General features: G+C 46.9%; 3 protein-coding genes and 1 long non-coding RNA gene across 10 annotated transcripts; 3 read left to right on the top strand and 1 right to left on the bottom strand.

Moving 5' to 3' along the window:
- Window positions 1–12,140: 12,140 nt before the first annotated feature.
- Window positions 12,141–14,961, bottom strand: LOC122944509. Its single transcript, XR_006391023.1, has 3 exons — window positions 14,838–14,961; window positions 12,503–12,636; window positions 12,141–12,412 (listed from the first exon to the last, which is right to left on the bottom strand). It is a non-coding gene; the product is annotated as an uncharacterized LOC122944509 (long non-coding RNA).
- A 16-nt stretch (window positions 14,962–14,977) lies between these two features.
- On the top strand, window positions 14,978–51,726 carry LOC122944496 (kinesin-like protein KIF22). 4 transcript variants are annotated; one of them, XM_044302840.1, is made up of 15 exons: window positions 14,978–15,102; window positions 40,712–40,780; window positions 41,025–41,241; window positions 41,366–41,493; window positions 41,562–41,722; window positions 41,795–42,004; window positions 46,988–47,218; window positions 47,541–47,694; window positions 47,792–47,912; window positions 47,986–48,154; window positions 49,015–49,249; window positions 49,381–49,436; window positions 49,587–49,784; window positions 50,876–50,935; window positions 51,054–51,726. In XM_044302840.1, exons 3-15 carry the CDS (start codon window positions 41,039–41,041, stop codon window positions 51,081–51,083), a joined length of 1,956 nt encoding a protein of 651 aa, XP_044158775.1. In that variant the 5' UTR covers window positions 14,978–15,102; window positions 40,712–40,780; window positions 41,025–41,038; the 3' UTR covers window positions 51,084–51,726. The 4 variants fall into 4 exon arrangements, with proteins under 4 accessions (XP_044158775.1, XP_044158778.1, XP_044158774.1 ...); XM_044302843.1 differs by lacking the exon at window positions 14,978–15,102 and adding an exon at window positions 15,275–15,404 and having other exon boundaries at window positions 49,015–49,189; XM_044302839.1 differs by lacking the exon at window positions 14,978–15,102 and adding an exon at window positions 15,276–15,404.
- Window positions 51,727–95,405: 43,679 nt separating this feature from the next.
- Window positions 95,406–102,421, top strand: MAZ (MYC associated zinc finger protein). Of its 2 annotated transcripts, XM_044302848.1 has the most exons (6): window positions 95,406–96,882; window positions 98,503–99,251; window positions 99,363–99,426; window positions 99,518–99,689; window positions 100,538–100,739; window positions 101,096–101,201. In XM_044302848.1, exons 1-5 carry the CDS (start codon window positions 96,850–96,852, stop codon window positions 100,726–100,728), a joined length of 1,209 nt encoding a protein of 402 aa, XP_044158783.1. In that variant the 5' UTR covers window positions 95,406–96,849; the 3' UTR covers window positions 100,729–100,739; window positions 101,096–101,201. The 2 variants fall into 2 exon arrangements, with proteins under 2 accessions (XP_044158783.1, XP_044158784.1); XM_044302849.1 differs by lacking the exon at window positions 100,538–100,739 and having other exon boundaries at window positions 95,417–96,882; window positions 101,096–102,421.
- Window positions 102,422–108,686: 6,265 nt separating this feature from the next.
- LOC122944507 (proline-rich transmembrane protein 2-like) lies at window positions 108,687–134,315 on the top strand. 3 transcript variants are annotated; one of them, XM_044302862.1, is made up of 4 exons: window positions 120,948–121,100; window positions 123,917–124,455; window positions 126,130–126,262; window positions 132,431–134,315. In XM_044302862.1, exons 2-4 carry the CDS (start codon window positions 124,018–124,020, stop codon window positions 132,436–132,438), a joined length of 579 nt encoding a protein of 192 aa, XP_044158797.1. In that variant the 5' UTR covers window positions 120,948–121,100; window positions 123,917–124,017; the 3' UTR covers window positions 132,439–134,315. The 3 variants fall into 3 exon arrangements, with proteins under 3 accessions (XP_044158796.1, XP_044158797.1, XP_044158795.1); XM_044302861.1 differs by lacking the exons at window positions 120,948–121,100; window positions 132,431–134,315 and adding an exon at window positions 108,687–108,821 and having other exon boundaries at window positions 126,130–127,280; XM_044302860.1 differs by lacking the exon at window positions 132,431–134,315 and having other exon boundaries at window positions 126,130–127,279.
- Window positions 134,316–144,179: the final 9,864 nt, after the last annotated feature.

Genomic DNA, 144,179 nt, shown 5'->3' with positions numbered 1-144,179 from the left:
AGAAGCCACACTCTGTATAGATCAGTCTCTAACAGTTGTTGATGGCTCTTGCAAGTACAGAACTTGAATTACTATGATGCTGAAGAACCAAGTAGAGTACCACCTACAGTATCTCCAGAGTCGGAGTATGAGGAGTATGTTCCAGAAGTAAAAAAGCTGTGAAAGTTCCCCCTTCATTAGATATGGATGCTGGGCTTTGTGCAGGTTTATACACCCTGACTTCTAAGGCTACTTTCACACTTGCGCTTGATCGGATCCGTTCTGAACGGATCCGATCACATTAATGCAGACGGAGGCTCCGTTCAGTACGGATCCGTCTGCATTAATAACTTTAAAAAAATTCGCAAGTGCGCAAGTAGCCTGCGCGGATCCGTTCAGACTTTCAATGTAAAGTCAATGGGGGACGGATCCGCTTGAAGATTGAGCCATATGGTGACATCTTCAAGCGGATCCGTTCCCATTGACTTACATTGTAAGTCTGAACAGATCCGCACGCCTCCGCACGGCCAGGCGGACACCCGAACGCTGCAAGCAGCGTTCAGCTGTCCGCCTGTCCGTGCGGAGGCGAGCGGAGCGGAGGCTGAACGCCGCCAGACTGATGCAGTCTGAGCGGATCCGCTCCATTCAGACTGCATCAGGGCTGGACGGCTGCGTTCGGGTCCGCTTGTGAGCCCCTTCAAACGGAGCTCACGAGCGGACCGACGAACGCTAGTGTGAAAGTAGCCTAAGGCTACCCAGACGGATCCGCTCATATAATGCGGACGATGGGATCCGTTCAGAACGGATCAGTCTGCATTATATTGTAGAAAAAATTCTAAGTGTGAAAGTAGCTTCAGACAGATCCGTCCAGACTTTACATTGAAAGTCAATGGGGGACGGATCCGTTTGAAAATTGAGCCATATTGTGTCAACTTCAAACGGATCCGTCCCCATTGACTTATGTTTTAAGTCTGGATGGATCCGTTTGCCTCCGCACGGCCAGGCGGACACCCGAACACTGTGTCCGCCTGCTGAGCGGAGGCCAAACGCTGCCAGACTGATGCGTTCTGAGCGGATCCGCATCCACTCAGAATGCATTAGGGCTGGACGGATGCGTTCGGGGGCCGCTTGTGAGAGCCTTTAAACGGAACTCACAAGCGGAGCCCCGAACGCAAGTGTGAAAGTAGCCTAAGTTTTCTCTATGTAGATGCTAGACGTAATGCAATAAAGGACATGGTCCCTCTGTCTGTTATAGATCAGCTCACGGTATCTTGGAACCATAGAATCTTATTTCTATCTACAAGGGCCTATATTCTAGAGGCCAGATATCACATCCCTCAGCTCACCTACCAGCACACAAATTAGATGAGAAAATACCATTCAATAGTCTTTTTTCTCACTCGTACAGTGTTTATTTTAGGACCTGGTCAGATATCGTAATATCAGTGTGAGGCGAAATACTATCGGACCCCGATATCGGAGTTTGACTTTGATGTCTGACTTTCTTCACAGGTCAGGGTCAAATTCACGATGAGATATGGATTTACTTTTTGAACTGTGTGATTTAGCATTAAAATAAATACTTGAGCGCAAAGTGGGTTTACTTACGTTAAATTGCATTAGCGGGTTCACTTCCTTTATAATGCAATAAGCGATTCACTTATTTTATAGAGCATTGGAAGTTCACCTACTTTAGTGGGCAATAAGGGATTCGCTTCCTTTAGGTTGCAATAGGTGTTTACTATATTTAGAGCGCAATAAAGGGTTCATTTACTTTACGGTGCAATAGGGAGCTCACTTTAGGGTGCAACAGGGGTTTGCTTACTTAAAGGGGTCCTCTCACTTCAGTAAGTGGCATTTATCATGTAGAGAAAGTGAATACAAGTCACTTACTAATGTATTGTTATTATCTGTGACGAAAGCACCTTCATCACTGGGAGTTGGAGAGGTCTGCTTGCCAGCCTCTTGCCCTGTGACGCAATTAACAAGCACAAGGGACATTGCCTGTGACGCAATTAACAAGCACCATGGGCATTGCTTGTGATACATTTAACAAACACAATGGGCCTTTTTAAATTGACGAACGCCCAGCGGGGCTTGGTCATCGACCGCATGGAACTATGTCCGGCCCCTTAATCCAATCATCTCCAGGATAGAGAGGAGGGATTTTACTGTTTATATGGGAGTGTGTTATATCGTACTGTATATTGATTGGTCACTGTATTTAGTGTGCCTGTCCTCCATCAGGTCCCCAGGGGAGTAGCCCTTTCTGGAGGACGTGCATAAAAGGCCGAGCTGTGGCCATCAATAAAGGAGTCCTGCTTTACCCCTTCATGAAGTCTTGGCTCATGTTTGGGGAATGCGATAACTACACTCTTGCGGATTGCTATAGCACAATACTCCCCTGAGTATAAGCTCTTGTAAGAGCTTGTTCCTGCTCTATGGATTTAGGAGAGGTTCACCCACTGGAAGCTAAAGCCCGGTCTTGGGTCCAGCGTGGGTGGAGGACGGCGAGACCCTAACCAAGCTGCGGCGGTTTGTGGGGTCTGTGGTGGTTATGGTGTCCGGTGGAGTGCTTGGAGCCCTCTGGAAGCACTAGGAGCATCCGTCAGCGGAAGGTGCCCAGTCGGGAAGGGGGGGGGGGGGCAGGCGTTCCGTTATCCATATTGCTACCTTTGTTGGCTGGATTCTTTTTTCCCTTATGTTATACACTGCTCGTTTCCATGGTTACAGACAACCCTGAAATCCATCAGTGATGGTCTTGCTTGCACATTATAGGAAAAAGCACTAGTGTATGTACGCTCCCATGGACCCGGCCACCAGAGAGGCTGATGCTTTTTCCTAGTGTGCAAGCACGACCACCACAGATGGATTGCAGGGTGGTCTTTAACCATGGAAACGAGCCGTGTATGTGATAGAAAAATGAATCCAGCCAGCAAAGGAAGCAATATGGACAATCACAATACATTAGTAAGTGCCTTATATTAACTTTCTCTACATGATAAATGTGACTTACTGAAGTGAGACAACCCCTTTAAGGATACAATGGAGGTACAAAGTGGGTTTACTTCATGTTTTTTTTTTATTGCTATGTGATTTAGCAGCACATATACATTATATATGAAACTCCTTTGACACTGATGGGTGAGAAAAGTCACACATCAAAGTCAAACATAATTTGCATTTGTCTCCTAGCTAGGGTTAACAAAATACATTTTTTCAAGGTTTCTATTGGGTCTTGAACCTAAAGACTGGTGTTTGTAAGGCCTCTTTCACAATTGCGTTGTCCGGATCTGGCGTGTACTCCACTTGTTGGAATTACACGCCGGATCCGGAAAAACGCAAGTGTACTGAAAGCATTTGAAGACGGATCCGTCTTCAAAATGCTTTCAGTGTTACTATGGCACCCAGGACGCTATTAAAGTCCTGGTTGCCATAGTAGTAGTGGGGAGCGGCATACTTACCGTCCGTGCGGCTCCCGGGGCGCTCCAGAATGACGTCAGAGGGCCCCATGCGCATGGATCATGTGATCCATGCGATCACGTCATCCATGCGCGTGGGGCGCCCTGACGTCACTCTGGAGCGCCCCGGGAGCCGCACGGACGGTAAGTATGCTGCTCCCCGTTACACTTTACCATGGCTGCCAGGACTTTAGCGTCCCGGCAGCCATGGTAACCATTGAGAAAAAGCTAAACATCGCATCCGGCAATGCGCCGAAACGACGTTTAGCTTAAGGCCAGATCCGGATCAATGCCTTTCAATGGGCATTAATTCCGGATCCGGCCTTGCGGCAAGTGTTCCGGATTTTTGGCCGGAACGGAAGACATCTTGAACGGATGGACTGTCCATTCAGAATGCATTAGGATAATCCTGATCCGTATTCTTCCGGCATAGAGCCCTGACGACGGAACTCTATGCCGGAAGACTATAACGCAGGTGTGAAAGAGCCCTAAGCCAGAAGCCTTACCATTAAGGTATAGGCTGAACTCGGAGTAGTTATGGGTTTTCTTTCACTATGTGATACAGCAGACAAATACACAGGAACTCTTTAAATAATTTTGAATCTGACGCTGACCAAAGAGGAAAGTCAGACATCATTTTAATTGGTCTCCTAGCTAGGGTTTAAAAAAATAAATTATATATATAACAAAAGTCCGCAGCACTTCTTGCTGGGAGATTAAAGCTGTATTTTATGTATCGAACAAGGAGGACAAAACTCCCTTCCCAAGTCGCAGTGATTCACGCTGCATTCAGCGCGTCTCCCAATACCTAATGCGCAGCAAGGAGTGCTGCGGACTTTTATTGTTTATTCATCATCCTGAATCGAGGGATTACCGTGGGCACCCTTCTTCTCAACTTCCAAAGGACTGCTGCCTGACTTTTTATGGATCTAATATATATGTGTGTGTGTTATTTTTTTAGGTTTGTATCGGGTCTTGAACGCTATTAGACTTATACACAGAAACCTTATCATTGCCTTATAGGCTCAGCCTGAAAGGATCATGGATCTTCTCTAGCGATGTGATTTTCCATAAAAATACACAAATTCTACAGTCTGTCAGAATGTCTGATGTTTTATATGGAAGGGGAAGCGCCCTAGGATATCTCTGAGGAAGCTCCAGCTCCCAAGGGAAAAGGCGGGTATAAACTTTCCTGACATAAGGAGGTATAATCTTGCAAGCAATATAAGACATGCCCTGGTCTGGATATCGGGAAGGAATAGCTATTCCAATTTTAAGATGGAGTCGGAACTGGCTGCTCCCTGGTCTTTAGTAGCATTACTGCACACAAAGTTTGCTAACTTGCCCCCTAATCTGAAGAAGAGTCTTATGATAAAGGACACGGTAGCAACTTGGAAAGCAGTGCGCAAGGAGTATGGGCTGCCTTTTACTTTATCAAAATACATGACTATTTGGGACCATCCTGAATTTGTGGAAGGCAGACAGAATAAACAATTCCGTGAATGGAAAGCACAAGGTATTCGAACAGTAAAGGACATGTGGCATGATACTGGTCAGATTTCTTACCTTCGAGGAATTGTGTAATAAGTTTTCGCTGAGTGTTGGCCACTTTTTATCATACTACCAGGTATATAACTTTCTGAAACATAGGATAGCTGACCTGAGGAAAGAGTTCCCAACAAGTAGATTCGACTCATTGAAAGGCACAGCTACTGCTTCATTGTCTTTATCAGACTTGCAAGGTAAATTACATGAAGCCAGACAGGAAAATTTCCCTATACAGTTATTTAAGGAATGGGAGAAGGAACTCCGTGGGCAGGGTACGCAAGCAGATATTTTGAAAGGTTGGTTGGGACTCAGAAAGATGATCCCCTGTGAAATATGGAGGGAAACCCAGTTTAGAATACTGCACAGAGCCATATACGGGTTTTATAAAACAGTCGGCTGTGCAGGCTAAAAAAATAACAATGCCCGAAGTGTGGGTTGGAGAACTCCAATCTATTACACGGTCTGTCCTAAAATAGTGGAGTTCTGGACGACTCTTTCAGCTTGGCTCAAAAACGTCCTAAATATCGAGATTGATACAAGACCAGGGCTTATCCTATTTCATTATTACCCCGAAGGTACTAAAGTAGCGCAGATAACCCATATATGTATTCTGGCGGCAAAAAGGTGCTTACTAAAGAATTGGTTACACCAGGCCACTCCCTCAATTGATGAGATTATCATACAGGTGAAGTGGTGCCTACACAGGGAGTTCTACTTAGCGGAACAAAATACGGATAAAGCACTACAAAGGTTGATGACTAGGTGGAAAGGCTTTATTGTAAATGTTCTAGAAGCCGCTGACGTCACATTGTTAATGAACCCCCTGAGACAAACATCTTGGTACTTGCGGGAACAACTGAAAGGCACTTTAGGGAAGTTGGAACACTAAAGTAACTACTAGACTCCATGGATAGTACGAAAGCATAAATGTACGATGAAGAGGGCGTGACCTGATCTTCTTGAAGCTGTGGGAGGGAGGGTTTATGTTTTTATAATTTGTTTGGCTCATAATGTCAATCCTTAGTAAATTCATAATGAGATTTATGTAATGTAATACTGTAAACAATAGATGGTGTACATTGTAATTGACTGAATGAACCAAAAAGAATAAAAATTGGTTTAAAAAAAAATAAAATACACAAATTCTTTTTGAATCTGACCAGTGAGTAGTCAGACAAAGTCAAACATCATTTCAATTTGTCTCCTAGCTTGGGTTTAAAAATATATTTTTGTTATTAAGGTTTCTATTGGGTCTTGAACTCAAAAACCTTTGGTTTGCAATGCAGCAATCTTAACTCTGAGCTATAGGCTCTTTTATAGTTCTATGAGCTCTCGCAAATAAGTCCATCTATAACTCATTCTGACTGACCCGGACCTGTGAAGAAAGTCCGGTGTCAGAGATAGGATTTTGCCTTACATTATTCTGATACTTGACTATGATATCTGACAATGTCCTAAAATGAACCCTGTACATTTGGATCTGCTAGTTTTTAATGGTCCAACTGTAAATCAACACTACAAACCAATATTTCTAAGAAAACTTTTTTATTGACAATAAAATACAGCATAAACAATGTTCCTTAATTGTAGTGGACATACCAAACATGTGTAAGCCATACAGAACCACTGCGTTTGTCATTACATTTTGTGTACAGTATATTACTACCTCAAAAAAAATGTTGCGCAACCATGTTTTGCATTTAATAAAATTACATTTTTTTATTATTACATGATTACAAAAAAAATCGTATGATGCAACAAATCACATTGGAATAAAAAGTGTGCACCAGTAGTGAAAAACTCTATTAATTCAAATACATTAATAGTTCATATTTAGACATAAAATATAACCATATCAATAACCAAATCATAAGTGCAAATTACTATATGTTGGGTCTCAAAGAAATAAAAAGAAAAAACTAAGTGCAAATAATAAATACTGTATTTACATATGTATATATATTTATATCCTCATAACCTACATTTAACCCCTTAACCACTTCAGCCCCGCTAGCTGAAACCCCCTTCATGACCAGGCCACTTTTTACACTTCGGCACTGCACTACTTTCACCGTTTATCGCTCGGTCATGCAACTTACCACCCAAATGAATTTTACCTCCTTTTCTTCTCACTAATAGAGCTTTCATTTGGTGAAATTTCATTGCTGCTGACATTTTTACTTTTTTTGTTATTAATCAAAATGTAACGATTTTTTTTGCAAAAAAATGACATTTTTCACTTTCAGCTGTAAAATTTTGCAAAAAAAAAAACCGACATCCATATATACATTTTTCGCTAAATTTATAGTTCTACATGTCTCTGATAAAAAAAAAAAATGTTTGGGCAAAAAAAAAATGGTTTGGGTAAAAGTTATAGCGTTTACAAACTATGGTCCAAAAATGTGAATTTCCGCTTTTTGAAGCAGCTCTGACTTTCTGAGCACCTGTCATGTTTCCTGAGGTTCTACAATGCCCAGACAGTAGAAACACCCCACAAATGAATGACCCCATTTCGGAAAGTAGACACCCTAAGGTATTCGCTGATGGGCATAGTGAGTTCATAGAACTTTTTATTTTTTGTCACAAGTTAGCGGAAAATGATTATTTTTATTTTATTTTTTTCTTACAAAGTCTCATATTCCACTAACTTGCGACAAAAAATAAAAAATTCTAGGAACTCGCCATGCCCCTCACAGAATACCTTGGGGTGTCTTCTTTCCAAAATGGGGTCACTTGTGGGGTAGTTATACTGCCCTGGCAATTTAGGGGCCCAAATGTGTGAGAAGAACTTTGCAATCAAAATGTGTAAAAAATGGCCTGTGAAATCCGAAAGGTGCACTTTGGAATATGTGCCCCTTTGCCCACCTTGGCAGCAAAAAAGTGTGACACATCTGGTATCGCTGTACTCAGGAGAAGTTGGGGAATGTGTTTTGTGGTGTCATTTTACATATACCCATGCTGGGTGAGAGAAATATCTTGGCAAAAGACAACTTTTCCAATTTTATTATACAAAGTTGGCATTTGACCAAGATATTTTTCTCACCCAGCATGGGTATATGTAAAATGACACCCCAAAACACATTCCCCAACCTCTCCTGAGAACGGCGATACCAGATGTGTGACACTTTTTTGCAGCCTAGATGCGCAAAGGGGCCCAAAGTCCTTTTAGGAGGGCATTTTTAGACATTTGGATCCCAGACTTCTTCTCACACTTTCGGGCCCCTAAAAAGCCAGGGCAGTATAAATACCCCACATGTGACCCCACTTTGGAAAGAAGACACCCCAAGGTATTCAATGAGGGGCCTGGCGAGTTCATAGATTTTTTTCTTTTTTTGCATAAGTTAGCGGAAATTGATTTTTTTTTTTTCTCACAAAGTCTCACTTTCCGCTAACTTAGGACAAAAATTTCAATCTTTCATGGACTCAATATGCCCGTCACGGAATACCTTGGGGTGTCTTCTTTCCGAAATGGGGTCACATGTGGGGTATTTACACTGCCCTGGCTTTTTAGGGGCCCTAAAGCGTGAGAAGAAGTCTGGAATATAAATGTCTAAAAATGTTTACGCATTTGGATTCCGTGAGGGGTACGGCGAGTGCATGTGAGATTTTATTTTTTGACACAAGTTAGTGGAATATGAGACTTTGTAAGAAAAAACAAACAAAAAAATATATATATTTCCGCTAACTTGGGCCAAAAAAATGTCTGAATGGAGCCTTACAGGGGGGTTGATCAATGACAGGGGGGTGATCACCCATATAGACTCCCTGATCACCTCCATCATTGATCACCCCCCTGTAAGGCTCCATTCAGACATCCGTATGTGTTTTGCGGATCCCATCCATGGATCCGTAAAAATCATACGGAAGTCTGAATGGAGCCTTACCAGGGGGGTGATCAATCATATAGACTCCCTGATCACCCCCCTGTAAGGCTCCATTCAGACGTCCGTATGTGTTTTGCGGATCCGATCCATGTATCTGTGGATCCGTAAAAATCATACGGACGTCTGAACAGAGCCTGACAGGGGGGTGATCAGGGGTTTATAAGGGGTTAATAAGTGACCGGGGGGGGGGGGGGGGGGGGGGGGGGGGGGGGGGGGGGGGTGAGTGTAGTGTGGTGTTTGGTGCGACTTTACTGACCTACCTGTGTCCTCTGGTGGTCGATCCTAACAAAAGGGACCACCAGAGGACCAGGTAGCAGGTATATTAGATGCTGTTATCAAAACAGCATCTAATATACCCGTTAGGGGTTAAACAAAAAATCAGATCTCCAGCCTGCCAGCGAGCGATCACCGCTGGCAGGCTGGAGATCCACTCGCTTACCTTCTGTTCCTGTGAGCGTGCGTTCACAGGAAATCTCGGGTATCGCGAGATGACGCACCGATGCGTCCAGGAGGAGTAAATCAACCACCTCCCGGACGCATCGGCGCGTTAGGCGATCGGGAGGTGGTTAAGGACCCGGCTCATTTTCACCTTAAGGACCAGGCCATTTTTTGCAAATCTGACCAGTGTCACTTTATGTGGTGATAACTTTAAAACGCTTTAACTTATCCAGGCCAACAATATTGTTTTTTCAGCACATATTGTATTTCATGACACTGGTAAAATGAAGTAAAATAAAAAAATAAATTTACCCAAAATTTGTATAAAATTGCAAATTTCCAAGTTTCAATTTCTCTACTTCAATAATACATAGTAATACCGCCAAACATATTTATTACTTTACATTCCCCATATGTCCACTTCATGTGTGTAGCATTTTGGGAATTATATTTTATATTTTGGGGATGTTACAAGGCTTAGAAGTTTGGAAGCAAATCTTGAAATTGTTCTGAACTTTTCAAAAACCCAATTTTTAGGGACCAGTTCAGGTCTGAAGTCACTTTGTGAGGCTTATATAATAGAAACCACCCAAAAAGACACCATTCTAGAAACTACACCCCTCAAGGTATTCAAAACTGATTTTACAAACTTTGTTAACCCTTTAGGTGTTCCACAAGAATTAATGGAAAATACAGATACAATTTCAAAATTTCACTTTTTTGGCATATCTTCCATTTTAATATTTTTTTTTCCAGTTACAAAGCAAGGGTTAACAGCCAAACAAGACTCAATATTTATGGCTCTGATTCTGTAGTTTACAGAAACACCCCATATGTGGTCATAAACCACTGTACGGGCACACGGCAGGGCGCAGAAGGAAAGCTTTTACCATTTTAAGCTGGCACCATCGCTATGTTCACTAAAGTACATTATTTCCAGAAGTCATCTTTTTACTTTATTTCGTTTTGTCCTTTTGATATAAAAGCGCTTTTTATGATATGCTAATGAGGCTCCAAGGTGCCCAGAGGGGCGTTTTTTCCCCTCTCCGGTGCCCAGTGACGCCCCCCTGCAGTGCCTAAGAACGCCTCCTGATCCTCAAATAACCTCCCACAGCCCGGCAAACGGTTCCACCCCCTCTCCACGTCATAGTCTACCTTCTAGAAATGCCCCGTCCTTCTTCCTGTCGGCTAGAAAACTTGCGCACGTGCAGTACCGCCTGCGCGATCATCAACCTCCTCAGGGCAACAGCGCTCAGGTTACATCACTGGGCTCAGCGCATGCTCAGTGAGACTTTTGAGGCTGTTGCCCTCAGGAGCTTGATGATCGCGCAGGCGGTACTGTGCCTGCGCAAGTTTTCTGTCCGCCGACAGGAAGAAGGACGACTGCACACTCTCAATGGCTGCACACTCTCCCTGGTCAACCAAGTCCGCTGCCTTGGAGTGACCTTGGATTCTGCCCTCTCCTTCAGACCGCACATCCAAGCCCTTTCCACCACCTGCTGCCTCCAACTCAAAAACATCTCCCGCATCCGCACTTTCCTTAACTTTGAATCTGCAAAAATGTTTGTACATGCCCTCATCATCTCCCGCCTAGACTACTGCAACACTCTCCTCTGTGGCCTTCCATCTAGCACTCTCGCACCCCTCCAATCTATCGTCAACTCTGCTGCCCGACTAATCCACCTCTCACCCCTTTACTCCTCTGCCAATCCCTTCACTGGCTCCCCATTGCCCAGCGAATTCACTTCAAAGTACTAACAAATACATACAAAGCCGTCCATAACCTGTCCCCTCCCTACATCTCTGAGCTACTTTCCCGATACACCCCCACACGCACTCTCCGATCCTCACAAGACCTCCTTCTCTCCTCTCCTCTTATTGCCTCTTCCCACAATCGACTCCAGGACTTCTCCCGTGCATCCCCCACACTCTGGAACTCGCTTCCCCAACATATCAGACTCTCACCTACAGTGGAATCCTTCTAAAGAAACCTGAAAACCACCTCTTCAGACAAGCCTACAACCCGTGACCCTGCTGCCTCTATACCGCCATGACCAGCTTCACCCGCACCTACTGTGTCCTTCTCCCATACCATGTAGATTGTGGGCCCTCGCGGGCAGGGCCCTCTCTCCTTCTGTACCAGTCTGTAACTCATCTTGTTTATGATTAGTGCAATTGTCTGTATTATGTATGTGCACCGCTTATCACATGTACAGCGCCAGGGAATGAATGGCGCTTTAATAATAAATAATAATAAGGCTACTTTCACACTAGCGTTCGATCGGATCCGTTCTGAACGGATCCGATCATAATAATGCAGACGGAGGCTCCGTTCAGAACGGATCCGTCTGCATTATTTTTAGCATATAACAGCTAAGTGTGAAAATAGCCTCGTGCGGATCCGTCCAGACTTTCAATGTAAAGTCAATGGGGGACGGATCCGCCTGACGATTGAGCCATATTGTGGCATCTTCAAACGGATCCGTCCCCATTGACTTACATTGTAAGTCTGGGCGGATCCGCACGGCCAGGCGGACACCCGAACGCTGCAAGCAGCGTTCAGCTGTCCGCCTGTCCGTGCGGAGGCGAGCGGAGCGGAGGCTGAACGCCGCCAGACTGATGCAGTCTGAGCGGATCCGCTCCATTCAGACTGCATCAGGGCTGGACGGCTGCGTTCGGGTCCGTTCGTGAGCTCCTTCAAACAGAATTCACGAGCGGACCGACGAACGCTAGTGTGAAAGTAGCCTGATACAGCGTGGACCATTTGCCTTGTATTTGTCTGGATTTTTAAACCGAATGAAATAAAAGTTTGCTTGTTTTTTGGAGCCGAACATCATTTCGTTTTCTTCCTATGGTTACTTACACATAATCTGCAACAGCTCCATATCTTCTTACTGGCATGTTGACGCAAATTTATGTCACATGTCGTTAAGGGGTTAAAGAGATGCTCAATCCATGTGCATAACGAAATAAAAATTATGACGACAAGTGCATAACAAGGGTAAAAAAAAAAATGACAGAATATAAGCATATGATGTTGTGAACGAGGTGACTGGATCCATTCAATCTTCAAGAAAGCAAATGGAAGAAGCCAACTGAAACCTGTTTAAAAATAAAGGGAAAAAAGTGAATATATAAACCAGAAAGAAAGCCGGAAAAATTTACTAGACAAATATAAAAAAAAGAAAGTACCTTTCATACAATATCCATTCTTTAGCGTTTTCCCTAAGGCTGGATGTTCTCAGGAAACATCACCACCAGGTATCTTTCTGGTAACGCGCGTCACCCCTATTGTTGTCTGCCTCCGATATGACCAGACCCTGCACCTGCAAAAAGATTAGCCTCAAAAATGAATGTCTTGCTCTTATCCAGGTCACATTTCTATCAAAATGTTCATTTAAATACTTCAAGTGGCCATCAGTTTATTAAACATTTCCATATTTAAAAAAAAATTAAAAATAAAAATCACACTTCCACAAAATACATGCTTTTAACCGCTTGCCGCACACCTAACGCCGAAAGGAGTCATTGCTGCGGCTCTCAGGCTACACTAACGCCGATTGGCGTCATCTCGCGTGAGCCGAGATTTCCTGTGACCGCGCGCACACAGGATCGCGCAGTTCACAAGTTCACCTGCAGCCTGCCGGCCGCGATCATTGGCTGGCAGGCTGTGGATTTTTGAATCGACCAATGAAATGGTTATGTCAGACGCTATTTTGAAAATAGCATCTGATATACCTGCTGCCTGCTCCTCTGGTGTCCCTTTTGCTTGGATCGACCACCAGAGGACACAGGCGGCTCTCTAAGTAGCACCAAATCACCACACTACACATTAGATATTACCCTGGCATTTATTAACCCCATATTTAGCACCTGATCACCCATATTAGACTCCCTGATCGCCCCCTTATCCACCCCCCTGTCACTGATCACCCCCCTGTAAGGGTTCCTCATCCCTGCCAGGTAGTTTAGCGCCCAGCCCACTCCAGTCACTGATTAGTCGCTAATTAGCGTCATCGCTGTCGCTAATCAGCACTAGTACTATATAGTATCTGTAAGTGATCAATACTGATCGCAATCAGATCTATATAAGTACATTAGGGTCACCTTAGGCTCTACAAAAAACGCCGTGTTCGCCCGATCAGGCCTGATCTTGTGCGCACACTTGCGTTCAGTCCGCCCCACCGCAGTGACAGAATATTTTTTTTCAGATCACTGCAAAAACACCGTAAAATCGCTGCGCCGCTATAAAGATCACTTTTGAGCTTTTTGGGTCTTTATTAGCGATCGCAGCTTTACTTCGCAAGCACTCCTTTTTACTAGGCAGGTTTGCTCTTTTTCCCGGGTAGTCTCAGAGGAATACCCCCTAAATTTAGTGAACCCAAAATGTCAAACAAGGGGGTATTCCGCTGAAGAGGCCTACAGGATTCTGACCGTTATGGATGAAAGCGATGGGGACGCCTCATCCGCTGAATCCAGTGGTTCAGAATATGAACCTGTAGACAGCAGTGGCACTCTAACCGCTAGTGAAGACGACGAGGTAGAGGTCCCTGCTACGGTCAGGCGTACCCGATCCCATGTCAGGGTTCTGCCTACCCCGCGTGATGAGCCTCATTTGCAGCAGAGTGGTGCTAGCGCTGATCTTGCTTATGGTGCGGCATACACCAGCAGCGCAGCACAGCCTGGACCTTCTACCAGCACTGCCGTATTCCCTGGTGAAGTGGCGAGCACCAGACGGGCAGTTCCAGCTGGTACGGTGGCACGTGCAATAACTCCCCTGTCGCAGCCACCGCGTTCACAGGCCCGTAGAGCCCTTAGTCTCCCAGAGGTGCTGGCAAATCCTAATTGGCAATCCCCTGCTTCCGCCGCACCCGTATTGCCCCCTTTCTCCGCCCAGTCCCGAGTTCGCGTGGAGACGGCTCATTTAGGATCGGCCCTTCAGTTTTTTGAGCTGTTCTTCACCGCGGATCTCTATGACCTAGTTGTGGCAGAAACCAACCGCTACGCCACACAGTTTATTACCGCCAATCCGGAAAGCTTCCATGCCCAGCCTTTCCGGTGGAAACCAGTCACAGTTTCCGAATTTAAAATTTTGTTGGGCCTTCTCCTCAGCATGGGTCTAACTAAAAAAAACTTATTGCGGTCATATTGGTCTAAAGACCCAATACATTTCATGCCCATGTTCTCTGCTGCAATGTCCAGGGCGCGTTTTGAGGCCATCATGTGCTTTATGCATTTCACTGACAATAGCACCTGTCATCCAAGAGGCCACCCTGCTTATGACCGGCTCCACAGAATTCGGCCCCTCATAGACCATTTGTCATCCAGATTTGCAGATGCGTATACCCCCAATCAAAACATCTGCATAGACGAGTCCCTAGTACATTTTACCGGGCGCCTTGGCATCAAACAGTACATCCCCAGCAAGCGCGCCCGGTCAACTGTGCTTCTTGCAGACTCCAGACTAACTCTATAGGCCCCCTGCAGAGTATTACTTAGCCATACACCCACCAAGCAAAAACCTCACCTGCTTCTGCCCTTGTCCTCACCAGATCAAACCACTCAAAAGCCCGGAAATCAACTGTGCTTCTTGCAGACTCCAGACTGGCTCCGCCTACTCGAGTCTGGTCACATGGGCATGACATCATCAGAGGTCCTTTAGCTGCCTAGGAAATAGCATCTACCGTGGAGAAAGCAGCTGCTCTCCTGGGTGACATTATGCGCGCATTTCGTGGCTTCTAATCGAAAAGATCAACACGGGAGAGGCTCTGCGTGTGTCAGGACCCTGACAGGTATTTATAACCAGTGCCCGCAGTAAACATGGACGCTGCGCTTGGCACCGGTCACGTGACCGCTACTAGAACGTCTCAGTTTGAACGGGCCAATTAGGGTTGGTTTGCGTTTCAAGCCTCTCGCCGGTCGCTGGGTTTGGGCGTCACGTGCCGCTCTCGCACCTTCCCATTGGCTGTTGATGAAAGCGGCCGCCAAATACGAAATAGAGAGCGAGTAACCGATTGTTCCCTGAGGTAACGGAGGCCTGCGACCGGAGGAGAGCGAGCAGCGGCCCGAGACTGAGAGCCAGGCCTGCGGATAGGTAGGTGTATACTGTGGCGGGGGACCTGAGGCAATAATGAGGAGTCCTGCTCCGGGGTAGACACAGAGCAGCCCCCCATAATAACATATCCTCCTCCGGGGGGCTGATAGGTCACGTGTCATTATCTGTGTCTGGGAGAGCTGGGTTATAACCAGCATGGCTGCCCTCACACTTGTCTGTCAGGCTGAGCCCTTCAGGACTCTAGGAAAGCTGGGTGTTGGGTCACTGACCACATCTGTGCAGGCCACCGTACCGGTCATGGCGTCTACCACGTGACCTGTACACACTAACGACGTGACTCAGCCAGTCTGATGTGTCGTGGCGTCCAATACGGGCAAGAATATCGCCTGCCGTCCCCCTGACCAATCTGCCTGTCACCAGCTCTGACGGCGGCGTGACCTGGGCGGCCATTAGTTGTGGGGGTAGCCGGCAAGCTGCTGTCACTGGAGGCGGCTATGCTGGTGCCTTTGATCGTCCCCAGCTCCGCCCACAACGGTCTGGAGAAGCCACCATAACGCCCTCCTTGGAGGAGCCAGTGACACCCAACGCTGCAGAGTAGGGCAATTCCATGGAAATGTCAACCCCATCACACAAAAATGAAATTGTATTTAACCGCTTGCCGCCACGCTAACGCCGAAAGGCGTCATCGCGGCGGCTCTCCCAGGTCACACTAACGCCAATAGGCGTCATCTCGCGAGATTTCCTGTGAACGCGCGCACACAGGCGCGCGCGCTCACAGGAACGGAAGGTAAGCGAGTGGATCTCCAGCATGCCAGCGGCGATCGCTCGCTGGCAGGCTGGAGATCCGAATTTTTTAACCCCTAACAGGTATATTAGACGCTGTTTTCATAACAGCGTCTAATATACCTCCTACCTGGTCCTCTGGTGGTCCCTTTTGTTAGGATCGACCACCAGAGGACTCAGGTAGGTCAGTACAGTCGCACCAAACACTACACTACACTACACACACCCCCCGTCACTTATTAACCCCCTTATAAACCCATGATCACCCCATATAAACTCCCTGATCACCACCCTGTCATTGATCACCACCCTGTCATTGATCACCCCCCTGTCAGGCTCCGTTCAGACGTCCGTATGATTTTTACGGATCCACGGATACATGGATCGGATCCGCAAAAAGCATACGGACGTCTGAATGGAGCCTTACAGGGGGGTGATCAATGACAGGCGAGTGATCACCCATATACACTCCCTGATCACCCCCTGTCATTGATCACCCCCCTGTCATTGATCACTCCCCTGTAAGGCTCCATTCAGACGTCCGCATGATTTTTACGGATACATGGATCGGATCCGCAAAACACATGCGGACGTCTGAATGGAGCCTTACAGGGGGTGATCAATGACAGGCGGGTGATCACCCATATACACTCCCTGATCACCCCCCTGTCATTGATAACCCCCCTGTAAGGCTCCATTCAGACATCCGCATGATTTTTACGGATCCATGGATACATGGATCGGATCCGCAAAACACATGCGGACGTCTGAATGGAGGGTGATCAATGACAGGCGGGTGATCACCCATATACACTCCCTGATCACCCCCTGTCATTGATAACCCCCCTGTAAGGCTCCATTCAGACGTCCGCATGCGTTTTGTGGATCCGATCCATGTATCCATGGATCCGTAAAAAATCATGCGGATGTCTGAATGGAGCCTTACAGGGGGGGTGATCAGTGACAGGGGGGTGATCAGGGAGTCTATATGGGTGATCACCCCCCTGTCATTGATCACCCCCCCCCCCCCCCCCTGGTAAGGCTCCATTCAGACATTTTTTTTTGGCACAAGTTAGCGGAAATTTTTTGTTTGCTTTTGTGTTTGTTTTTTCTTACAAAGTCTCATATTCCACTAACTTGTGTCAAAAAATAAAATCTCACATGCACTCGCCGTACCCCTCACGGAATCCAAATGCGTAAACATTTTTAGACATTTATATTCCAGACTTCTTCTCACGCTTTAGGGCCCCTAAAAAGCCAGGGCAGTATAAATACCCCACATGTGACCCCATTTCGGAAAGAAGACACCCCAAGGTATTCCGTGAGGGGCATATTGAGTCCATGAAAGATTGAAATTTTTGTCCTAAGTTAGCGGAAAGTGAGACTTTGTGAGAAAAAACAAAAAAAAATCAATATCCGCTAACTTATGCAAAAAAAAAAAAAAATTCTAGGAACTCGCCATGCCCCTCACGGAATACCTTGGGGTGTCTTCTTTCCAAAATGGGGTCACTTGTGGCGTAGTTATACTGCCCTGGCAATTTAGGGGCCCAAATGTGTGAGAAGAACTTTGCAATCAAAATGTGTAAAAAATGGCCTGCAAAATCTGAAAGGTGCACTTTGGAATATGTGCCCCTTTGCCCACCTTGGCAGCAAAAAAGTGTGACACATGTGGTATCGCCGTACTCAGGAGAAGTTGGGGAATGTGTTTTGGGGTGTCATTTTACATATACCCATGCTGGGTGAGAAAAATATCTTGGTCAAATGCCAACTTTGTATAAAAAAAATGGGAAAAGTTGTCTTTTGCCAAGATATTTCTCTCACCCAGCATGGGTATATGTAAAATGACACCCCAAATCACATTCCCCAACTTCTCCTGAGTACGGCGATACCAGATGTGTCACACTTTTTTGATGCCAAGGTGGGCAAAGGGGCACATATTCCAAAGAGCACCTTTCAGATTTTGCAGGCCATTTTTTACACATTTTGATTGCAAAGTTCTTCTCACACATTTGGGCCCCTAAATTGCCAGGGCAGTATAACTACGCCACAAGTGACCCCATTTTGGAAAGAAGACACCCCAAGGTATTCCGTGAGGGGCATGGCGAGTTCCTAGAATTTTTTATTTTTTGTCGCAAGTTAGTGGAATATGAGACTTTGTAAGAAAAAATAAAAAAAATAAAATCATCATCATCATTTTCCGCTAACTTGTGACAAAAAATAAAAAGTTCTATGAACTCACTATGCCCATCAGCGAATACCTTAGGGTGCCTACTTTCTGAAATGGGGTCATTTGTGGGGTGTTTCTACTGTCTGGGCATTGTAGAACCTCAGGAAACATGACAGGTGCTCAGAAAGTCAGAGCTGCTTCAAAAAGCGGAAATTCACATTTTTGTACCATAGTTTGTAAACGCTATAACTTTTACCCAAACCTTTTTTTTTTTTTGCCCAAACATTTTTTTTTTTATCAAAGACATGTAGAACAATACATTTGGCGAAAAATGTATATATGGATGTCGTTTTTTTTTGCAAAATTTTACAGCTGAAAGTAAAAATTGTCATTTTTTTGCAAAAAAATCGCTAAATTTCGATTAATAACAAAAAAAGTAAAAATGTCAGCGGCAATGAAATACCACCAAATGAAAGCTCTATTAGTGAGAAGAAAAGGAGGTAAAATTCATTTGGGTGGTAAGTTGCATGACCGAGCGATAAACGGTGAAAGGAGTGGAGTGCCGATTTGTAAAAAAGGGCCTGGTCACTAGGGGGGTATAAACCTGTGGTCCTTAAGTGGTTAAAAACACAATATGTGTGTAATATTTATGTACACAATCTAAAGTTCAAGGAAATATTGTTTTGTAACTTAAAAAAAAAGGCACCTTGATGCAGCAACATTGTAAGATGGCCGATTTGCTTGCACAGATGGTGCGTTCTTTGTCACGTTTGTGATACCATCAAGTAAGCCAGGACGTCTTGCCATTTGTTTGGTTAGTGCAGTCACTTGTAGCATGCAGTAGAGATTTGATATTAATAGAGACTTTCCACCATGTTTACAAGTCAACCACTAGCTGTTTAAAGATGGTGTGCATGAGCATGTGATTCCGTCACGATAACCCAGATTTTTCTTGCTATACGGGTCAGTATTTTATACAGGTCAGTAAAAAGTTTTGTGCAAAGCACTACCTTTACCAGGATTATTACTGTAAAAAGTCAAACATTTTCCCACGTTATTAGGACAGTTCTGGCACTGTGACGGAATCGCCTGAATGTCCCTAAGGCTATTTCATGCTAACTAGAGTGGTAGTATAGGTCTATGCAGCATCCAATTTATTTTATGTCTATGAGGTTGTAGCAACTTGTGAGAAAGATGTGCAAAACTGATGCTGAGAGACGACGTCAAAGTCGAGAAAGACAAAAAGATGCCGGCCTGCAGACAACTTAAGAAATTCAACAAACGGCATAATATTGCTCAAAGATACAAAGACAAGCAGAAGACATTTCACAAGATAAAGCTTCTATATCTACAGCAGTTGCCGATGCTCCATGCAGTCATGAATCTGCTTTAACCTTCATAATTTCCATACAATAGTAGGCAAAGTCTTGGGAAAGCACTTAAAGGGGTTGTCCAGGTTCAGAGCTGAACCCGGACATACCCTTATTTTTACCCAGACAGCCCCCCTGAGGCTAGCATTGGAGCATGCTAAATCGCGCAGGGCAAGGGCTCTTGTTTTCAATAACACACTGCCGGGCGGAAACTTCTGCCCCCGGCAATGTGTTCGGTGACGTCACTGCCTCTGAGGGGTGGGCTTTAGCTTTGCCCGCCCATCAGTGCCTGGCAGCCCCATGAAAACCCCCGATACGTCACTGGATCTCCAAAAAAATGCCTTTGCCCTGCGCAATTTAGCGCAGGGCAAAGGAGAGCATTGGAGCATGAACTGCTCCGATGCTCATGTCAGGGGGGCTGCCGGGGGGCAAATTGAGGTATGTCCGGGTTCAGTTTTGAACCCGAACAACCCCTTTAAGCGGGTCAAGAGAGGTCTTCCGCGCAGTCCACGGAAAATCATTTTGTGTACAATGATTGTACAATGCCTCAGTGATCAGTTTCCCTCTCCATCCCAATTTTTTAGTCCCAGAGCAAGTAATCAGCAGGTCAATGCTGTTGGGAAAGAGTTCTACAACAGTGATATCAGTTGGATGTCACCTGGTTTAAAGGACTACATCATTGTTAAATGTTGGTAGTTTCGTGCTCTGCTCATACTATGGAAAAAATTCAAACGCTCATACGTTAGACAACCAGCAGACTCCCAATTTGAAGTTCTCAACTTGAGAAAGAATGATGAAGCAGGCAAGATTTTTGTGTTCCCAGAAAAAGAAAATCAATGCTGGTTTGATGAACATGATGTTATACATATACCGCAGCCAACTTTAAAGTTGTCCTATGACAGAATGAAATATGTATTTGCGAACTCCGTTAGTGCAGAATGAGAGCTGCTTGTATAAAAGAAAATTATAAGCTTTTAAATATTCATTAAAGAAAACTTAAGTTGAATAAAATCTTTCATTACACTGAGAAGGACAACTGGTGATTCCGTCACAGTGCTGAAAATCGATGGTAAGGGCTCTTTCACACCTGCGTTCTTTTCTTCCGGCATAGAGTTCCGTCGTCGGGGCTCTATGCCGGAAGAATACGGATCAGGATTATCCTAATGCATTCTGAATGGACAGTCCGTCCTTCAGGATGCATCAGGATGTCTTCAGTTCTGGAACGGAACGTTTTTTGGCCGCAGCAAATAGCGCAGCATGCTGCGCTTTTTGCTCCGGCCAAAAATCCGGAACACTTGCCGCAAGGCCGGATCCGGAATGAATGCCCATTGAAAGGCATTGATCCGGCCTTAAGCTAAACGTCGTTTCGGCGCATTGCCGGATGCGACGTTTAGCTTTTTCTCAATGGTTACCATGGCTGCCGGGACGCTAAAGTCCTGGCAGCCATGGTTAAGTGTAGTGGGGAGCGGGGAGCAGCATACTTACCATCCGTGCGGCTCCCGGGGCGCTCCAGAGTGACGTCAGGGTGCCCCAAGCGCATGGATCACGTGATCGCATGGACACGTCATCCATGCGCATGGGGCGCTCTGACGTCATTCTGGAGCGCCCCGGGAGCCGCACGGATGGTAAGTATGCTGCTCCCCCGCTCCCCACTACTACTATGGCAACCAGGACTTTAATAGCGTCCTGGGTGCCATAGTAACACTGAAAGCATTTTGAAGACGGATCCGTCTTCAAATGCTTTCAGTACACTTGCGTTTTTCCGGATCCGGCGTGTAATTCCGGCAAGTGGAGTACACGCCGGATCCGGACAACGCAAGTGTGAAAGAGGCCTAAGCTATGTTTTATAACAAAGTGAGAAAAATGATATCTGCTACTAGGCTATATACTAAGTAATGTATAACATATATAACATAAACATTATCTTTTTCTTTTACATTCACAGAGATTTATTCTTTTTGAAACAAACTCATCGCTTTGTGTCCATGAAAAGTGATTCCGTCACAACATGTTATGGACAATTTACACAATGTAACGGAAGCAAAAAATAAAAGTATTTTTGCTTAAATGTACAGCCTCATATATGCTTTGTCACACAATGCCAAAATGCATATAGCATATACTTTAGTAGCAGAATTATTTACAGACAAATGTGGAAGCACATACTTAAATAGTGATTCCGTCACAAATGGAATTGCCCAGTAGTCTCCAGGCTGAGGCTCTCTAGGAGTTGCAGAACTAGAGTTCCCAGCATGCTCTGCCTCCGGTGGGTGATGTCCATCCCTGGGGTCGGTACAGATTTACTGCTGGAGTCTCCGGAACATCCCGTGAATCCACCATATTGCCCTTCACCCTCCATGAAGGCACCAGACCATGAGATGATCCTCCTCCCACCAGGCATGGACAGGAAGCATAAAGGGGGCCCCTCCAGAGGTGTATCAACATGGCAGCAGTTGGCGCCTACCTCAGGCACGAGCGTCTTGTTTGGATTTGTGCCCACCGCTATGATCCACATCCCATAACCTCCGGACCGGCAATGGAGGGGGATGAGCAGCGGTGACTGGACCTTTCACAGAGTCCCTACAGTCTGGAACTGGCTACCCGATTGTCTTGGCTCGGGCAGGTGACGTCACCAAGGGAGGCCTTGGAAATGCCTTTCTGTAAGCAGGCCCCTGGTGACATTTTTGGTGCCCTGCTTGTTGATTGGCTTGGAAAAAAAACAGGCACGTGGGTTAAGGCAAAAGTTGTTCTGACCCTGGTGCTCGATATATTCGGGTGGCGTTTTTCACGCTTCCTGCAGCCGGAGAGTGGAGCCTGGCCTCAGTGTGGAGGTTCACGCCTGTATAGGTGCGCGCTGTGGCCTCTCGTACACGGCCGTGTCTGTTTTGCAGTCTGCAGATCTGCAAAATACGGATGGTGTCCATGTGCTGTCAGCGTTTTATTTGCAGATGCATTCATTTTAAAGGGGTTATCCTGGAAGTTTTATTGATGACCTATTCTCTGGATAGGTCATCAATATTAGATAGGTGAGGGTTTGACACGCCGAACCCCCACCAATCAGCTGTTAGAAGAGGCTGGTGCTCTGTGAGCGCCACAACGTACATCGCTCACATGGCCTAGTTGCAGCTCAGCCCCATTGAAGTAAGTAATGTTGAGCTGCAATACTGAGCACTGCCACTGTACAACATATGGCGCTATGCTCACCAGAGCTCCCTATAACAGCTGCTCGGTGCTGGGGCTCTGACCCCCGCCAACGGGATAGGTCATCATGATCAATTCCTGGACAACCCTTTTAAATGTCTATTTTGCAGAAAAGACCTGCTGCATCCATTTGTTTGCAAAGAGATAAAACATGTCGTCCGTCCACTCCCAGGCTGCGGAGCAGGACGAGGGACCTTTGCATATCATCCGTCCACTCTCAGGCCAGAGAAGGACGAGGGACCTTTACTTCTTCAGCTTCTTCCTCTACATATCGTCCGTCCACTCTCGGGCCAGAGAAGGACGAGGGACCTCTACTTCTATAAACTTCTTGTGATACACGTGAGATAAGATCATCAGGGGTGTGGAAATTTAAAAAAAAAACTACTTGTCGAAGGACTAAAGCGGGGTCTCAATCTACTTGTCCTGATACAAAAAGTAATTGTAAATCAAAACCATATTTAAGTGAATCCCTTTAATGTACATGCCATACTGGGGCAGTGAATCCCTTTAATGTACATGCCATACTGGGGCAGTGAATCCCTTTAATGTACATGCCATACTGGGGCAGTGAATCCCTTTAATGTACATGCCATACTGGGGCAGTGAATCCCTTTAATGTACATGCCATACTGGGGCAGTGAATCCCTTTAACCACTTCAGCCCCGCTAGGTGAAACCCCCTTCATGACCAGAGCACTTTTTACACTTCGGCACTACACTCCTTTCACCGTTTATCGCTCGGTCATGCAACTTACCACCCAAATGAATTACCTCCTTTTCTTCTCACTAATGGAGCTTTCATTTGGTGGTATTTTATTGCTGCTGACATTTTTACTTTTTTTGTTATTAATCAAAATGTAACGATTTTTTTGCAAAAAAATGACATTTTTCACTTTCAGCTGTGAAATTTTGCAAAAAAAACGACATCCATATATAAATTTTTCGCTAAATTTATAGTTCTACATGTCTTTGATAAAAAAAAAAATGTTTGGGCAAAAAAAAAAATGGTTTGGGTAAAAGTTATAGCGTTTACACACTATGGTACAAAAATGTGAATTTCCGCTTTTTGAAACGGCTCTGATTTTCTGAGCACCTGTCATGTTTCCTGAGGTTCTACAATGCCCAAACAGTAGAAACACCCCACAAATGACCCCATTTCGGAAAGTAGACACCCTAAGGTATTCGCTGATGGGCATAGTGAGTTCATAGAACTTTTTATTTCCAGGACGTCCCTCCATGACAGCACCCATGGAGGATGTCCTATTGGTCTCTGTAGGGACAGGAAGCGAGAGAGATTAAAAGGCCCCCTCCCCTCCCACTCTCCAGTGTTCTTCCTGTCCCTACAGGGATCGGAGCAGAGAGAATCTTTCCCGACTCTGGGAATCTATTTCAGGGCCGAGCCTGGTCGGGGGGGTCTCCCTCTCCTCTTCAGGCTCTGGAGGGCCCGGGGGCTAGCACCTCTCTGGGTAGGGGTCCCCTAGCTTCCCCTGATACCTGTCTTTCCTTTCCACATCAAGCTGTGGGTGGCCGCGGTATCAGGGAGCCGAAGCCGCTTCTTCCGGGTTCGGGAGCTCTGGGATCGGCTGCGGCTCCTGCGCTCGGCGCTCCTCCCGTTGACGTGCAGGCCCATGTGACCGGAAGTGAGGTCACATGGGCGGAAGCAAGATGGCGGCGCCCAGGGAACGCTGAGCCCGGCGGAATGCACGCAAGGGGGGGTCGACTCTCCGTTTGATTGAGTCCCCCCCCACCTGGATTTAAGGAGGCGGAGCCGCGCGGCAACGGGTGGACCAGGTAGGACATAAATTGTGTGTCAGTTTGATTGTCCAAGCGTGGTATGGAGGTCCAGATGTCAGCTATGGATTCTAGCGCAGACATCCCTAACCCGAGTCATGTAAGTAGTGAGGCTTGTATTCCGGTCCCTCTCTCTCTTCTTGACACTGGACTAATGGTCTCTCTCTCTTCCATACCAGGGAGAGAAAGACACCACGGTTAAAACGCTGGTAGAACCCAAAAAGAAACCCAGAAGATGTGCTCTGTGCTCAAAGAGACTGGGGGACACGCATGTAAAAGCCCTGTGTAGCGACTGCCTGGCAAAGATCCTCAGAGACGAACAATCCTCCCTTTTGGCTGATCTGAGGGTGATTGTGAAAGAGGAGATCCAAGCGGCCAGCTCTAGTATAGCACAGAGACCCTGTGCCGTCTCCCCTCCCCCCAAGAGACCCCGTGTTCTTAGGGAGTCAGATTCTGAGGAAGAAGGTTTATATCTGTCAGAAGGGGAAACCTCAAAGGGAGATGAGGATCAGGGCTCGTCTTATATGGCCGACGACCAGAGAAGATATCTCTTCTCGCAAGAAGATCTAGATCCCCTCCTGTCGGCTGTAAGGCAGACAATGGATATAGAGGAGGAAGAACAGACTCGCTCGATACAGGACGAGATGTTCGGCGGCTTAAAAGCTAAGAAGAAAAAGTTGTTCCCGGTAAACGAGACCTTAAAGGACCTAGTCATAGACGAGTGGGCAGATGCCGATAGAAAATTGTACATTCCACGGGAGTTTAAGAACAGACTATTGTTCAACTCAGAGGACACAAAACTGTGGGATATAGTTCCTAAAGTTGACATTCAAGTGGCAAAGGTGGTAAAGAGAACCACTCTCCCCTTTGAAGACTCAGCCCAGCTAAAGGAACCAATGGATCGAAAGATCGACGGTTTGCTCAAAAGAGCATGGGAAGTGTCGGCCAACAGCATAAATACCAACATTGCTGCTACCTCCGTGGCTAGATCTCTGTGTTTATGGGTGAACCAGCTGGAGGAACATCTCAAGCGGGACACCCCTAAAGAAGAAATTCTGGCATCCCTGCCTCTCTTTAAGATGGCCGCATCCTTTGTAGCAGACGCCTCGGCAGAGTCCATAAGGTTCGCAGCAAAAACAGACTCCCTAACAAATACGGCAAGGAGAGCCCTGTGGCTAAAATCCTGGTCTGGGGATATAGCCTCCAAGAATAAATTATGCGCCTTACCTCTTAAAGGTTCTCACCTCTTTGGTCCGGTACTGGACGAGATCCTGGAGAAAACAGCGGACAGAAAGAAAGGGTTTCCGGAGGAAAAAGGCAAGAAACCCTTGCCCTTTCGTAAAACGACCAGCAGCTTCCAGGGCACTCCCAGAGGTAAAGGGAAAACAGGAAGGTGGAGCTACCCCAAAGGAGGAAGAGGTCGGGGTTTCCTTTTTAATCCCAACTCCAAGCCTGAGAAACAATGACGCCAGACCAGTAGGGGGCAGACTTCAGTTCTTTTGGGAAGAATGGACCCGGATAACCAAGAACCAATACATCCTGGAATCCATCCAGAAAGGGTTCAAGATAGAGTTTCGCCTTCCCCCTCCTCATCTTTTTCAGGCCACAATATTTCAGTCGACCTCCCTGCAGAATCAACTTCTGGCGGACATCCAAAAACTTCTGAGTTTGGGCGCAATAGTACAAGTCCCTCCTTCAGAAGAATTCAAGGGTCACTATTCAAAGCTCTTCCTCATAACCAAACCGGATGGCTCCAAGAGAACCATAATCAACCTGAAATTCCTAAACAAATGGATAACACATCACCACTTCAAGATGGAATCAATAAAATCCGCAATTCCATTGATAAGCCCAGGGGCGTTCCTATGCACCCTGGATCTAAAGGACGCTTATTACGACGTCCCCATTCACCCTCAGTACCAACAATACTTGAGGTTCGCAATCAAGAAGGATGGCAGGATTATGCATTTCCAGTTCCAATGTCTCCCGTTTGGGATCTCATCAGCCCCACGGATCTTTACAAAGGTAGTGGCGGAGATAGTTGCCTATCTAAGACAGAGACAGGTAACTATAATTCCCTACCTAGACGATTTTCTGCTTGTGGCAGACTCACAGGAGGAGTTAGAGCTTCACAAAGAATGGACTCTATCTTTGCTCACACGTTTAGGATGGAAAATAAACCTGGAGAAATCAGACCTACATCCAGCAACACAAAAGAGGTTCCTAGGAACCCTCCTAAACTCCGTGACCCAATATTCTCTTCTTCCCCAGGACAAGCAGGTCAGTATAAGGGAAAGAATAAGAGCCTTCAAACTAAAGAAAAAACGGACTCTACGGGAAGCCATGCAAGTCCTGGGTCTGATGACCTCATGCATCACAACAGTTCCTTGGGCCCAATTCCATTCAAGAACTCTCCAAGCGGAAGTCCTCTCTTCCTGGGACAAGGACCACAGATCTCTGAACGCCAGGATATCTCTTTCGGACAGAGCAGTAAGCTCCCTCTCCTGGTGGCTGTTAGCAAGAAACCTGTCCCGGGGGATTTCCTGGAACACGTTACCACTCAGAACGTTAACCACGGACGCAAGCAGCCAGGGTTGGGGGGCTCACATAGAGGATCAGTTCTTTCAGGGCAGCTGGTCAGATACAGACGCCCTACGATCCTCAAACTACCGGGAGCTAAAAGCGGTCTGGGAGTCCCTGAGGGCGGCAGAACATCTCCTCATAGGTCATCATGTCCGACTTCTATCAGACAACATAACAACTGTCTGCTACATAAAGAGACAAGGGGGGACGAAGAATCCTCATCTCCAGCGGCTAGCGGATCTCATCTTCAGCTGGTCAGAGGAAAAGATCTTATCCATTTCAGCCACACACCTGAAAGGGTCTCTCAATCGCACAGCGGACTTTCTCAGCCGACAGTTAGTCAGGCCAGGGGAATGGAAATTGAACCAGGAGGTATTCCAGTTGATTTGCCAGCAGTGTGGGAGACCTCAGGTGGATTTATTCGCGTCCAGCAGAAATACTCAGCTGGACTGTTTCTTCTCACTAGACCCAAGAGGAGGACCACTGGCGGTGGATGCTCTTTCCCAACTGTGGGACATGAGTCTAGCCTACGCTTTTCCCCCACTTCTCCTCATACCGCAGATCCTGAAGAAATTGAGAGGGTGTTCATTCACGCTGATTTTGATAGCCCCAGCTTGGCCCAAGAGAGCCTGGTTTTCGGTTCTAAAGACTATGTCCATCAGGGATCCAATATCCCTTCCAAAAAGACAGGATCTTCTATCACAGGGTCCTCTGTTTCACCCCAACCTGGACAAACTGAACCTTACAGCATGGATCCTGAGAGGCAGACCTTAAGGAATAAAGGACTCTCGGACAAGGTAATTTCAACTTTACAGAGCTGCCGAAAACCTGTCACAAGAGCAATATACAACAAGGTCTGGAAGAAGTTCTCATCCTGGTTGTCACAGAACCATACAGATTCCGCATCCCCCACAGTGGGTTGTATTTTAGAGTTCCTTCAGGAGGGGTTCGACGCAGGTCTGAAACCCAGCACACTCAAGGTACAGGTTTCGGCTCTCAGCTGCTGTCTCGATAGTCCCCTTGCAGACCATAGGTGGATTAAAAGCTTTCTAAGAGCAGCTTCTAGATTGAGACCCACCTTGAGACAGTCGGTCCCCCCCTGGAGTCTAAACATAGTTTTAGAAGGGTTATGTGATCCTCCCTTTGAGCCGATTGGGCAGACATCCGAAAAATTTCTGTCTCTAAAAGCGGTGTTCCTTCTGGCTATAACCACAGCCCGCAGGATAGGGGAAATCCAGGCCTTATCAATTAAACAACCTTATCTAAGGATTCTGGATGACCGCATAATCTTGAGGCCGGATCCAGCTTTTCTTCCCAAGGTGGTCTCTACTTTCCATAGAGAACAGGAGCTAACACTCCCTTCATTTTGTTCCTTTCCCAAAAATATTCAGGAGGAAAGATTCCAGAGGCTGGACGTTAGAAGAACAATCCTAGCCTATCTGGACAGAACCAGTTCCTGGAGGAGATCAAGTAATCTGTTCATCCAGTTCGGTGGGAAAATAGAGGCTTGAAAGCATCAAAACAGACGCTGGCACGGTGGATTAAGGACACCATCAGAGAAACATACAGACTGCAGGAAATGGCCTGCCCCTTAAATCTGAAGGCACATTCCACGAGAGCGATGGCAACTTCCTGGGCTGAAAGGGCCGACGCTACAGTTGACCAGATTTGCAAGGCTGCGACCTGGTCTAACTTCCTGACTTTCGCCAAGCATTATAGGCTTGATGTATTGGCCGGACAGGACTTGGCCTTTGGGCGAAAAGTCCTTCAGGCAGTAGTCCCCCCCCCTAGGAGATTCAGTTGTTAGTTCTCCATGGGTGCTGTCATGGAGGGACGTCCTGGAAATACTGGTTTAGTTTACCGGTAAATCCTTTTCCAGGAGTCCGACATGACAGCACCCTGTACTACCCTCCCTGTTATGCTGGTTCCAGCCTTCTAAGCAGTGTGAATATAACATTGTATTAATAAAGGTGTTGGATCCTATCCGGTGTAGTAATTTGAAAGAACACTGGAGAGTGGGAGGGGAGGGGGCCTTTTAATCTCTCTCGCTTCCTGTCCCTACAGAGACCAATAGGACATCCTCCATGGGTGCTGTCATGTCGGACTCCTGGAAAAGGATTTACCGGTAAACTAAACCAGTATTTTTTGTCACAAGTTAGCGGAAAATGATGATGATTTTTTATTTTTATTTTTTTCTTACAAAGTCTCATGTTCCACTAACTTGCGACAAAAAATAAAAAATTCTAGGAACTCGCCATGCCCCTCACGGAATACCTTGGGGTGTCTTCTTTCCAAAATGGGGTCACTTGTGGCGTAGTTATACTGCCCTGGCAATTTAGGGGCCCAAATGTGTGAGAAGAACTTTGCAATCAAAATGTGTAAAAAAATGACCGGTGAAATCCGAAAAGGTGCTCTTTGGAATATGTGCCCCTTTGCCCACCTTGGCATCAAAAAAGTGTCACACATCTGGTATCGCCGTACTCAGGAGAAGTTGGGGAATGTGTTTTGGGGTGTCATTTTACATATACCCATGCTGGGTGAGAGAAATATCTTGGCAAAAGACAACTTTTCCAATTTTTTTATACAAAGTTGGCATTTGACCAAGATATTTTTCTCACCCAGCATGGGTATATGTAAAATGACACCCCAAAACACATTGCCCAACTTCTCCTGAGTACGGCGATACCAGATGTGTCACACTTTTTTGCTGCCAAGGTGGGCAAAGGGGCACATATTCCAAAGTGCACCTTTCGGATTTTGCAGGGCATTTTTTACACATTTTGATTTCAAGGTACTTCTTACACATTTGGGCCCCTAAATTGCCAGGGCAGTATAACTACGCCACAAGTGACCCCATTTTGGAAAGAAGACACCCCAAGGTATTCCGTGAGGGGCATGGCGAGTTCCTAGAATTTTTTATTTTTTGTCGCAAGTTAGTGGAATATGAGACTTTGTAAGGAAAAAAAAAGAAAAATCATCATTTTCCGCTAAATTGTGACAAAAAATAAAAAATTCTAGGAACTCGCCGTGCCCTCCACGGAATACCTTGGTGTGTCTTCTTTCCAAAATGGGGTCACTTGTGGCGTAGTTATACTGCCCTGGCAATTTAGGGGCCCAAATGTGTAAGAAGTACCTTGAAATCAAAATGTGTAAAAAATGGCCTGCGAAATCCGAAAGGTGCCCCTTTGCCCACCTTGGCTGCAAAAAAGTGTCACACATCTGGTATCGCCGTACTCAGGAGAAGTTGGGGAATGTGTTTTGGGGTGTCATTTTACATATACCCATGCTGGGTGAGAGAAATATCTTGGCAAAAGACAACTTTTCCCATTTTTTTTTTTATACAAAGTTGGCATTTGACCAAGATATTTATCTCACCCAGCATGGGTATATGTAAAATGACACCCCAAAACACATTCCCCAACTTCTCCTGAGTACGGCGATACCACATGTGTGACACTTTTTTGCAGCCTAGATGCGCAAAGGGGCCCAAATTCCTTTTAGGAGGGCATTTTTAGACATTTGGATCCCAGACTTCTTCTCACACTTTCGGGCCCCTAAAAAGCCAGGGCAGTATAAATACCCCACATGTGACCCCACTTTGGAAAGAAGACACCCCAAGGTATTCAATGAGGGCATGGCGAGTTCATAGAATTTTTTATATTTTTTTTGCATAAGTTAGCGGATATTGATTTTTTTTTTTTTTTTTTTTTTCTCACAAAGTCTCACTTTCCGCTAACTTAGGACAAAAATTTCAATCTTTCATGGACTCAATATGCCCCTCACGGAATACCTTGGGGTGTCTTCTTTCCGAAATGGGGTCACATGTGGGGTATTTATACTGCCCTGGCTTTTTAGGGGCCCTAAAGCGTGAGAAGAAGTCTGGAATATAAATGTCTAAAAATGTTTACGCATTTGGATTCCGTGAGGGGTACGGCGAGTTCATGGGAGATTTTATTTTTTGACACAAGTTAGTGGAATATGAGACTTTGTAAGAAAAAACAAACACAAAAGCAAACAAAAAATTTCCGCTAACTTGTGCCAGTCTGAATGGAGCCTTACCGGGGGGGGGGGGGGGTGTGATCAATGACAGGGGGGTGATCAATTACAGGGGGGTGATCACCCATATAGACTCCCTGATCACCCCCCTGTCACTGATCACCCCCCCTGTAAGGCTCCATTCAGACATCCGCATGATTTTTTACGGATCCATGGATACATGGATCGGATCCACAGAACGCATGCGGACGTCTGAATGGAGCCTGACAGGGCGGTGATCAATGACAGGGGGTGATCAGGGAGTTTATATGGGTGATCACCCGCCTGTCATTGATCACCCCCCTGTAAGGCTCCATTCAGACGTCCGCATGATTTTTACGGATCCATGGATACATGGATCGGATCCGTAAAAATCATGCGGACGTCTGAACGGAGCCTGACAGGGCGGTAATCAATGACAGGGGGGTGATCAGGGAGTTTATATGGGGTGATCAGGGGTTTATAAGGGGTTAATAAGTGACGGGGGGGGGGGGGGGTGGGAGTGTAGTATAGTGTGGTGTGGTGTTTGGTGGGACTGTACTGACCTACCTGAGTCCTCTGGTGGTCGATCCTAACAAAAGGGACCACCAGAGGACCAGGTAGGAGGTATATTAGACGCTGTTATGAAAACAGCGTCTAATATACCTGTTAGGGGTTAAAAAATTCGGATCTCCAGCCTGCCAGCGAGCGATCGCCGCTGGCAGGCTGGAGATCCACTCGCTTACCTTCTGTTCCTGTGAGCGCGCGCGTTCACAGGAAATCTCGCGTCTCGCGAGAAGACGCGTATATGCGTCCAGGAGGAATAAAGCAACCACCTCCCGGACGCATATACGCGTACGGCGGTCGGGAGGTGGTTAATGTACATGCCATACTGGGGCAGTGAATCCCTTTAATGTACATGCCATACTGGGGCAGTTCCCCCCCCCCCCCCACCCCAATTCATGGAGGGTGAGTGGCTGGAAGTTGGCACCTGGCAGCACTCCTATTGACACTTCAATGCCAGGGAGAAGAAGCAGAGCGACAGCAGAGCATAGCTGACCCAGAGCAGTCACCACACACACTACCTGCTGGGCCATCGATCACGGCACGGGCTGCCACCATGTCAGGAGCTCCTGCTACAGCCGCTGACTAACGTGTGCCTCCGCTGGGAGCTGACTTCCGGCCCGTGGCGCCCGACTTCCGGCCTGCACAGGAGCGCTGATAACTAGTGATGGGAAGTTCGGATCTTTTAGGGGAATTGGTTCATTTGAATCAGCTCACTCATGAATCGGATCTTCAGTTCACTTGCTGAGTCACTGACTGAGCTGACTCGCAAGTGAACCGAAGACTCTAGGTGCCGGTGCGCATGCGCAGATGTTATGCAGTCGCTTCACAATCACTTGCTGCTGACTCGGTGCAGTCGGCTCTTCAGCTCTCTAATTAGTAATGAGCGAGTCAGGATCAGGAAGAGTGATTGATTATAGTGATAGTGAAGGGAAGCTGAGGCCGGACAGGAGGACTCGGGTCAGGAGTCGGGAGCGGTCACTGTGGTGTGCAATGTGCATGGTTACCCACAGTGACAGCAGTCTGACACTGACAGCAGTACAATGAACCAAGTGAAGTGATGTGAACCCACCCTTAGCTATATAGCTACTTAACTGAATGAGATGCCTTTAACATATATATATATGTCCTGACAAGCCAATTTGATCCTAAATGGTTAATTTAATTCAACCTGTAATCTAAACTCTTGTGTCATCTGTCACTTCTCCTATCCCTTAACCGCCTCCGGACCGCCTAACGCAGATGTGCGGTCCGGAGGCGGCAGCGCTGCGCACAGTCACGCATATACGCGTCATCTCGTGAGACGCGAGATGACGCATATATGCGCATGCGCAGTTCGCGCCGGCATTTCGTAGAGGGGGGTCGGGTCACCAGCCTGCCAGCCAATGATCGCGGCTGGCAGGCTGGCGATTTTTAAAAAAACCAATCAGAGGCCATATATCAGATCATATTTGTAAATATGATCTGTTATATGGCTGCCTGCTCCTCTGCTGGTTCTTTTCGTCGGTTGGATCCAGCAGAGGAGCAGGCTTCACAGTGAGTACACCAACACTACACTTTAGCCCCAGATCACCCCCCTGAACCCCAATTAACCCTTTGATCACCCCTTTGATCGCCCCTATCAATCACTAGTGAAAGGAAAAAAGTGATCAGTGTAAACTGTCACATTTTTTTTTCACTGGTATTGACCGTTAGGTTTTAGTATAGTTTAGGTCCCTTGGTTAGGTAGTTAGCAATCAGTTAGCGCCCAGCCCACCGCACCGCAGTCCGTTATTCGCTGATTAGTGTATCGCTAATCAGCATTTGTACTTTTATAGTATCTGGAAGTGATCAGAACTCATCACGGTCAGATCTATAATTGTATTAGTGTCACTTTAGTTCGCCCTCCACCCAAAACGCAGTGTTTGCCCGATCAGGCCTGATCGCTCGCCCACACGTGCGTTCGCCCACGCCCGCCCCACCGCAGTGACAAAAATTTTTTTTTTTTGATCACTGCACAATCACTTTACACGCACTGCGGCGATAAAAAAATCAGTTTTTATATTTATCAACCGCAGCGGCCTCCGGTACTTCGCTAGCCTCCCCTTTGTAAGACAGGCTTGCTTTTTTTCTTGGGTAGTCTCAGGGAATACCCCGAAATTTAGTTGCCCAAAATGTCTAACAGGGGGTATTCTTCTGAAGAGGCCTACAGGCTTCTGACCCAGTCGGATGAGGAGTGGGAACCCTCATCTGATGAATCCAGCGGGTCAGAATACAAACCTGTAGAAAGCAGTGGCTCTCTGACCCAAAGTTCGGACGAGGAGGCTGAGGTCCCTGATACCACCAGGCGTACCCGGCCCCGTGTCGCTAGACCGCAGGTTGCGCAGGATCCGCTTCAAGAGCAGCAGAGTGGGGCTGGCGCTGTCGGATTACGTGGTGAGGCATACACCAGCAGCCCAGCCCTTCCTGGACCTAGTACCAGCACTGCCGTACAACATGGTGAAGTGGCGAGCACCAGAAGGGCAGTTGAAGTTGGTACGGTGGCACGTGCAGTAGTGACCCCGTCGCAGCCACCGCAAAGACGTGCCCGTAGAGTCCCTGAGGTGCTGACAAACCCTGATTGGCAGTCCCCAACTTCCGCCGCACCCGTAGTTTTCCCTTTCACCGCCCAGTCTGGAGTTCGGGTTGAGACAGCTCAGATCGGTTCGGCCCTGGGATTTTTTGAGCTGTTCTTGACTGCGGAGCTCTTAGACATAGTCGTGGCCGAAACAAACAGGTATGCCACACAATTTATAACCGCCAACCCGGGAAGCTATTATGCCCAGCCTTTCCGGTGGAAACCAGTCCAAGTTTCCGAAATTAAAACTTTTCTGGGCCTCCTCCTCAACATGGGCCTGACAAAAAAGCATGAATTGCGGTCATATTGGTCCACGAACCAGATTCATCACATGCCCATGTTCTCTGCTGCCATGTCCAGGGCACGTTTTGAGGCCATCCTGCGGTTCCTGCACTTTAGTGACAACACCGCCTCCCGTCCCAGAGGCCACCCTGCTTTTGACCGGCTCCACAAAATTCGGCCCCTCATAGACCATTTCAACCAGAAATTTGCAGATTTGTATACCCCAGAGCAAAACATCTGCGTAGACGAGTCCCTGATACATTTTATCGGGCGCCTTGGCTTCAAACAATACATCCCAAGCAAGCGCGCCCGGTATGGGGTCAAATTGTATAAGCTCTGTGAAAGGGCCACAGGCTATACCCACAAATTTCATGTCTATGAGGGAAAAGATCAGACCCTGGAGCCGGTCAGTTGCCCTGACTACCTGGGGAGCAGTGGGAAGACAGTTTGGGACTTGGTGTCACCCTTATTCGGCAAGGGGTACCATCTTTATGTGGACAATTTTTACACAAGTGTGGCCCTCTTTAGGCATTTGTTTCTAGAACGGATTGGCGCCTGTGGTAGCGCGCGAACTAGTCGCGCGGGCTTCCCCCAATGGCTCGTTACCACCCGTCTTGCAAGGGGGCAGAGGGCCGCACTGTGTAACGAAGAACTGCTCGCGGTGAAATGGAGAGACAAGCGTGACGTTTACATGCTCTCCTCCATTCACGCAGACACGACAATACAAATTGAGCGAGCAACCCGTGTCATTGAAAAGCCCCTCTCAGTCCACGACTATAACCTCCACATGGGAGGGGTGGACTTCAATGACCAGATGTTGGCTCCGTATTTAGTTTCCCGCAGAACCAGACGCTGGTATAAGGTGTCTGTATATTTAATTCAATTGGCTCTGTACAATAGTTTTGTTTTCTACAGTAAGGCTGGGAGAACTGGATCCTTCCTCAAATTTCAGGAAGAGATCATCGAGAACCTCCTGTACCCAGGAGGTTCCGTGGCCCCATCCACCAGTGTAGTTAGCCGTCTACACGAGCGACATTTCCCCCAATGTCGTTCCTGGTACCTCAACCCAAGCGCCACCCCGAAAAAGATGTAGTGTCTGTAGCAGGAGTGGAATAAGGCGTGACACCCGCTATTTCTGTCCTGACCACCCTGCCCTATGCTTTTGGAGAGTGTTTCCGGAAGTACCACTTACAGGTACACTATTAGCATAGGGATCATCTCACCAGGACAGGCACACAGGGCTATTAGGGCCCATTCACTCACTGCTGCTGCAAACCTCTCCTTTCACATGGGACAAAGTGCATAACGCACTTCGCCACATCTTTGGGCGATTTGCGCTTTGCACATTGACCCATGGGGAAGGAGAGGTTTGTTCTATAAAGGTAAAAAAAACACCAGTAAGCAAAAAGGTTAATGTTCAGTTAAAAAAATTAAAGTTTATATGTTCTGTTGCAAAGTTAATAAAATTATTGCGTTGCGGCTTGTTTTTTTTTTTTTTTTTTTTTACCTTCCAGGTGGACCAACCGATCGACCAGCTGCAGCACCGATGTGCATTCTGACAGAAGCATTGCACTGCTGTCAGATTACACGCAAGTCGGTGTATGCGGCGCTGCAAGACGGGATTTTCTCCTCTGCAGTGACAGATACGTTTGCCAAGGCATACGAGCTGAGGAGGAGGCGGCCGCGTTCCTATGTCCTGGCAGACGCCTTTCCCCTCCATTTTTTATTTTTTTTTTGGCAGAGATTTTTTCATCCACATTGATCGATGCGAATGAAGAAATCTGTGGCGTTCATTTTTTTTCTTTCAGCCCAGAGGCTGAACGGAAAAAAAAAATCTCATTACCCGTATGCTCAATATAAGGAGAATAGCAGAAACTCCTAATGCTGGCCATACATGTAATGATTGCGGAGACCCTCAAATGCCAGGGCAGTACAAACACCCCACAACTGACCCCATTTTGGAAAGAAGACACCCCAAGGTATTTGCTGAGGGGCATATTGAGTCCATGAAAGATTTACATTTTTGTCCTAAGTTAGTGGAAAGTGAGACTTTGTGAGAGAAAAAAATAAAATAAATCAATTTCTGCAAACTTTTATGCGAAAAAAAAAAAATTCTATGAACTCGCCATGCCCCTCATTGGATACCTTGGGGTGTCTTCTTTCCAAAGTGGGGTCACATGTGGGGTATTTATACTGCCCTGGCTTTTTAGGGGCCCTAAAGCGTGAGAAGAAGTCTGGGATCCAAATGTCTAAAAATGCCCTCCTAAAAGGAATTTGGGCCCCTTTGCGCATCTAGGCTGCAAAAAAGTGTCACACATGTGGTATCGCCGTTCTCAGGAGAAGTTGGGGAATGTGTTTTCGGGGTGTCATTTTACATATACCCATGCTGGGTGAGAAAAATATCTTGGTCAAATGCCAACTTTGTATAAAAAAATGGGAAAAGTTGTCTTTTGCCAAGATATTTCTCACCCAGCATGGTTATATGTAAAATGACACCCCAAAACACATTCCCCAACTTCTCCTGAGTACGGCGATACCAGATGTGTGACACTTTTTTGATGCCAAGGTGGGCAAAGGGGCACATATTCCAAAGAGCACCTTTTCGGATTTCACCGGTCATTTTTTACACATTTTGATTGCAAAGTTCTTCTCACACATTTGGGCCCCTAAATTGCCAGGGCAGTATAACTACCCCACAAGTGACCCCATTTTGGAAAGAAGACACCCCAAGGTATTCTGTGAGGGGCATGGCGAGTTCCTAGAATTTTTTATTTTTTGTTGCAAGTTAGTGCAATATGAGACTTTGTAAGAAAAAAAAAAAAAAATCATCATTTTCCGCTAACTTGTGACAAAAAATAAAAAGTTCTATGAACTCACTATGCCAATCAGCGAATACCTTAGGGTGTCTACTTTCTGAAATGGGGTAATTTGTGGGGTGTTTCTACTGTCTGGGCATTGTAGAACCTCAGGAAACATGACAGGTGCTCAGAAAGTCAGAGCTGTTTCAAAAAGCGGAAATTCACATTTTTGTACCATAGTTTGTAAACGCTATAACTTTTACCCAAACATTTTTTTTTTCATCAAAGACATGTAGAACAATAAATTTGGCGAAAAATTTATATATATATAGATGCATTTGTTTTTTTTTGCAAAATTTTACAGCTGAAAGTGAAAAATTTCATTTTTTTTGCAAAAAAGTTACATTTTGATTAATAACAAAAAAGTAAAAATGACAGCAGCAATAAAATACCACCAGATGAAAGCTCCATTAGTAAGAAGAAAAGGAGGTAAAATTCATTTGGGTGGTAAGTTGCATGACCGAGCGATAAACGGTGAAAGGAGTGTAGTGCCGAAGTGTAAAGTGCTCTGGTCATGAAGGGGGTTTCAGCTAGCGGGGCTGAAGTGGTTAATCTTATCACTGCTGCAACAAGAGCAGCCTCAGCCTCAGTGTAACCTGCTCTACCCTCTGACTCACGGCTCTTTTAACTCAAAGAATCAAATGAGTCACAAACTAAGTCGGATCTTTAGATTCTTTTAACTTGTGACTCATTGGATTCATTTCTATTCTGACTCCCTGCACTTGTGTGACTCAGAGCTGCTAGTGTGCTTGCCCTACCCCCTCAGCTCTGATTGGTTGGTGGGCAGGGAGGGGTGGGGCTGGCAGAAGCCAGCTTCCACTCTAAGATCATATTACTCCTCCCCGTCCCTCCCTCAGGCTCCTCCCTGCTGCCAGCGGCTCTGCATTGTCTGTGTAAGCTGAGCCGTTTCAAACGGATCGGATCAGTCAGCCCTGCTACTTGCCCGCGGGGCTAAGCTGCCTGCACAAACTACCTGCCCGCGCCCGGAACTGCATGTCCCGGGCGTCGGGCGATAGGAATTCCACACCCCTGACCATGATCAGCCTGGGAAACGCGGTCCGCGTGTCGCCACATCTCCCAGGACGACCGCACTCTCCTGATGAACTGACGATATGACAGTAATGTATGATACCGCCAGTCTCTTATCTGGTCGGGGAAGCTGAGGTTGGCCTGGAAATTGTGGCTGATGCATGGACTTGAGACATGGATTCCTGGGCTGATCACAGTAGTTTGCATGATCCCCATCACTCGTACTGAGCTGCCGTAACGGTGACATCCACAGTGTGCCCCATGTGCCATAAACAGTGCTCCCATTGCCATCCACGGTACCCCCCCAATGTGCCAGGCAGTGCCCCCAGTGAGATCCACAACATAGGCTGATGGCTATGTGGATGATCGATATGGTGTCACTCCTGCACAGCACTTGCATCGCGCTGTGCAGGAGTCAGTACAGGCTTCACATAGAAGCCTGTACACTGCAGAGAGCGGCCAGCAATCCTGTGTATGCGCACTAGCATTCAGCATAGTGTGCGTGCGTTGTGATGACGGCCGGCGCTTTCTTGAGCAGAAGGGCGGTGACGTCATTCATGACAATCCATCTCCTGCTCAAAGCAAGAGAAGAAGACTGAGACTCGCCGGAAGACCAGAAAGCCCGACAGGAGCAGTCACATGACCGGGTGGTGGATCTTGGAACGGGCTGCGCTGTGGAAGGAAGGTACCAGACCAACATTCTTCCCTCCACAGGTCAGTATTATGCCCCAATTTACGTTTAGCCAAGAGAACCCTTTTAAGATAAAGGGCTATCAGATAGCCATTGACACCGTGGTGGCCGCTAGGAAGGTGGCGTCGTAGACTTTATCGTAAGATCTGGAAGGAATCTCTCTCCTGGTAGAGGATGCATTACATATCCTTACCGTTTTGGACATTTTACAAGATGGGTTCGCTAAAGGTCTTGCACTTATAAACCTGCACAGAGGGTTTAAGTATGCGCGTTTGTTTTTGTTTTTTTTATCATAGTTTTTGAAAGGAACAGAGACTGAGACCCAGAGTTAGAACATCTGTTCAACGTGGAATCTCAATTTAGTTTCATCAGGATTGATCAAATCAGGGTACAATTTCTAACCCTTAAACAGTTTTTTTTGGTTGCGATCACTTCAGCAAGATGGGGGTTAATGAAATTCAAGCATTTTTTAGTTGGAGACTTTTTTTTGACTATTAGGGATGATAGAATTATTTTCATAACTGCCGGTTCTTTTCCTGCTGAAGTAGTGACAGACGCGGTGCTCAGGAGCTGCGGACCTCCGGGCTTGGCAGCTGCTCAGTCCTGGAGGAGGTCTAATAGTCTCTACAGCGAATGGATATGTTTGAGACTGTCAGGTCCAGAGGACACTGAGAAGATGGAGGGGGCCCTTTTTAAAACTGTTCAGTATCTTTTTTTTTTTTTTTTTTTTTTTATTACTGATGTGATCGGTGGGGCTCCGACACCCGGGACCCCCGTCAATCAGCTGTTTGAGAAGGCATCAGCGCCGCAGCATTCTCTGTTTCCCGCAGGCCCAGTGACCTCACGACTACCAGCACTGGCCTGGGCAGGGTTCAGTCCCATTGAAGTGAACATGGCTGGGCTGTGCCCGGGCCGGTGGTAGTAGTCGAGATGTCACTGGGCCTGTGGGAAGGCCGCAGCGCTACCTTCCCGAGGATCAGCTCATGGTCTGGTGGTGACTTCATGGAGGTTTTGTGAAAAGCAATTACTGGTAGGTTGTATAATTTTATTTTTTATTTATTTTCATTTTCCTGAATGTTTGGGTTCTGTTCTTTTTGCACCTATGACAGTTCTTCTTGTCACGGATATAACCACTATGAAAGAGGTCCACAGCTCGGTGGTGATTGACAGGAGTCGTTGGATGGCACCAGTCAGTATAAGATGCTCGGTGAGGATTGTGCTGGTGACATGGCTGCCGGTCCTCTCCTCCTGCGCTCGCTGTATTGTGTTGTGACGCCATGAAATGAGCAGTGACTTGTACAATGGCCTGTGAGGCTCATCTGTGGGGGTGCCGTTCTGGGGTCCTATGTGATCCTGTCATTGCCGTGATCTACAGCCATCACCTTGTCTCACTCCTCACTCTGGTTGCTGTTTTTCAGGTGACTTTATTGGTCCCGGGGACCCCCTGTGACAGAGGATCGGTGATCAGCGACTACGTACTTCTACAGGTGAGCACTTATAAATATAGCAGACATGGCTGTCAGCATTCACACCTGGTCCCTGGTATCTGAAGGGCCCGATGGTCTTCCTCCAATGCCGCCAGTGCTATAAGTGACACGATCAGGCCACGTCTCAGGGTTCTTATTCCTACAAGTCTCTAGAGCTCTTTGTGCGGTTTTCTGTTGTGACAGGTTAAGGGACATCCTGGCGGTTTTATCTGATGTGAGTATTTGACACTAATCCATTTTGCAGCTTCTGGTTTGAACATGGCGAAGAGAGTAAGCATCATGGATAGCCACGGGGTGAATGTGACTGTGAATAAGAAGCCCTCACCTTTCCAGGTGCGAGTAGCGGTGCGCCTCCGGCCGTACGTGGAGGAGGGGGAAGATAAGGTCTGTGTCCGGGGCCTGGACTCGCAGTCACTGGAGATTGTAAACTGCAGAAACCAGCTGGAAACCATGCAGTACCAGTAAGTTCAGTCACCAGCAGTGAGGAAATGTTATGTTGGTAATTTAGAACCTGCTGGGTGACGGAAATGAAATTCGTGATCTTATATGAAGTTTTGGGGTTTTGACCCTTTCTGTGCTCCTCAGGGTTGATGCCTTTTATGGGGACAATGCCACCCAGCGTGAGATCTACACCGGCTCTGTGTATCCACTTCTTCCTCACTTATTAGTTGGGCAGAATGCCAGTGTGTTTGCCTATGGACCAACAGGAGCGGGTATGTAGTGTCCTGGAGGTCCACTTTATTGAAGTCCTGGACTCTGTATAACAAGTCATCTTTTCCAGGTAAGACCTACACAATGCTGGGGAGCCCAAACCAACCGGGTGTCATACCACGAGCTGTGAGAGACCTGCTGCAGATGACTCAGTTGGCAAATTATAAGCTTGAGGAGGAGAACTGGAGCTACTCAATCACCATGTCCTATGTGGAGATCTATCAGGAGAAGGTGGGTCCCTGCGTGCTGCCCTGCCAGAGATTATCCATATCTGCGAGAACTGTCTAACATCTGTCTTCTCAGGTGATGGATCTTCTGGAGCCCACGAACAAGGCTCTTGCAATCCGAGAAGACAAAGACCACAATATCCTCATCCCGGGGGTAACTCAGAAGACCATCGACACCTTTGCAGACTTCGATCGATGTTTCATTCCTGCAACCCAGAACCGCACAGTGGCCTGCACCAAACTGAACAACCGCTCCAGCCGTAGCCACGCTGTGCTGCTCATCAAGGTGAGAGGGGGGGGGAGGGATAGAGTTTGCTGTTCCCTGTATTGTCAGATAACTAGTGTCTCCACCTTCCGTCTTCTGTAGTAGTTCTGCATCTTGGGGCTCATGCCGGTCTGCAATGCACTGGCCGCGTGCCCACCGCTTGCGGATACATTCACTTGAATGGGTCCGCGATCCACAAGATTCAGTCATGTTCTATTTTTTGGTGGTGTAGAAGCACAGACTGAGATCCCACAGAAGCGCTCCATAGTGCTTCAGTGGGCTTCCATATCTTACGGACCCATTTGCTTGAATCTGTGATACAGCACACACGGCCGGTGCCTGTGTATTGCGAACCCGCTGTTTGTGGGCTGCAATACGGGCTGCATGAGCCCTTAAAGGGCTTCTGTCACCCCACTAAATGCATATATATTTTTTTTTTGTCTACTTATAATCCCTATCCTGCCATATTACCATACATTATGTTGTTAATAATTTTCGTTCAGTAAATTTAGCCAAAAACGTACTTTTATGATATGCTAATTACCTTTCTACCAGCAAGTAGGGCGTCTACTTGCTGGTAGCAGCCGCAGAAAACCGCCCCCTCCTTGTGTTGATTGACAGGGCCAGCCGCGATCTCCTCCTCCGGCCCTGTCAGCATTTCAAAAATCGCACGCCTGTGTTGATTCGGCGCAGGCGCTCTGAGATAAGGAGGCTCGCCTCCTCAGCACTCCCTCAGTGCGCCTGCGCCGATGACGTCTTCTCTTTCGGTGACGTCATCGGCGCAGGCGCACTGATGGAGTGCTGAGGAGGCGAGCCTCCTTATCTCAGGGCGCCTGCGCCGAATCAACACAGGCGTGTGATTTTTGAAATGCTGACAGGGCCGGAGGAGGAGATCGCGGCTGGCCCTGTCAATCAACACAAGGAGGGGGCGGTTTTCTGCGGCTGCTACCAGCAAGTAGACGCCCTACTTGCTGGTAGAAAGGTAATTAGCATATCATAAAAGTAAGTTTTTGGCTAAATTTACTGAACGAAAATTATTAACAACATAATGTATGGTAATATGGCAGGATAGGGATTATAAGTAGACCAAAAAAAAATGCGTTTAGTGGGGTGACAGAAGCAGATGAATAGAAATAATTTTTTATCTTCATTTTTATTTTTTATTTTTTTATTAAACAAGTTTTCAAAGTACAGAAAAGGCATATGCATGTACAGTCAAATCTGGTACTCGGAAAATTGTCAAGATTTTTACCATAATTGACATCCACAGTACGACAGTAAAAACTGACTAAACAAAAATATACCCTTTCAGATGTATCCCAACATACAACTCCCCCACCCAGCGATGAGACGAGTACTGTAACGCTAGTATAAATATCGAGTGTCAGGGCGCTGAAGAAGATAAAGCAGACACCCTAGAAGTGATCTTGTCCTCTGCACCTTCCATGATAAGGGTCCATTCAAACGTCCGTAGTGTATTGCAGATCCGCAATAGACCCAGCCGGCACCCCCATAGAAATGTCTATTGTCCGCAATTGCGGACAAGAATACGACATGTTCTATTTATTTATTTATTTATTTTTTTTCCGGAGCCGCGGACCGGAAGACTGTAGGCATGCGGCCGTGTGAATGGAGCCTAAGCCTGTCTCTCCACTCCTCCATCCCAGGTCACCCATCATAGTTATTGCCAAAATCGCTCCTCCCACCACAGCCAAGGCAGTTATAAGTCAACCTGTACCTCATTAATCCTATAAGATACCCACTTGTCCCAGATTTTTGTGAACTTGGCCAGGCATTGCCTTTTACTATATACTCCTTTTTCCAGGCAGAGGATCTCGTCCATTCTGTTCAAGAATTCAACCCTGAAAGGTGGTTGAGGTCTAAGCCAGTATCTAGATGAATAGAATTTCAGAATCAATATGGCCGCCCCAGTCTGACTTCACACTGTCCCTATATTAGGCCTCATGCACACGACCGTTGTTTGCATCCGTGGCCGTTGTGCCGTTTTCCGTTTTTTTTTTCGCGGACCCATTGACTTTCAATGGGTCCGTGGAAAAATCGGAAAATGCACCGTTTTGCAGCCGAGGCCGTGATCCGTGTATCCTGTCCGTCAAAAAAATATGACCTGTCCTATTTTTTTGACGGACAACGGTTCACGGACCTATTCAAGTCAATGGGTCCGTGAAAGAACACGGATGCACACAAGATTGGCATCCGTGTCCGTGATCCGTGGCCGTAGGTTGCTTTCATACAGACGGATCCGAAGATCCGTCTGCATAAAAGCTTTTTCTGATCTAAGTTTTCACTTTGTGAAAACTCATTTCCGACAGTATATTCTAACACAGAAGCGTTCCCATGGTGATGGAGACGCTTCTAGTTAGAATACACTGCAAACTTGGTACAAGACTGCCCCCTGCTGCCTGGCACCACCCGATCTCTTACAGGGGGATATGATAGCACAATTAACCTCTTCAGGTGCGGCACCTAAAGGGGTTAATTGTACTATCATATTCTCCTGTAAGAGATCAGGGCTGCCAGGCAGCAGGGGGCAGACCCCCCCTCCCCAGTTTGAATATCGTTGGTGGCACAGTGTGCGCCCACCATCGCCCCCCCCCTTCCTCCCTCTATAGTTAAAAATCGTTGGTGGCACAGTGTGTGCCCACCATGGCCCCCCCCTTCCTCCCTCTATAGTTAAAAATCGTTGGTGGCACAGTGTGCGCTCACCATCGGCCTTCCCCCCCCCCCCCTCTCTCTATAGTAGTAACAACCATTGGTGGCAGTGTGCGGCCTCCCATCTGCCCCCCCCCCCCCCCCCCCCCCGATCATTGGTGGCAGCGGAGTTCCGATCGGAGTCCCAGTTTAATCGCTGGGGCTCCGATCGGTAACCATGGCAACCAGGAAGCTACTGCATCCCTGGTTGCCATGGTTACTTAGCAATAGTACAATTGTAGAAGATTCATACTTACCTGCTTGCTGCTGCAATGTCTGTGACCGGCCGGGAGCTCCTCCTACTTGTAAGTGACAGTTCTTTAGCAATGCACCGCACAGACCTTTCACTTACCAGTAGGTGGAGCTCCCGGCCGGTCACAGACATCGCAGCAGCAAGCAGGTAAGTATGAATCTTCTACAATTGTACTATTGCTAAGTAACCATGGCAACCAGGGATGCAGTAGCTTCCTGGTTGCCATGGTTACCGATCGGAGCCCCAGCGATTAAACTGGGACTCCGATCGGAACTCCGCTGCCACCAATGATGGGGGGGGGGGGGGGGGGGGAGAGAATGGGAGGCCGCACACTGCCACCAATGGTTGTTACTACTATAGAGAGAGGGGGGGCCGATGGTGGGCGCACACTGTGCCACCAACGATTTTTAACTATAGAGGGAGGAAGGGGGGGGGGCCATGGTGGGCGCACACTGTGCCACCAACGATATTCAAACTGGGGAGGGGGGGGGGGGGTCTGCCCCCTGCTGCCTGACAGCCCTGATCTCTTACAGGAGAATATGATAGTACAATTAACCCCTTTAGGTGCCGCACCTGAAGAGGTTAATTGTGCTATCATATCCCCCTGTAAGAGATCGGGTGCTGTCAGGCAGCAGGGGGCAGTCTTGTACCAAGTTTGCAGTGTATTCTAACCTGAAGCGTCCCCATCACCATGGGAACGCCTCTGTGTTAGAATATACTGTCGGAAATGAGTTTCACGATGTAGCTCATATCCGACAGTATATTCTAACGTAGAGGCGTTCCCATGGTGATGGGGACGCTTCAAGTTATGTTCGGGTGTCCGCCTGGCCGTGCGGAGGCAACGGATCCGTCCAGACTTATAATGTAAGTCAATGGGGATGGATCCGTTTGAAGATGACACACTGTGGCTCAATTTTCAAACGGATCCGTCCCCCATTGACTTTCAATGTAAAGTCTGGACGGATCCGTCTGAGGCTACTTTCACACTTAGAAATGTTGTAACAATATAATGCAGACGGATCCGCTCTGAACGGAGCCACCGTCTGCATTATATGAACGCAAGTGTGAAAGTAAAGGGACTCCTGACTTTACATTGAAAGTCAATGGGGACGGATCCGTTTGCAATTGCACCATATTGTGTCAACTTCAAACGGATCCGTCCCCATTGACTTGCATTGTAATTCAGGATGGATCCGTTTGGCTCTGCACGGCCAGGCAGACGCCAAATCGACTTTTTTTTCATGTCCGTGGATCCTCCAAAAATCAAGGAAGACCCACGGACGAAAAAACGGTCACGGATCACGGACCCTGTTTTTGCGGACCGTGAAAAAAAACTGTCGTGTGCATGAGGCCTTACTCTGTGGTGGAAAAAAACAAACAAAAACCCACACCACCACCACCTTTTTACTCTTCTTTTCACCCGTCTGTCCCCAAGTTGTTGTTTCGAGGCTTTTCCTCATTCAGATTGTGCAGGAGATCTGACTTGCACTGTAATAAAAGCTCCCCTGTCTGCGCTGCATTGAGGGTGAGCGCAATTTTTTGTTCTGTCTGTTAATGGTATTATGGCGCATTAGCTTGGAAGACTGCCGGAAATTTACCGTAATAATTCCCAGAGGGGATGAATGGAAATTATGAGAATGCAGAATTTTAGTGTTTGATTTATTATGTGGTGAGATGATAGCAGAGGCCAACGTGCTTCCCAGCGTTAGCAGTAGGTAGCGCTGTACATCTGTAGATGGTTGTTTCTGCCCTGGTAGATTTTGTATACTTGGATGGATTACAGTAGTAGGTAAACCGCACAGGAACCTGGAGTATGTCAGACTTTCAACCATCAAACACCTTGGACACCCACAAACATACAACATAGACCTAACTGCTCCTGATGTTTCCTGAAGGTTGTAATGGAGTCCCTGACATGAGCGGCCACGCTGGCACTACTGTTGCTTGCCACGTTACCATTTGTGGATTGTGAAGTTCTAGACTGTGCTGAACATAAACCTACATGGATATCTGGTTATAAAACGTTCTACTTGTCTCTTCAGGTGCTGAAAAATCAGCAGGTTCCTCCTTTCAGGCAGCTGACCGGAAAGATGTATCTGATAGACTTGGCAGGTTCAGAAGACAACCGCCGTACTGGAAATCAAGGTATCCGCTTGAAGGAGAGCGGCGCCATCAACTCGTCCCTGTTTACTCTCAGCAAGGTGGTGGACGCTCTAAATCAAGGGCTCCCCAGAATTCCTTACCGAGACAGCAAGCTGACCCGTCTCCTGCAGGTGAGTGTGGAGCAGGCTTTACTTTCCAACCTGCTAGTTTAAATTCGCCAAACTAAATATGTCAGTGAGGATTTGCTGACTCCTTTCTTGATAATAACACTGTTCTGGAGGAGCCAGTAGCATACCCCTATTGATGTCATCTCTGCTACGTTTCACCTGCAGCCAGGGTAGGGTTAGTCGGTGTGGCATATCTCCAGTGCCTCCTCCCACCAGAGTTTCGCACTGTCCACACAGAATACAGAGTTGCTCGATTTTCGTGGCTCTGGCTTTGGGATGGCAATGCTGTTCTCGAGTGTCTAATTCTTTTTCCTGGTTGTCTTAGGATTCACTCGGTGGCTCTGCCCACAGCGTTATGATCACAAATATCGCTCCAGAACAGAATTATTACTCAGACACACTCACTGCCCTTAACTTCGCTGCCAAGTCTAAGCAGATCATCAACAGACCATTCAGCCAGGAAACCACACAGGCACCAGGTAGGAGGTCATCTCCAGGGAATGGGTCAATCTTGTAAAGTTGGCAGGAGATCCACTGAGAAATGTGATCTCATGTCTTCTCTTTTCCCCTCCTCAGTCCAGCCTACCATGAAGAGACCTCTGGATGATTTGGAGAACTCTGCCCCATCTCAACACTCTAAAAAAACCAAGACTGATTCCACAGAAGTGTCTCCTAATATGTCCAAAGACACAAAGAAGTATGCGCCTTGGTCTGCGGGTATAGTTAGCCGGGGTGTGCCCCTTACTGAACAATATTCTGCTTTCTTACAGGAGGAGGCTCCGGCTTTCCCACTTAGACCCAGCCCTAGCGGAAAGTGTGCTCAAATTGGATAAAATCCTAACAGAAATGGGAAAAATGGAGTCGCCGCTACTGACCACACCCAGACGAGAGCGCATTGTGCTTATGAAGCAGTTGGAGGAGACTCGGTTAGAGATTGCGGTGAGGCTGGGCCAGAACATAAAATTTTCTTTATTTCTCTTGGTTATATAGCAACAACCTATTCTGCAGCGCTTTACACACATTGCCATCACTTCAGTTCCCTATCAGTATGTTTTTCGAATGTGGGAAGAAATCGGAGTATCTGTAGGAAACGCACACAGACACTGGGAGAACAAATGCAGATGTCATCCTTGTTCAGACTCAAACCTAGGATCCAAGCGCTGCAAGGCACCAGTGCTAACCACTGAGCCGCCATTAACCACTGAGCCACCGTGCTTGTGTAATCTGCGGCGTCTTTTTGTTAGTATTTTAAAAGGTTTGCCCAGTCTTCTGTAAACAAAAAGTGAACGTTTTGGGGCCACTAATCCACCAGTTTGTTACACAGCAGTGGTTTAGCTGTCCATGTCAAAACCAGCCGTTAGAGCGCTGGGTAGTAAAAGAAGTAATACATTATCTGAGATGAGACTGGAGACATTGGCTACATGCACATTGTGCAAATGAAGCTGCGGACAGTGCACATCGGTTCACTGCGTGTGCAGCAGGGTGCCCGTCCAGGAAGCATCTTGTGGGCAAAGCACTAAAATATTCCCATTGTTAATGGTTTACATTCTGTGGAATCAGATTTGCTGCTGGGAGACATGTCAGAGCCTCAGCCGTTCCTGTGTCAGATACTGTGTTGTGCTCTTGCTCACACCTATCCTGCTGATCACCCACCATAATCGATGAGGCCACAGACGTATTTATGGTTCTAACGGGATATAAAGGAGATAAAACTGGACAGACCTTTATCTGTTTGTTTTCCGGTGGGATTAAATGATGTATTTCTCTCTTTTAATTCTTCCCCCTTTTCCATTCCTCAGAGGTTGAGGGTGGAGCAGAAGGAGAAGTCTCTGGCAGCTGAGGCTCTTGAGAAATCAAACAACTCACACTTAGAGTTGTCCGATTCCAGCGTGAGCGAGAGCATTTTCCGGGAGCCTATGATGACTCGCTCCGCTGCCAAGACCAAGAAAGTGCTCCGTGTCCTGCCACTGCATGGTACGAAACTTGGAGTCTTCACAGTTGAGGAACAGCTCTCTGGCACAAGCCTGGCTAGAGGTCAGAAGCTCCTCTGTTAGTTACTGGTGTTGTGGGTGCTCTGGGTTTCTCCATCTGTCAACTGTAGTGGGTGTCAGATTTTTAGATTTTGTGCTTACTGCAGCTTAAGTCTTGTCTCTGGTTGTCTCCAGATTTCAATCTAAACACCAAAGAAGAAGGGATCCTAGTAATTGAGCAGAAAACGCAGGTGAGAAACTCCTCTATGCACAAAAAAATCAAATAGCCGCTAGCATGTCTGATGCACAACGCTCACAGGAACCATCACCCAGCTTTCCCAGAGTTTTGCTTGGGTTGTTGTATTTGGATGTTTTTTATTGTCTTTATGTGAATTCCACAGGGAACCCCCACAGGCTGCGAGAACATGCCTGGCTGGGAGTTGACTCTGCGGACAGATCTGCTCCAGAATGGCCGAGAGAAGCTTCTGAATCTGCTGAATAAAGGCTCGATAACAGAGCTCAAGTCCTTGCAGAAGATTGGGGACAAGAAGGCCAAGCTCATTGTGGGTTGGAGGGAGGTCAACGGCCCATTCAAAAGCGTAAGTGAAAGGTTGTGTATGTGGTATTGTATGGCACAAGGGAATCCTGAATGAATGGCGCGGTGGATGTCATCTGGTTCAGGTCTGAGGGATTTTGGAACTTTGTCATTGTCCATTTTAGGGTAATTGACTTAGGGCTAACCGTATGACACTGGCTGCGGAGGAGGGTATTTTCTGTGTAGGACTTCATTATTTATCACTTCTTATACTATACTGGTCAACTGTAACTGGGCTTTAAGGTCTTCTCTCTGTCCCTTGAATGCTGGGCACCTGACAACCTCATGCCTGATCACTGCAGCAGCAAGCGTAAAGGGGTTATCCCATTTCGGCAAACATCTGGTGTGGGAAGCAGCAAATGGCAGGTGGGGACGAGCCTCCATAGCATTGCAGGTGACGCCAGGAAGGCTCGTCCGCGCCTGCCATTGGCTGCTCCACCCCCCCAGATGTTTTCATCAGTGTGCATGGACTAGGAGCGGCACGGGGTAAGTATATTACCTGTGACTGGCCCGGCAATTCCTTTAAAGGAATTTTAATATTGATGGCCTCAGGATACGTCATTGATTATCCAATCAATCTGGGTTTGACTTCCAGCACCATGGCCTGAGGATAGGCTATGAATATCAAATTCCTGGATAACCCCTTTAAAACAGCCCCGTAAATATTCATTGGCACAGGTTTAAAGACCGGGACCACCTGCTGTAAACTGACATTGAGTGTTTCTAAATGCTATGGAAGACAGACTTATTGTGCAGGCCAAGGTTAAAGGGGTTGTCCCATTTCACCGATCCGATGGTCAGATTGGCCTAAGAGCCTAACACCAGGTGGCTGGATAACAAGGGAGCCACAAACGGCGTGTCACAGTAAAGCTATACGCTTACCCTGACTCGCACTATGGCTTGCTTCGCTGTTTACATAGCTCTCATGCATTGCAGTGGGAACTACTGAAACGGCGCAGAGCCGGCCTCCGCTGTTAATCCGCCACCTGGTGGTTTCCTATTAGTCTCATCTTGTCTTCGTAACAGCAAGAAGGGACAACTCCTTCTTTTTTTCTTTTTTTCTTTTTTTTTTTAAAGAAATTATTTATTTTTCAGTTGGAGGACCTGGCCTCTATAGAAGGGATATCTGCCAAATTAGTCGACATATTTTTACAGGTAAGACTCCATGTTTTGTGTATGGTTACAGCTCTAATGAGATACAAGCATTGATAGGAGTTTTACTTCTGTTGTGTGAGGGTGAAGATCCAATACTGACAGTTCTCCCTCTCCACAGGCCAACATCCTGAGAATAGTAGCAAGATGAAGACGCCCCAGGACCCTTCACTTCTCACTGAGAAGCCTTCACCTCATGGATTCTATGAAACCTCTTATTCGACTGCCTCGTGTACATTCCTATAGTCTCCACCAACCCCCTGGTACATGAGGCTAGTGGGGGGCCTCCTTGTGTTCCACCTCTCATTGTGACTCTTTACCCTCCTCAGTGTGAGGTCGGCGATGGCAGGAGCGTTGTCTTATTTTTGGATTATTTTTATTATCATTTTTTAATGTATTTTTGGTTGAATCTGTGCAGTGAGCCGCCCCCCCCCCCCACCCTACACAGGCATCATACAGATGTGTCTATAGGATCTCCATATACTTACACCATGTAACCACTGTTGTATATAAGATGAATCAGTTTAGGGAGACTGAACAGACCGCCCTGCCCTGGGTAGAAAACGTAGCCCCGGCAGCCTGGGCCACACAGGGGAGTAATGCAGGTTAAAGTATAATGTAAGTTATTTGCTCATCTGTATGGATCCTGTGTGTCCAGATACTGGGTCAATATGAGCTGCGGCCACTGAAGTCTGTTTTATTTGTTTTACTCTAGCCATATGTCCTGGCAATGAAATGTGGAGGTTTTTGCGAAGCCTGAACTTTGTATTGTTAATAAAACTTATATATATATATATATATTTTTTTTTTATTATTTATTTAAATCTTCTCCAACTGCATGAGAAAAAAATCTATAGAAATATCTATGAAAATTGCTGCGTGGAATCAGGAATAATAATTGTAATCCAAAAGCATCAGCTCAGAATACCCAGGACCAACCAGTGTGGAGGTCCCCGTGCGTGTAGCCCGGCCTACTATCGGAGAGTGTGCCCGCTGACTGTGGGTGGTGTGGCCAATTAGGCGTCAACCCCCTTGCTATTGGCCACATATGTACCGGGTATCTATTTTTCCCTTTGCCTTATGACAGCACCCATGAAGAGACAGTTTCCTCCTCTAGACAACGCAAACCAGAATTGTTTAAAGGATGGAGCATCCTCTCTATCCCCAGTTTTTTTGTTTCTTCTCCTTAGGAGACAGGAGGAATTGGGATCACCAGAACGGTACTCTATGGCCTCTTGTTAAGTTTAACAATGGTAACTTTGAGTATTGTAAGTCTCCACCAAGAGCTGCCGCTAAAGCCTGGGGGGGTCCTTGCATGTCTGTGGGCTGTGCCTGAATGCCCATCCGTGGCATGGACCTCTACTGTGTGTTCTCACCAGAGTATGATGTCCCTTCCGGTCCATGAGCAGAGCAAAAGAAGCAGTCATTGATGAAGGCCATAAGTGGGAGAAGCCTACAAGTGCATGCCGGAAGAAAAGCCCAGCCAGTTCCTTGCATCAAACCATGCAACTGAGATTGAAGAACGCTGTGTGCTTGTTACGTGGCTGGTTCCATGAGCTTGTACTACCATGATGCAAGCAGTTCAGCAGTACACTCCAGTACAAGGGTGAGGTACCCAGCATTTGTTTTTTCTGCATGGATGATTGATAGAGATTATGGTTTATGTGCAGGTCTCTAAGCATGCTGGGAGTTGTAGTTTTGCAACAGCTGAAGGGGTGGCAGGTTGGTAATTTCTGCTCTAGAGCTAAGGAGAGGGTCTGTGTAGTGTGCAAGAAAAAGCTGTCCTCTTAATCTTTATATCAGAATTGTATTAAGTTAATGAAGGAGGAAACCCTTTCCCTGATGGGAAGTATGAAAAGGGTCCTGTAGTTCGTCTTAACTGATGATCTATCCTCTGGATAGATCATCAGCATCTGAGCGGTGGGGGTCCAACACCCGAGATTCCCGCTGATCCTGTAGCACTGCTGCCTTCTCAAACAGCGGATCGGCGGGTGTCCCGGTTGTCGGACCCCTGCGATCAGATGCTGATGATCTGTCCAGAGGATAGATCATCAGTTAAAAAGAACTGCAGAACCCCTTTAGGCCTCATGCACACGACCGTTGTGTGCATCCGTGGCCGTTGTTCCGTTTTCTGTGATTTTCTGCGGACCCATTGACAACTCGGAAAATGCACCGTTGTTCATCAGCGGCCGTGATCTGTGTTTCCTGTCCGTCAAAAAAAATAGGACCTGTCCTATATTTTTTTTTTGACAGACAACGGTTTACGGACCCATTCAAGTCAATGGGTCCGTGAAAAAACATGGATGCACACAAGATTGGCATCCGTGGCCGTAGGTTACTTTCATACAGACGGATCCGAAGATCAGTCTGCATAAAAGCTTTTTCAGAGCTGAGTTTTCACTTCGTGAAAACTCCGATCCGACAGTATATTCTAACACAGAGGCGTTCCCATGGTGACGGGGACGCTTCAAGTTAGAATATACTACGAACTGTACATGACTGCTGCCTGGCAGCACCCGATCTCTTACAGGCCCCCCCTCCCTCTATTGTATTAATTTTATTGGTGGCCCGTGTGCGGATGTTCGCAGCTCTGGGGGGACAAGAAAAAAACGTGTTTTTCCTGTCTATGCTAATATCAAGTCTTTAATTCAAACTGAGTGGAAAGAGCCTGAAAAAGAGACAATCCTCCTCCAAGATATTTAAGAGAAAATATCCGTTTGCAGAAGAAGATTCGGCCACCTGGGATGAGGCTCCTAGAGTGGATGCCCCGGTCAACAGGAAGTTACTCTTCCCTCCTTTTTGTTCCCAGGTGACCTCAGAGAAGGAAAAACAGTTTCACAACCTGGACGTTAGGAGATGTGTCCTACAGTATATGCCACGAAGGATCTAAGAAAATCCAACCAGCTTCTTGTACAATATCGGGGCCAGGCAGCTAGCAAGACTTCCATCTCTAGATGGATCAAGGCCTGCATTGTTCTAGCCTACGAGACGGAAGGGGTTGCTCCTCCACCTTTATTGAAAGCCCACTCTACCAGGGCATTGGCCACATCCTGGGCTGAAGGGGCCTCGGCCTTGATAGAAGAAATATGTCGGGCAGCCACATGGTCCAATCCTGGCACTTTTTTTTTAAACATTACAAATTGGACGTCTCTACAAATAGAGACTTATACTTTGGACGCAAAGTCCTGTCGGCAGTTGTCCCACCCTGATCATGTCTCCTATGTTAGGCCCCTTTCACACGAGCGAGTTTTCCGCGTGGGTGCAATGCGTGACGTGAACGCATAGCACCCGCACTGAATCCTGACCCATTCATTTCAATGGGTCTGTGTACATGAGCATTGTTTTTCACGCATCAGTTCTGCGTTGCGTGAAAATCGCAGCATGTTCTATATTCTGCATTTTTCACGCAGCCCTGGCCCCATAGAAGTGAATGGGGCTGCGTGAAAAACGCATTGCATCCGCAAGCAAGTGTGGGTGCGATGCGTTTTTCACTGATGGTTGCTAAGAGATGTTGTTTGTAAACCTTCAGTATTTTATCACGCGCGTACAAAAACGCATTGCACCCGCGCGGAAAAAACTGAACAACAGAACGCAATTGCAGACAAAACTGACTGAACATGCTTGCAAAATGGTGCGAGTTTCACTGACGCACCCTGAACGCATCCGGATCAAATCTGTCACGCTCGTGTGAAAGGGGCCTTATTCTTCCACGTAGTGCCGTTGTGGAGGCGTGGGGAAAAGATGCAAATTACTCTTACCGGTAATTGGATTTTCCTTTTAGCCTCCACAACGGCACGAGGAGGCTAAAAAAAAAAAAGAGAAAAAGGGGGATATATTGGATTATGTGACATTTGGTTCCATTACCCTCAGGAGAAAAGATCCTGACCTTGTATATTGAGCGATACTGTGTATATTGTTGATGTTATATACCTTATTAAATTTGGATCGTTTTGCATCTATCTCTGAGTATTAGGTTACTAACTGGCAAGGTAATTTTTTTTTGACTTGTCTCAAACTATTTCCTGTCCCTGAAGAAGGCGGGATATCCCTCCACGTAGTGCTGTTGTGGAGGCTAAAGGAAAATCCAATTACTAGTAAGAGTAATTTTCATCTTTCCTGAACTCTGGTTCGGGAAATGTTGTTGTGTGTTTTTTTTTTTTTTTTTTTTTTTTTTTTACATTATTACTACTACATCTCGCAAGACTTCACAAAGCACTGAGCCAATACATTCTAATACTGTATGGAGCTCCTGCTCCGTACAGTATTGGAACGAAGTTTTATGCGAATCTACTTTTGGATGTTTCATCCGGAGTCGACTTGCTCATCCCTAATTGTGATATTTTGAGAACTTGGGGCCAAGAAAGAGGAAAGTCTTTGCTGTACATAAGAATGTTCTGGAAAAAGCCTGATAGGAAGTTTTTTTTATTCCTACCTCAGTTGAGGGAAAATTTCTGTTTGAAGTATCAGCTGTTTGAGAGAGCTCCTAAAATTGATGCAAAAATGTCTAAGGAAGTGGTGTTGCCTTTTGAGGATTCGTGGTCCCTGAAGGATCCGATGGACAAAGGCTTAAGATCTACCTAAGAAAGGTCAGGTCACATAAGCTCGAGGGCAGTTAGGCCCATACAAAGGAGGGACACCCAGGGAGCGTTTATAGGGAGAAGGCTAGGAATGGTGGGGATCATCTAGGTCTGAGGCCTCTCAAAATCTGACCCATTACTAATGCCAAGCCCCCTGTGGGAAGACGGCTAGCATGGTTTTGTACAGTGGTAGAAAATTTCCAACAGTCCCTGCATAAAAGTGATGATATAGGAGTGAGACAGATTTGTGATCACATGTTGCTGCTCAGGTCCCATAAAATGCCACAGTAACAGGAGTTTTTCCCTGCTAGCAAAGAAGGTGCTGGTCAGAGTCCCAGAGCAGGAGGTTACCAGGGGGCTCCAGTCAACCCAGTTTGCCAGAAAACCAAATGTTACATTCTGGATTATAATAAACTTGAAATGTTTAAAGTCTGGTGTAGAAGAAATTTTGGATGGAGTCCATCCTCTGAGGTGATATATCTGTTTGCAAATTGTTTTATCGTGACTGTGGACTTAAGTGATGCACATTATTATGTCCCAATTCAACTGCAGGACACAATTCTCCACCTTCAGTTCTGGGCCCTTCCGTTTGGTCTGTCCTCATGTAGATGGTGGCGGAGATGATGGGTCATTGTCCCTTACCTGGACCCTTTCCTCTCTATATGCAGATTCTCTGGGTAAGGCCTCTTTCACACTACAGTATGTTAAATTCAGTGTTTTGCGTTCCGTTTTTCACGGATCCGTTGTTCCGTTTTTTGCTTCCGTTGTGGTTCCGTTCCGTTTTTCCGTATGGCATATACAGTATACAGTAATTACATAGAAAAAATTGGGCTGGGCATAACATTTTCAATAGATGGTTCCGCAAAAAACGGAACGGATACGGAAGACATACGGATGCATTTCCGTATGTGTTCCGTTTTTTTTGCGGACCCATTGACTTGAATGGAGCCACGGATCGTGATTTGCGGCCAAATATAGGACATGTTCTATCTTTTCAACGGAACGGAAAAACGGAAATACGGAAACGGAATGCATACGGAACACATTCCGTTTTTTTGAGGAACCATTGAAATGAATGGTTCCGTATACGGAAAGCAAAAACGGACCGCAAAACGGAAAAAAAAAACGGTAGTGTGAAAGAGGCCTAAGAGAAGTGCTGGAAAAAACAGGGATGCAAAATAAATTTAGAAAAATCCAATCTGTTCCCAAGTCAGAGATATCAGTTCTTAGGAGTAATTTTGGATTCGGTCTCCCAGAAGTGTTATCTACCCATCAGAAAGCTTTATTAATCCAGTGCAGAATTCAACAGCTTTTGATTCAGCGGTCAGTGACTCCGAGAGGCTCAGTGTTGGATCTAATGACCGTCTTTATTCCGGCCGTGGAATGGCCTCCGTATCACCTGAGAATTACAGCTTCAGATTCTAGAGGTGTGGGACAGATGCCAACATTCCTTAGACTTTGTCTTCTCAAGCCCTAAATTCTCTGAGGTGGTGGATGGGTTTAGAGAATTTAGAGGGGATACCTTGGAGAAAATGTACAGGCAGATTTTCTAAGTTGCCTCAGCCTGTGTCAGGGAGAGTGGACTTCTATTGGATAACCTACAGATAGGTATGTTTTTCTTGTTCAGGAAACATATCAAAAATACCAAAAAATATATATTTTTTTTTTTATAAAACACAGATTTAGGAATAATGTCAGAAATATGCTAGAAATAACCTCAAATGCTGTGTGGAAACACAGGCCTACTGCCCTAAAGAAAAAGGGGATAACAGGTGAGACCAGATATACTATACTGTAAGTTGCCGCCGACTGTGTTGGGGGAAAGTGGACTTTTATCGGAGAGCTTCTCTTTAAGGTATACCAGAGATTGATTTGATCTTTTTTGATCCTGGAGCCAACAGGAGAATAGAGACCTCTTTCTTTCTTTCCCATGGAGAGCTACCAGCAGGAATAGATGCTTTTGCCCAGACTTGGAGCTAATGTCGTCTTTATCCCCCCTTAAGCTTTTATTGGGTACTCAAGAAAATCAGAGAAGAGAAGGCCACAGTGTTAGTGATTGACCCATTTTGGTCCAGGAGAGTTTGGTTTTTGAGGCTTTGCAGGATTTCTATAGCTACCCCTTGGATTGTGCTAGAGTCTAAAGATCTTGCGTCACAGTCCTCTTTTTCCATCAGGAATTTGTCATGAACCAGCGAGTGTGAACCCACTGTGCCACGATACCAACCTCCTGAGGGAGTTGTGTAAGTGAATCCCTCATTCTTCACTGTACCCCTGATGGTGGGTATAGACTTTACCAAGGGGAACACCAGGTCACTACCTCTTGAGGAGGATTAGCACATGCAGCAGCTGGTCCAGGGGGGTACCAGAGGTACAGATGTAGTCAGCAGGCCAAGTCATAACCAGGAGCAACAGTGCAGGACCGAAGGCAGAGGCGAAGTCAAGCAAGCAATAGGTCAGGCAATCCAGATTGGTAACAGGAGAGGTGTGGAAAGCAGGCAGGGATCAAACAGGTAGCAGAATCCAGAAACACAAGCCACGGGTCAGGTAAACAGGAACGCAAGCAGAGATAACAGCAACCTTCGCAGGATACAAGGACCTTAACGCTCAGGCACCTGGGAAGGGGGCTGGACCACTAATATAGGTGCAGGAGGGCTAGTATTGGTCAGCAAGGTCACATGAAGTGACTCACACCGGCCCTAAGGAAGTGCTACAGGGAACAAGATGAAAGCATGCTGTGCACAGGGCTGGAAGGAAACCGTGGAGCGGATTGACTGCTGAAAGCAGAGCCCTGGACCGCAGCTGTAAGCAGGGGGACATTGGCGGTCAGCAATCGTTGTTACAGTACCCCCCATGCCCCCTCTTGCGCCCAAGACGAGACAAGAACCTTTTTACCAAATTCGGAGCATCGATGTTCTCTTCTGGTTCCCAAGACCTCTCCTCAGGACCAAAGCCTTTCCAGTCCACAAGATCGTAGGTCTTTTTGCCATGCTTCTTGATGACCAGGATATCTTTGACTTCAAATACATTGTCAATCTCCAGATACAAGACTCAGAGTAGATGGAACAATAGCGAAGTGCTTTAGAACTACTGGTTTCAGTAATAACATGTGGAAGGCATTGGGTATCTGCAGAGAGAGGGGCAGGCGTGACCCCATTAATCCTCTTCAATACTTCAAAGGGTTTAAGGAACCTAGGGGCAAATTTGAAACTGGGGAAACCTTAAGTGGAGGAGAGCCATACCTCATCTCTTGAACAGAACTGAGGTGCTCATCTTCTCTTGTCTGCATTCACTTTTATACATGTTACCACTTTGTTGATGCAGTCTTTGGTCTAACTCTAAATCTTCCAGAAATCCTTAAAAGAAGAATCCGCAGCTAGTAACCCAGAAGACGTTGGGAGAGGAGTGCGAGGATGTTGTCCATAGAATGGAGAGGATCCTTTTAGACTCAATAGAGTCTTCCTAAAGTAGCAATTTTACCCAGTTGTGTTGGGCCAAGACAAAATGCCACAAATAGTTCTCTAATATTTGATTGACCCGCTCTACTTGCCTGTTGGTCTGGGGATAATATCCTGATAATATCCTCAAAAACTATGTGCAAAGATAGTCCATGCAACTGGAATACGTGTCCCATGAATAATTTATCGAGTTCAGTAGCCTAGGGCAATCTGGCCAAAGGGATGAAATGAGCAAGGCTAGTTTTATGGCCAGAAGCTCTCTATCTCCAATACAGTAATTCCTCTCAGCAGGGGAGAAGAGCTTAGAGAAATATCCGCAGATAAATATCTTGCCCTTGGGACCTTTCTGTAGTAAAACAGCATCTGCTCCTATAAAGGAGGCATCCACTTCAATAAAGAATTGGCCTGTGGTTCGCTCTGACGTCTCAACTCATATAACTGTTCTTGAACAGGCTTTGGGGTGACCAGGGGGGTCCATGGCCTCAGTGTATGGCAATGAACCAGCAGGTATGAACCCACCGTGCCACATGACCAGCCATCTCTAAGGGCATTGTCTAAGTGAAACCCTTGTTCTTCGCAGTACCTCTGATGGGGATAGAATTTCCTGAGGGGAACACCAGCTCGCTACCTCTTGAGGAGGATTGGCACACGAGGCAGCTGCTCCAGGAGGTACCAGAGCGAGGTATCAAAGGTAGCAAGCCAAGTGCTGTGAGTGAGAATAGTAGTGGTCAGCAAGCCAAGTCATAACCAGGAGCAACATGGCAGGACCAAAGGATGAGGCAGAGGCGAAGACAAACAAGCAATAGGTCAGGGCAGGTGGCACAGATACAGGTCAGGCAATCCGGTTCGGCAACAGAAAAAGTGAAGGCAAGCAGGCAGGGATCAAACAGGTAGCGGAATCCAGAAACACAAGCACGGGTCAGGTAAACGGGAACACAAGCAGAGATAACAGCAACCTTTGCAGAACACAAGGACCTTAACACTCAGGCATCTGGGAAAGGGGTCTGGACCACTAATATATGTACAGGGGGGCTAGGATTGGTCAGCATGGTCACATGTGCGAAACCCTTAAATCACAGGAAGTGATACACGCTGGCCCTAAGGAAGTGCTACAGGGAACAAGCTGAAAGCATGCTGTGCCCAGGAAAACATTGGCAGGTAGCAACCGCTATTACAGAAAATGGGATATTTTTAAAAGCATCCTAAGCTCTAATTGTGAGAGGTATATACCTTTTATGGGAATAAAAGGGTGAGGAACATGGGAAAAAAAATTGTAGATAAATAAAAATTTAAAGGACAAAAAGAAAGCATTTAAATCAACATGAGGGAAGAAAGGAAAGCATTGAAAAACTATAAGGAAACACATAGAATATGTGAAAGATAAATAAAAGCAGCCAAACTAGAAACAGAGTGAGTCATTGTCAAAGAGAGTAAGACTAACCCTAAAATGTTCCTTAATTATATAAATGGTGAAAAGTATAAATCTGAAGATGTCAGCCCTTTACAGAGTGATGAGGGGGGAGTTGTAGACAGCAATGGGGAGAAAGCAAAGCTATTAAATATATTTTTTTTCCCCAGTGAGGAAAATAAACTCGGATGAAATGCAGAATGTAAAAGTAAATTCCCATTAAAAGTGCCCTGTCTGACCCAGGAAGAAGTACAACAGCGACTTAAAAAGATTAAAATAGACAAATCGCCAGGACCGGATGGCATACATCCCCGTATCCTAAGGGAATTAAGTAATGTGATAGCCAGACCCTTATTTCTGATATTTGCAGATTCTATATTGACAGGGAATGTCCCACAGGACTGGCGCATGGCAAATGTGGTGCCAATATTCAAAAAGGGTCCAAAAACAGAGCCTGGAAACTATAGGCCGGTAAGTTTAACATCTGTTGTGGGTAAACTGTTTGAAGGTTTTCTGAGAGATGCTATGTTAGAGCATCTCAATGGAAATAAGCAAATAACGCCATATCAGCATGGCTTTGTGAGGGATCGATCATGTCAAACAAATTTAATCAGTTTCTATGAGGAGGTAAGTTCTAGACTTGACTGCGGCGAATCAATGGATGTCGTGTATCTGGACTTCTCCAAAGCATTTGACTCTGTACCACATAAAAGGTTAGTATATAAAATGAGAATGCTGGACTTCCGGTTCCGGCGCGCACATGGACGGCCGCTAATCAGGAGAGCTCCGCTCGGCCGGCCCGAAAATCGTGGAAATACCGCCTATAGGGGTGAAGATTTGTCCCCGCAAACCTCCCAGGAGCATAAGGGGGCCACTCATGGAAAAATTCCTGGTCAAAGGCGGTTCGCAAAAGGAAGTGCATACCACTCACCCGGCAGGAGACGCTCAGAAGGCGAGGGGCAAGATGGCGCCGGAGACTGAGAAAGGCCGCAGGTTCACCCGCTCGACTTCTCAGTCGACGCAACGAAGTACGGAGGCCTCCGGCTCGGAAGAAGAGGAGGAGGAATGCAGTCACCTCCCGAACGGAGGTATGTTGGCCTCGTGTAAAACCATGGCCATAGAAGTGGCAAAGCTGCTAGCTCCGGACATAAAAGCCTCTTTAGAGGCCACAGTGGCCACGGCCCTGCAGCAACTGCATAATGAAGTGGCGCAGCATACCTCGCAAATAACGGAGGTGCAGCAAAAGGTGGCGCTGGTGGAGGAAGAGCTAGAAAGGGCTCAAAACAGCATCAGTGATCTCCGGCGAGACAACCAATTCCTGAGGGATAAAATGGACAATTTGGAAAACCGCTCCAGGAGGAGCAACCTGAGAATCGTCGGCTTGCCGGAGTCAATCCCGCCGAATCAACTGGCGGACATTTGCGAGGTGGAGATACCGCAAGCTCTGGGGTTGCGTGGCGCGTGCACTGTTGAAAAAGCGCATCGCCTGGGTCCACCTGTATCGTCAGGAGCACGCACAAACAATTCTAGGCCCAGAGCGGCGATAGCGAAATATCTAAATTACGCTGCCAAAGAGGCCATACTGGCGAAATTCAGGCGCAAAGATCATCCCTTAGTAATTCGAGGCAGTAAGATCTTGTTGTTTAGCGACTACTCCGCAGAGGTGGCGAAACGCAGGAGAGAATTTTCCCAAGTCTGTTCTACACTGGCGAGGAATAAAATCAAGTTTGCGTTGATCTATCCTGCAGTTCTGAGGGTTTTTCATCAAGACGGATCGATTGACACTTACCATTCCTCAAGAGATGCAATGGAGGCATTGGAGCCGGATCTGACAAGACAAGATAAGACTCCTCCAGGTTCCCAAAGGTCCACAGGCCATGCCAGGGGGAGAGGAGCGAGACTGAGCCCAGGGGGACTGTCACCAAGAGCTAAGGGTTCGGGACGCCTGGAAGTTGGTCCAGAACGAGAATAAGCGCCCTGAATTGAGGACTACTCGCTTAAATTGATGCCTCCTTGTTGGGTCACGTGAGATAAATGTGGACCTAAGGTCCAGTAATACTGAGTTTGTTAACCTGCTATGCTGTGTTTAAGTATATGGGCTGGAGAGCGGGAGCGGATAGGGAAGAGATAATGAGTCCGTTAACAGTATGTAGTGGCAACAACTACACTGCGCAATGTGCGAAAAAAGTGAAGTCAGAAGGTTGGGGATTAATGTTGTGGGTTTGGTTGCGGAGGGAAGGGAGGGGGGGGTGGGGAGGTTCGCTAGTCTGGGTCAAATGGATGCAATATTACCTAGGGGTCAGTATGTGAGTTACGGTGGCTTCTTGTTCCTTTTTGTTTTCTCCTGCAGAAATTGTCAGTTTAGGAACTAACCATAAGAGTAGTAACGTGGAATGTCAAAGGCCTTCGGTCCCCAGCTAAACGTATGGCAGTGTTGCGCCATCTCAAGAAACACAAAATAGATGTTGCATTTCTGCAGGAGACCCATCTGGAAGAAGTAGACTTTGCGAGGATGCAGAAGCTGTGGGTGGGCCAAGTCGTGGGTTCGCCTTCAATAGGCAAAAAAGCGGGAGTAATGATTTTACTGCACAAGAGGTTGCGTTATAACATCTTAGCAATGTCAACTGATAGTCAGGGGAGATGGCTGCGTCTAAGTATGGACTCCCCAGTAGGTCAGGTAGTAATGTATAATGTTTATGCTCCTAATGATTCCCAGACGGGTTTTTACAATGCATTGGAGAGAGACATCATGATGGAAGGTGCGACAATGTTACTGGTGGGGGGTGATTTTAATCGTGTCCATAGTGAGCAGGAGGACAGGAAGAGGAAGGTCCCCGGGATTGCCATGAAGCGAAGTAGGAATCAGACGTTACTCCCTTTAATGCAACGCACAGGGTTGCAGGATGTATGGCGTTACCATCATCCCGAGGATCGGGAATTCACCCACTACTCCTATGCACAGGGGTCATGGTCCAGGATTGATTACTGGTTGACATCACCGGGGTTGTTGGCCAGGGTCCAGCTGATTGACATTCTCGATCTGGTGATCTCGGACCATGCCCCAGTGGTGATGGAGCTTCTGGACACTATTCCCAGGGGCCAGGATTACATATGGAGGATGCCCCCAAAACCTGCCCAAAGATAAAGATTTTGTAGACAGACTAAGAGGTTGGTGGTGGGAGTATGCACAGCATAATGCTGACCACATGACTAATCAGGGCCTTTTCTGGGACGCAGCGAAAGCAGTACTGAGAGGCAGAATAATGTCGTACACGGCGGGGAAGAGAAGAGAGGAAAGGAATAAGTTTGAGGAAGCCACGATGCAGGTTCGGAAAACATACACTGAGTTCCTTCTAAACCCCTCTGACTCTAATAAGTTACTTTGGGTGACAGCTAAGCATAACTTTGACTACTGTCAAGAAAGGAGGGAGAAGTGGGCTAGTGACTATCAGAGGGCTAAGTTCTTTCGCCTGGGTAATAAAGCGGGGTGGCTGCTGGCAAATTTAACACGCCCCTTTGCTAAGCAGCCATTACTACAGCCTCTTAAGGACGGGAGGGGGAAGTTGTGTACCCAGCCGAAAGAGATAGTAGAAATTCTGGGTGACTTTTACCAGAAACTGTACCACAGTGACCCCTTTGAACCGAGGGATGCGAAGGGCCTATTGGACCAAGTTGATTTGCCGCAACTATCTAGGGACGCGGTAGAAAAGTTAAACGGTGAGATACGAGAGGAGGAGGTACAAGAGACCATAAAATCCCTGTCAAATGGCAAGGCACCAGGCCCCGACGGGTTCCCCGCGGAATTGTACAAAGCAATGCACCAAGAATTAGTCCCTACTTTGACCAGGTTGTTCAATAGCATTATGGAAGGGGGGAGCCTACCTGACACTGGAAAGATGGCCTATATCAAGGTCCTCCCGAAACCGGGAAAGGATTTGACGCAGCCAAGTGCGTATAGGCCTATATCCTTGATTAACCAGGACGTCAAGATCCTATCCAAAATCTTGGCTAATAGGCTGGCCACTTGCGTGCCTGATCTAATTGGCTCCCACCAAGTAGGTTTCATGAAAGGCAGGTCAGCGGTGACTAATGTCCGTAAAGTCTTGGCCGCCCTGAGCTCAAAGAAGGAAGGGAACAAGGGACCATGTCCAGCATTGCTTGCCATAGATGCCGAAGAGGCTTTTGACAGTGTTAGCTGGCAATGGCTGGACATGGTGCTGGATAGATTTAATATTAAGGGTCATTTTCGGAACTACCATAAGGCACTTTATGAAAATCCCCAGGCAAGAGTGAATATACCAGGTTTCCTGTCCAAGTCCATTTCACTCAGCAAAGGTACGAGACAGGGATGCCCCCCTATCCCCGTTGCTCTTTAATTTGGCCATGGAACCTATGGCTAGATGGCTATTGAAATCTGATGTCTTTGAGGGGATTAAAATAGGGAGCAGGGAGTTAAAGTTAAGCTGTTTTGCGGATGACATACTGTTATATTTGGGAGCCCCTGAAAGACAACTAGATAGAATATTAGAAGCCTTGGCTGAATACGGTAAGGTGACGGGATTCAGGATCAATGTAGGCAAGAGCCAGTTACTGTTTCTAGGACATGGACCTCACGGTGGGAGCCAATTGGACAATGGAGTGGAGATTAGGAAGGATTATCTGACGTACCTGGGTATTAAGATTGGACGTACTCCGAGCTCAATATATTCGCTCAATTATCCCCCTCTCTTTTTGAAAATTGAAAAGGAGTTAGACAAATGTAGAGAGCTACCCTTATCCTTATGTGGGAGAGCGCATTTAATTAAAATGAGTTTTCCAAAACTACTCTACCCGCTTCAAATTATTCCGCTATTGCTAAAACACGTAGATGTCATAAGGATCCAGAGAGCATTTAACCGCTTCCTGTGGAAAGCAAAAAGACCCCGTATTGCATATGCCAAGCTGACAATGCTAAAGTACGAAGGGGGGCTACAACTCCCGAATGTAAGACACTATAACTTGGCGTCGTTATTTAGGCATATACGAGACTGGGTGTGGGGGACAAGTCACTACTCGGCGACTATGTTCGAGAAGGAACTGGCTGGCAGGGAGAATTTGGAGGCCCTGCTACATTCCAAACTAAGAGATATCCCAACAAACATCAAGCAGGAGGTATTACTAAAAGATACTTTAATGGCGTGGAAGGCGATTAGAAAGATATATGGGCTCCCCTATTATATTTCACCAAGGCTACCTTTGTGGTCATTGCCAGCGTTTCCCCAAGGTAGGGAAAATAGGCTATTCCAGACATGGAGAAGCAAGAACATCAGGAGACTGAGTGACCTGTTGCAGCACAACAGTTCTCAGTGGCTGTCCTGGGAGCAAGTGAAGGAGAAGTATGACCTTCCGGACACACAGTACCTGCCCTACCAGCAGATTAAAAGCTATTGCAGAGCACAGGCGAATTCATTGGGCGAATCTGATAGGTTGGCATGGTTTGCGGCCCTACTGGGCAGTGATAGCTCCCCTATGTCTTTGTCAGACCTGCACCACAGGCTCCACAATATTCAGACAATAAGATTGGTTAAACAGGCCTATAAACCATGGGAAAGGGAACTCGCTGACCAAAACATTGGAAAAAAAAATGAGAGGGGCTGGAATGTCTGAGGCGGGCGACATATAATGAGCAATGGAGGGAGTCGCAACTGAGACTAATGCACAGGGCAACTTATGCGTTCAATCTGTCCTATCAAGATGCGCCTACGCATTATTTGCGAGAATGCCCCAAGTGTGATCTCTCGAGGGCGGGGCTCCTGCATGCCATATGGGAGTGTTCAAAATTACAACCGCTGTGGCAGCAAGCAGTGGTGACAATAAAAGAGGTTTGGGGAGTGGTAGTGGGGCTAACTCCCCAACAATGCATCTTTCACTATATACCGAGGAACCAAGATGAGGAAATGGGATCAGTGGTTGTTAAGGCAGGGGTGCATCTTTTGCTGATGTCTGTGAAAAAGTCTTTATTAAGACACTGGTTGGAAAGGGAGGTTCCATTATGGGATGAAGTGCTCGGAACGATGAAAGATATCCTCTATTTAGAAAGATTAGAAGTGGAACAGGACAAAGAAGTGCTAGTGGGGAAGTTCATGAGAAAATGGAAGAGTTTTGTCGAGAAGTTCTTATCCCCCTGTGAAATCAAAGAACTGATGAGCCCATTCAAGCTGACCAAATGGTATTTGGAAGCGCAACTTGCTAACCGACTGGGGAAACTGGAGGTATAAGGTGATGCGAGTGATCTCAAGGAGGGGAAGACGTAGCTCAAGAGGGTTATCCAATGACCAGACTAGGGTTCCAGGGGCGGGGTGAAAAGTTTTATAAAATATAAGTGGGGGAGTCGTGCAGTGATGTATATTTGTGCAATTCCTATGTACTGCTTTATACCTTGTATGTTATCTGCTGGTGTACTCATTGTATGATTCCTGCTACTTCAATAAAGCGATGTTTAAAAAAAAAAAAAATGAGAATGCTCGGACTGGGAGAAAACGTCTGTATGTGGGTAAGTAACTGGCTGAGGGATAGAAAGCAGAGGGTGGTTATTACCGGTACACACTCAGATTGGGTCACTGTCACTAGTGGGGTACCTCAGGGGTCTGTATTGGAGGGGTCACTAGTGGGGTACCTCAGGGGTCGGTATTGGAGAGGTCAGTATTTGGCCTCTTTAAATTTATTTATTAATGATCTTGTAGAAGGCATGCACAGTAAAATATTAATTGTTGCAGATGACACTAAATAGATATACTACAGAGGACAGTATACTGTGTATATACTACAGAGGACAGTATACTGTATATATACTACAGAGGACAGTATACTGTGTATATACTACAGAGGACAGTATACTGTGTATATACTACAGAGGTTTAACACTGGTAAATGTAAGGTTATGCACATGGAAAGGAATAATGCTCGCAGTAGCATCGCAGCCTTCTCTCAGCTTTCCCTAGGCCAGTGACGACACGTTTATAGGTCACATGACCTATGAGCAGCTCGGCCCCATAGAAGTGGGTGGGGCTGAGGACGATATGTTCGGCACTGTGCTTGGTTAACTGTCAGAAGGCTGCAAGACTCACAGGAGCTCTGGTGCCTTCTCAAACATCTGATCATTGGGTCCAGGCTGTCGGGCCCCCACCGATCAGATACTGATGACCTAGCCTGAGAATAGATATAATGTATACAGAGCAGCACAAAGGTACCTTTCAACTTGGAAACTCCGGAATGCATCAGCCAGTCCAAATCCCCTGACCCTTGGGGGTTACAGCGATGAATAGTACAAAAAATGTGATGGCAGCATCTCCAATCCAATAAGGCTTTATTCACACACGGTGCATGAAACAGTACACGGTCCAGATACAGCAACGTTTTGGCTACATAGCCTTTGTGCTGGCATCAGTGAAAACATTGATGCCGGCGCATTAACCCTTGATGTGAAATTGGCGATGTCCTGCGGGGATCAGAGGAGCCATCGGGTCCCCGTGCTGCTGTGACTGGGACCCAATGGCAGGGAAGGCAGCTCGATGCCTTCCGTCACAGCCTGTAAGATCCAGCCCCCTGCTTTACACTGTGTAATACACTTACAGCCAATGCTTTACAATACAGAAGTATTGTAAAGGGGATCAGACCCCCAAAAGTTGAAGTCCCAGAGTGGGACAAAAAAGAAAGTAAAAAATAAATAAAAAGTTTTAAAAAAAAATATTTAAAGAGGACCTTTCACTACTCTACAAACGAAAAACTAACTATACCTGTGGGCAGAGCGGCGCCCAGGGGTCCCCCTGCACTTACTAGTAAGTCTGGGCGCCGCTCCGTTCGCCCGGTATAGGCTCCGGTGCCTGCGCTCCCTCTGACTGTTTTCTTGTAGGAGGCGTGTCCCTTGCTGCACTGCTGGCCAATCGCAGCGCACAGCTCATAGCCAGGCACCGGAGCCTATACCGGGCGAACGGAGCGGCGCCCAGACTTACTAGTAAGTGCAGGGGGACCCCTGGGCGCCGCTCTGCCCACAGGTATAGTTAGTTTTTCGTTTGTAGAGTAGTGAAAGGTCCTCTTTAAGTTTCAAGTAAAAATAAATAAATAAAAAGCCCGTCCATCCCAGACATAAGTCAAATATATTTATGCAATCCTGGGCAAAGATGAACATGCCCATGGTCATAGGTTGGAGATCGGGTACCAGGGAAGAGAGATATACATATCTCCCCACAGAAACTAAATAACGGTACCATGCTTTGACACTACTTGTAGCCGGAACCCAGGCGGGTCTGTTGGTCCCAGAACCATCTCCCTGTGACCTTCTGGTCTGGAGCTATGAACCCTAAAGGTTTTTGTGGGTCATTGAGCTGCCAGGATCAGCAGGGGGGGGGGCCTTCCCAGAGGCAGGAAGAGGAGGGGTCGGCTACAGTTTAAAAGGCTTGTGCCAGCAAGCGGGTGTGTCTTTTCTCTGAAGGAGGGTCACATCGTGCCATGTGTTTAGAGGGACCTGCAACCTGCTGACATCACTGCCCTCCATGTGAATACAGCTAAGAACTCATCACAACCCAAAGGACTCATCTATCTGGTAAACTGACTTTTGTTCTGCTTAACCCTGTTTGTACCATACCACCTGTATTTGTAATCTCAGACCACTGTATATATCCTTAGTGTGTATAGTGTAATTTCTAGTGAGCCGTTAAGGAGATTAAATATATAATTTAATCTTGTGCTGACTGGTATCTCGATCACGAATCCCCACGTCCGTGTTTCGGCCTAGTAATACGTTACCACGGGTTGGTTTCTTACCCTATATAATCTCGTTAGCGGACCAGGCTTATATCAAACAAGAAACTGGTGGCAGTCTTTCCGGGATGCGAACGCGCTGTTTCACTGAGGCAGTGAAAAGGCTCTCTCAGCTTGTTGCATCTCTGTGTCCATGTGGACAGGAGGAGTCTGTGAACACTGTACCAAGACTGACCTTACCCGCTCCTCCAGGAGGGCGTAACGTCGCACCTTGGTAACCAGTGACCATACCGTATCCCGTGAGCTCAACGTAGTTGGCGTCAGTCGGGGCACGAGGTGTACGGTATTCGTCACAGTTGACATATTAGGTATCGCCGTGTCCGTATCGACCGGCTCTATAAAAATATCACATGACCTAACCCCTCAGGTGAACACCATAAAAAAAATAAAAAAAAATTAAAACTATAGCTCTCAGAATATGGAGACACTAAAACATGATTTTTTTCTAGTTTAAAAAATGCTGTTATTGTGTAAAACTTAAATAAAAAAAAGTATAAATATTAGGTATCCGCGTCCGTAAGAACAAAAAGTGTAATACCAAGCGATCCAAAATTCATATGCACCCTAAAATAGTACCAATCAAACCGTCATCTCATACCGCAAAAACTGAGACCCTACCTAAGACAATCGCCCATAAAATAAAAAAAACTATGACTCTCAGAATATGCAGACACTAAAACATAATTTTTTTCAAAAATGCTTTATTTCAGTATGTAAAACTGAAACAAACAACCAAAAGAAGTATACATATTTGGTATTGTCGCATCCGTAACATCCTTCTCTATAAAAATACCACATGATCTAACCTGTCAGATGAACATTGTAAATAAAAAATAAAAACTGTGCCAAAACAGCTATTTTTTGTTACCTCGCCTCCCAAAAAGTGTAATTATAGAGCAACCAAAAAAATCATATGTACACTAAAATAGTACCAACAAAACTGCCACCTTATCCCTTAGTTTCCAAAACGGGGTCTTTTTTTGGAGTTTCTACTCTAGGGGTGCATCAGGGGGTCTTCAAATGGGACATGGCAGCTTAAAATTATCCCAGTGAAATCTGCCTTCCAAAAACCATATGGCGTTCCTTTTCTTCTGCGCCCTGCTGTGTGCCCGTACCGCAGTTTACGACCACATATGGGGTGTTTCTGTAAACTACAGAATCAGGGCAATAAATATTGAGTTTTGTTTGGCTGTTAACCCTTGCTTTGTTAGCAGAATTTTTTTTGAATAAAATGGAAAATCTGCCAAAAAAGTGAAGTTTTGAAATTTAATCTTCATTTTACATGAATTCTTGTGGAACACTTAACGGGTTAAGAAAGTTTGTAAAATCAGTTTTGAATACCTTTAGGAGTGTAGTTTCTAAAATGGGGTCATTTTTGGGTGGTTTATATTATGTAAGCCTTCAGACCTGAACTGTTACTTAAAAAGTGGGTTTTGGAAGTTTTCTGAAAAATTTCAAGATTTGCTTCTAATCTTCTAAGCCTTGTAACGTCCCCAAAAAATAAAATGTCATTCACAAAATGATCCAAACATGAAGTAGACATATGGGAAATGTAAGTAATAACTATTTTTGAAGGTATTACTATGTATTATAGAAGTAGAGAAATTAAAATTAGCTAATTTTTCAAATTTTGGGGTAAATTTGGTATTTTATTTTTTTGATAAATTAAAAATGTTACTTTTTAACTCAATTTACCACTGCCATGAAGTACAATATGTGACGAGAAAACAATCTCAGAACGGCCTGGATAAGCAAAAGCGTTTTACAGTTATTACCACATAAAGTGACACATGTCGGACTTGCAAAAAATGGCCTGGGCAGGAAGGTGAAAACTGGCCCGGGGTAGAAAGGGTTATGTACATGATTGGGCGAGTGCAGGAGTTGCGCCCACCCGATCAGCAGCACGGGCCCAGCTGTTACTGACAGCCGTCATAGTTGAAACTGGATGAACCCTTCACATGCCATGGTCAGCGAGGACCGTGTTACGTGCAGGGTTTACAGAGGGAGCGGGTCTCCCTCTGACTCCATCGCCCCACCCCGCTCTGCCGTGACAGGGGGCTGATGGTTGCTATGGCAGCCCCGATCCCTTACACAGACATTGGCGCCAGCCAGCTACAGAAGTACAATACACCATGTACTGTACTGCATTGAAACAGAGATCAAACCCTGAAAAGAAGAAGTCCCACAGTGGGACAAAAATAAAAAGTCAAAAAAGGGTTTTAAAATAATAAAAAAAATAAAGTTTCAAGTAAAAAAAAAAGCCTGTTCACCTCATAAAATTATGCACAATAAAAAACACACATAATAAGTATTGCTGCGTCCGTAACAACCAGCCTTATTAAAAAGTCACATGCTCTGCCCTGGCAGGTCAATGACGTAAAAACTGTGCCAAAATTGTCTTTTTTTTTTGGCACCTTGCCTCATGAAAAGCGTAATAGCAATCGATCAAAAAGTCATATGCAGCCAAAAATGGTACCAATGAAATCACCACATCCTGCAAAAAACGAACCCCATCCCCCACATAAGACAATCGCTATTTAGATAAATGGCTTTTAAAAAAAGGCAACTCCAAAACAGGATTTTTTTCTTTTCAAAAATGCTTTTACTGTGTAAAAATAAAAAAAAATAAAAAATACACATATTAGGTATTGCCGCATCTGTAAATCTGTAAAAATCGGGGCCACGCTCCGCAATTGCGGATGCAGACAGCACACTGTGTGCTGTCCGTTTCCATTCCGTCCCCATAGAGAATGAATGGGTCCGCACCCGTTCCGCAAAATTGCGGAATGGATGCGGACCCATTTGCGGACGTGTGAATGGAGCCTAATATTGAATGATTAAAAAATCACATGTACCCAAAAATACCAATAAAAACGTCAGCTCTTCCTGCAAAAACCGAGCCCCTGCCCAAGACGATCGTCAGAAAAGTAAACGAAATGTAGCTTTCCGAAAATGAAGACACAAAAACATGATTTATGTTTTCAAGAATGCTTTATTATGTAAAACCGAAAAATACACATATTTGGTATTGTCACATCCGTATCAACCTGCTCTATAAAAACAACACATGATCTATCCTGTCAGGAGAACTCCGTAAAAAAAAAAAAAGAAAACGCCACAAACCGTCTTTCTGTGGTTACCTTGCCTAACAAAAAGCATAGTTTTGAGCGATAAAAATGGGGTAAAATGGAGTTTCTGCTATAGGGGTGCATCAGGGGGGGGGGGGGGTTAAAATGCAACATGGCAATTTAAAATTATCCCTTTGAAATCTGCCGTCTAAAATCCATGTGGCGCTCCTTCACCCGTGTGCCCTGCCATGTGCCCATATAGCAGTTTACAACCACATATGAGGGGTTTCTGTAAACTGCAGCATCAGGGTAATAAATATTTTGTAAGGCTACATGCACACGACCGTGTGTGTTTTGCGGTTCCGCAAAAAAAACGGATGACATTCCGTATGGCATCCGTTTTTTTTGCGGATCCGTTTCTTTTGCGGATCCATTGTAATAATGCCTATACTTGTCCGCAAACTAGAAAAAAATAGGACATGCACTATTTTTTTAGCGGAGCAACGGAACGGACATACTGATGCGGACAGCACACAGTGTGCTGTCCTTGTTTTTTGCGGACCTATTGAAATGAATGGGTCCGCATCCTATCCGCAAAAAAAACGGATCGGACACTGAAACAAAATACGGTCGTGTGCATGTAGCCTAATTCAGTAGATTCCAGAATTCTCAGGGTAAGGCCTCTCTCACACGACCATGTTTTTTTTTTTATCTTTATGGGCCGTTTTTTGCATTCCATATATGGTCCGTATTTCAATAGTTTCGCAAAAAAAAATGGAATGCACACCGTTTTCGTATTTCTGTTTTTCCATTCCGTTGAAAGATAAAACATGTCCTATTATTGCCCGCAAATCACGTTCCGTGGCTCCATTCAAGTCAATGAGTCCTCAAAAAAACGGAACACATACGGAAATGCCTCCGTATGTCCTCTGTATCAGTTCCGTTTTTGCAGAACCATCTATTGAAAATTTTATGCCCAGACCAATTTTTTCTATGTAATTACTGTATATGCCATACGGAAAAACGGAAACAAAAATTGGAACAATGGATCCGTAAAAAACGGACCGCAAAACAATGAAAAAGCCATACGGTCGTGTGAAAGAGGCCTTGGGCCTCATGCACACAGCCATTGTGCGGCTGTTCCGTGCGCTGGGGACTGCAATTTATGGTCCCCAATGCACGGGCCCCATCCGTGCGGCAGCTGCAACGGATCCAGACCCATTCAACATAAATATATCCCTGATACGTCTGCACTTCAGAGGCACAAGCCCTATGCTCGGCTGTTGGTCCCACCTGATTACCTGAGAGGATTGCACTTTCTACGGTTGAACAACTGCATAGCAGCCTGAGATCTCCATGTACGATGGGCAGCGTCAGGCGGGGAGGTGTAAAGATACCACCGTGGGAGCAGGAAGAGCAGGCTCTAGTAAGGATTAGAGTTGTTGCGATACCAAATTTTTGATTCGGTTTCGATACCATGAAAAAGTATTGCGATACTCGATACCATTCGATACCACGCAAAAAAAAATAAACCAAAAAAGCCACGTGCATTCCGCATGTTTAAAAATGGCGAATCGCGCAGTTTTTATTAATTTTTTTCTGTTCCGGCTTTCACCAACTAGATTTTTTTAAATATTTTAATAGTTTGGACTTTTCTGACGTGGCGATATGTAATATGTTTATTATTTATATATTTTTATATATGTGAAATTGGGAAAAGGGGGTCATTTATACTTCATATTTTGGTGGGGGTTTTTTTTACTTTTTTTTTAACACTTTTTATTAAATAACTATTTCCCCCCTTAGGCTACTTTCACACTAGCGTTCGGGTGTCCGCTTGTGAGCTCCGTTTGAAGGCTCTCACAAGCGGCCCCGAACGCATCCGTCCAGCCCTAATGCATTCTGAGTGGATGCGGATCCGCTCAGAATGCATCAGTCTGGCAGCGTTCAGCCTCCGCTCCGCTCAGCAGGCGGACACCTGAACGCTCCTTGCAGCGTTCGGGTGTCCGCCTGGCCGTGCGGAGGCGAGCTTGTTTACAATGGAAGTCAATGGGGACGGATCCGTTTGAAGATGACACAATATGGCTCAATCTTCAAACGGATCCGTCCCCCATTGACTTTCAATGTAAAAGTCTGGACGGATCCGTTCAGGCTACTTTCACAGTTAGAATTTTTTTTTACAATATAATGCAGACGGATCCGCTCTGAATGCAAGTGTGAAAGTAGCCTTAGGGGCTAGAACCTGGGATCTTTCATCCCTTGTCCTATTCAGCTCTATCAGGGTGAATAGGACTTCACACTGTCCCTGCTGCTCTGTGCCTTGTGCACACAGCATCAGGGATGTTACCATGGCAACCAGGGCTTCTGTAGCGTCCTGGCTGCCATGGTAACTGATCGGAGCCCCAGGCTTACACAGCTGGGGCTCCGATCAGAAGCTGCCACTGCACCACCAATGAGGGGGAGGGGAGAGGTCCCTGTGGCCACTGCCACCAATGATTTTAATACTGGGGGGTTGAGAGGGGCCGGCGCACTGTGCCACCAATGATTTTAATGGGATGGGGGGGTTGAGGGGCACACTGCACCACCAATGATAAATTACCCCTTTATACAGGAGGCGGGTACTGGCAGATCAGCAGTTAACCCCTTAGGTGCCGCACCTGAGGGGTTAACTGCCTCTGATCGCAGCTCCCTGTCAGGGGCAGGGTGCCGGCAATGCGATTCTGCTGCCGGCACCCGCCTCCTGTATTGTGTTAGACTGACTTTCAGGCCATACAGAGCGGCGCCCAGCGATGTCCCAGCACTCACCATTAGTCCTGGGCGCCGCTCCGTTCGCCCGCAGTGCCCCATTACTGTCTCCTCTCCTGCTCCACATGCTGCTGATTACTATCGGAGCGATGGGAGGAGACATCAGCTTCACTAGTGGGCGTTCCTTCTTCCTGGCTGTAGCGCTGTCCAATCGCAGCGCAGGGAGAAGGAACGCCCACTAGTGAAGCTGATGTCTCCTCCCATCGCTCCGATAGTAATCAGCAGCATGTGGAGCAGGAGAGGAGACAGTAATGGGGCACTGCGGGCGAACGGAGCGGCGCCCAGGACTAATGGTGAGTGCTGGGGCATCGCTGGGCGCCGCTCTGTGGGAAATGGGAATAGTCCTATTTGGTAGCGCAGAGCGCCCGCCCCTCTCTCCTCATTGGTGGCGCAGTGCGCCTGCCCGCCCCTCCTCCCCCCCTCTCTTCTCCCTGTGCTGCTGAGAGAACATGAGCGCGCCGATAGCAGCGCGCTCATGTTCAGAGATACTAGGCTGCGCTGAAGCGCAGCCCAGTATCGAAAAAACGGAAATCCCGGTATCGTATCGATACCGGGACAAAAGTATCGATTGGGTATCGAAATTTCGATACCCGCAACAACCCTAGTAAGGATTGTACCTGACAACTCCTCAGCTTTAAAGGGAATCTGTCACCACTAGCGCACGCCAATGAGTCCCCGTATTCATGAGCCCACAGCTCTCCCCGCCCCCTGCTTCTGATTGACAGCAGGTGGGCGGGGACAGCCCGGGGCTCATGAATATCAGGACTCCTTAGAACACACTGGGGCTGTTTAGCACGAGATTGTAGCGGAGTCAGTTAAAGAACGTGACCCGGCATTTTGTTAAGGGGGTCTGTCACTGGTTCATGTTGCCCTTAGGACACAATAAAACTGGTGACAGATTTCCTTTAAGACATGACCACAAGGAGGTGCTGGAACTACTCAACTCAGACCCCTCAGAAGGTGCCAAATGTCTCTGGGAATAAGCCGACCTACCGTGCACACTTAGTCTATTCTGAAATGGATCACAGTTGGGGATTTCGGTATGTGCGCGAATGGGGCTGACGCTCCGAAGATCTTGGCTTCTAGATACTGATGTAAGGCAGAAACTGCCCTCCAATCTATGGAATAGATTTTTCAGATGTCTGTGACTATAGCCTAAGGGCCCTCTTACATTAGGCGATGATGGAACAATTTTCGGTAACAAATTATTGTACAATGTAACGGTGCCGCCTCCCGGTGTAAACCGATATGCCGCAAAGTGAATGGTGGATGAATGATCGTAATGATCCTGCATGCAGGACTTTTCTCTCTGCTATTTTTTATGAACAGAACCTCCAACGCAGATGTGAACATGCCCTTAAAAACATCATGGTGCGCATCCACAGGCACCTAAAATATCCACATACGTGTTTTGAGCCCCTTTGCCTCCTGTAAGGGCCCACAGAGAAGCAAAAGGCGCTTAAAACGCATAAGCGGATATGTTATGTACATGTGGATGCGTGCCGTGTTGTTTCTAACATGTCCCGAAATAAAGCTGGATTTTTCCAGTGCTGGAATTAGATTTTTTTTCTTCCAATTACTACCCAGAAGCCAAAGCCGGCCTGGTAACTTCCTCCGGACGACCGCGGTCCCTGACGGTCTATATGGCGACTTCTTCCCTATACCTCTGAGGGATACAGTGATTCGGAGTTTATATAAAGATCTTCGCTAGTAAAAGTGAAAGGACCAGGCTGGCAGGGGATAAAGGACAAATCCATAAACAAATGTATTAGGCGTAAACAAACTAAACACAAAACCAAAAACCACAATAAAATTCAAACCGCCATGATGTAATCAAAGCAGGGCATACGCCGCGAAGGGTGACCGACACCCCAGAACGTGTGACGGAGTACGATGAGGGAGGAAATATCCCCACAATAACCGGGGGGAGGGCACGCGTATCGCCTCACTCCGTGGTTTCCTTCTATGAAGGTATTTAAGGGGGTGACGTACGGACTGTATCACAGCGATGTTTGCCTTTTAAGGGTCTCTTTCTCACACTGCAGATTTTGCTGCAGAAATTTTCGCAACTGAAAATCCTCTCCATTACAGGGCGGCAAAAAAATGGACTTCTGCGAGCCGCATTCTGACGAATGGAACGGATTTTAAGTCACGGAAAATTGTTTATCAAAATCTGCAGTATGTGAAGGCGCGCTCACCAGCGGTGTCATAGAGTGAATGGGAGAACAAGGGCCCCGTTCTTATGATCAGCAGGGGCCCAGGGGTGACCCTCCCCTATCTAATCCTATCCTGCGGGGGCAGCCGCGCTGGTGTCGCTGCTGCAGTCTAAACTGATTTTTTATGCGGCTTATTCATGGAGCTTCAGTATGGATTCAGCCACAAATACGCAATGTGTGAACTTGACCTGACGGGGCCTCCACGGACATGCACTCTGCTGCACCTGCAGTGTCACAGCGCAACGCCAGCTGCGGCAACACATAAATCACCCGCTGCCGCCAGAGACAGCACTAGGGGTATATCCCTGTTCACACACAGCTGTACACTGCACCCTAAGCCTGCATCTCTGTAATGAGCTGTAAAAGTTCTAATAAAAGACTAAAATGACTACAAGGTGACAAATCTCCCTGACATAAGGCCCAGGGTGAGGGTTAAGACTCCACGTTTGTATTTCATACTGCCATTTTACATTAATGAACTGTGAGCTTCTTGTGGAAAGTTACTGTAACTTCAAGGTCACTCCTTGCCTCCACCAACGCTTGTTAGAAAGGAATCTTAACAAGCGTCAGGAGCACCAGTATGTGGCTAGCACCCACAGTTGAGATTAAGCAGACGTTCTAGGCATTTAGCCAAAAAGATGCTCATTTCAGATTGTGTTTTTAATGAGTTAATGACGTAAATGTTTGACTACGTCTTCAGTTGGAAATGATCCAGAAAATCACTTTATTAACCTCTGCTTTCTTTAATAAAGTTTAGAAACTCTTGAAACACAGCTTCCATAACTTCTAATTCAGTGTCCACCGCTCTTCCGACATTGGGTTTTTTGCCCTAACTGGTCCTTCCTGCTGAGACCCCCGACGTCTGGACGTGCCACACAGGGACAAAGAGACAAAAATCAGCACTGAGGTAAGAGCTTTTTCTTACAAGTAGTCTGTACCTCCCTGTCTGGCATTTGTCTTGTTCGAGGGTCCGGCAGAGTATAAGGTAACGTTAGTCGTCCTTTATGGTTAAGAATCTGTGACCCTGATAAAGGGCTAGCAGATAACCAGCCAGGATTTTAGCTGGGAATTGCTTGGGATTGTTCTGGGAGTAACTGTCTATGTATCTGTCATTGTTTATTGTGTGTGTAGAATCTGTCAGGAAGCTAGGGGAAGGGGCCTGAAGCCCGGGGAAGGGGCCTGAAGCCCGGGGAAGGGGCCTGAAGCCCGGGGAAAATAGACATCTAGGTTCTCCCTAGTAAGCACAGATTCAGGAATAGACAATGGGTAATCAGAACAACCTTCCTGAAGAGTATGAGACAGGTAAACAACTGGTAGGAAAACCAGGTGGCAAAGATGCGTTAAAGTTGACAGTGTTGGAAAAAGCAGGTATGAAACATGGAAACCTCGATTTAGAGGTTTGGTAAAGGTTCAAGCACACCCACAGTGGGTGGATTAAGGATCATGGATGTGAAGATGTAGTTAACATCTGGATTAATGTAGCAAGAGAGGTCGAAACCAAAGGTTTCTCCAAAGCGTTTGACACTGTACCACATAAAAGGTTAGTATATAAAATGAGAATGCTCGGACTGGGAGAAAACGTCTGTATGTGGGTAAGTAACTGGCTGAGTGATAGAAAACAGAGGGTGGGTAGTAATGGCAAATACTCAGATTGGGTCACTGTCACTAGTGGGGTACCTCAGGGGTCAGTATTGGGCCCTATTCTCTTCAATATATTTATTAATGATCTTGTAGAAGGCTTGCACAGTAAAATATAAATTTTCGCAGATGACACTAAACTGTGTAAAGTAATTAACACTGAAGAGGACAGTATACTGTATATATACTACAGAGGACAGTATACTGTGTATATACTACAGAGGACAGTATACTGTATATATATACTACAGAGGACAGTATACTGTATATATACTACAGAGTATACTACTACAGAGGGATCTGGATAGATTGGAGGCTTCGGCAGATAAGTGGCAGATGAGGTTTAACACTGACAAATGTAAAGTTATGCACATGGGAAGGAATAATGCAAGTCACCCGTACATACTAAATGGTAAAACACTCGGTAACACTGACATGGAAAAGGAATTTTAATAAACAGCAAACTAAGCTGCAAAAACCAGTGTCAGGCAAGGCCAATAAGATAATGGGTTGCATCAAAAGGGGCATAGACGCCCGTGATGAGAACATAGTCCTACCACTTTACAAATCATTAGTCAGACCACACATGGAGGACTGTGAACAGTTCTGGCCTCCAGTGAACAAGGCAGACATAGCAGAGCCGGAGAGGGTCCAGAGGAGGGCAACTAAAGTAATAACTGGAATGGGGGGACTGCAGTATCCTGTAAGATTATCAAAATTAGGGTTATTCACTTTAGAAAAAAGACGACTGAGGGGAGATCTAATTACTATGTATAAATATATCAGGGGTCAGTACAGAGATCACTCCCATCATCTATTTATCCCCAGGACTGTGACTGTGACGAGGGGACATCCTCTGCGTCTGGAGGAAAGAAGGTTTGTACACAAACATAGAAGAGGATTCTTTACGGTAAGAGCAGTGAGACTATGGACTCTATACTGTAAGAGCAGCGAGACTATGGACTCTTTACGGTAAGAGTAGTGAGACTATGGACCCTTTACGGTAAGAGCAGCGAGACTATGGACTCTATACTGTAAGAGCGGTGAGACTATGGACTCTTTACTGTAAGAGCAGTGAGACTATGGACTTTTTACTGTAAGAGCGGTGAGACTATGGACTCTTTACTGTAAGAGCAGTGAGACTATGGACTCTTTACTGTAAGTGCAGTGAGACTATGGACTCTTTACTGTAAGAGCGGTGAGACTATGGACTCTTTACTGTAAGAGCAGTGAGACTATGGACTCTTTACTGTAAGAGCGGTGAGACTATGGACTCTATACTGTAAGAGCAGTGAGACTATGGACTCTTTACTGTAAGAGCAGTGAGACTATGGACTCTTTACGGTAAGAGCAGTGAGACTATGGAGCTCTCTGCCTGAGGAGGTGGTTATGGTGAGTACAATAAAAGAGTTCAGGAGGGGCCTGGATGTATTTCTGGAGTGTAATAATATTACAGGCTATAGCTACTAGAGAGAGGTCCAGGGAGTTATTCTGATGCCTGATTGGAGTCGGGAAGGAATTATTTATTACCCTAAAGTGAGAAAAATTGGCTTCTACCTCATAGGGTTTTTTTTTGCCTTCCTCTGGATCAACTTGCAGGATGACAGGCCGAACTGGATGGACAAATGTCTTTTTTCCGCCTTATGTACTATGTTACAATGATGGAAGCCACAAGTTTACAGGGGAAAGTTGTACTACAAACCCCCTGAAGAAAAAAATGAAAAAGTTAAATCTGGAGGTCCACCGCCTTATAATCCTCCAGGGCCGGGAAGGATGGATATGCAGGACCTGCGGGAATCAGAATCCAGATTAGACTGAAACCTGCAGGGTGTGTGGTGCTCCCAGATACCATACTAGATTATATCCAGTGCTATTGAGAACAGGGATGATACCACAGGTCCCTCAGGAGCCCACCGCCGATGGAGCTGGTGGTGGAGATGGCCAAGACGGCCAATAGGCAGCACTACCTCCTCAGGCTCCCCATTAATTTCATCAGCACCTTATACAGTATGTTCCATGGTTCCTAAGGACCATCTGGGACTACTGTCAAGGATACTTGACCCACTGACGCAACCCATGCCCACATCCCGAATGTTACAACAGATACAGGCCACTAACAGAGCAACATGGGCAGACTTATTAAATGACTTGGTCGCCCTGAAGTTAGGGGAGGCACAGTATAGCTTCGTTAAGAATACCCTAGAAGGCGACCGAGCGACAAATGACCCAAATGTGGCCTGGAGGGATTGGAAGAAGACAGAACAGTCAGGGACAGAGTACTGCAGGACTTTTGGTAGATGGGCCAGGACAAAGGAGGATGAGAGTTCACGGAGCCTGAAGGACGTAGTGCAGGAGGCTAAAGAGGATGTAGTCTCCTTTGAGTCAAGACTAAGAACTGTCTGGACTGACATGGGGTGGGATGCCACAGGACAAAGGGGAGGAAAAACTTCTCACGTCTGCCTTCATGGAAGGACTGAGACGAGCCTTGCAGGCTAAACTCAAAGCCTGTAAGCCTGAGAGGAGGAATGAATTCGAGTGTTACAGCTGTGGAAAGTCAGGACACATTAAGAGAAACTGCCGTGCTCCTCGCCAGCAGCAGGAGAATCAACAGACCCAGGGAACCTCAGACATTAACCCTGTCTCTGCTGGTTCACAATAGTAGACCGACAACCCCGTGTCCTTATCTGCCATGAGTATAGCGAAACAGGGGCGTCAAATTCAAATACCAGTACAATTGGGGAATAAACAAGTCCTTTTCTTGGTGGACACGGGGGCAGCCAAAACAGTGATAAATCCAAAACATGTTCAATTATGGCAGATGAGTGGAGATTATGTACCTGCAGCAGGTTTCACAGGGGAGACAATTTATGTTAAAAAAACTGCTGTTAAAATTGAGAATTAAAAATAGTTGTAACACAATTGTTAGTCATGGAAAATATTCCCTCTAATTTGTTGGGCATTGATGTGTTGCAAGCCCTAGGGGCACATATACATTTCAATGAGGATGGCACCACACGGGTAGATATAGGAGCCTCGGATGAGGTTCTGTGTCAAGTTATGGCTTTGTACCTCGAGCCCAAGATAGGATGCCCGTTACATTACAAGGATTGTGAGGAGTTACAGGGGGTCCTGGACAAGTTGTGGGCATCCACAAAGTTGGACATCGGGAAACTTAATGTTACCCTTTTCATGATTCATCTTAAACCAGGTTGCCAACCACCCTGTGTTAAACAGCACCCCTTGAGTCATGGTCATGCCCAAGAACAAGCAGTGGCCTTACAGGTGAAGCAGTATGAGAGAATAGGGGTCTTAGTAAGGACCAGTTCACCAGCAAACACGCCCCTGTTCCCAGTTAAGAAGAAGCCAGTAAAAGGACAACCAGTAACATACAGGATGGTTCATGATCCTAGGGAAGTCAATAAGGTCACGGTGCTGCAGACTCCCATTGTGCCAAACCCGCACACTTTATTGTCCCAGGTGCCACCAACTGCCACAAGTTTCACTGTGATAGACCTAGCAAATGCATTTTTCAGTGTTCCTCTACATTCTGATTGTCAATATCTGTTTGCGTTTACATTTAAAGGTAATCAATATGTTTGGACAGTTTTACCCCAGGGAGCACAGAATTCGCCTTCTGTTTATAGGCAGGCCCTCCAGTCAGTTTTTATCTGGTTGGTCAATCCCTGATGATGTTGTGTTACTTCAATATCTTGATGATCTACTCCTGTGTGCATAAAACTGGAAAAGCTGCAGGGAAGCCACGCTGTCATTGTTGATATTTCTTGCAGAAAGTGGTTGCAAAGTTTCCCGAGACAAACTGCAATACTGCCAGTCAAGAGTTACATTTCTGGGGCATTGTCTCTCAGAGGGTGCAAGGCACCTTACTCAGGAGAGAAAACAAGTGGTGAAGGACAAAAAAATTCCCTCAGGGGCCAAAACCCCTCAGGATGTTTTGGAGTCTGGTCTCGTACTGCAGACCCTGGATAAGGCATGCATCCATGCTTATGCAGCCTTTGTATGATTGCCTGTCATCGGAACCTTTTTGTCTGACGGAACATGCAATCAAGTCCTTTTTCACTCTGAAATTGGCAATATTGTGTGCACCGGCATTAGGAATCCCAAACTATGATCAACCGTTTAGTCTGTTTTGTTCAGAACTCCAGGGACACAGCATAGCAGTGTTAACCCAGAAACATGGAGATAGGCAGAGACCAATAGCATACTTCTCTGCCAGACTAGATCCTGTGTCTTGAGGAGCTCCTTCATGTGTCAGGGCTGTGGCGGCTGTCCAGCTCATGGTGGAAAAAGCATCTGAGATAGTCCTCGACTACCCCCTAGTGGTACAAACCCCACATGACATCCAGGGTATTCTTAGTCAAGTTCAGCCAAAGCACATTTCCATGGCTAGACAACTGAGACTCCAATGTGCCCTCCTCATGCCAGACAATATTTCTTTCAAAAGACGTACTACTCTGAATCCTGCTACTTTGTTACCAATTACAGATTCAGAAATGGGGGAGGGATTTATCTGAAAATGATCCTTATGATTGTATACAGTTGATGCAGCAAGAAACTTCTGGATTTTCTCATGTGCATGAAAAACCTCTTGAATACGCTGATCTTGAGTATTTTGTAGATGGAAGCAGGTTTATGGGAGAAGATGGCCGGTTCCACACTGGATATGCAGTGGTCACACAGCATGAGGTAGCCGTTGCTGAACCACTCCCTCCGCACATGTCTGCGCAAGAGTTGAAAGCACTCACTGAGGCGTGTAAAATGGCCGAAGGGAAGAAGGTGAACATCTACACGGACTCCAGGTATGCTTTTGGTATTACACATGACTATGGACCCATATGGCGGGCCAGAGACTTTTTGACTTCTGCAGGTCAGTCCATTAAAAACAGAGACTCTGTGCTTGAACTAATGAACTCTTTACTGTTGCCAGAAGAAGTTGCTATTGTGAAAGTAAAGGCTCACACAAGGTGTACCACGGCAGAGGTAAAAGGCGATGACAGAGCTGATAAGGCAGCCAAGCTAACTGTGCACCGGCTTCTGAGTGCTAATGCCACCCCGGTAAGAGCCTTAAGACCCGTAAATATACCCATCAAATTGTCTGAGCAGGCCCCACCTAAAGAAAAAGAACTATGGACTAAACAAGGGGCTGGGCCAGATGACCAAGGACTATAGTGAAACAGACAGAATTTGTCTACCACGCCCTCTGTATTCGGTTATTGCTCAGGAGGCCCATGGGCCTACAAATCTGTCGAAAGGTGCCATGGTTAGTGTGGTAAATAAAGGGTGGATTGCTCCAGTGTTTTCTGCAGTAGCCGCTCGATTTGTACAAGGATGTATGGTCTGTGCATTGAACAACAACGGCCAAGTGGTGAAGATTCTAAGCAAGCACACTCCTAGGCCATTTTACCCGTTCCAGAGACTGCAGATAGACTACAACCACTGACTAAGGTAGGAGTGTATGAGTTTGTTCTTGTGTGTGTTGATCTCTTTTCAGGGTGGCCGGAAGCTTATCCCGTGTCTAAGGCAAATGCAAAGAACACCTCAAAGAAACTGGTCAGTGAACTGATATGCAGATACGGTGTTCCTGAAGTTATTGAGTCAGATAGAGGTTCCCACTTTACAGGTGAAGTGATGAGGTGAAGTGATGCAACCCAAGCTTTCCATACAGTGTACCACCCACAAAACAGCGGCTGTGTCGAATGCTTGAACGGGACAATAAAACTGAAAATTCAGAAAGCCATGCAGGAAACAGGTAGACCATGGACAGAGTGTTTGCCTCTAGCCTTATATTCCATAAGAACCACCCCGAACAAGACAACAGGGTTGTCCCCCTTTGAGGTATTGTTTGGCAGTGCTCCAAGGATAGGATTGTATTTTCATCAACAGTTGCAGACTGATAGTATGGTCAGATACATGAAGGCCTTTACTGAAAGGTTAGATCACACTCATAAACAAGTGTTTGCTTCTATTCCAGACCCTGATTCAGTAGAAGGCACACACAGTCTTGAGCCTGGAGATTGGGTGGTGATAAAGAGGAACGTGGGGAAAACCATTGAGCCCAGATTTGATGGTCCCTTCCAAGTCCTGTTGAAAACTGCAACCTCTGTAAAGGTAGAAGGAAAGCCTAACTGGATTCACGCCTCACATTGCAAAAAAGGTGCCCCACCCTGAGGATGGAGATCCTTGCACTGCTACTACTGGGTCTGAGCATTCAAGCTCTACATGTGAACCTAAAAAGTGACTTGGACAATGCCCTTATTAGCCATCATCAGGTCATGTTAAAGAATATGACTGATGCGGACAATTATAAAAACCTGTGAGTTCAAAGAAACATAGAATGTGCCGGCAGATAAGAACCATTTGGCCCATCTAGTCGGCCCAATATACTGAATACTATGGATAGCCCCTGGCCCTATCTTATATGAAGGATGGCCTTATGCCTATCCCATGCATGCTTAAACTCCTCCACTGTATTTGCAGCTACCACATCTGCAGGAAGGCTATTCCATGCATCCACTACTCTCTCAGTAAAGTAATACTTCCTGATATTACTTTTAAACCTTTGCCCCTCTAATGTAAAACTATGTCTTTTTGTAGCAGTTTTTCTTCTTTTAAATCTTCTCTCCTCTTTTACCTTGTTGATCCCCTTTATGTATTTAGCCGTCTCTCTCATATCCCCTCTGTCTCGTCTTTCTTCCGAGCTATACATGTTAAGGTCCTTTCATCTTTCCTGGTAAGTTTTATCCTGCAATCCATGGACCAGTTTAGTAGCTCTTCTCTGAACTCTCTCCAATGTATCAGTATCCTTCTGGAGATATGGTCTCCAGTACTGCACACAATACTCCAGATGAGGTCTCACTAGTGCTCTGTAGAGCGGCATGAGCACCTCCCTCTGTCTACTGGTGATGCCTCTCCCCATACACCCAGCATTCTGCTAGCATCTCCTGCTGCTCTATGACATGGTCTGCCTACCTTTAAGTCTTCTGAAATAATGATCCCTAGATCCCTTTCCTCAGATACTGAGGTTAGGACTGTATCACTGATTGTATGTTCTGCTCTTGGGTTTTTACGCCCCAGGTGCATTATCTTGCACTTATCAACATTCAATTTTAGTTGCCAGATTTTTGACCATTCCTCTAGTTTTCCTAAGTCCTTTTCCATTTGGTGTATCCCTCCAGGAACATCAACCCTGTTACAAATCTTTGTGTCATCAGCAAAAAGACGCACCTTACCATCGAGGCCTTCTGCAATATCGCTGATAAAGATATTAAACAATATGGGTCCCAGAACAGATCCCTGAGGTGCCCCACTGGTAACAAGACCATGGTCTGAATATACTCCATGGACTACAACCCTCTGTTGCCTGTCCCTCAGCCACTGCCTAATCCATTCAACAATATGGGAGTCCAAGCCCAAAGACTGCACTTTATTGATAAGCCTTCTCTGTGGGACAGTATCGAAAGCCTTACTAAAGTCCAGATAAGCGATGTCTACTGCACCTCCGCCATCTTTTATTTTAGTCACCCAATCAAAAAAATCAATAAGATTAGTTTGACATGATCTCCCTGAAGTAAACCCATGCTGTTTTTCATCTTTCAATCCATGAGATTTTAGATGGTCCACAATCCTCTCCTTAAGTATGGTTTCCATTCATTCCCCCACTATTGATGTTAGGCTTACTGGCCTATAGTTGCCCGATTCCTCCCTACTACCTTTCATGTGAATGGGCACAACATTTGCTAATTTCCAATCTTCTGGGACGACTCCTGTTACCAGTGATTGGTTAAATAAATCTGTTAATGGTTTTGCTAGTTCGCCGCTGAGCTCTTTTAATAGCTTTGGGTGTATCCCATCAGGCCCCTGTGACTTATTTGTATTCATTTTAGACAGCTGACTCAGAACCTCTTCCTCTGTAAAGACACATGCGTCAAAAGATTCATTAGTCTTCTTTCCTAACTGAGGTCCTTCTCCTTCATTTTCCTTCGTAAAAACCGAACAAAAGTATTCATTGAGGCAGTCAGCTAGTTCTTTATCTTCTTCCATATACCTTCCTTCTTTTGTTTTTAATTTGGTAATTCCTTGTTTTAGTTTCCTTTTTTCATTTATGTATCTTTTTCGCTTATTATCGCTAAATAAGACTAGGCCTTATTTAGCGATTCCGGTACCGTGGTTAGAACTTGCTGACATAAATTGTAGAGACTTCTTATCTATCTGAAGACCAGAAAATGAAAGTTTTAAATTTAACTCCACTGACTACCTAGATGAGCAAATATGGGATGTGTTAGGCCTTGTAAACCAAACTAATGATGTACAATCTCAGCTAATGATAGTTACTAACCAGCAGACTCTAGTTTTAGACTGTCAGGACTGGAATAGTGGCTCAGGTATGGAATCCTTTGGCAGGGACAAAATAATCCCAAAAATTTGTGTGGTACAAAAAAGGTCAATCCAATCGGGTAGTCGATTCTAGTTCCGGGTCGTGGCGGGCAGCAGAAATCGTAATCGAGGAAACAGGCAAGGAGTCGGTAGCTGGGAAGTCAGTATAAACAACAGGTTCACAGGAGGGAGCTGGGTGTTCACCATAAGGTTGAATAACTCGGCAATGAGTCAAGGCTCTGACTGGCTTTAAGTACACAGTGAACCCAGGACCGCCCCCCTGGTTGCCGGGCAACCAGGAGGCTTCCTTAGTCAGAAGCCAATCATAAGGCTGAGGGCGGTGACGGAGGCTGAGGCCCTCCCCCAGCTTGAGTAGCACCTGTCTCGCGCTTAGGGCTTTACCTACTCGTGTTCATCATGTCCTCAGGTACGTTCCATGTATAGCACTACGTTACCTCTATATATGGTTTCACATCACATCCATATTAGGCCTAGGATATCATTCGGTGGGGCATCATTACATCTTGATATCCAGTGACCGACTTTATTTGTGACTTGTTATTATATATGTCTTGGTCCTGGATGTCCATTTTTCTTTGATGTGAGGTGTTATTCATGTACAACCAGTTATTTATTTATTCTGCTACATAGTATATACCCCCCTTGTGGGTCACCTCCACTATATGCTATGCAGATTTGGTTGTCCGTGTATCATAACTACCTTTACCTGTAGGTTATCCATGCTTATCTTTGTGTGGACACACATGGTCACACAGTTGTGTATACTGCCCTTTGCTTCTCTGTATACTGTCTACCATCCTGTCTTTTCCCCATTTCTATATATGATAATAAATTGATATTTTGGTATATTATCTCCACTTGATCTTTTGTGAGTAGCACCTGTGGTCTGGAATGGAGCATGTGCACTACGCTCGTATCCCCACGCACGCGGCTTGTGTTAAGAAACCCCCATACTTACACCTTTACATGGTTCTGTTATTCTTGCTTTGTTTACATGCTGCAGCAAAGCTGTGGGGGCGTGTACCAACGATGCCTGAGCCCGCCCCCGTGGATATTTGTGGGGGTGAATAATCTGCCCTTCCCCGCTGTCATGGTCTTACCTTCTTGCTGTTCTCCTTCGTTTGACATGTGCTGGCGGCCATCTTGGTTTCTGGGTTTCTTGTAGCCTCCCACCCTGCGGCTTCTCCTTCCCACTGGGAGGAGCTGGATGCCTAGCTCATATATATAGGAGGTCTGTGGCTTCAGTTCCTTGCTTGGTCCTCCTGTGTTCACATGCTTCTAAGACTGCTGCTGCTTCTGGTTCCTGATCCTGGCTTCGTCTGACTACCCTGCTGGTTCCTGATCCAGGCTTCGTCTGACTACCCTGCTGGTTCCTGATCCAGGCTTCGTCTGACTACCCTTCTGGTTCCTGACCTCTGGCTTCGCAAGACCCTGCTTCGGTTTAGCCATCCGTTTGGACTTTTGCCTTACAGCTTGATTTTCAATAAAGCCTTCTTTTCCACTTATCTCTTGTTGTACGTCTGGTTCATGGTTCCATGACATTAGGACCAAGCCATGAATTCTGACGGTACAGGGCCATCCTCGCTACCTACGCTGGTTGCCAGACTTGATCAGCAGGATCACCTGTTGGGTCGGTTCGCTGTGGCGTTGCAAACCCTGCTTGAACGCACGGCTCATTTAGCTTCCGTTGCCGATGGGTCGGTTGTCGCTCCTGGGCCGCTCCTACTGCCGCTCCGGTTGTTGCGCCAGAGTCTACCCCGACACCTGTTGCTGCGCCTGCGGTGTTTCGGGGTATGACCGGTTCTGCCCCCCTTCCACAGCGCTTTGGGGGAGAGCCAACTCAGTGCCGAGGTTTCCTTAACCAGGTGGGCATTTATTTCGAATTGCTGCCACATGCCTTTCCTACTGAGAGATCGAAGGTGGGCTTCTTGATCTCGCTGCTCTCGGACAAGGCCTTGGCCTGGGCCAGCCCTTTATGGGAGAACAACAATCCGGTGGTTGCCGAGTTTTCCGGTTTTGTTGCTTCTCTTCGGAAGGTATTAGTGCTGCCTCTGCTGCGAAGCTCCTTATGTCCATCAGACAGGGTTCACGATCCGTAGCTGAATACGCCATTGAGTTTCGTACCCTGGCAGCAGAGGTGGGCTGGAATAATGAGGCTCTGGTCGCTGCTTTCTCTCATGGTCTCTCGGATGCCTTGAAGGATGAGGTTGCAGCTAAGGACCTACCAGTGGAGCTCGAGTCTCTTATTTCTTTCCTGATTTTGATTGACACCAGACTCAGGGAGAGACCTTCCTTTAAGGAGAGCCTGCGGAGGTCTTCTAACAGATTGGCGCCTACGTTTGCTGTCCCACCCGTGCCTCCCTCTCCTCCCACGCCTCCTGGGGATGACTTGTCTGGGGGTGAACCCATGCAGCTGGGGTTTGCTCGCCTGTCCGAGGGGGAGAGGGTACTCCGGAGACGCGAGCGCCGATGCATGTACTGTGGTCTCGGTGGGCATTTTCGGTTGGCATGCCCGAACCGTCCGGGAAACGCTCGCACCTGAGATCCTGTCGGGGGCAGATCTTGGGTGGAGTCTCCTCGTCCCCGGTTTCCCGTGTTGACAAACCACTGATTACTGTTGTCCTCTCCTGGGTCGGGGGCTCGGTGACGACCCAGGCGTTGGTGGACTCTGGTGCTGGTGGTTTGTTCATTGATAGTGTGTTCGCTGCCGCCAATTCCATTCCTCTGCAGCCTCGAGGTTCCCCACTGGCTCTTGAGGCGATAGACGGCAGACCCCTTCTGCCGCCACACGTGACTCATGAGACCCTTCCAGTGGGGATGGCCATTGGTGCCGTTCACAGAGAGTCGGTCTGTCTCCAGGTTATTTCGTCTCCACACTACTTGGTGGTCTTGGGGTACCCCTGGCTCCAGAAGCATAATCCGACTTTCGATTGGAGATCGGCCGAGATCCTCTCGTGGTCACCGCAGTGTGGGGCTAGTTGCATCCATGGGCCTGTCAAGTTGCTGTGTACTTCCTCGGACTCTCTGTTGCCTCCTGAATACGAGGAGTACCGGGATGTATTCGATAAGGTGCGTGCGGTTGCCCTACCTCCGCACCGCCCATACGATTGTGCCATAGTGTTACAATCTGGTGCCGTTCCTCCTCGTGGCAAAGTCTATCCACTGTCGGTAGCGGAGAATGAGGCCATGGAGGAGTACGTGAGGGAGGCGCTTTCACGCGGACACATTCGCAAATCCTCGTCCCCGGCAGGGGCTGGATTTTTCTTTGTGAAAAAGAAGGGCGGTGAGTTGAGGCCTTGCATCGATTACAGGGGTCTCAATTGCATCACGATCAAGAACGCTTACCCGATACCCTTGATTTCCGAGCTGTTCGATCGCCTCAAAGGGGCCACGGTCTTTACCAAACTCGACCTGAGGGCGGCATATAACCTGGTAAGGATCAAGGCGGGCGATGAGTGGAAGACCGCGTTTAACACCAGGACCGGTCATTATGAATCCTTGGTTATGCCCTTTGGGTTGTGCAATGCGCCCGCAGTCTTCCAGGAATTCATCAACAATGTTTTCCGTGACCTGTTGCAGCAGTGTGTGGTGGTCTATTTGGATGACATCTTGGTATATTCTGAATCCATGGAGGCCCACATTCTGGATGTCAGACGAGTGTTGCAACGGTTACGAGAGAACAAGCTGTTCGGTAAGCTTGAGAAATGCGAATTTCACCGATCCCAGGTAACCTTCTTAGGTTACATCATTTCCGCTGAGGGGTTTTCCATGGATCCTGAGAAGGTTTCGGCTGTCTTACAGTGGCCCCAGCCCAGTGGTCTTCGTGCCCTGCAGCGCTTTTTGGGCTTCGCCAATTATTATCGGAAGTTCATCAGGGACTTTTCCATGCTAGCCAAGCCTCTCACGGATCTGACCAGGAGGGGCAGTAATCCCCAGGTCTGGCCGCTCGAGGCCATCCGAGCTTTTGAGGCTCTAAAGTCCGCCTTTGTGTCGGCTCCGATTCTGTCGCATCCCAACCCTGGGTTGCCTTTTGTCCTCGAGGTGGACGCGTCTGAGACGGGAGTAGGCGCCCTTCTGTCTCAGCGTAGAACACCAGAGGGTCCTCTGCTTCCTTGTGGGTTTTACTCCTGGAAACTGTCTTCCGCGGAGTGCAACTATCAGATTGGTGACAGGGAGTTATTGGCCATCGTGCAGGCCCTTAAGGAATGGAGGCACTTGCTCGAGGGCTCGGTGGTTCCGGTTCTCATCCTGACGGACCACAAGAATCTGACCTACCTCTCTGAGGCCAAGAGATTGACACCACGTCAGGCCAGATGGGCTCTGTTCTTGTCACGTTTTAATTAAGTGGTCTCCTACCTACCCGGTTCCAAGAACATCAGAGCGGATGCCTTATCACGGCAGTACTCCGAGCTGTCCGGGGAGGAGTCGATTCCGACTTCGGTCATACCTCCGAATCAGATCCTGGCCGCCATTCGCACCAGCCTGACCTCTCCCCTGGGTGAGCAGATTTTGGCGGCTCAATCTGGTGCTCCCTCTGGGAGACCCAACGGCAGATGTTTTGTGCCTGAGGAGTTGCGCACTCGGTTGTTGCGAACCTACCATAACTCCAAGGCCGCGGGGCATCCTGGAAAGAATCAGCTGTCCTGGGCTGTTTCACGTCTGTTCTGGTGGCCTTCTCTACGTTCCGACATCGCCGCATATGTAGCGGCATGCTCCGTTTGTGCCCAGAGTAAGTCCCCTCGGCACCTTCCGTTGGGCCTTTTGCAACCCATAGCCACCGGGGAGCGTCCATGGTCACACCTGGGGATGGATTTCATTGTGGACCTCCCTGCATCCCGAGGCCATACGGTCATTCTCATGATTGTGGATCGGTTTTCCAAAATGTGCCACTGTGTTCCTCTCAAGAAGTTACCCTCTGCACAAGAGTTGGCCACGATTTTTGCCAGGGAGGTCTTCCGGTTGCACGGTTTGCCCAAGGAGATTGTGTCGGATCGGGGGAGTCAGTTTGTGTCCAGGTTCTGGCGCGCCTTTTGCTCCCAGTTGGGGATTCATCTCTCTTTCTCCTCGGCCTACCACCCTCAGTCCAATGGGGCCGCAGAACGATCCAATCAGGCCTTGGAGCAATTCCTTCGTTGCTATGTCTCCGATCACCAAGACAATTGGGTTGACCTCCTGCCTTGGGCTGAGTTTGCCAGGAACACGGCGGTGAACTCTTCCTCTGGGACGTCTCCCTTCATGGCCAATTATGGGTTCCAACCTGCCGTGTTACCGGAGGTATTCTCTCCCCAGGATATTCCGGCTGTGGAGGATCACCTTTCCGTCCTACGTGCTTCTTGGGTACAGATCCAGAGGTCCCTTGAGGTCTCTGCGCAGCGCCAGAGACTCCAGGCTGATCGCAGACGAGCGCCCGCTCCTTCCTACCAGGTCGGAGACCGCGTATGGTTGTCCACCCGCAACCTCAACCTTCGAGTGCCCACTCCCAAGCTGGCGCCTCGCTTTGTTGGTCCCTTCCGAGTGCTTCGCAGGGTAAACCCGGTAGCCTATGCCCTTGCGCTTCCTCCTGGCATGCGGATCTCCAACGTGTTTCATGTCTCCCTGTTGAAGCCACTGGTGTGTAATCGTTTCACTTCCTCGGTTCCTCGGCCTCGTCCGGTCCAAGTGGGCAATCGGGAGGAGTATGAGGTGAGCAATATCCTGGACTCACGCCTGGTCCGCGGTCGGGTGCAGTTTTTGGTCCATTGGCGTGGTTATGGTCCAGAGGAGCGTTCCTGGGTTCCCTCCGCAGATGTCCATGCTCCTGCCTTGCTCCGAGCCTTCCACGCACGCTTCCCTCAGAAACCGTTCCTTACTCCGCGGAGGAGGGGCCCTTGAGGGGGAGGTACTGTCATGGTCTTACCTTCTTGCTGTTCTCCTTCGTTTGACATGTGCTGGCGGCCATCTTGGTTTCTGGGTTTCTTGTAGCCTCCCACCCTGCGGCTTCTCCTTCCCACTGGGAGGAGCTGGATGCCTAGCTCATATATATAGGAGGTCTGTGGCTTCAGTTCCTTGCTTGGTCCTCCTGTGTTCACATGCTTCTAAGACTGCTGCTGCTTCTGGTTCCTGATCCTGGCTTCGTCTGACTACCCTGCTGGTTCCTGATCCAGGCTTCGTCTGACTACCCTGCTGGTTCCTGATCCAGGCTTCGTCTGACTACCCTTCTGGTTCCTGACCTCTGGCTTCGCAAGACCCTGCTTCGGTTTAGCCATCCGTTTGGACTTTTGCCTTACAGCTTGATTTTCAATAAAGCCTTCTTTTCCACTTATCTCTTGTTGTACGTCTGGTTCATGGTTCCATGACACCCGCCCCCTGCTCTGCACATCCTAACTTTGCATTAAAAAAACTGTCATTGGGATAATAACAAATGTAATTACTACTAAATAAAGGTGTAGATATCATAAATGTATAGAGAGAGATAGATCAGTAACTATATACATATATAGAGATGATATTTACTGATCTATATCTACATCTTTCTCTCTCTCTATATAAATAAAGAAAAAAAGGCAGCATTGGCAAAAGGAAAATAATGACCCACCTTGGGTGCACAGCCCAATGGGAATAAGCTCCCAATATACAAGATATAAAAAGCAGGCAGCACTCCAAAATTCTGACAAAAAAGAAAAAGACTTTATTCACCCCATATGGCAAGGCAACGTTTCGGCTCTATACGAGAGCCTTTCTCAAGCAAGGAACTGCATCCAAGTGAGCAATCCATACAAACAAATCCATGTGCAAATATGCAAATCACATCAGCAATCATAAAGATATATTAAAAATGAGTGTAAATAAACATACAATGTGCCAGTAAAACATTACAATAAGCTGAGTGTTTACTATTAATCATCATAAATAATACAAAAGATGACATTCATATAAATACAGTGAGGTATAGGTAATTGATACAATAAAGTGCCACATGCAAAGGGTTAATTCTGAGGGAGGAAGATTAGAAACGTCTGTGTGCACAATTACCTAGATATGATGCGGCCTCGTGTGTAATGGACGCCAAAGTTATATCACAGCTATATATCTAAGCTACATCACAGCTATATATCTAAGCTACATCACAGCTATATATATAAGCTACATGACGGCTATATGTATCTAAGCTACATGACGGCTATATGTATCTAAGCTACATGACGGCTATATGTATCTAAGCTACATGACGGCTATATGTATCTAAGCTACATGACGGCTATATGTATCTAAGCTACATGACAGCTATATGTATCTAAGCTACATGACGGCTATATGTATCTAAGCTACATGACGGCTATATGTATCTAAGCTACATGACGGCTATATGTATCTAAGCTACATGACAGCTATATGTATCTAAGCTACATCACAGCTATATATATCTAAGCTACATGACGGCTATATGTATCTAAGCTACATGACGGCTATATGTATCTAAGCTACATGACGGCTATATGTATCTAAGCTACATGATGGCTATATGTATCTAAGCTACATGACAGCTATATGTATCTAAGCTACATCACGGCTATATATATCTAAGCTACATGACGGCTATATGTATCTAAGCTACATCACAGCTATATGTATCTAAGCTACATGACCGCTATATGTATCTAAGCTACATGACCGCTATATGTATCTAAGCTACATGACCGCTATATGTATCTAAGCTATATGAGCACTGTATCTATATGACGGACAATGCTTTGTGATGGTCCTGGGGGTGGTTTTGTTTCTGATGGCTGGTGGAGTAGGGCAATGGTAACTTGCTGAAGCTGGTAAAGATTGCCAGACGCAGAGGCAGGGGAGCTGGCACACTGGTGGATCGCAGGGAGGGAGCGGGCACACTGGTGGATCGCAGGGAGGGAGCGGGCACACTGGTGGATCACAGGGAGGAAGCGGCACACTGGTGGATCACAGGGAGGAAGCGGGCACACTGGTGGATCACGGGAGGGAGCGGGCACACTGGTGGATCACGGGAGGGAGCGGGCACACTGGTGGATCACAAGGAGGGTGCGGGCACACTGGTGGATCACAAGAAGGGAGCGGGCACACTGGTGGATCACAAGAAGGGAGCGGGCACACTGGTGGATCACAAGGAGGGAGCGGGCACACTGGCGCTGACGTTTCGTGTACAGAGCCGGGCCCCTCCCGGGGAGAAGCCTGTACACGAGACGTCACCGTCGGAGCCTGGTGGATGACGTCGGGGGTCACGTGACCCGCATCGGCCGCTCACAAACACGGCAGAATAACTTCCTTTAATTCCGTAAACGTTTGACGTCTTCAGTCAGAAATGATCCAGAAATCCGCTTCATTAACCTCTGCTTTTTTCGATACAGTTTGGACTCTTGCGGCGCGGTTTGTCTCTATGGAGATCCACAACTTGTAATTCGGAGCCCTGACACCAGCGCTGCCCTTACTGTGTCACACTACACCCCCCGCCCCCGCCATTGTGTAGAATGCACCAGCAATAGGACACGCTGCCCCTTTAAGAAATAAGCCGCCCGAAGTGTCAGCCGACAACTAAATATTTCAGCCCAGGGGGAGGAGGAAGAGCTGCACTTCCCCTTTAAGAGCCGAGCCGCTGATCAATGCAGGCGGACGAGACCATTGACGCGCGGAGGAAGGGGGGTGGTTCTTTGTGCGGCGCATGGAGACGCCGCAGTAATCCGTTCTACTTGCTGCCGATAGTGGTCGGTGCGGGGCAGACGGGCGGGCAGAGCGGGGCAGACAGGCGGGCTCACCCCGTGCGGGCAGCTGGTGACTGAGGAGCCGCTGCCCCTTCCTCGTGGCTCTCCGTTACACAATGCTCGCCCTCCATTTTGCCGCCGCGCAGCCGTCCGCTCCCCCCTCCCTTGTTTATCTTTAGTTCAGTCCATATCTGCAGGAGAGGGAAAAAAAAAAGAAAGAAAGAAAAAAAGATACAATGTTGCAAAACGTCGCTGCTTTGCTGCTGCAGCGGGTCCCGGGCATCTAGCGCCCAGGTTATTGTTGGTTTTTCCATCTGGAATTGTTTTATTTATTCTTTTATTGCAGAGGGGGGTTGGGAAGCGGCAGGGTGAAAGGTCACAGTCGATGCCATATTTTGGATAGTAAATAATGCACGACTAAAACCTCCAAGGGGAGGAGGGAGATTTCGGGGGGAGAAAAAAGAGGGAGAGAGAAAAAGTCCCATCCGACCCTTGCAGGGCTTTCCATCCTGCTGTGTGCGGGGAGGGGGTGGAGGCCGCGCGGAGGGAGGGGGCGATGACGTCACCGCAGCCCTGATCATTCTTTATTCAATGCTGTGTGTATTTTATAGTGTTTTTTTTTTTTTTTTTTTTTTCCCTTTTGAATCAAGAGGAAAAAGCAGCCTTTAGGGGGCACTGATCTGCCAGAGAGACAGAGAGAAAGCAGACAAGGCACAGGAGGGAGGGGGAGTCCTCAGCCAGGGAGAGGGGGGAGAGCGAGCAGGGCACAAAATATTTATATATATATATATATAAAAAAAAGAGATTTTATTTTTTTTCTGCAAAATGGATGCAAACTGGACCAGCTTTATATTCCAGGTAACTGTGTGTGTGTGTGTGTGTGTGCGGTGCGGGTGCTGCAGGGTGGGGGAGGAGGAGGAAGCCTTGTTTGTGCATTGGGCTGCATGCATTCGTCTCTCCGTCTTTTGTGAATAAAGGGGCTTTAAATGGCTGCAGCGGAGAAAGCCGCGGAGCCCTGCACATTTGCATCTTCTTCTGCCTTGTGAGTGTGTATTTTTTTTGCAGGGAGGGAGGGAGAGGAGAGGAGATGGTGTTGGGTGTTTAAATCACCACCCCTCCCTCCCGTCGTTTTCCTCTCCCTCTTTCCTTTCATAGAAATAGCAAGGCTCACTGCAAGGGGATAATATTATATACTCCCCGCAGGCGGAGGTCCTCACCCAGCGCCTGCATGTCCTGGGCCGTGCACAATTATAACATACATGGAGGGCTGACACGCCGTTGTGTAATGCATTAATAGGATTTGGCGGCACCAGAAAATGGATAATTGCGTCAGGGTCGTTCTTCAGATGGGGTTTGTGGGGTCTGTACATCTAGATAGAGCTGCTGTATAGGCAGGGTACGTACACCCTATATATAGCAACATCCAAATAGTTCAGGGCAGCGCGGGGTTACACAGGCTCGTACCTACTGCATGGCGAATATTCACTGCGACCAAAAACAAAAAATGAGCTGAATTAAAAAACATAACTGTATGGAAACCTTGTCTTCTGAAATGAGACTGGTCTGAACAGCTTGCACTCTTGTTTCTGTAAGCTGCTGTGGGGTGGCAGGTACGTTGATGTTGGACCCCACAGTGTAACCTCCTATACCTGGGAACCTCTGTATACCAGGTGGCAATCGGGACTGGGGTTCAGGGGACCTCTGGTGACTCGGAGAGCAGTGGTCTATGTAGGTTGCCGTAACTGGGAACCTCTGTATACCAGGTGGCAATCGGGACTGAGGTTCAGGGGACCTCTGGTAACTCGGAGAGCAGTGGTCTATGTAGGTTGCCGTAACTGGGAACCTCTGTATACCAGGTGGCAATCGGGACTGAGGTTCAGGGGACCTCTGGTGACTCGGAGAGCAGTGGTCTATGTAGGTTGCCATAACCAGGAACCTCTGTATACCAGGTGGCAATCGGGACTGAGGTTCAGGGGACCTCTGGTGACTCGGAGAGCAGTGGTCTATGTAGGTTGCCGTAACTGGGAACCTCTGTATACCAGGTGGCAATCGGGACTGAGGTTCAGGGGACCTCTGGTGACTCGGAGAGCAGTGGTCTATGTAGGTTGCCATAACCAGGAACCTCTGTATACCAGGTGGCAATCGGGACTGAGGTTCAGGGGACCTCTGGTGACTCGGAGAGCAGTGGCCTATGTAGGTTGCAGGAGGATAGACAATGTAATAAACATGCACACTCGGCCCGAGCCAAGCATCTTGTTGGGGATGAGTTTTTGGCCTGAAGCCATTTCATGTGTATGTCCAGCTTCATACCCCATCTAAATTGATGAGACTTGATTGGATATAGACGTGTGTGGATGGTTGAAGAACCCCCGACCCTGCCCAATAGTTATTTTGGAAACTTGGAGAACATTTTCGAGAACATATTAGTAGATATGAATCTACATTGTCTCATTTTTGTTTTCTCTCTCCACCTTTTAGACCCCTCCTCCACCCCCGGCTGAACCCCTACAAGTTGAGCTTTTACCTGTACTTGCAACTGTTACTGCACCTCCAGATGGGTCCCTCACCTCACAAACCATGGTGCACACTATGGCACCCCAACACCCTTCCACAGTCGACACAGCTGCCCTCAAGCAAGTGGTGCCAGGTCTGTCCATCCAACAGCAGATGGTGTCGACCCCAGTTACATCTCAGCCTTCCCAGGTCTCCACTGGTCTCCCTTTGCATCCAGTCATGGAACTTCCCAAGAAGTCTAAGAGTCGAGGCCCCTACATATGTTCCTTGTGCTCAAAAGAGTTTAAGAATGGCTATAATCTACGAAGACATGAAGCCATCCACACGGGCACGAAACCTGCTAGAGCGCAGCCGGCGGTCAAAATGCCAACGATGGTACCCCTCAGTTTGCTCAGCGTTGCCGGAACTATTGCGACCGGTGCAGAAACCCTAGAGGTTCCTTCGTCTCCCTCCACGCTGCCTCTACCCGGGCCGTCACCTACAGCTAAAAAGGTGCGGAAAAACCATGCCTGTGAGATGTGTGGGAAAGCTTTTCGGGATGTTTACCACCTGAACCGTCACAAGTTGTCACACTCCGATGAGAAGCCTTACTCCTGCCATGTGTGTCAACAACGCTTTAAGCGCAAGGACCGAATGACGTACCACGTCCGCTCCCACGACGGGACCGTGCACAAGCCCTACATATGTAGCCACTGTGGAAAAGGATTCTCCCGGTAAGATGTTGTAAAGCTTGAAGCTGGTACTGTTGGTTTTCCTCCTTGTCTTCTCGGTAATCTTGTATGCCTCTTCTGATCCCATTATGACGAAATCTCTTTGTGTTTCAGTCCGGATCATTTGAACAGTCACGTCAGACAGGTTCACTCTACAGAGCGTCCCTTTAAATGCCAGGTACTTCGGAAGTTTTGTGCCGCATTCTTCTCACTCTGATGTACTGGTTGGAGTCATGTTTACATCTTTGTGTTCTCCTCTTTTCCTATAGACCTGTGAAGCAGCGTTCGCTACGAAAGACCGACTAAGGGCTCATATGGTGCGACATGAGGAGAAGGTTCCTTGTCATGTGTGTGGGAAGCTACTCAGTGCTGCCTACATCACCGACCACATGAAGGTCCACAACCAGGGTCCCAACCATGTGTGTGAACTGTGTAACAAAGGTAAGTCTTCAGTGGTGTGTTTTGTGTTACACATGTAACAGCCGCTCAATGGAACACTACACCACTACACGTGTAAAGCCCCTAATCTGGCATATCCCAATATCCAGCGATGCTCTTCATGGCTATGTATAAACACTTTCTAATAGAGGGGTGGGTGGTCTTCTGTACAGATGTGAATGGCCGATGTCATTCGTGTGAATGGTTGCCTAATGGGATGGAAGGATAATTTTACTAACATATTAAAGTGGGTGGGGGGGGTCGTCATCTTTATGTATTTAAGGAACCAGTTATAATTGGTAGAATATCTGGAAGGTCCTCTCTGTGAAAAGACGTGTAGTTCTTGCCACCGGTACCAGAACAAGAAATTTTACAGCACAAGATGAACTTTTGTTTATTGCAAACAATAAAATAAGAACTAATGAGATCCTTGGGGGAAGGGGTGTGTGTGTTGAGAATTCCTCAGGGGTGGGGCCTGGCTGTCTCAAAGAACCAGTAAACAAATTAGACATATTTTTTATTTATTTTTTTGTTTAAACACCTCATCTCTAGAAATTTTAGCCCAAGCCCCTTACTGATGAACCCGTTTGTTGTTGCACAGATGTAAGCAGTGCTTTCCTGTTCAGTGTCTCCGCGGTGACGGTACGAAGCAGAGGATGAACATATTCAGAAATTGGATTGAGGGGTTTAAACAAAAATCTCTTAACTTCATGTTTACTGGTTCTCCATTGGGGGTAACAGCTCTTTACAGGATGGGGTGGATGCATTGATGAGGTGGATCACTTTCTAATGATGGAGTGATGCCTGTGGGCCGGCCTTAAAGTGGCGTGTGCTTCTCCTCCCCCGTGTAGGTTTTGCCACGGCCGCGTACCTGCGGGTCCACTCGGTGAAGCACCACGGTCTGGTGTGCCCACGGGCAGACAGCTTCCTCTGCAAGTTGTGCAGCGTTCACTGCAAAACCCTGGCACAGCTGAGCGGCCACATGCACACACACGCCATGTCGGGGGCCACGGGCCTTGCTGAGGGACCCCCACTGCAGTGACCACAGCTAAGGCAAGAGCCTAGTTACCTTTTCCTTTCCCTTTCCTGGGGATGTATGCATTGTTGGTAGCTGGAGGCTGTGCTGAGCATTGCTGGGTTTTGGGGTATGCCCTAGAGTCCTCCATACCTCCTCTTGTAGCATGCCTGTCATTGATGGTTGTGTTTGGAGATACCCTTGTAGCCTCTGCTCCCCCTGCCCGCTCTGCTTATCTAGATGCTTTATTGTATTTGTCTGTGGCGCATATATGTTTTTAAATCAACCTCTTTCATTTGATCTCTAATCGGATGACTTTATCCTTTCCCACCTTTGCACTTCCGGGTCATGTGCAACCCAGTAATCGATCCTCTCCCTTTCTCCTCCCGCACAGGAACCTGCCAAGTCTGCCCTCTCGCGGATCCGACGGCCGCTGTAACTGCTGTGCTTCCGAACGCTGCTGTTCCTGGCATGATGTCCACACAGCCCTGGTGACTGGCACTCCTGGAGGGGGGTGCAGACAACGATTCCGCTCTCTTCTGATGTGCTTGTGTACAGTGTTTGGGGGTCTGTAGCTCCCCCATCTCAGACACACATATTTGGAAGAGTGGTTGCTTGTAACCCTCCTCCCACCTTCTGTCCTCCAGGCTTTAAAACCATGAGGCTAATAAGAAGGTGACCAGATATCTAGGAATTGACAACCTTACTGACAGCTTGGCCCCCAAGGATGACTTTCGAGTACCCTCTTACCCCAAGTTCACTGCTAGCCATTGTTCAAGTTGGCACCAGCTTGAAGGCTGATTTGTACACTACACACCCCGTGTCCTTGCAAGAAGAGTGTAATGTTTGTAAGACTTAATGTTCCTTGTGACTTTCCATCCCCTCCATGAGCAGAGGACCTGGCATGGAGTTCATGTAATAACGCCTTGCACTGAAACCAATGACTGAGCAGGTACTGATGGCTGTTAACCAGCTGGGAAATGCAAGGACAGTGAGATGGTCAGTACAGACAAGACTATGCTCTGCAGGGATATCAGAAAGGAGCAATGATCTGCAGGTGGCACTGACAGACTGATAGGCTGCTCTTGTTAATAATTAGTATTTCTTGACACTAGATGTGTGAATTATTATATTTTTCCAGTGAAACATCGGGACGTTGTGGGCACAAGCCCTTAGTTATGGGAGATGAAGGCTGGAACAGAAGAGGTCACTGTGAGGATGGTGGATTGGTGTAGTGGTACAACGAGCATAGGTCCAGAAGAAGTGGAGCATGACGGTGCTAGGCAGATGCAGGTCTTCTGGGCCGCAGAGGGAGGTGAATAAGACGAGGTGGACAGTTATGGGACATGGACTATGCTGACCGCAGTAGGAGGAGATGGTAGACCTCTTCTCTCTAGACAGGTTTCCCTAATATCTCATTGCCCTTGATTGCAATAAGTTAATCCCACCATCCCATGTCTCTTTACCTGTGCCACATGTGGCCAGAATCGGGCCTTGCAGTGCTTGTGTTGGGGACAGCTCTGGCCTATTTTACGGGCAGCCCTGACAACCATTCTGTGGAGAACATCAACGGGATGTGCATCCTCTGTGCCAGAGGTGTAGCTATAGGGGGTGCAGAGGTAGCAGTGTCTACTGGGCCCAGGAGCTTGAGGGGGCCCAAAGACCTGTGCCACATAAGAAGGCACCGGTATTATAGAAAGTGCATGCTGGTCAAGTTACACCTCTGGCTGGAGAGAAGGGGTGAGGTAAAAAAATTTGGCAAGGGGGGGTGGGCGTTACAATATTTGCCTCAGGCAGCAGTAAGGCTTCTGAGGAAAAGGGGGGCCCAAGCTGAACTCTTCATCCCTGCTCCAGTCTCCGACCTGTTTAATGACCTTGTCTAGCATCTCTCTCAAGTAGGATGCCGCAGCGGTGATGACCCCGACTGTGGGCCAAGAATGTATGTGGCCATTCTGAGCATAGTCCTGTAACCATATTGTGCCACCGTGTCTATGGACTCCAGTCAAGAAGTGACCTATAGATGGGATTTTTAGAGAAGTTATGAAAGGGCACCATCATAATCCTGTTCATTTTCAAAGGTGTAGAACACCTGCGCTTGCTCGTACTTCTAATGAGCTGGGATTTTGTTAATTTCAGTCCCCTTTAATGATATGGTGACGGCTTCAGGAAATGGAGGTCGGTCACATCCATCCACCCCTAAAAGTCCACCCATCATCTGCTGCGGGAATTTCTTTAGGATTGTGTCTGACTGTTCAGAAAAGAAATTGTATCCTATGAGCTAAATTTCCGGCCATACGTCTCCCAACCATCAGATAGATCACGGGGTTTTTACATATAAGTTCTAGGTTTTAACCCTTCTAGTTTTCCTATATTTTTTATTTTTTTTTAAAGGTTTCTTAAAGATAGGATATAATATGAAATAACACAGACTAGAAATTTAAAAGGAGCAGATTTAGCATAGAAAGGGTATAGATATATATTTTTAGCAGCTCCTGCGGCTGCTCCACCATGGTGCTGCCATTACTGTGAAGCTTAATGTATTTTCAGATCCCACAGAACCAGAGTAGATGTTAATAGTCATGACCAGGGGCCGGGACACCCTTGCCTATACACCTTTGGAGCCGTACACAGGTCTCTACCAGTGGTGTGGTTGAGTTACTGCATTTTTTTATTTAGTTGGTGTTTGCCCATTTCATGCCCACTTCAACCTTCTGCCATACTTCACTGTATGTCTTTATGTTGCTTTTGTAAGGTGACGCCACTGCCTCGGCTAATGGGCAGGTGACAGGACGTGGGTTATTAGATTAAATTCCTTCAAACGAAAATGTCCGTATGACTAGTGTTGTTCATCTGTATAATGCGAACTACCAGGCTGGGCTGGAACCAAACTTTGAGCCTCATTTGAAAAACAAAAAGAAAGAAAAATGGAGTTTCCGAAAGATCCAACATTCAATCCTGGGACTGGTTTGAAAATGAAATCTGGCAAGAGATTGAAGAGTAACTCAACTTTTATAAAACTTTTGACTTCAGTAGTTTCGATCGGTGAAGGTTTGGGTCATGAGACGCCCACACATTGGGGACAGAAGTGCTCATTTGATAACTGTGCCCACTGAACCTCACAGCAAATGTTTGGGGGGGTCCATACACCATGTGATCGGCTCCCAGAACAGAGCAAAAGCCAAAGGAGCTCTTCTGTCCCCTCGTTATAGTGATGGGGGGGGGGGGGTCCATCTCAAAACTTCTCATCTATCACTGTGACTTGCGTTTGATTAAAGTTTAGTTACCTTTTAATGTGTTTGGGGTAAGATCTGTATTCCTACCCTTCATACATAAGGTTTTAGAGTGCAGAATGTTCCTTGTAGGTCCCTGAAGTGCAACTTCTGCATCGTTCATGATTTATTTTATGACCTAATGTTTTCTTGATCTAATATGTCTCTCTATCTGCTGACAAATACTCGGGAAATTAGATTAGTCAGAGAGAGACAGAAGTTTATGTCTAAAAGAAGCCTGGATTTACACGCTCCTGTGGCTTCCCCTCATCAGACGTCCAGATAGGTATCAGGAATGAGAACATGACTTTAACCCTAAGGTTCCTTTTACAAGGGCATGTTTCCTTCCGGTATCGGGCGCCTGTCGATGATGGGGCAGCTCAATTGCCATTGGTTTAGCTTTATTACATGGGCCAATGAAAAGGAACAGGTGATCATTCGTCTCTTCACTGGCCCCATGGATAAGGACATTAACTGTTCCAGTGAGGGCCACATGAAGGTTGGATCTAATGTATTATATGACGGAGCAGAACAACGATGGCGAGCATAAACCCTGCAGTTACTAAAGGATGGCTGTTTGTTCCTGATCATTGCCCCGTGTAAACACATCCAGAGATAGGGGAAAAAACAAAATATATATATATTTTGCATGTCTGTCAGGGATCGCTTCTTTTAGGATGACCTAAATATTGTTCTTTGTCTCCAGCCCATCCCCTGGTAAACGGAACGCACTGCCAACAATAATGGACATCATATTAAAGGAAGGGCATGAGCGAAAGATCATATGAATCGTTCATATGAAACCCCCTGACCCAAAGGCAATGCCGGGTCTAAGTATATGTTACCAAAATTAGGATGAAGCCCTTCAGATCATTGGACAGTAGAAACCCTTAACCATGTTGGACCTGATCCTGTATTCTACAGCTCCTACCTATACCGAGTCCAGTCTGTGGCTCTGTGAAGGGTCTACCGGGTCTTTGAGTTGGGTTCCTTCATGAAGTCGAATAAGTCCACTAGCTTTCATGTTTGGCCATCCACAGTACCAAGTCCAGACGAGTCCTGTAGTTTAATTGCACCTACTAGATGCGGTTCCTCACGATGACTGGGACCTTGGAGTCTTGGGTGGTGGTGGCCACTATTTTTTATTTAGTTTTTAGTCTATTTTTCTTAGATTGAGGGACTGGATGAAGGCAGCAGTTTTCTGTACAAACTTTATATGTGTATAGTTCCAGAAGGAAAGCCTGTGTACATATCGTTATACAGACTCTTCCCATGGACATTGGAACCCTTCGTTGTCTCTGGTGCCCTGCATGTTGTCCTGGAACCTGTATATGGACTCGTAAAGGGCCAAACTGCAGCTTATCTTTTTAATAAGGGCAGGATCGAAGGTTCTCTGAAAGGAGGCAATGTTTCAGGGCGCCCTGGAAGTCCCTTTCTATCTTTTTTTTGTTGGTAATACAATGCGTATGTGTGTGCACAGGTTCGATGTTGGGTGCATGAGACCTTGTGTATATAATGTGTACAGGGGGTAGGTTACAGCCTGTATATAATGTATGTGTCACATGCAACTCGCACTGTAAATACTGAAAACTGCTGAAAATCTGTCATTTTGATAACTGTTAAAAAAAAAAAAAAGTAAAAAAAAAAGTTTTCTTAACTTGTCCTGGAGGTGACGATCTCTCTGCTCACCTCCGATGTCTGTCACTCCAGGATCTTTTCTTCTTGATCTTAGTAAATATCATGTTCTTCTCCCCTCTCTGTTCTCAGTGTCATATAATGGGTCTCCGTATATAAAGTATTCCGCCCTGTCTCACCTCTCATTGTTGCTTATGAACCATCTGAATTTTAGTAAAAATATTAAATCCCCAGTTGTGTCCAGTTTTCTTTAGTCGCTGCGTTGAGACGCAATATTTACAAGTCTGACGATCTTCAGAGGAAATCCTGTTCCATGTTCAGTCCCGTATTCTTGTCAATGGAGGATGATGAAAGCAGGAAGATGGACACCAAATTAGCAAAAGGCTTCCTGTCTCTGGAACGTGACATGGGGGGGACGCAGCAGGGACCCCGAAAAGCGGTGTTGACCAGACGTTTATTACAATAAAATCAATTTCCAGACTTTTTTTTTTTTACCACTGCCAATCTGATGTCCCTCTACCCGCACCGATTGCGAGCAATTGTACAGCATTCATCATTTTCTTTTTTTAGCCCAACAAGGTTGGCACTTGACAAAGGGGTTTGGCGGCATCTACCCACACGAAGCCGCTGTCAACAGAGGGCAGCATTAGGATATGTCCACACACAATGGATTCACTGTGGAAATATTCCACAGAAAGTCGAAGGCAAATCTGAACCAACAAATCCAGGACAAATGGTCTGCAGCAGTCAGATGAGAGCACGTCCGCTCTGGAGGCTGGTGGGGGGGCCAAGAAATCAGAGCCGGGGGCAAACCTATCTGGTCAGTGCGATTTTAAGTATAGTAGTTATATTCTTGTACATAGGAGCAGTATTATAGTAGTTATATTCTTGTACATAGGAGCAGTATTATAGTAGTTATATTCTTGTACATAGGAGCAGTATTATAGTGGTTATATTCTTGTACATAGGAGCAGTATTATAGTAGTTATATTCTTGTACATAGGAGCAGTATTATAGTAGTTATATTCTTGTATATAGGAGCAGTATTATAGTAGTTATATTCTTGTATATAGGAGCAGTATTATAGTAGTTATATTCTTGTACACAGGAGCAGTATTATAGTAGTTATATTCTTGTACATAGGAGCAGTATTATAGTAGTTATATTCTTGTACATAGGAGCAGTATTATAGTAGTTATATTCTTGTACATAGGAGGCAGTATTATAGTAGTTATATTCCTGTACATAGGAGCAGTATTATAGTAGTTATATTCTTGTACGTAGGAGCAGTATTATAGTAGTTGTATTCCTGTACATAGGAGCAGTATTATAGTAGTTGTATTCTTGTACGTAGGAGCAGTATTATAGTAGTTGTATTCCTGTACATAGGAGCAGTATTATAGTAGTTATATTCTTGTACATAGGAACAGTATTATAGTAGTTATATTCTTGTACATAGGAGCAGTATTATAGTAGTTATATTCTTGTACATAGGAGGCAGTATTATAGTAGTTATATTCTTGTACATACGCGCAGTATTATAGTAGTTATATTCTTGTACATAGGAGCAGTATTATAGTAGTTATATTTCTGTACATAGGAGCAGTATTATAGCAGTTATATTCTTGTATGTAGGAGTAGTATTATAGTAGTTATATTCTTGTACATAGGAGCAGTATTATAGTAGTTATATTCTTGTACACAGGAGCAGTATTATAGCAGTTATATTCTTGTACATAGGAGGCAGTATTATAGTAGTTATATTCTTGTATGTAGGAGCAGTATTATAGTAGTTATATCCTTGTACATAGGAGCAGTATTATAGCAGTTATATTCTTGTACATAGGAGCAGTATTATAGTAGTTATATTCTTGTACATAGGAGCAGTATTATAGTAGTTATATTCCTGTACATAGGAGCAGTATTATAGTAGTTATATTCCTGTACATGGGAGCAGTATTATAGTATTATATTCTTGTACATAGGAGGCAGTATTATAGTAGTTATATTCTTGTACATAGGAGCAGTATTATAGTAGTTATATTCCTGTACATGGGAGCAGTATTATAGTAGTTATATTCTTGCACATGGGAGCAGTATTATAGTAGTTACATTCTTGTACATAGGAGGCAGTATTATAGTAGTTATATTCTTGTACACAGGAGCAGTATTATAGTAGTTGTATTCCTGTACATAGGAGCAGTATTATAGTAGTTGTATTCTTGTACATAGGAGCAGTATTATAGTAGTTATATTCTTATACATAGGAGCAGTATTATAGTAGTTATATTCTTGTACATAGGAGGCAGTATTATAGTAGTTATATTATTGTACATAGGAGGCAGTATTATAGTAGTTATATTCTTGTACATAGGAGGCAGTATTATAGTAGTTATATTCTTGTACATAGGAGCAGTATTATAGTAGTTATATTCTTGTACATAGGAGCAGCATTATAGTAGTTATATTCTTGTACATAGGAGGCAGTATTATAGTAGTTATATTATTGTACATAGGGGCAGTATTATAGTAGTTATATCCTTGTACATAGGGGCAGTATTATAGTAGTTATATCCTTGTACATAGGGGCAGTATTATAGGAGTTATATTCTCGTACATGGGAGCAGTATTATAGTAGTTATATTATTGTACATAGGGGCAGTATTATAGTAGTTATATCCTTGTACATAGGGGCAGTATTATAGTAGTTATATCCTTGTACATAGGGGCAGTATTATAGTAGTTATATTCTTAACCAAATCTCTTTTTATTGAGATAGCAAATAATTAGAAAGCGCCACAGTACAGCATACGCCATACGCAGATGGCATCAGAATAGTGCAATCAAATATAACAATAGTCAAACAAATGAGGGGGGAAATAAACACATATAGACAGACAGGACAATGGACAGGGACAAAGAAATCACATACAAGAAGAGGGGAGGAAGGGAAAGGGAGGGGGGGGGGGAAGGCAGGTCCAATAATAGCGGTGTCGGACAGATCATGACAGGCTCATCGCGACGCCGGGTGGCGATAGGCTTTCCAGGGACTCCATATGTCCAGAAAACGAGGGCGGGTGTGGGATTCCTAGCGAGCCAGCTCTTCAAAACGACATATCTGATCCGCTTTCTCTTGCCACATCAGCAGTGTAGGTGCAGAGCCGTTCTTCCACAGCAGAGGTACCAGCAGGCGGGCAGCGGTTAGAAGTAACGTTGGTAGGTTGTTCTTAGAAGGGGTGAGGGACACATTGGGGCACCAAAGCAGGACTAATTGCGCATCTAAACTTACAGGGGAACCACAAATGTGCCCGATTAGGTTCTCAATCTGTGTCCAGAAGGGACGGATTAGACTGCAGGACCACCATATGTGAGATAGGGACCCCTTCTCTGTTCCACACCTCCAGCACTGATCTGGTATTTCGTGATTAAGATTATGGAGGAATTCAGGCGTTTTGTACCAACGTGTAAGAAGCTTAAAGGAATTTTCCTGTATTTTGATACAACGACTGAATCCGTGTGAATTGGAGAGGATAAATGCTTTTTTGGGTTCTGAGAGGCGGTACGAGAGCTCCTTCTCCCAGGCCACTAAAAAGGATAGTACTGGGGGTGTGGAAGAGAGTAACTCCTTGTAGAGAGTTGACAGGGGCTTCTTCGGGGGGATCGGCATATCTAGTTTCTTTTCCAGCCAGGTGGATTCTTCCGTGCAGAAGGGAGGGAGTTTCAAAATCGCAATATCCTTGCGAAAGGCAGCAAGAGCCAAGAAGGATTGCTTTCGAACCTCAGGCAAGGCCCGAATCGTGTCCCATGCCAAGTCCCCACTCGCAGATACAACCTCCTGTAGTGTGTGGTTAGACAACTGATACCAAACACCTGAAGGGGCAGTGGTCTCGGGATGAACTAAGTTTTGCAATAAGTGCAAAGGGAGGTGAGGACTCGGGAATCTCAGATCTTTAGATCTATAGAGTTTAGCCCATTCAACGAGCATGCCTTTCCAAATGGGGGAGGCAAAGGAATGTGAGGGCGTACAGCTACGGACCCCCCACAGGACGAGATAATCTTTGTATGTAACGAGGCCTCGCTCTAGAGCTGTGCATAGGTTTGGGGGGCTTCGGGAAAGAAGAGAGAAGCACCTATTCAGGTGCGTGGCAGTGTAATACAGGTGGACATCGGGAAGGCCGAAGCCACCAAACCTCTTTTCCCTCGTCAATGTGGAATAAGCTATCCTAGATGGTTTGTTCGACCAGAGGAAAAGGGAGAATCTCCTACGCAACTCTGTAAAGTACGAGCGCGGGAGCCATATGGGCAACGTCTGCAGCAGGTATAGGAGTTTGGGGACAATGAAGGTCTTGAGATAATTCTTCCTGCCTATCCAGGAGATGAAGGGAAGTTTAACCGACTGTAGATGGGATTTAATTGAGTTGAGCATAGGGGTGTAATTAAGGCTGTAAAGGTCATTCAGATTCGCAGAGATGTGAATCCCCAAAAATGTGATGTCCCGAGCGGCCCAAGTGAAGGGGGTGGAGCGTTTAAGCGACGCAACAAGAGCGGGTTTACATGTGACATTCAGGGCAAGGGATTTGCTATAGTTGATCTTGAAATTGGAGACCCAACCAAATTCTTCAAATATAGAGTGTAGCCGGGGGAAGGATGTCTCAGGGTTGGTGGTCATAATAAGGAGGTCGTCTGCAAATGCCGCCGTGAGGTGAGTGTGGGAGGCTCTCTGGAGACCTTCAATATTGGGATCTTGCCTGATTTTGCACAGGAGAGTTTCCATGACTATCACAAAAAGCGAGGGGGAGAGAGGGCAACCCTGCCTAGTGCCATTAGTAATGGCAAAGGCGGGTGAAAGAGTGCCGTTGACTTTGACCCTGGCAGAGGGGGCAGAGTACAGAGAGAGAATAGCGGAAATGAGTTGGTCAGGAAAGCCAAATTTCGACAGAGCCAGTGACATATACTGCCAGCTCACTCTGTCAAAAGCTGGGAATCGGAGGATCCTTTCTCATCACGGACTGGTGCCGGGATCCATCAGGCGGGGGGTCTCGTAGAGCTGGGAGAGGCCATGAAAAGGCCATCAGGTAACAAGGAAGTCAATAAGGGAAACAACGGCAAACAAATCCCCTGTGCAGAGGGGGTGGGAGGGGAGAGGTAGATAACCTTCAGGAGGGTGAAGTCCTCAGGGAGGTGAACAAAGGCCTGGATACACCCAGAAAGGCCATGTCAAAAGGCTAGACGGCTCCTATGCATGTCCTGAACAATATAACAGGAGAAAACCGTAACTTCCGGAGGTCCACTTCAGGAGAACACCGGAACTGTGAACGGCAAAAATGGTGGCCAACGTAGCAGAGAAGAATCAGCGATGAGGAGAGCGACCCGCAGCAGCGGAGGCCTGGGAACTCTGACTGGGTCGGGATTTCTTCCCGGCAGGCACAAGGGACCAGGTGTCTGCAGTCGGAGGCGAGGGTATAGGATCTCCCTGGTCTGCCGGCATCCAGGACGGAATTTCAATTGGAGCAATACCTAGTGGGACCCAGGCCCCGGATAGGTCCTGAGGCGTGCGTATGGTGATCTGCCGTCCGTTTTTGATGACGGCCAAGCCAAAGGGGTACAGCCAGCGGAACTGGGTCCTGGAAGATTTAAGAACTTCAAGAAGCGGACGCAAAATACGTCTCTTTGCCAGCGTGGAAGGTGCCAAGTCCTGAAAGAACTGCAGCTGCGAGCCTTCATATTCCAGGCGGTCCGCCTCTCTACTGGCTTTCAATAGAGCCGCAGTGTCCACAAAACTGAGGATACCGCAGACAACATCTCTCGGAGGGTCTGAAGCCTTTGGCTTGGGGCGAAGAGCGCGATGTATGCGTTCAATGACAATATTTGCTGCTCTTTCTGGATTTAAAAGATTCGCGAATATTTTTTTCGCGATTTTTTCAAGAACTTCCGATGCGAATATTTCAGGGAGGCCGCGGATGCGAATATTACGTCTACGGCTGCGATTTTCCTGATCTTCAATTCGCAGGAGGGCATCGTTAAGAAGATCTTTATGCGATCCGAGGGTGGAGCATGTTTCCTCACCGAAGCGAATAATCGCATCTTGCGAGTTTTCCAGTGCAGCGACTCTCTGGCCGATGGATCGGAGATCGGTCTTTATTTCAGTCAAGTCCTGCTTCAGGGGAGCTAGCGCAGAGTCCAGAATTTCGCGAAGGATCGCTTTTGAAAGATTCGTTCCCCGCTTGCGATTTTTATATTCGGAAGCATCCGAAATACTTCCCGCTTCCGAAAATTCATCCGGATCGGAATGAAGAGAAGGAGCCGGCGCCATCTTAGGTGTCCCAGCAGCGGTGCCCTTGGCAGCTTTTCTCAGGAATTGCTCCATGTCAGGCTGTTTGGAGCGGCTCACAGGTGGGTCAGCAGGTTCCCTGGGGCGATCTCTCCCCACTTTGCCCATTTCAAGCTTCTGAAAGGTGCTATAAAAGGGGGTTTGTGCCGGTTAGGATGAGGAGCTCAGTCACCAGCAGCCATGCAGCTCAGCGGCCAAACTCCACCCCCCATAGTAGTTATATTCTTGTACATAGGAGCAGTATTATAGTAGTTATATTCTTGTACATAGGAGCAGTATTATAGTAGTTATATTCCTGTACATAGGAGCAGTATTATAGTAGTTATATTCTTGTACATAGGAGGCAGTATTCTAGTAGTTATATTCCTGTACATAGGAGGCAGTATTATAGTAGTTATATTCTTGTACATAGGAGGCAGTATTATAGTAGTTATATTCTTGTACATAGGAGGCAGTATTATAGTAGTTATATTCTTGTACATAGGAGGCAGTATTATAGTAGTTATATTCTTGTACATAGGAGCAGTATTATAGTAGTTATATTCTTGTACATAGGAGGCAGTATTATAGTAGTTATATTCTTGTACATAGGAGCAGTATTATAGTAGTTATATTCTTGTACATAGGAGCAGTATTATAGTAGTTATATTCTTGTACATAGGAGGCAGTATTATAGTAGTTATATTCTTGTACATAGGAGGCAGTATTATAGTAGTTATATTCTTGTACATAGGAGGCAGTATTATAGTAGTTATATTCTTGTATATAGGGGCAGTATTACAGTAATTCTAGTCTTATAGATAGTCTTCCTGATAGGCATACACTAAATGTGTTCCAAAACACTATTTCCTTCTCCATCTCCTGTTGGCAGCTAATACTCTACACTTTTTGTCACGGGCAAGATGGAGAAGACATTCAGAATAAGATAAAGGGATTTGTTAAAATGTTGATGTATTTAGTGCTTAGTGGAATTCTGTAGTTGGATGAGAGTGATCAGTGTATATGTGGAGTAGTCCCTGTCTCTGTGATTCCAGGCCTCCAATTCTCTGCCATTTCTGCAGTGACGTCACAAGGTCTTTCCCCAGCAGAGGGCAGTCCCAGCCCAGGACTCCACAGATGTGCCTCCGGTCTGTGCTCCGTTTGCACATTTCACTGTATAGAGCACTAGAACCAGAGATCTAGTCTCGTTTCCATGGAATCCATCAGCGATGAGAAATGCAGATCCCGATCCTCAAATCAGAACCCTCCGCAGTAAAACTGCAAACACTTTCTGCTAGATCAGCTCCATGACTGCCGGAACTCGTATCCGTACACAGGAGAAATCTAAACATATGGACCAGGAGCGCGCAAATTTTTTAACTGAACCGTTTTTAATTTAGGTTGTTAAATTTAGCAAATTATGAGCTGAATTGGCGATTTACATGGACTAAGATGCAGACCTTACACCCCTGGATGTATCATGCCTGCATAGAGCATGTATAAGGCTCCCATAGACTTCTATGAGGCGCTGCGGTACATGTGCCTCATATGTACATTTATTGGGTCACCTCTTCTAGGATATGGGTCTGTCCTACTTACAGATGTTCATACGCGTCTATCGGGGCGTATTATCACAGCCACATGCATGACGTTGTAGTGCTGTTTAACCCAACCGAGTCAGGGCCTTGCTCAGTGCATGCAGACACGAGACGTACTGACGTATTTTCTTTCCGCTTCCGATCCGTTTTTTTTTTTAGGACCGTATGCGGAACCATTCACTTCAATGGGGCTGTAGAAAATACAGAAGTTACTCCGTGTGCATTCCGTTTCCGTTTGTCCGCATGGCCGTTCCGCAAAAAAGTAGTGCATGTCCAATTATTGTCCGCAAATCACGGTCTGAGGCCCCATTCAAGTCGATGGGGCCACAAAAAATACGCAAAGCACACGGAACACAGTCGTAGTTTGCAGATCCATACTGTAGAAATGCTACGCCCAGCCCATATTGCTCATGTGTTTGGTGATTAATAGGTTACTGTTTCCGTATACGATCCGCAAAAAACGGATCAAATATGGAAACCATACGGATATGTTTTGTGCAATAACGGAACGCAAGAGGACTTAAATCGGAGAAAAAAAAACCTCAGATACAGAACAACGGATCAGTGAAAAAACGGACCGCAAAACGACAACGGTCGTGTGCATGAGCCCTAACTCTGTCTCTTCCAGCGTTTCCTCTGTTCCTTGTCAGCCATCATCCCCCGCTTCCCTCGCTGACTCCTATCCGCTGTGTCCTACCGGTCTGGTTCCTTAATGTATATATCTGTACCCTCCGCATCTCAGGACCTTCCTTAGTACTTCCATAGCGCTGCAAAACCCCACTGTGTATTAGTGCCAAGATTTAAAGGGGTATTCCAATCTTGGACATTGGGGGCATATCGCTAGGATATGCCCCCAATGTCTGATAGGTGAGGGTCCCAGAGGTGAGACGCGCAACTAGACTTAGACCAGAGCTCACAAAGTGCAGGAGAGCGCAGCGCACATGCGTGCCGCCCTCCATTCATTTTTATAGAAGTCCCATTGAAATGAATAGGTAGCGCACCGCGCAAGCATGGCCACCGCTCCATTCACATCCACGGGGCTTACGGAAATAGCGCTATTTTCGGCAGTCCCAGAGAAATGAATAAAGGGTGGGCGTGGATGTGCGCTGGCTGCGCCCTCCGGCACTTTGCGGGCTCCGTTCTAAGTGCATCTGTCAGACATTAGGGTCAGATCCTGGCAATGTCTTAATCCTCAAGATTCCCAAATGGAATCCATTTTCCACATTACTGGGGGGCCCTGGTTGTGAGAGAACATCACCCCCACAACAAAACCAAAACCATGTACTAATTGCAAATATTGAGGTGCTCGCTTGGTGGTGATCTTGGTGCTTCCCTTCTCCCCTATGTGCCTCTAACATGTCCACCTATTACTGCCTCCTTCAGAGCGTTGACACCTCCTGCGCACCCCAAAATCTTTTTACTTGGTTACCTTATATTTACACCAACATCTCCCCCCAAATCTGTCTCCCTTACTAATACCCATTCTCTTCTCACTACCCCACATCTTACTGCCAACTTGTCCCCACCCGCAATTGGCTGTATCTCTTCATAATCTCCCCCCATCTGTGCCCCCACATCATCCTGTCACCCTCAGGACCTCCCTGTCTCTTTCTATTCTGTTTTTGCAAAATCTATTGTTTCACTGCCTCCCTTACATGTGTCACTTCCTTTAGACCCCCCCCCACACACTTTTTACTGACTCCCTTCCTTTGGACCCCCACTTCTCCCTGACTCCCTTCCTTTGGACCTCCACTTCTCACTGACTCCCTTTTTTGGACCCCCACTTCTCCCTGACCCCCTTTTTTTTTTGGACCCCCACTTCTAACTGACTCCCTTTTTTGGGACCCCCACTTCTCCCTGACTCCCTTTTTTTGGACCCCCACTTCTGACTGACTCCCTTCCTTTGGACCCCCCACTTCTTACTGACTCCCTTCCTTTGGACCCCCCACTTCTCCTTGACTCCCTTTTTTTGGACCCCCACTTCTCCCTGAATCCCTTTTTTTTGGACCCCCACTTCTAACTGACTCCCTTTTTTTTGGACCCCCACTTCTAACTGACTCCCTTTTTTTTGGACCCCCACTTCTAACTGACTCCCTTTTTTTTTGGACCCCCACTTCTCCCTGACCCCCTTTTTTTTTTTGGACCCCCACTTCTAACTGACTCCCTTTTTTGGGACCCCCACTTCTCCCTGACTCCCTTTTTTTGAACCCCCACTTCTGACTGACTCCCTTCCTTTGGACCCCCCACTTCTTACTGACTCCCTTTTTTGGGACCCCCACTTCTCCCTGACTCCCTTTTTTGGGACCCCCACTTCTAACTGACTCCCTTTTTTTTGGACCCCCACTTCTAACTGACTCCCTTTTTTTGGACCCCCCACTTCTGACTGACTCCCTTTTTTTGGACCCCCACTTCTCCCTGACTCCCTTTCTTTGGACCCCCACTTCTCCCTGACTCCCTTTTTTTTGGACCCCCACTTCTAACTGACTTCCTTTTTTTTGGACCCCCACTTCTCTCTGACTCCCTTCCTTTGGACCCCCACTTCTGACTCCCTTTTTTTGGACCCCCACTTCTCCCTGACTCCCTTTTTTGGACCCCCACTTCTGACTCCCTTTTTTTGGACCCCCCCTTCTCACTGCCTCTCTTTTCCGTGTCCCTTCCTTCCTCATCACATCAGTAACCTATTTTCCCATCTGATTATCTCTTAATTTTCAGCACCCATTGACGCCTCGTTGTCTTTTGTTTCCTCTTCTCCTTCCAAACCCCAAAAATCTCTGCTGAGAGTCTGTAATAAAAATCCTACAAACCTGCCGCCTCCTTTATCACAGTTATGTCTCTTTCTTTACAAAGCGATACCTCCCTGCCCCCAACACCTCGGCACCCCCCTCCCATGAACACTACAGCATCTTCTGGCTTCGTGTTATTTTTATTCAGCTCACCGCCCCCCCGCTGTCATATTTTATTTGACATAACCGTTAATAACCCTGTCGTTGTTTTTCTCATAAGTGAATGGCGCACTTCTGCTTGGATGAAGGGTGTTTTCTCTGCACAGGGAAGCCCAGAATTTCCTCTGCTTCGTATGGCGGGGGTTAACACAGAATGTCTCCTATGGGACGTCCCGCGGTCATGAATAATTCATCGGCCCAGACGCGCTTACATTATGGATGGATAGTGAGAGATGGAGGTGTAGCGACAAACAAGTGTGAAGGGGCATCAAAGCCACAGCCCTGACTCTACCCCTAGGTTAAACGCTGAGGATATGCTGTCAGCAATGGAGGAAACCTGCAAGGTTCTGGTTGCTGGGGAACTACAAGTCCCATAATTCTAGATAAGACATTGGCAGGCATCCATACACAAAGAATACATAAGCATCATGAGAGTGAGCCACATGATACAAACACTTAGTCATAGAGAAAAAAGGAACAGATAGTGGGCGCTAGTGAGGACTGAAGAAATACTGTGCAGGTACTAAACCTGCAGAACAGCAGTGGTACTGTGCAGGTGTAGGAGCTAAACCTGCAGAACAGCAGTGGTACTGTGCAGGTGTGGGAGCTAAACCTGCAGAACAGCAGTGGTACTGTGCAGATACAGGTGTAGGAGCTAAACCTCCAGAACAGCAGTGGTAACGTGCAGGTGTAGGAGCTAAACCTGCAGAACAGCAGTGGTACTGTGCAGGTGTAGGAGCTAAACCTGCAGAACAGCAGCGGTAACGTGCAGGTGTAGGAGCTAAACCTGCAGAACAGCAGAGGTACTGTGCAGGTGTAGGAGCTAAACCTGCAGAACAGCAGTGGTACTGTGCAGGTGTGGGAGCTAAACCTGCAGAACAGCAGTGGTACTGTGCAGGTGTGGGAGCTAAACCTGCAGAACAGCAGTGGTACTGTGCAGGTGTGGGAGCTAAACCTGCAGAACAGCAGTGGTACTGTGCAGGTGTGGGAGCTAAACCTGCAGAACAGCAGTGGTACTGTGCAGGTGTGGGAGCTAAACCTGCAGAACAGCAGTGGTACTGTGAAGATACAGGTGTAGGAGCTAAACCTCCAGAACAGCAATGGTAACGTGCAGGTGTAGGAGCTAAACCTCCAGAACAGCAGTGCAGGTGCCGGTCTAGGAGCTAAACTTGCAGAACAGCAGTGGTAACGTGCAGGTGTAGGAGCTAAACCTCCAGAACAGCAGTACAGGTGCCGGAGCTAAACCTGCAGAACATCAGTGGTACTGTGGAAATACAGGTGCAGGAGCTAAACCTGCAGAACAGCAGTGGTACTGTGCAGGTGCAAGTGAAGGCTCTAAACATGCAGAATAGCAGTGGAACTGTGTAGGATCTAAACCTGCCAAATATCAGTGGTACCGTGCAGGTGCTAAACTTGCAGAACCGCAGTGGTACCGTACAGGTGCCGGTGTAGGAGCTAAACCTGCAGAACAGCAGTGGTACCGTGCAGGTGCCGGTGTAGGAGCTAAACCTGCAGAACAGCAGTGGAACCGTGCAGGTGCAGGAGCTAAACCTGCAGAACAGCAGTGGTACTGTGCAGGTGCCAGTAAAGGAGCTAAACCTGCAAAACAGCAGTGGTACCGCGCAGGTGCAGGAGCTTAACCTTCAGAACAGCAGTGGTACTGTGAAGGTGTGGAAGCTAAACCTGCAGAACAACAGTGGCACTGTGCAGATGCCGGTGTAGGAGCTGAACCTTCAGAACAGCAGTGGTTCTGTGCAGGTGCAAGTGAAGGCGCTAAACATGCAGAATAGCAGTGGTATTGAGCAGGTACTGGTGCCTGAGCTAAACCTGCAGAACAGCAGCGGTACCGTGCAGGTGCAAGTGAAGGTGCTAAACCTGCAGAACAGCAGTGGTACTGTGCAGGTGCAGGTGTAGGAGCTAAACCTGCAGAACAGCAGTGGTACCGTGCAGGTGTAGGAGCTAAACATGCAGAATAGCAGTGGTACCGTGCAGGTGTAGGAGCTAAACATGCAGAACAGCAGTTGTACCGTGCAGGTGTAGGAGCTAAACATGCAGAATAGCAGTGGTACTGTACAGGTGCTGGTGCCGGAGCTAAACCTGCAGAACAGCAGTGGTACTGTGCAAGTGCCGGTCTAGGAGCTAAACTTGCAGAACAGCAGTGGTACTGTGGAGATACAGGTGTAGGAGTTAAACCTGCAGAACAGCAGTGGTACCGTGCATGTGCTGAACCTGCAGAACAGCAGTGCTACCGTACAGGTGCCGGTGTAGGACCTAAACCTGCAGAACAGCAGTGGTACCGTGCAGGTGCCAGTAAAGGAGCTAAACCTGCAGAACAGCAGTGGTACTGTGCAGGTGTGGGAGCTAAACCTGCAAAACATCAGGGGTACCGTGCAGGTGCTAAACCTGCAGAACCGCAGTGGCACCGTACAGGTACCGGTGTAGGAGCTAAACCTGCAGAACAGCAGTGGTACCGTGCAGGTGCCAGTAAAGGAGCTAAACCTGCAGAACAGCAGTGGCACCGTACAGGTACCGGTGTAGGAGCTAAACCTGCAGAACAGCAGTGGTACCGTGCAGGTGCCAGTAAAGGAGCTAAACCTGCAGAACCGCAGTGGCACCGTACAGGTACCGGTGTAGGAGCTAAACCTGCAGAACAGCAGTGGTACTGTGCAGGTGTGGGAGCTAAACCTGCAGAACAGCAGTGGTACCAGCAGTAAGAGTAGGCATTCATGGTTAGCTGGGGCACAGAAATGCTGAAATTTCTCAAGAGAGACCGTTAAAGGGATTTCCACCCTCAGATATGTATTTTTTATTATCAACCTGTTCATTTCATGCTACATTCTCCTTCCATCCTCCTCCTGCTCTTACTTAACAGAATTTATACCCTCAGGTGTTACATGATTGTCCCAGGACAGATCCAGACGTGTAAGAGTGAAGAAGAGGATTAACATCCCACGTCTTGGATTATCATCTTCTAAAATATAAGTACTCACTTCAATGATTACTCCAGCTTCTTTGGTGGTGGACACCGAAAGCGCTTGTCAATCCCTGTCCAGAATGACTTCTTACAATTTTTGTGGTCAATTTTCACTGAGCTGAAAACATAACTATTATCATTACTGTCTGAGAATCTCCCCCATGCTCATTGGTACCCCGAGGATTACTCCTGTGCCGCAGTACTCCAGGGTGCAAACCAATCCACACACAGGGAGTACACAGTGCAGATTTTTTCCATTGGAATTTGGGTGACATTTTTTTTACAATAGCAGCAAGTCGATGAGATTTAAAACAAATGTCATCTACAATCTCCGGTGTTGACCTCCAGCTCCGGTGTGGACTTATGCTGAAGATTTCCACCCTTTGAAAGGCATAGGATGAAATCCACAGCGAAACCTTGGACGAATCCTGCCTGAGCAGTAACGGAAGAGGACTATGTCTTGGATTTCTCATGGTTTTGCTGTGGCTGATCTTCACAATGTAATCTTCCCAAAGAGCTCCTACGTGTTATTATGAGAAATCCATTTATGCCAAGATTACTCCTCTCGGCTCATTTACTACTTATGCCCGGATTTTTCTACAATTATTCATAATCATCTTAAAACCTGAAGAGATTGACTTCCAGCCATTCAGTCCTTGGTGTTCTTCACAGATGACCCAATACTTCAAGTATAATTCTCTATAAGTAACTGATGGATGAACTTTTTTTCATTCTGTTCTTTTCTTAGGATTCTTAAGATTTCCTGTCCCGTCCTAACCTCCATATTCCAATACTCCTATTGGCTCCCTTAATTAACTAGCCATCATGGCCCACCAACCCTCATGGGTATCGCCCACCAGTAGACTATTTGACTGCTTTGTGGCACCATTGAAACATATTACAACGCAATCAATGACAAAATAAAATTAGCACATTTTTGACTTTGCAACATAAGTTATGGACGTAATGAGGTCACGTGTTTCACGTTCCATTGCGGTGAAGACCGTGCCATCAACCTCCAGGGTGATCCCAGTTTATAGGGCACCACAATTTCTTGACATGATATGAAGATTAGACCTCAAGAGTAGATATCTCTCGAGAACAGATTTCCCAAATTTCCTTTCTTCTGAATGTTGCCCACTGTCCCATTTTTTCACCGAGGCGACTCTCTGAAGAACACAGCCTAAAAGTCTATGGTTGGGAAACCAGTTTAAAGGAATGATTGGTCGGTGGACGTTCGTTGCAGCATAGTATGGGTGTGTGGTCAGTAGAAGTCTGGTCCTGGAGCCTAGGGGGTGCGGGGCGGCTACTCATAAGGTCCAGCAATCAGGCACCAGGACTGGAAGAGCAGAGGATGCTTGTTAGGGTTAGCACTAGGGAGGTGCCGAGCGAGAGCCTGAGCATCCTTACAGCTGCTACAAGACAGCGAGATGGAGTGAAAGTGGGAGGGAGACAGAAAGAGGGGGAAAGGAGTGAAAGTGGGAGGGGGAGAGAGAGACACAGACACAGTATCCTCACAACCAGACACACGCTGCTTGCTTTGTGTCGGGGGGTGGGTGGGTGACGGACCCCTCTAGGGTTGGCCTGTGAGGTTTGGTGTCCTGTGCCCCCCCCATTTCCCAAACTAACCCCAGGAGACTGCTGGAGAGAGGACAGAAGGAAAGAGAGGAGGTGAGATGCTCACAAATAGGTGTGTCGGGAGGGGCAGGGTGCACACAGTCGCTGGCCATTTTTACGCTATATGTATGTAGGTTGGGTGCACAGGGTCCTTGTTCTGTATGGGGGGGCTTGTGGATATCAGCCACTATCTCACCACAGCGATGCATTTTTTTGGGTGCAGGCATGGCAGCAAGCAATAGAATGATGTCTCATTATGGACTGGCGCGGCGGTTAGTATGGCAAAGCCTGGGAAGAGGCGGACGGGTGGCTATGGAGTGCTATGCTTACTATACAAGATGCCAAACACATGCTGCATAGGCATGGATGAGCACACATGTACACAGGCACCGCACACGCCAGAGAACCAGCGAGTGGGCACCTAGCACATGACATGTGGGCAAGACTGGGCAGCCAGCACATTTACAGTTAACATCTCATTCATCGCTCGTCCAGGTGAAGAGCTGACTCTGCTCTGCATCTTCATCCTCCCCCTCCCTGCATCTCATCTACATTCACATCTAATAGGTCCAGGAGCTGCAGAGAGGAGACAGTGCGGGTTCACCATGTGTCGGTGCACAGCCGCTGTCTGCTCTATTGTGTATGTACAGTATGTGGCACAGTATCAGGGTTTGTAGGGGGTGTCAGGCGGGCGCTGTGGCTTCAGGCTCAGGTGAGATGAAGCAGAGTGGCAGGGGTGCTGAGCTTTTATAGTATGCAATGTGTCTTCTGATGGCTCCTGTACACATGCTGCGGTATGCTCCTAGGAGAACATACAATATCAGGAATTATTATAGGGAGCGGTGACTACGAATCACAGGAGGAACTGCATGGTGTTAGGAGTCGTCATAGGAGAAAAAAATAAATAAAATAGTAGGTAAAGCTAAAAGGAGTGATAAAGTGTAGACGGAGGCGTTACAGAGAATAATAGGAGGGGTTATAGAGCAGTGGGAGGACCTATAGGGAGTAATAGGAGGGGTTAAAGAGCAGTGGGAGGACCTATAGGGAGTAATAGGAGGAGTTATAGAGCTGTGGGAGGACCTATAGGGAGTAATAGGAGGGGTTATAGAGCAGTGGGAGGACCTATAGGGAGTAATAGGTGGGGTTATAGAGCAGTGGGAGGACCTATAGGGAGTAATAGGAAGGATTATAAAGCAGTGGGAGGGCCTATAGGGAGTAATAGGAGGGGTTATAGAGCAGTGGGAGGACCTATAGGGAGTAATAGGAGGGGTTATAGAGCAGTGGGAGGACCTATAGGGAGTAATAGGAGGGGTTATAGAGCAGTGGGAGGACCTATAGGGAGTAATAGAAGGGGTTATAGAGCAGTGGGAGGACCTATAGGGAGTAATAGGAGGGGTTATAGAGCAGTGGGAGGACCGACAGGGAGTAATAGGAGGGGTTATAGAGCAGTGGGAGGACCTATAGGGAGTAATAGGAAGGGTTATAGAGCAGTGGCAGGACCTATAGGAAGTAATAGGAGGGGTTATAGAGCAGTGGGAGGACCTATAGGGAGTAATAGGAGGGGTTATAGAGCAGTGGGAGGACCGATAGGGAGTAATAGGAGGGGTTATAGAGCAGTGGAAGGACCTATAGGGAGTAATAGGAGGGGTTATAGAGCAGTGGGAGGACCTATAGGGAGTAATAGGAGGGGTTATAGAGTAGTGGGAGGACCTATAGGGAGTAATAGGAGGGGTTATACAAAAAATTAGTAGGAGAAGCTACAAGGAGTAATAACATGTAGGAGGAGTTATAGATAGTTGTAGGAGTGGTTATAAAGAGTGGTAATAGGAGTTACAGAAAATAATAGGCGCAGTTATAAAGTATTGGGAGGAGTTCTAGGTAGTAATAGGAGTGGTTATAAAGAGTGGTAATAGGAGTTACAGAAAACAATTGGAGTTGCTTATGTTATGAACAACTTTTTTGTTATTGCATTTTACTAATTTTGGGCTAAAAATAATTTTTGGGTATTTATTCAAAGTGTTCAACAGTTTTTGTTCTACAGGGTTAGGTTTCAGTCCATGTGCAGAGTATGTTGCGTTCAGTCTCACACCGGACCTGTCAGGTTGCTGCTCTGACGGCTCAATGGATATAGCCCTCACCCCTGACAGCTCATAAACACTCATTGTAGCTAAACTCTTATTAAGAGTGTTTATGAGCTCCCAGGAGTTCAGAGATAAGGCATATACTCCGAGCCGTCAGAGCACTAACCTGACGGGCTCAGTGTGAGACGGAACGCAAGATACTCTGCACACAGACTGAAAGCTAACCCTGTAGAACAAAAACTGTTCAAATTGTTTAAATAACGACCAGTTGAAAAATGTTTTTTAACCCAAAAATAAGTAAAATGCAATAAAAAAAAAATTGCTCTCCGAAGGTGTTCATTATCTTTAAGGGTAATATGAGGAGTTACAGGGAAGAGAGGAGTTATATGGAGTAATAGGAGAGGTTGTAAGACTTTCTAGGAGTATTTTTATGGTTAGTTATTACATTAATCAAGAAGCGAAGAGAAAGATGCAAGGGGAGCTGTATGGTGTGGTGTCTTTTTTGATTGTAGAATAATAGGAGATCACGAGGATTTAAGGATTTTGTAGAGAACATTTACAGGAGGAATCTGAAGTGCTCATTGTGGGTATGGGTGATAATGTGCTACGGGGAGTTCATGTGGTGGAGAATGATCCCAGTACACTATGTACGTCAGTTTTCCTGTGGGCTACAATTAAAGTCTTGTAACAGATGGAATTAATTTACTACTTTTTTCACCCTGTTAATAACTAGCGTATGTGCACTTACCCACCCAGTGTATGATTCTTCTACTTCTTCAACCATTTTAGAATCAAGCTCTTGCTTTCCTTCTTGACGTCTCTCTTCTGGGCCCATCATCTACGATCCTTCACGACTTTCTTCTCAATTTTCTCTGCTGGCTCCTTTACCCATGGCAACGTCACCAGCAGACACGGGGCCTCCACCTGAAGTTGAGACTACACCAGCAGAACCCTCAGAGCCGGTATGTTCTACCACCGTGGTGGTGGTAGAGGAGCCGGGGCCAGAGCCAGAGCCAGCTCAGGAGGCTACTGTTTCAGAGGTGGAACCATCTGTGACCATCCAATCAAAATCTTCATCTCTCAATGATTTGAAGGCCCAACCAGCTGCCAATGGCGGACCCCGAGCCCCTAGTCTGACAGGCTCAGAAGTACGTCTGGCTCAAGCTGCTTCAAATTCTCCTCGGCCAAGTCTCTGTCGACAAGGGTCTACTGCCACTGCCAGCGCTGTCGAGGCAGAAAAGCCAAAGGACTATCTGTTCATTGCCATTCTGTCTTGCTTTTGTCCTATGTGGCCAGTCAACATCATTGGCTTTGTGTATTCCATCATGGTAAGGAAAATGGCCAATGTCTTACAGTCAAGGTGTTTATGGTCCTTTACATCGTAACGTTATAATGACTCATCTCATTTCATTATCTAACAAGTCTCCTCGCCCACTGTGTCCTCTTCATGAAAAATGTTGTGTCACACTTGGAAGTGCATTCAGTCATCTTCCTATGGAATAAGCCAAATATATACCAAGGTATATCTGCTTGTATGTAAACAAATTGGTTCATGTCAACCAAACCAAAGCGACCCACCTGTAGGCAGCTGTTGGCAAAGTGCTGGTTGGCTGGATAAGATTTCCATATGTAGTTAAGAAGTGTGAATGTGTAGGTAATGGGAACGTGTGGTGCTTGTCATGCAGGTTGGTTAACACTTCCATAAATCTTTTGGCTATGGTCGTTAATTTCAACCAATACTTCCAGACGCACAATCCTCTTGAGTGTTGCATTGGTTGTTGTTGCAGTTATTTTGATGCAGTTAGGTGTAAGTGCGAGAGGTCTGATGACACCAGGAGAGAATGAATTGAGAATGAAGCCTAGATTATCACGAATTGTAGACAACAGAACTGGAGAGAAATTTTCCACAAAATTTCAGTAGCTAAAGGGAATTGAGGGAGTGAGGGAACCTAGAACATTGTGAACGTGAGGAAATATCAGATGTTCATTCCAGAAGGACATATAATGAACATATGAAGGGTTTCTAAACGTGACATATCAAGAGGAAGGAATTCACGTAGAGAGGAGAAGTTCGATGCATATTTCTAACAGGGGCTTGTTAAGTAAGATAGACTGAAATAAAATGAAAGCAGTGAATAGTAAACAGACTATTTCAGATCGGGGATAGATGAATGGCAAGGATTACATCGCAGTAGGTGGACCACTTCATCTTGAAGTAATGTTAGGTTAGTTAGTTAATTACAAAGGGAAGTGGAGTGAATGCGGAGATAATGTGAATGAGGTAGGAATATATCAACATGGCCGGGGGAGGTAATGTAACGTAGAGCAAATCCGGGCGGGTGGCTTTCTACACAAGATGAGGAGATGGTGAAGAAGATGGAGGAATTTGGAGCAATGGTTTGAGATGACGGTCAGAGACAAATATGGTTGCATTGTACACACGGTAATGTGTTAATTTAATATATATTTTTCTCACTTATATAGCGCTGGCATATTCCGCAGTGCTTTACAGACATTATCATTGATGGCTGTCCCCAAATGGAGCTCACAATCTGAATTCCACAGAGGTTTCCTCAGGGTGCAGATGTTGTCCTCGGTCTAATCTGAACCTAGGACCCCAGTGCTAACCACATGCTGCCATTCAGAACAATGATTGCAGAAAAAGAAGATGAACAGTTGGATGTAGCGATGGCACCATCAGCGAGGCCGCTTCACTGAGGTGTTAGTGTAGAAGGAGATGTTGATGTGATGTCCGTAGGATGACTGACTAGGACGTAAGGGGATGGAGAGTGATGATTGATGAATAAAGCCATGGGTGATAAGGTGTTGAAAGTATGGTAGAGGTAGACATGTACAGATGGATGATGGGTGATATGATGGAGGGCAATGGATGACGATAAGAAAGGATGGACGATATAGCACACACATACTGATACACCCCTTCCTTAGTGCTGTGAATTCCCCTCCACTAGTACTAATCCTACTCTTTTCCTTTACCCTAGTCCCGTAACAGCCTCCAACAAGGTGATGTGGACGGGGCCCTCAGACTGGGACGGGTGGCCAAACTGTTAAGTATTGTGGCGTTGGTGGGTGGACTCCTGATCATCACAGTGTCCTGCGTCATCAACTTTGGAGGTAAGTGGTGAAAATCATACAACACAATGCAGAAAAGGAGATTATGGGTATACTGTATATGTGTATAGGTCAACCTAGTAAACAAATGTTTCATGGCTGGATATATAGGTGAGATCCGTAGAAGATAAATATGAGATACATAGATATAAAATACTAATATTTATGTTCTAGATATGAGATACATGTGAGGGAGACAGGCAGGGTATAGATATGAGATGGAGCCAGGCATGTCCTCCCATTAATCAGGCACAATAAAGAGCCCTCATGTCAGGGCTGGGGTTGGCTGCCGGTGGCAGGATCCATGAAGCGTGACAAACAGGACACGCTCTCTCTCTTGTGATTTCACTTTCCATCAATCTCTATTCTATCCATTCAATCCTTCGCAGGCTCTTCTCCTTTCCTGGTCCCGTTACATTCAGGCACATAGACCACGGCCTTACATTTCATTCACTATGGCTGTGTATACGGTGTCATGTCTAGGCAGCATTCTCTCCTGGTCTTTAATTCATAGTAAATTTACAGGATGTCTTACCCTTAGTATTCATTAAGTTATGAACATGGCTGTCATCCGTGAGGAGACCACGGGAATCCAACCAATTCTCGGGGGAGAAGATGCAGACTTTCACTGTTTGCTGTGGGACAGCAGTAATGATTGTTCTTGTGGATGATCTGATTGGAGCCTACCCTAAACTACACGGACATGAGAATTCCTCATCACGTTTGTGGCCCGGGCTCATCCATGCCTTCTGGTCGTCCTGGTCAATGTTCAGGCTCACCCATCGTTTTTGTGACCACCCATCCTGTTCCCGGTGGTCCTCCTTTCCTCCCCTCTACCCCACATACGTTCACTTTCTCATGGGTTGGATCTTCTCACAATAATCAAGAATAAAATGCAGCTTCAGGCTGGAAATCAGCATTTCACGTGGTAGGTTTGGATGACGGCTCTGTCTTACCATTTTTGCCATCACCGGGTGTTGATCCATGTCTCATCCTGCTTCTGAGGGCGCAGTCACTCGGTCAGGATTCCTGATGCAATTCTGGAAGCCAAAACCAGAAGTGAATTAAAAAAAGACAAGTCGTATCCGTCCTTTATACTTTCTATCATTGGCTGATTTTGGCTTTCGAAACTGCACAAACCGGACCGTGTGGCCCTACCCTTAATTCTTAATTTCTCTAGTTCATGAAGACCATCAAAAAGATCATAATCTAGACTAGGCATCCTCAAACCGCGGCCCTACAGCTGTTGCAAAACTACATCTCCCAGCATGCCCGAACAGCCTACAGGTATCAGCCTGGAATTGTGGGAGTTGTAGTTTTACAACAGCTGGAGGGCCGCAGTTTGAGGGTGCCTGCTCTAGACAACATCGTGACAAAATATTTTCAGCCTTTCCCCCTTCTGTCCCATTTCTTGACTGGCTCTTCCCTTCTACTTCTTTCCTGGCCAAGTCTCCGATTATCGGTCTGCTCTACGGTCCCGTTGTCTTCTTCACATTTAAGCTGCCGTCATTTCTTGTTCTCTTCTTGGGTTTCTTCACCTTCTCTTACACTAGAAGTATTATTCCTTTTAGAAACAAATGGGGTCATTTATCAAACTGGTGTCAGGTAGAACTGGCTTAGTTGCCCCTAGCAACCAATCAGATTGCTCCTTTCATTTTCCATAGGAGCTGTCCAAAATGAAAGGAGGAATCTGATTGGTTGCTAGGGGCAACTAAGCCAGTTCTACTTGACACCAGTTTGATTAATGACCCAAAAAAATCTCAGGAGCGCTATAACCCTCTATTCCAAACAATAAATCATCCACGTGCTCGCCCATGAGTGTTTTGGCCCATTAGTTCATCGGTTGGTGCAGCAGTTTGTTCTCCAGAGCTGCAGTGCATACTATCACTACAGACAGGACGTTTTACCCACTGTCACTCGGTCACCCATGTATACAGATATATATATAGACTTTACGCTGAGGTCAGAAGGCCCACGTCCACCCTGGGAGTTAACTCCTCGGCCTACATACAATACCCCGAAACGGCACACATTGATTTCAGACATCATCAGCAAAAATGAAGAACCCAATTTATTTGGTGCCCCCTCACGTATACCGGACCCCATCATGGTTCTGCCGTCTTCTGTTGTTGAATATGTGTCACTCCTAAATTTTCCTGCAACCAATGAATCCAGTTTTGGGTATGCAGCTCGATGTGCCCCCATAGTTACGGAATCCGATTCCTCTGCTTCCTAACGTTCTGAATATCTGACAGCAAAGAGCAAGATGGAAGTAACACGTAACTATAGGATCAGACTGCGCAGGGCTTGTAGTCTGTAACCATGGAGACACATAGCTCTGCATAGGAGCTGTATACGTAAGGCAGCAGTGCTTTTTTACATTCTACATTTAATCAGTACAATGTCCAGTTTATATTAACTCCTTCAGGTCATTGCAGTAAGAAGGATGTGAAATGCTTCGGTCTCATCTAATATTTAGTATGAGGATCCTCTACCTTCCTCCCTGGTTTCCTGTCGGTCGGGGCTCTTGTTGTCGGTAGGCTGCTATTATGCTGTTGGGAAGCAGACAGATGGTGCCCATATTATATGCAAGAAATGCAGCGGGCTGTGTATGTAGCGCTGGGCCGGGCAGTGAGCCAGACTGGATTATAGATTTTTGCGCCTTCACTGGCATCGTTAAGAAGCTGATGGTATAGCAGATTGGACTGGGCTCTGATGTGAGATCCTCCAAGCTCCGTCTAGACAGCTGGGAACGGTGGCCCAGAGGAGCTGAAGGAAAACTGCATCCTCCGTGGTCTGGAAGTAAAAGCGAGGCTGCTGTGAAAAAAAGGATAAAGAATAGCGGACGTCGTCCATGTAAAACGGAAAAAAGGACCTGAGAAAATATATATATATAAAAAGTACTGTGCACGTTTATAGACACAAGGTGTTCAACCGCAATGTGTTGAAGTGTCTGCTCCGTGTGCCGCCCACAGTGCGGGGTACAGTATGTCTATCAAGAAATTTCAAGCAGATTTTTTTCTGGATATAGTATGGAGCTCATTGGGAAACCTGCAGGTCAGCGATGCCTGTGCAACGTGCGCCTTCCCCCAGGGCCCGCTATATAACGCGTCTCAGGTTTAGGAAATGCCGAATGTCTCTTTATGTGTCACGGTGCTCCTACCTCTTTATGTGTCACGGTGCTCCTACCTGGATACCGCTGGACCCCAGGCTATAGCTCCGAAGCAATAAATAGGGGGAATAATTGAGGGATAATAGAATAACTTGAGTCCAGACCTTGTATGTAGTTGAACAGCAGCTTTACTTTGCATAAACTTTCTCAAAACAATCTTTCAGCTCTGTCCTGGTTCCAGCAGGCTTTAGCATTAAACTGGCAGGCTTCTTCAATAACTCTGCTTGCTTTCTCTCTCTCTGCTGTATTGATAACTTGGCTTCCTCTGTAAGCTGCACTCTCTCTCTCTCTGTAGTCTGACTCTAGGTTAGGCCAGGGAACCTTCCTCCTGGCTCCTGGGGCTTCAAGCTTTGGCCTCCACGGCCAGCAGAGCTGAGGGTGCTCTGGCTGGCGTGGGCATGTTCAGCAGAGACGTGCCCCTGCACACCTGTCCCCTAGCAGAGGGTAAGCTAGACTAACTAGAAACTGGTCCCAAACCTTCCTGCAGGAAGTAGGACAAGCCCACTTCTCTCCAGAGGGGGCGTTAGAATGGAATGGAAAGTTCCATCCTCTCTAAGTATAGCTCTGCTGTGTTTGCTGCCATCTGCTGGTGAACCTGGCACATTACATAGGAACAGTTACATAACATTAGAAATGCACAGTGTGGAGGACCTGGAATAAATGCATAAGATGACGAGGTTAGACCAATAAAGACAGTAGGAAGGTGCAGAAGTGGTAAAACTCTGGGGTGTTACACCTGCACCGAGTACAACAGCGACGTGAAAACCATCTCACTGCTGTCCCTCCTGACAAGTCAAAGCCTACCCGCCACAATTTATATGCTACTGAGCCTCTGTATCTAATCCTATTGTGTGATACTGTCTGCTGAGCTGTGTATCTAATCCTATTGTGTGATACTGTCTGCTGAGCTGTGTATCTAATCCTATCCTGTGTGATACAGTCTGCTGAGCTGTGTATCTAAGCCTATTGTGTGATACTGTCTGCTGAGCTGTGTATCTAATCCTATCCTGTGTGATACTGTCTGCTGAGCGGTGTATCTAATCCTATTGTGTGATACTGTCTGCTGAGCTGTGTATCTAAGCCTATTGTGTGATACTGTCTGCTGAGCTGTGTAACTAATCCTATCCTGTGTGATACTGTCTGCTGAGCTGTGTATCTAAGCCTATTGTGTGATACAGTCTGCTGAGCTGTGTATCTAATCCTATCCTGTGTGATACTGTCTGCTGAGCTGTGTATCTAATCCTATCCTGTGCGATACTGCCTGCTGAGCTGTGTATCTAATCCTATCCTGTGTGATACAGTCTGCTGAGCTGTGTATCTAATCCTATGATGTGTGATACTGTCTGCTGAGCTGTGTATCTAATCCTATCCTGTGTGATACAGTCTGCTGAGCTGTGTATCTAATCCTATCCTGTGTGATACTGTCTGCTGAGCTGTGTATCTAATCCTATCCTGTGTGATACTGTCTGCTGAGCTGTGTATCTAAGCCTATTGTGTGATACTGTCTGCTGAGCTGTGTATCTAATCCTATCCTGTGTGATACTGTCTGCTGATCTGTGTATCTAATCCTATCCTGTGTGATACTGTCTGCTGAGCTGTGTATCTAATCCTCTCCTGTGTGATACTGTCTGCTGAGCTGTGTATCTAATCCTATCCTGTGTGATACAGTCTGCTGAGCTGTGTATCTAATCCTATGATGTGTGATACTGTCTGCTGAGCTGTGTATCTAATCCTATCATGTGTGATACTGTCTGCTGAGCTGTGTATCTAATCCTCTCCTGTGTGATACTGTCTGCTGAGCTGTGTATCTAATCCTATCCTGTGTGATACAGTCTGCTGAGCTGTGTATCTAATCCTATCCTGTGTGATACTGTCTGCTGAGCTGTGTATCTAATCCTATCCTGTGTGATACTGTCTGCTGAGCTGTGTATCTAATCCTATCCTGTGTGATACTGTCTGCTGAGCTGTGTATCTAATCCTCTCCTGTGTGATACTGTCTGCTGAGCTGTGTATCTAATCCTATCCTGTGTGATACTGTCTGCTGAGCTGTGTATCTAATCCTATCCTGTGTGATACTGTCTGCTGAGCTGTGTATCTAATCCTATCATGTGTGATACTGTCTGCTGAGCTGTGTATCTAATCCTATCCTGTGTGATACTGGCTGCTGAGCCGTGTATCTAATCCTATCCCGTGTGATACAGTCTGCTGAGCTGTGTATCTAATCCTATCCTGTGTGATACTGCCTGCTGAGCTGTGTATCTAATCCTATCCTGTGTGATACTACCTGCTGATCTGTGTATCTAATCCTCTCCTGTGTGATACTGTCTGCTGAGCTGTGTATCTAATCCTATCCTGTGTGATACTGCCTGCTGAGCTGTGTATCTAATCCTCTCCTCTGTGATACTGTCTGCTGAGCTGTGTATCTAATCCTATCCTGTGTGATACTGCCTGCTGAGCTGTGTATCTAATCCTCTCCTGTGTAATACTGCCTGCTGAGCTGTGTATCTAATCCTATCCTGTGTGATACTGTCTGCTGAGCTGTGTATCTAATCCTATCCTGTGTGATACTGTCTGCTGAGCTGTGTATCTAATCCTCTCCTGTGTGATACAGTCTGCTGAGCTGTGTATCTAATCCTATCCCGTGTGATACAGTCTGCTGAACTGTGTATCTAATCCTCTCCTGTGTGATACTGTCTGCTGAGCTGTGTATCTAATCCTATCCCGTGTGATACAGTCTGCTGAACTGTGTATCTAATCCTATCCTGTGTGATACTGTCTGCTGAGCTGTGTATCTAATCCTCTCCTGTGTGATACTGTCTGCTGAACTGTGTATCTAATCCTCTCCTGTGTGATACTGTCTGCTGAGCTGTGTATCTAATCCTATCCTGTGTGATACTGTCTGCTAGGAAAGCGTATCTAAGCCTCGCCGATGCCACATGGTGACTCATTACGGATTTTCTTACCGCTCATTAACGCCTGCTCTTTCTCTTCTCTTTCAGTCTTGTGAGACGCTGCCGCTCCGTTCCCCTCTCCGGGCACCACGGGGCGAGAAGACCCCAAACTTTCATAGAAAATCCTTCACATTCCCACAGAGACACCAGCCAGGGAAATGAGAGACCCCGGGAGTGAGTGGAAGAGACTGTGAGCGAGAGCCTCCGGAGTGCGAGTGTCTGCGTGTCTCTACATCTCACTCGTGTCTCACACGTATCTAATGTCCTGTACTACTAATAATGGCAGGAAAGAAAAGCACATCCCACGACATCATACGTGACATTATATAACCACACGACATCATACGTGACATTATATAACCACATACATCATACCTGACATTATATAATCACATACATCATACGTGACATTATATAATCACATACATCATACGTGACATTATATAACCACGTACATCATACATGACATTATATAATCACATACATCATACGTGACATTATATAACCACATACATCATACCTGACATTATATAATCACATACATCATACGTGACATTATATAACCACACACATCATACATGACATTATATAACCACACACATCATACCTGACATTATATAACCACGTACATCATACGTGACATTATATAACCACACACATCATACATGACATTATATAACCACATACATCATACATGACATTATATAATCACATACATCATACGTGACATTATATAACCACATACATCATACCTGACATTATATAACCACGTACATCATACGTGACATTATATAACCACACACATCATACATGACATTATATAACCACGTACATCATACATGACATTATATAACCACGTACATCATACATGACATTATATAACCACGTACATCATACATGACATATACACGCACACTGTATCACAATGCCGCTCGTCCCCACCCTCCTCGATCTCTATGGTGCAGTGGTGACCTCCTGTGGTCACTGTGTGTATAGCAGGTGCATGCATTACTAATACACTCACCTACTGGTGCTGCAGGGCACCAACCTATTAACCCTTCATCTGGAACCAGACATCACCCCTCTTCCTAATGGAGGCCTGCCTATCATGAGTCATCACTGATTGTTTACTGAAAGCTCTGCAGATCCTTGCTGACAGACTCTGCAGAGTATCACACCTCCATTCCTGTGCACTAACCACCAATGTAGGTCTTCCCAGCACTACTAACCCCTTTGTACACCGGCGGTCACATGGAGGAGCTGGCTGGGTCGATTTAACTCTTCATTCTCCTGCATCTCACTCCGGCCTGACCATCTATCCGTCTAACGCCTGATGACTGTTACCCATAATACTCACCCATGGTCCTGCATGCTGCTTGTACGACATGCACGCAGGGGAGGGCGCGTCGCCCCTTCTTCTCCTAATGGGGGAGTGAGGGACTGCGATAAAAACGGGAGGTGAAATTATTTTCCTAGAGAAGAGAGAGACACCTGCACCTTTCTTACTTTCCCTTGACACGGCTGGTAAGGCATGCTGGGACTTCTAGTGGCCACGTTTTCTGTTTATATTTGCACGTTTTTGGGGCTTGGACCCCCTTCAGGCAGTGGTCGGATTACGTTTACAACCCACAGACTTTCCACATCCTGCAGACACGTTATCTTCCATGGTAACGTTAACCCTGCACCAGTCTATTACACCGCTCAGGCTGCGCTGCACAAGGCCGCCATCTTGGCAGCAGAAGACGTAATATCATTTCTTTCTCCTGGTTGTGTCACCGCAGCTTCTTGATGTAGAATATCCATATCTTTGCACTTTTGTATTCTTTCGATATCTTCCTGTGTCCCGGACATCATCGCTGACCACGGGCGCTGTACAACTGGGTGGAGGTCCCCGCCGCGCAGCCGTCTCTCTCTCCTGCCTCTCTTCTTTATATACCTGTTGTGGGGGGGGGGGGGGGGGCGGGGGGTTGAGAATGTATTTTTCTTATATCATGTTCTTGCAGGAAATTGACTAGTATACAAGGAGCATGTCACGTGAACCAGCGATGTTTCTATATTCTGCACATTTTTGTATTAACTGAGCATGAAGTGAAATAAAATATTTATGCATGAAACCGTGATCTCCGTGTGACAGCAAGCAAGGTGCATCCGATTGGTGGTCTGGCCCAAGTGAGGGTCTGCAATGTGTTCTGAGAGCTCCTAGAGCAAACGTCAGGACCAAACAGAGATTCAAAACTCTTCGGGCCACCTGGGCATACCACCGAAATCCAGGACCACGGGGGCGGATTGGCCATAGACCTTACAGGGAGATCTCCCGGGGGGCCACCTGGGCATACCACCGAAATCCAGGACCCCGGGGCGGATTGGCCATAGACCTTACAGGGAGATCTCCCGGGGGGCCACATGGGCATACCACCGAAATCCAGGACCCCGGGGGCGGATTGGCCATAGACCTTACAGGGAGATCTCCCGGGGGGCCACCTGGGCATACCACCGAAATCCAGGACCCCGGGGGCGGATTGGCCATAGACCTTACAGGGAGATCTCCCAGGGGGCCACCTGGGCCTACCACCGAAATCCAGGACCCCGGGGGCGGATTAGCCATAGACCTTACAGGGAGATCTCCCGGGGGGCCACCTGGGCCCTCCTCATGGAGTTTTTGGGGGATGTATTTTGTGATTGGCTCTGCTGGGGCGGTATAATGTGACACAATATGGTATTGCTGGCCCTGCCTTCCATCAGTTTGCACCCAACTATAAAACGGGGCCACTCTTAGTATTTTTTTCCGGGGCCACTCTTAGTATTTTTTTCCAGGGCCACTTTAAGTTTCCAGTCTGCCCCGGCCAGGACCCTTGGGTGTTTAGAATTTTACATTGGACCCGTCGATCTGAACACTTTCGACAAGCAGGCTGTGATTGGTCAGGGGGGGCGTCTCCAAATAAAAGTTCCTGTCCCCTTCCACAGGGTCACGGTGTCGGGAGAGGGAGGAGGATGCTATCGTAATTTATGCGACTCCCTTCTTCTTTGTGTGGCGCCAAATCAGTTAGGATTATAAAGTATGAGCTCATACGGCTTTCTCAATGAGACCAGTACAGGCTGGTAATATGGGACATCTGCCATCCTTTATTCCAGTCACATACACTTATATGAGGTAGACAAAAAGTTCGGTCCTAAATAAAAGTTTATTGGCTTGGTGACAAAAAGGGCGCAGTTTGCTAACTTTATCCCTGAGTATCATTGGCACATTTGAAAATAGCAACTTAACTCCCCTTCCCTTTCCCCAATAACCTTAAAACAAAGAAAATGCACAGGAGGCTCTTGATTGATTTTGAATTTGAAAAATGCGTACTACAGCATATATAGAGAGAAATAAAAACCTGTCTCTCACCAGGACAGTACCCGGCTGTGATTGGTAAGGGGGGTGATAACAGGAAGCAGTTCCTGGATCTCACTGGGGTCTTTGGAGGATTTACAGGGGGAGAGATGACAGTAAAAAGCTGGAAGCCCCTTCCTATCCACCGTCACGGAAGCTCAGAACTGGGTATAAAACCTTTCATGACATTCCCTGGCACCTTGGCACAGTTGGTAAAGTTTAAAGACACAAGTCCATAAGGTGCAGCCTATTATCCAGAGGAAGGCAGAAACCCCCCAGGAGCTGGATGCCAATTACCTTCATCCAGAATAAATCCCTGATCAATGTCCCATCTCCTCAGATCTAGTAACTTGCATTACTCTTACATTCGAGAAGTGCCGCCAGGCCCTGGTGCAGGGAGTTCACCACCCTCACCTCCTCTGACAGGGCGCTCCATAGACTCTCTGCTCTTACAGTAAAGAATCACCCTCTATAGCGATGCACAACCTTCTTTGCTCCAGGACGACCTCCTTGGTACAATCTTCAGGCTGGGGAGAACCATGAACTGTAGCTGGATGACGCATAGGAAGTGCAGGACCTGCCTCCATCACATCCATACCGTACATAGGGTCAGTGTCTCTCCCATGCGGTGGGGTGAGGGCATCACTAGAGCGACACTTCTACCATCTCATATGGGTAAAGGAACCTCATCAGCTGCAGGATCAGAACACGACCCAAGGAGATCGAGCGGGTGGGGAACATCATGACGGATGCTTGTGCTATAGCAGAAGACGGCAGTATACACAGCAGCAGGTGTGCTCCGCTCTGTACAGATCATAGAGCCGGGAATCCCGGTATGGAGGTTTCTAAGTAATTAGAAAAGAGGACCCGTCCCTTCTCCTGACAGCTCTGTTCTAATAACTACTTCCATTCTCCATGTAGTAACAATACTGGAGCATCTTTTCACATAATTCTGTTTGCCAATCTGCTATTATTCCTACTAGAGATGTATAAATGAATCTCCAGCTGGGTGTTACCAGCTGGGGTGTGTCCCTGCACAGTCTGACACCAGCAGCTGGGGTGTGCCCCTGCACAGTCTGACACCAGCAGCTGGGGTGTGCCCCTGCACAGTCTGACACCAGCTGGGGTGTGTCCCTGCACACTCTGACACCACCCACTGGGGTGTGTCCCTGCACAGTCTGACACCACCAGCTGGGGTGTGTCCCTGCACAGTCTGACACCACTGCGCTGCTTTCTGCTGCAATGTCATTTATGGAGAGACCAAGTGGCAGACCAGTGCCTGTTCTGTTCCAGTATCTTGCATTGTGTATTGGTATGCTCCTCTCCCCCCACCCCCCCTGTTTTCAGGCTTCTAGTTAGTTTAGCCTAGCCACTCCCTGTTTTCCCAGTGATGCCTTGCTCTTAGTGTGCTCAGCTTCTGAGTAGCAGCATCCATCTTCTGAGCTAGGAGTTTATTGTTGGCATAATTCTTTTACCATCTGGATTACCCTGCAACATCCTGTAATACAATCTCCGGATTAAAAGGTTACTTGATTAACCCCTGGGTGTCTGATGCGTAAGGCCTCTTTCACACTTGCGTTGTCCGGATCCGGCGTGTACTCCACTTGCCGGAATTACACGCCGGATCCGGAAAAACGCAAGTGTACTGAAAGCATTTGAAGATGGATCCGTCTTCAAAATGCTTTCAGTGTTACTATGGCAGCCAGGACGCTATTAAAGTCCTGGTTGCCATAGTAGTAGCGGGGGAGCAGTATACTTACAGTCCGTGCGGCTCCCGGGGCGCTCCAGAATGACGTCAGAGCGCCCCATGCGCATGGATGACGTGCCATGCGATCACGTGATCCATGCTCTTGAGGCGCCCTGACGTCACTCTGGAGCGCCCCGGGAGCCGCACGGACGGTAAGTATGCTGCTCCCCCGCTCCCCGCTACACTTTACCATGGCTGCCAGGACTTTAGCGTCCCGGCAGCCATGGTAACCACTCTAAAAAAGCTAAACGTCGGATCCGGCAATGCGCTGAAACGACGTTTAGCTTAGGGCTGGATCCGGATCAATGCCTTTCAATGGGCATTAACTCCGGATCTGGCCTTGCGGCAAGTCTTCAGGATTTTTGTCCGGAGCAAAAAGCGCAGCATGCTGCGGTATTTTCTCCGGCCCAAAAACGTTCCGGTCCGGAACTGAAGACATCCTGATGCATCCTGAACGGATTTCTCTTCATTCAGAATGCATTAGGATAATCCTGATCAGGATTCTTCCGGCATAGAGCCCCGACGACGGAACGCTATGCCGGAAGAAAAGAACGCAGGTGTGAAAGAGCCCTTAGCTGTAAGTGGAGAAAGTCAAATTCAACAAGTCGCTCCCGTGCACATAGAGGCTGCTCTACACAGGTGCGCGATTGTATATAGCTGACTTTTGAAACGCCACAGTGCCCAAGGGGCAGCCGGATGAGCGGCACCTGGTTTATAGTGCAGTCCTATAGGAAGGTTCATTATTAGAGTACATGCACACAGGAAAGAAAAATAATAATGCACCGAAGGCGCAAATCCGAAGCCCTGCAGGAGTTTCATGCAGATTTGTTGCAGATGTGAAGTCCACGACGTGGGTCGTCTCCATGAGGATTGTACTTTGTGGATCAGCGTTGGTATAATCTCATCCACTCTCCTGCTTCTATAATACGCTGTGGATTATCCCCCCTGTGTGACCCGATTCTTACTATAAGGTCTGAACAAATATTCAATGTGCGTCCCCCCTGAAAATACGTAAAGCCGGGGTCTCTCCTCCGCTATCACAGAGCACAAAGAATACACAGATCGCTCTCAAGGCTTCCAATATGGAAACTCCTTTCACAGGAGCCTGATCCATCGGGGTTACAATATGAGAAGAATCCAGATGCCCCTATTGTACGTGTTTGTAGGGCCCAACTACCCGGAGGCGCCGGCACGGCTGCTGCAACAACCCCCGCCATATGCACATACAGCAGTGCTCAAGAAAACGGAAGCGAGTTTAAAAAAGCAAAAAAAGAGCAAAATCATTATAAGGCCTCCTGCACACAAACGTTTATTTTTTTCCGTTTCCATTCTTTGCATTCCGTATACGAAACCATTCATTTCAATGGATCCGCAAAAAAATAGAAGATAGAACATGTCCTATTAGGGCTGTTTCACACGAGCGAGTCCATTGCGGGAATCGCGCTCCGTGTGTGAGTGCGATCCTCCGCTCTGGAGTCGCAGGAACGCTCGGCGTTATCATGATGTATAATGCTGTGTGTCTCTGCTTCACCTTATTACCACAGAATCATACTGACAGCTTTATGTCACTATTCTGTGGTAATAAGGCCACGCAGAGACACACAGCATTATAAATCATGATAACGCCGAGCGCTCCTGCGAGTCCAGAGCGGAGGATCGCACTCACACACGGAGCGCGATTCGCGCGATGGACTCGCTCGTGTGAAACAGCCCTTATTGTCCGCATAACGGACAAGGATAGCACCGTTCTACTAGGGCCAGCTGTTCCGTTCCGAAAAAAAACTGAATGCACACGATGTCATCCGTATTTTTTGCGGATCCATTTTTTGCAGACCTCAAAATACTGAAAAAGCCATGCAGTCGTGTGAAGGAGGCCTAATGTAAAGGCAGTGGAAATCGCACACCTTCAATTCAAATCAAATCAGTGCTAATATTTGTTGAATTTTAAAGGGCATAAAGCAACGCGATCGCCTCACGTATTCTGGTGTAGTCAGTGTGCGGTAAATAGGCCAACACCATCAGAAGCCCCCATATCAGGATCTCTGCCCCCCCCATATCAGGATCTCTGCCCCCCCCCCCATATCAGGATCTCTGCCCCCCCCCATATCAGGATCTCTGCCCCCCCCCATATCAGGATCTCTGCCCCCCCCCCATATCAGGATCTCTGCCCCCCCCCATATCAGGATCTCTGCCCCCCCCCATATCAGGATCTCTGCCCCCCCCCCCATATCAGGATCTCTGCCCCCCCCCCCCATATGAGGATCTCTGCCCCCCCATATCAGGATCTCTGCCCCCCCCCCATATCAGGATCTCTGCCCCCCCCCCCATATCAGGATCTCTGCCCCCCCCCCATATGAGGATCTCTGCCCCCCCCCCCATATCAGGATCTCTGCCCCCCCCCCATATCAGGATCTCTGCCTCCCCCCCATATCAGGATCTCTGCCCCCCCCCCATATCAGGATCTCTGCCCCCCCCCATATCAGGATCTCTGCCCCCCCCCCTCCCATATCAGGATCTCTGCCCCCCCCCCCCCCCCCCCCCCCATTCTTTACTGTATTCACTCTCTGCAGCCACTAGAACAGTTTTGCTTTCATGAGGCTACAGAACGTGGCTCCAGCCTCTTTGGACCGGTCAATGTGTTGGTATAGTTTAACCTCTTTTTTGGGGGGACTTTGCGGGGAGGTCTTGCTGGTAACTTCACTTCATCGTCTTCTGATTGTGGCAGGACTCACTGGTCCTCTTTGATCTTCTTTGACCTCTCTGGCGGTGATCATCGGCTGAGCCATTGCCATTGTGGCTATTCTTCCATCCATCTGAACGGCAGTTCCTCGCGTCCTTCCGCATCTTTCCGGTTTTGGTTGCCACTTCAAGGCACGCGAGATCCTTTTAGTTGGGCCGCCTATAATTTGCTGCTCTTCTCTATGTGGTTTTCCATCTCCAGTATGTCCTTCAGAAGAACGATGTCTGGAACAACCCGTTTCCCCGGTATTTCAGAAGGCGCTATAACATCTGCCGCCCTCCTACCGTAACCCTTTCACTACCAGCGCTGTACATGTACGGCGCTGGTGCAATGTGTAAACATGACGCCCGCTCGCGCGTGCAGACAGCAGATACCTGCGGCTAATTACCGCAACCGGCAATAATGCAGATCGCGGTAATGAAATGCTTTAAGTGAGATCACGGCACCTAAATGCCCAAAAACCCGGAACCTCGCGCTTCCAGACTCCTACCTGTGCCCCGGGTGTCCAATCCTGAATACTGGTAGCTTTACTGAAAGAGCTTAGCCGTATTTAAACTGCAATTCTTATCTTGGCCACCTGATGGCAGGCCGGGATAAGAAATGAGCAAAATAAGCTAGTAATAAATTCCGGATAAACCAAAGTTAAAAATTAAAAAAGAAAAATGTAATAAGCTCATATATGAGGCACATAATGATCACCCAAATAAAAAATAAAAAAACATAAAAATGTATAAAAGTTTAAATCACCCCCCTTTTCGTATAATAAAAAAATAAATACCTAAATAACAATAAATAGAAACATCATGGGTATCACCCCGACCGGAAATGCCCATACTATTAAAATAGGAGAAAAAAAAAATTCCATTACGGCGAATGTCGTAACGGAAAAAAGAGTCAAAATGGCCAATTTGCCATTTTTTCATTGCTTCTCTTTACCCCCAAAAATGTAATAAAATGTGATCAAAAAGTCACACACTCTAAAATTGTATCAATTAAAAGTACAGATTGTTCCGCTAATAATGAGCCCCTAAACAGCTCAGTAGACAGAAGTATAAAAAAAGCATGGGGGTCAGAATAGGGGGATATAAAAAAAGAAAAAATGTTCTCAAAGTTGACATTTATTTTTACACTATTTAGACATAAATAGGGATGAGCGAACTCGAACTGTATAGTTCGGGTTCGTACCGAATTTTGGGGTGTCCGTGACACGGACCCGAACCCGGACATTTTCGTAAAAGTCCGGGTTCGGGTTCGGTGTTCGTCGCTTTCTTGGCGCTTTTGTGACGCTTTCTTGGCGCTTTTTGAAAGGCTGCAAAGCAGCCAATCAACAAGCGTCATACTACTTGCCCCAAGAGGCCGTCACAGCCATGCCTACTATTGGCATGGCTGTGATTGGCCAGAGCACCATGTGACCCAGCCTCTATTTAAGCTGGAGTCACATAGCGCCGCCCGTCACTCTGCTCTGATAGCGTAGGGAGAGGTTGCGGCTGCGACAGTAGGGCGAGATTAGGCAGATTAACTCCTCCAAAGGACTTGATTAACTGATCGATCTGCAGCTGTGGATCATTGAGCTGCTGATACTCAATTGCTCACTGTTTTTAGGCTGCCCAGACCGTTTGTCAGTCACTTTTTTCTGGGGTGATCGGCGGCCATTTTGTGTCTGGTGGTGCGCCAGCACAAGCTGCGACCAAGTGCATTTAACCCTCAATGGTGTGGTTGTTTTTTGGCTAAAGCCTACATCAGGGTGAAGCTGTGACACCAAGTGCATTTAACCAGCAATAGTCTGTTCATTTTTTGGCCATATACTACATCAGGGGCAAGCTGCGCCCGTCACCAAGTGCATTTAACCCTCAGTAGTGTGGTTGGTCAAGCTGTGACACCAAGTGCATTTAACCATCAATAGTGTGGTTGTTTTTTGGCCATATCCCAGTCTAATTCTGTCAGTAAATCCATACTGGTCACCCAGCACCTAAATACTAGGCCTCAAATTTATATCCCGCTGAATTTGAATTCAATACATTGGGCCAAATAATATATTTGTTGTTGTGGTGAACCATAACAATGAGGAAAACATCTAGTAAGGGACGCGGACGTGGACATGGTCGTGGTGGTGTTAGTGGACCCTCTGGTGCTGGGAGAGGACGTGGCCGTTCTGCCACAGCCACACGTCCTAGTGGACCAACTACCTCAGGTCCCAGTAGCCGCCAGAATTTACAGCGATATTTGGTGGGGCCCAATGCCGTTCTAAGGATGGTAAGGCCTGAGCAGGTACAGGCATTAGTCAATTGGGTGGCCGACAGTGGATCCAGCACGTTCACATTATCTCCCACCCAGTCTTCTGCAGAAAGCGCACAGATGGCGCCTGAAAACCAACCCCATCAGTCTGTCACATCACCCCCATGCATACCAGGGAAACTGTCTCAGCCTCAAGTTATGCAGCAGTCTCTTATGCTGTTTGAAGACTCCGCTGGCAGGGTTTCCCAAGGGCATCCACCTAGCCCTTCCCCAGGGGTGGAAGACATAGAATGCACTGACACACAACCACTTATGTTTCCTGATGAGGAGGACATGGGAATACCACCTCAGCACGTCTCTGATGATGACGAAACACAGGTGCCAACTGCTGCGTCTTTCTGCAGTGTGCAGACTGAACAGGAGGTCAGGGATCAAGACTGGGTGGAAGACGATGCAGGGGACGATGAGGTCCTAGACCCCACATGGAATGAAGGTCGTGCCACTGACTTTCACAGTTCGGAGGAAGAGGCAGTGGTGAGATCAAGCCAACAGCGTAGCAAAAGAGGGAGCAGTGGGCAAAAGCAGAACACCCGCCGCCAAGAGACTCCGCCTGCTACTGACCGCCGCCATCTGGGACCGAGCACCCCAAAGGCAGCTTCAAGGAGTTCCCTGGCATGGCACTTCTTCAAACAATGTGCTGACGACAAGACCCGAGTGGTTTGCACGCTGTGCCATCAGAGCCTGAAGCGAGGCATTAACGTTCTGAACCTGAGCACAACCTGCATGACCAGGCACCTGCATGCAAAGCATGAACTGCAGTGGAGTAAACACCTTAAAACCAAGGAAGTCACTCAGGCTCCCCCTGCTACCTCTTCTGCTGCCGCCGCCTCGGCCTCTTCTGCTGCTGCCGCCTCGGCCTCTTCTGCTGCTGCCGCCTCGGCCTCTTCTGCTGCCGCCGCCTCGGCCTCTTCCTCCGCCTCTGGAGGAATGTTGGCACCTGCCGCCCAGCAAACAGGGGATGTACCACCAACACCACCACCACCTCCGTCACCAAGCATCTCAACCATGTCACACGGCAGCGTTCAGCTCTCCATCTCACAAACATTTGAGAGAAAGCGTAAATTCCCACCTAGCCACCCTCGATCCCTGGCCCTGAATGCCAGCATTTCTAAACTACTGGCCTATGAAATGCTGTCATTTAGGCTGGTGGACACAGACAGCTTCAAACAGCTCATGTCGCTTGCTGTCTCACAGTATGTTGTTCCCAGCTGCCACTACTTCTCCAAGAGAGCCGTGCCTTCCCTGCACAACCAAGTATCCAATAAAATCAAGTGTGCACTGCGCAACGCCATCTGTGGCAAGGTCCACCTAACCACAGATACGTGGACCAGTAAGCACGGCCAGGGACGCTATATCTCCCTAACTGCACACTGGGTAAATGTAGTGGCAGCTGGGCCCCAGGCGGAGAGCTGTTTGGCGCACGTCCTTCCGCCGCCAAGGATCGCAGGGCAACATTCTTTGCATCCTGTTGCCACCTCCTCCTTCTCGGCTTCCTCCTCCTCTTCTTCCACCTGCTCATCCAGTCAGCCACACACCTTCACCACCAACTTCAGCACAGCCCGGGGTAAACGTCAGCAGGCCATTCTGAAACTCATATGTTTGGGGGACAGGCCCCACACCGCACAGGAGTTGTGGCGGGGTA

The sequence above is a fragment of the Bufo gargarizans genome, chromosome 8, assembly GCF_014858855.1.
Source record: "Bufo gargarizans isolate SCDJY-AF-19 chromosome 8, ASM1485885v1, whole genome shotgun sequence".
Lineage (NCBI taxonomy): Eukaryota > Metazoa > Chordata > Amphibia > Anura > Bufonidae > Bufo > Bufo gargarizans.
This window is presented reverse-complemented; position numbering and strand designations above follow the sequence as displayed.

Excerpts from the sequence above, each read along its gene's own strand:
- LOC122944496 (XM_044302840.1), top strand. The coding sequence starts at position 41,039 with ATGGCGAAGAGAGTAAGCATCATGGATAGCCACGGGGTGAATGTGACT. Across the intron at positions 41,242-41,365 it reads CTGGAAACCATGCAGTACCA|GGTTGATGCCTTTTATGGGG; the intron begins GTAAGTTCAGTC and ends TGTGCTCCTCAG. Across the intron at positions 47,913-47,985 it reads ATGTCCAAAGACACAAAGAA|GAGGAGGCTCCGGCTTTCCC; the intron begins GTATGCGCCTTG and ends GCTTTCTTACAG.
- MAZ (XM_044302848.1), top strand. The coding sequence starts at position 96,850 with ATGGATGCAAACTGGACCAGCTTTATATTCCAG. Across the intron at positions 96,883-98,502 it reads GGACCAGCTTTATATTCCAG|ACCCCTCCTCCACCCCCGGC; the intron begins GTAACTGTGTGT and ends TCCACCTTTTAG. Across the intron at positions 99,252-99,362 it reads TGTGGAAAAGGATTCTCCCG|TCCGGATCATTTGAACAGTC; the intron begins GTAAGATGTTGT and ends TTTGTGTTTCAG.
- LOC122944507 (XM_044302861.1), top strand. The coding sequence starts at position 124,018 with ATGGCAACGTCACCAGCAGACACGGGGCCTCCACCTGAAGTTGAGACT. Across the intron at positions 124,456-126,129 it reads GCTTTGTGTATTCCATCATG|TCCCGTAACAGCCTCCAACA; the intron begins GTAAGGAAAATG and ends CCTTTACCCTAG.